Source organism: Oncorhynchus masou, chromosome 31 (genome assembly GCF_036934945.1).
Source record: "Oncorhynchus masou masou isolate Uvic2021 chromosome 31, UVic_Omas_1.1, whole genome shotgun sequence".
In the NCBI taxonomy this organism is placed as follows: Eukaryota; Metazoa; Chordata; class Actinopteri; order Salmoniformes; family Salmonidae; genus Oncorhynchus; species Oncorhynchus masou.
Window position 1 is genome coordinate 58,800,573 of NC_088242.1, and position 135,376 is coordinate 58,935,948.

The following is a 135,376-nucleotide window of genomic DNA, read 5'->3' on the forward strand; positions in this document are numbered from 1 at the left end:
TGGTTTGAAACTTAATGTAATATATTCAACTTATAATACAGTTATTATACTGTAATAATAACCAGCATAATACAACAACAACAAAAAGGTAGGTGTGAAAGGTCAAACTTAAATGAATCAATCTCCACTCTACGCAATTATCAAAAATAAAACATCATCACGACTGCCTCTCACCTGCATGAAGTTAACACATGCAATACACTCTCTAGACTTAAGATGCTATAATTTCATCAATCATATAAGATAATTGAGATTCATTCACACTATGACAGATCATCAATCTAGGAGCTCTACTGGCTTGGAGAGGCACTTCACACCATCTTACCTGTTGGTTTGTTGCCTCTCGTTCCCTTTCCCTCTCTGCCTGTCTGTCTGTTCATGGCTGTCACGCTCCTACCTTGATCAGAATAGCACCATACAATGTCTTAACATATGGAACACTCCTTTATGACCTATGATCACTGTGATGAAGTTAAAGACAACTAAGCTGAAACAACTCAAATTTGCCAGCTAGTTTTCCAGGGGTGGTGTGTGTGCAGTTGCCAAGAACTTTACTTACAGTCCTTTGCTCTCCTTTGAACAAAACTCCTAAGTCCTCTTTTTTCTCTCTTATTGATTGCTGGCACATTGCTAACTTGCAGACCATATCATGAAGACTAAGACAGTGATTGTGCAAGTAATTCTGTAGCTAGCAAGTATTCTTGGCTTCACGTTCCAAGCAGCGAATGCCTGTTAAAAATAAAAGTTCCTCAACTTTGCTGGGGGGGGGGGCATGTTAGAGGCTTCTAACACTGCCCTCTGTATCACAATCTTCCACTGATAAAGTTAACCTGTGCAGAGAACCAAGGTAGTAGGGTAAATGATTCTCCATAGATAGACACCAGTCGTAGACTAGACTAGCTTTGGACCTCACACATATTTTTCATACTCTACTGTTCCACTGAAGGTTTTAGAATAAAAACAAGTGATTCCACAAACATAGACAGAAATCAAATCAATGTAAACATGTATACAGTACAGAAGTAGCATTCTCCACTGCAATTTAACATGCTTTCACCTGTGCTTATTGTGTGGATTCCAAAGGTGATTGTTCTTTATGGCTACTATACACATCTTACCAGAATACCAGAATCCACCCTTATGGTGTGATTCAATTCATGTAGAACTGTAAGAAAAATCTGTCTCAATGCCTCTGGCTCATATCCATAAGAAACTAGATGTTCAGATTGCCCCTCAATAAACCTGGTTAGTCAAACATAAGACATAATCATGATTTGATTTGATTTGAGAGAGAGAGAGAGAGAGAGAGAGAGAGAGAGAGAGAGAGAGAGAGAGAGAGAGAGAGAGAGAGAGAGAATCAGGTAAATGATTCATGCAACATTAGGTGGATTACATCATCAACATGATCAGACAGTTTGGATCTAGGCTCACCTTGAATTAATGTTTCAACCAAGAAAAGAAAAAAAGTATTTTTCGCTAGATCACCAAACCTCAATACAAATTGATCTGAAGGTGTAGGGATGATTCACAAAATACACCCGGTATCCTGGAAGCCTTTGGGATTTATCCCTGTTTTCATTTAGCTAGTTAGTGTGATGTTATTACATCCGGCAGAGTAGATATTTATGGCTCTGTTAACCGGGAAGAGAGATGCCTGGACAGAGATCTCACCACAGTCATTGGACCTGACAGAGCATCCAATCAAATATAAACAAAGTCATGTCCAGTGTTGTTGCTTCAGTGGATAGTCCTAATTGTGCTTGTAAAGAAGGATGTTTGGAGGAGAGAGTAGCTTACCTTTAGTTTGAACCTATTTAGTCCATACCGAGTTAAAATGCCTGATTACTGTCATCTCTTTTGGGTTAGACAGAGTGAAATAAGCGATCCCTTATACATAAACAACATGAAGCTTAAGACGAGCCAATTCGAATGTCCTTCGACAGAAACATGGTACTACTGGGGCAATGTGTTATCTGAACTGTGTAAAAACTAAACCAAGGGGTGTCATGTCACACGTCATGGTCAAGTCAAGTCAAACCTGTGCAATTCAAAAGGCCACATCCAGGCCTACAGACCTAGACCTCACTTCCTCATCTCCTACTTTAGTCTCGAGTCTCTATGTCAAGTACGATCTCAACTCCATGACAAACATAACCAATCGCCTCAGCAGTAAAAAAGAAAGAAAGAACTGAAGTAAAAAATATAATCTTTATGCCTTGCAAAAAAGTTGTATGACAACAAGCATCTCAAGTGTAGTTACGTTAGATTGGTCATTGAAATCAAGAACGCCCATCTCATCAAACATTATCCTTGTAATGCAATATCACATCCATTCAATTAGTCTTTCCACATTGACGTCAAATTCAATGTATTCTTTAACATGACCATGGTAGAAAAGACAGAACCACTTACACATGTAGAGATTATGCTGACAAACATATGCTTTTACGTTTAATATTCTGTCTCGTCTGTTAGGCAAGTTTGTAAGCCTTTCACATCACCAAAAAGAAACGCTGTTATTGAGGGAACATTTCTGGCTACACTTGTAGGATATAGACCATCCAAAACCTTGTTATATTCAATTGGGAAAGAGGTTTTTGTTCTATCGATTTTTTTTTTTTTTAAAGATTGCAATAAGGACATACCAGCCATAGTTGAATGAATCTGAGCAAAATCAATCCTCATTATTTAAGTCCAAGTACCACAGCAATAATACACATCTTGAATTCCATTTTCAAAGAATGACCAAGAAACAATCAGATGATATCACATGCAAATTCAAATGAATAAATGGATGAACAAACACAAATCAATAAATAACCAGTTAAATAGATAAGTCAGCTAAATAGATAATAAATAATCATATAGATACAGGACATTGTTTAAGTCAATTTGTCACTCTGGTGTTTGCACTGCTGTCCGGTCCGCCAGTCTCTCTCTCGTGGACAGGATGTGATGTTATTCCAGCCCAACCAATGAGGAGCATCCCGAACTTGCTCTGAAACCTCACCAACCGGGAGAAAGTGTGGTATGTGGAGGAGAGGCTTGCTGAGGGGACACAAAGACTAGGCACCAGGATGGGGTGCCAGGTTGAGGGAGATGGGAGACAGGTGTCCTTAGTGCTGTGTGCCTCCGTGAGGGCCGGGTCCATGGGTGTGGGTGCTCGAGTCCTAGGGGCCTTGGGGGCGAGGTTGCTGGGCCATTGAGGGGGACCTGCTGGAGAAGGTTGGTGTCTGGTCCTCCTGGAGGGCCGTCACAATGTTAGGACTCGGACTGCAAGGAAGACGGGAGGGAGAAGAGAAAAGAGCAAGAGAGGAGTGGAGAACAGGGAAAAAAGTCAAAAGGACATGTATGCCACTGGTGCTATAAAGTGCTCAGAAATTAACAAACAAACAAATGGGAGGGACAAAACTGTTCCCAAAAACAACAGAGATGGAAATTGTTCAAATTTCAGGAGGGGAAGAACATTCAAATATTTTGGGAGGAGAGTTGACTTGCTTCAACAACACTATGACCAAGAGAAGGAATAGTAGATAGGACATCAGTTACTTATTTGCCTGTAGGGATGATTCAGAGGCAATGAGATCTACTGTATGAGTGGGTTGTAGGGGGCTGGTTGGGGATTGTAGTGAGATGAACTGAGTTAGCTCTGTAGGAAATTGATCTAAGTAGAAGTAGATGATCTGCATTAAGTAGATGAAGCAGTGTGTTACTGGTGACAAAAGCTTCATGCAAAACCAATGCATGTGCTAACACTAATTATAGCCCTTAGACTAAGCAATACAGTTTCAGTGTAGCCGTATCATAAATACCAACGCCTCGTGCTGTGAGTCAGAAAAATACACAAGTCTTCACGCCTTAATGAGTTTCTTAAGCTCAGGCTTCTGTGTGTGTGTGTGACTAGATGCCTGTTATGTAAATGTGTTTGATCCATCAAGTACAGTATAGTAGTGCGAATATGAACTAATATCTGTGGCTTAAGAACCAGCCGTGCGGGGCATGCTGCGTGTATCCTGCAGGCCCAAGTCACAAGGAGAGCGAGTGAGAGAAGCGGAAAGAGACAGGAGGGGATGTAGAGCTCAGGCCTCTAGGACGTTACCTGTGGACTAGGGAGACTCTCCTTAGTGGTGGGGAGAGTGGCGATACTGAGGCAGAGGAAGCAGGCTGCTGACAATCTACAAGAAACTGATACATTAGACAGATATACAGAGTGGTGACAGTCAGGGTTAGTGGGACAGACAAAGACATGGGTGCACAAGACAGGAGGAAAGACTTGTCAGGGACAAAGAGACACACGGGACTCGTCACGTAATAACTCAACATGTCCGAGGAGAGGACGTCAGTTGTGGAACCTTTTGCTCTTTCAGAGTATAACATTAGAGCATAATGGCATTGTGGTGATTATGCTTTTAGTAGTCATGCTTGTAATCACTTTCATTTGACTGGAATACCACATTCTGTAAGTTAATATCTTACTGTAATACAGTTCATTTGAGTTAATACAATCTGCGCAAGTGTTTTCTTCTGATTTATTTTCCTAGAAAGTAAACAATTCGTGCTTTCTACCGCCTGACATACCACAATAGTTAATATTGTGTGAGAGAAGTTGTTTATGTTTCTATGAGAGAGAGAGAGAGAGAGAGAGAGAGAGAGAGAGAGAAAGAGCCAGAGAGAGATAGCGGGAAAAAGGGAGCTCTCTGTTCATTTTCCAAGGCCAATAAAGTACTTGTGTATCACTGAAAGACTGGTCGTTATTCAAAACCAGCCTCGTCTGACCCAACTGACAAGGCATTCCTCTGTCCATCCTTCGAGGAGGATGGACAGCACTGCTAAGGGGAAAAACACAGACACACATAGAACATTTACGCACAGTTTCAAATCCAGTACTGTATTTTTCTGTGCTGCACCAAAAAAGAGACATACAAACAAACAAAAACCTAATGGCGACTGTCACACGGAGCCATTAACTGCTGCTCATGTAAGCCTATGGGCTAAAAACAAAGCAGCATCTTTAGATCAGATACGTGATAATATCATACACAATTGTAACACATTAATGAATGAATGACCCTGCAGTCTTGGGTTTTTATTTTATAGAGTCAAAGTGCAACCCATGTTATCCTATAGGGATTGGACCTGAATGTACATGGACATTCTTCACCTCAGATTGTGTCTATAAAAACATTTGACCACTGTAGGAGCCAAAAGCTAATAACCACAGAGAGGTGAGTGTAATTTAACGTGTTATCCATGGTAGGGACATGAGGGCCAAACAGCATTTGACAGGAACGACTCATTGGGAATTGTTAAGACACTGCCATCTGCTGGCACTACATGGCATGTGCATAGGGTTGCTTTGAACTGCTTGGGTGTTCTTTTCAGGGTGCGTTATCAGCGTAGTAGGTCTGGGAAGGTGGTTAGAGTGTCACAGAGAGGAGGTCACACTGGTTTCCATGCTGCTCTGAATGGTATATCTGCATATAAACCATGTATATTCTTCCTCCTGGATCTGACTGATCAAAGTCACATGCATGCCACAACAAAAAGCTATCAACATTGAGAGAAAAAGCATCAATTACTCAGTTTCTCTCTCACTCACACACACACACACACACGGTTTCCTATATTAATAATACTCTAAGGACAATAATGATGTCATGCTATAGTATGCTGTACGTAGTATAGTGTAGAGAAGGGGCAATTGATTGTGGCACTGAATAGGGCTGTAGACTTGTGGAAGGGACTTCTGTCAAATGCTTTTTGCTCCAGATTTGATGACAATTCAAGAGTCATGTTATTATCATGGCTTGAACATTTTAATCAAACTAGAACGATTCCTTAAAATCATAAGACGCGGCAAAGGAGTCAACGCTGACCAGGTTTGCCTACATTCAACAAATCTGATTCAACAAAGTGGATATTTGTCAAATCCGTCATGATTTATTTATTGTAACAGCCCACAATATGGTTACTTAAGTCCAATTTGGATATATTTGGCTGTTTTTGCTGCATAACATGTAGAAGTTGTCCCTCTTCAGGATAAGAGGAAGTGACTGCTCAGTGCTAACTCCCGTTTGTATTTGCGAGTAGCATACATGTAGCTATCATACAGAAATCATTGATGGCAGTCAACTCTGTTTTTAACTGGAACGCAGTTGATTGGTAACGATGACATGTGTTGGGGTTGACATTCATACAAACATTATACTCCGATTTTTACCTCAACATAGTGTGAAATACAATGAGGAGAACCCCAGGATCTTTCCCCACGCGTTTCCATGGCAATTCCATTGTTTTGGCCAAGTTCCATTGACCTCTTTACCGCGTCCATTTTGATGACCTGAATTATAATATGATTTGCAGAGTCATCAAAACGGTTTCATTTATAGACTGTGTCAGAGAGGTACTGTAAGGCAGCCTACATAGTAAAGAAGCCCTACCATAGAGAAATAGATACGGTGCATTTCTCTGCTATAAAAAAACAAAGATTCCCTGAGATTTCAACCAGGCTTTATATTTTCTGTGTCAAACATTCATAGGGATAGATAGACCAGAGATGAGCAACTTTGTTTTGGGCGGGGGCCCGAGTTGCTTGCGGGTCTGCATTGCCCATCCCTGGGATAGACTGAGGAATTCCAATGGCTATTAGTGTCTGTGTTTCAACTGTGTAAATCATCCACTGGGTGGCGTCCAATGAGACACACAGAACAGAGTAATAGTGGAGCTCTGTGCAGTTTATGGATGGTCGGGAATTTTTTTTTGTATATTGACTACAAACAGACTTTGATTATACAAAGTGAATAATTAACATAGCCAATGACAACAGGGGAATTCAATTGCCTAACAATGAAAAATAGCGGACAATAATTAGGTTGTATGATATGAGGACGAGGCTACAGCACTTCACTTCTACTCTAAAAGCTTACAGTTTATGTGCCAAGAGAGGAAGTAAAAACTTATGTTATACGGAATCAAATATCTCCAAAATGTAGAAGTATCCTTCACTCCATCTTAGCTCATTATGCATAACAAATCCTCAGAAAAATTACTAAAACTCAACTTTATTTGTCATAAAAATGTCACATTTACTGGTATATTTCTAACATATATTTCATTTCTTCCCTAAATCCCTTCATTTACAGAAATGAGCCCAAAACTATAAACAGACTTGATTATTGTCTGCAGATGGAATGAGCTGTGTTGGGCTCCTTCTCATAGCCAATTCCTGAGAAGAATGTCACAGTACTGCATAGTCATAGGTCAAGCCAGACACTGGAAACAGGAAACCAGTCTGTCCTCCTCCCTGTGTCCCACCCACCCACTTGGACTAGGGCTAGGGCATCTTGGAACTGTAGGCGTGAGGGACTGGGTTGCTGGGAGATGTGACCAGAGCAGAGGGTCGAGGTGCGTCTTTTTGGGTACGAGTTCTGGCCGACCCCGGCGACAAGTGTTGCCAAGTCTTAGGAATGGGTGAGCGGTAAGGAGACACGGGGGCGGAGCTAGGAGAGTGCGGACTGGAGTCTCGACTGTTAACGAATCGACAGCACTCTAAACTCAGCGACTCTGGGTCAATGATGAAGGTCTGAGTGCCCAGGGACCACTGGGGGTGACCCAGGGGAGGCAGAGAGGAGACCAGGGATGAGGTCTGGGAAGTGCCCCCGTCTGAGGCCGACCAGGGGTTGGAGGACAGGGGCAGCTCCAGGGAGGGAGGGCTGCAGAGAGTCAGGGAGGTGTTGAAGGTGTGGGAGCAGGTGGAAGAAGGGCTGTGTATCATGGTGGGGCTGGGGGGAGCTGTGAGGGCGGCTCGTCGACTTACTTTGGGCGGGCTGCTCTTGATCTTGGGCACCTTGGCGCCGCGGCCGCGGTCCCGGGTCTGCTCGGTGTCAAACTCCAGGTCCTCCAGGCGCTGGGTCAGGGCCAGCTTCTGCTGGATGGCCATACGGAGCAGGGAGTTCAGGGTCTTCTTCTCATCCTCCGCCGCAGCCAGCTGTCTCTGCATCTCATCCAGCTGAGTCACATACTCATCACACCTAGAGAGAGAGAGAGAGAGAGAGAGAGAGAGAGGGGACACAACACTAGGTCAATAAACTAAGAAACACCCTTGTGTAAGCCGGGGAATACACTGTCAAACAGTGAGATTTACCAGAGGCACAGTCTTACACATCAGTGTTGTAATTGACTGCATGAGATCCTAGAACACCACTCACCTGGTGGCGAACATGGCCCTGAGAGAGGAGAAGGTGGCGGCGTCCTCCTTCAGAGCCTTCAGCTCGTTCCTCAGCTTCATCATGGTCTCTGTCACCATGCACTTCTCATTCTCATACTTGCTCTTTAGATTAGCCAGCGCCCCCTCTGCAGTCTGGAATAGAGAGTGGGGTTAGGGTTAATTGTGTAGTTACTTTCATGTTATCAGATTATAAACAGTGTATATTAGCCACTTTATATCTCCAAACAAAAAAATAGGGCAAATTTAATGCACTATGCAAAGGAAAACTGATCAAACCTGTTGGATAATGCTGAGAACAGTGTGACGACTTTCCCAGGTACTCAGCCCTAGCCTAGTCCCAGATCTGCTTGTGCTGTCGCCAAACTCCTACGGTCATTGGCGAGATAGCACAAACACATCTGGAACTAGGCTAGGTACTCAGTTCTCTGCTCTTCTCACCTGTTTGTTGGCTTTGAGCACCAGCCTGAGCGTGGCAATCTGCTCCCTCTTGGTGCTGAGGAGGGACTTGAGCTTGAGGATTTCCTCCATGCAGGCCTCCTTGTCCTTGTCGAACAAGGGGGCCAGCTCCCGGGCGGCTGCCCTCTGTCGAGACAGCTGGAGGGAGCGGTCCACGGCTCTCTGCAGGTGTTTGATCTGATCCCTGATGATGGCGTTTAGGTTGTAGATGTTCATGGGCTCCTTACGCAGGTCTCCACCCGCCTCGGGAGGGACGGAAGAGGAGGAGGGAGAGCCGTTGGAGCTGTTGATGACCGGGGAGACAATGGGGGAGCGGATGGGGCTCCCCTGACTGCCTGGTGCTGGGGACTCCCTCCCTGTTGTCCCGTTGTCCCCACTGGGGGGGTCTTTGGAGGGCGAGTCCATGGGGCTCCGGGGGGCCTCTGAGAACCCAGCGTTCACTGCGGCGAGGCGTCTAGCCAGGCGGGGGGAGAGTAGTGCCCGGGGATCCTCAGAGCCCTTGAGGCTGCCGCTGCGGGTGTTACGGCTCTGACGGTAGTAGTCCAGCATGACGCGGTTGGGCGTCTCATTGTTGCAGAGACACACGTGGTGATAGAGCTGGGCCAGCTCCTCGCTGAATGTCACCAGCTCGTCCTGCGCCCTGTTCAGCATGTCGTGGCTCTCCGTGGCCACGCCCGTCGCCGCCTGTAGTTCCGCCTCCAAACGCGCCACCTTGTCGCGGGCCTCGCGGCAGCTCTTCTCCAGCCGTTTGACCTGCTCGTCCAGAGCTTGGACCTTCCCATCGCTGCTGCTCCACTCCTCCCCCTGGCCCTCCACACAATGGTTAGATTTCTCCTTCAGAGCTTTTAGCTCCGCCTTTAGGTCGATCACCTCGGTTACCGCCACCTTGTACTTACACTCCAGAATCTCCATCCCGTGGATGTTCACCACATAGTCGTGGCGACCGGGCGCGGGCAACCCGTCGTGCGTCTCGGACTCCTGGGCGTCGGCCATCTCCTTGTCACTGTGGAGGCGCTTCATAGCGTTGACGCGCTCGGTGAGGCGGTGGACACACTCGTGCTGCTCGGTCAGGGCTCCCTGCGTGTGCTGCAGCTGGGTCTGGGCCTCCTGCAGGTTCATCAGGAGGCTGGACTTCTCACGCTCCACCTAGAGGACAGGAAGGACAGACTGCAGGGTGAGGACCACTCAGACCATACCAGCATTACCACAGACACAAAGTTCTGAGGTTCAGTTAACAGTGCGCTTCACTAAGTTCAGGAACAGTACGGTCAACTAAAAACACTGAATGAAAGTGTATAAACGGTCAGGTCCAGTATACTGAAAGAGCGTCACGGAAATACTGATGTCATTGCACTTCCTAGGTAAAGTACAAGGCTGTTGAGGCATATGGCAGTGAAGTACAATGTATCACGGCTTGCTAGTCACAAATTAAGCATAACCCCCCCCTGTACGAGATTCCAGTAATTGAACTCAAGTGCTGTTTAATGTCTTTTTGGTCAGATGAGTGTGTCAGTCATCCGGTCCACCCAGTGCTGAGGCTTTGAAACCATATTGATCCCCAACGGGAGGAGGCCCAGGAAAACAAATGTCAATGGGTTCAGCAGTACAGTACCTGCTAGCTAGTCCAATAAATAACCCTGTCGGACTATTGTGTGTGTAGGATGTACACTCTACAGACAGAGATAAAGAGACATCACAACACAGGCAAAGCACAACCTGTGAGTCGATTCATAGAATGTATCCATTGATCTGTAAACATTCATGGCATCAGCCATCAGATCTCTCATTTTTCACCCATAGACTGAACAGTAGACTAAAACACATGCATCTCAGTGGACATCGTAAGGAATCATTACAAACCACTTTTATGCCATACTTTCACAACAAATGTTTATATTGTATTTTATATGTCTGCTATCTGAGATAAATTGAGTAAATCTAATGTAATGCTTGATGGAAACAGATCTAAATTACAACACAGTGAGGATGACAAATTAAAACCGCCCTCTCCTGAAAGCAATTAAGAGCCTGGTGTTGTTGACTTCAGCGACTTAATGGAACCTTGATTAATCCAAGAGGGGACATCCATTTGAAGACAAATTCAGCTCTAGTGTCTAGTGATACATTTTGCATCCACAAATCATTCATTTCCCCACTGACCTCAGCAAGAGAAACAAGTGTGGACCTTGGCATAGATTCATAGTGTCTGGAACTCTGTAGCAGGGATGCAACACCATTCTTCCATGAGAAATTCCATCATTTGGTGTTTTGTTTGATGGTGGTGGAAAACACTGTCTGACACACCGCTCCAGAATCTCCCATAAGTGTTCAACTGGGTTGAGATCTGTTAACTGAGAGGCGCACGTGCACACACACGCACACACACACCTATGCTCCTTTGAGACCTCTCTTTCAAAGTCACCGAGATCTCTTCTTCTAGCCATGGTTGCCTAAATAATTGGCAACTGGGCATTTTTCTACATGACCCTAGGCACGGTGGGATGTTAATTGCTTTATTAACCACACCTGTGTGGAAGCACCTGCTTTCAATCTACCCTGTATCTCTCATTTACTCAAGTGTTTCTTTTATTTTGGCAGTTACCTGTATGTACTGTATGTACAGTATGTGTGTGTTGTCCCGTGTATCCTCCCTGTGCATATGCATGTTGTCCCTCTGTGTTCTCTCCTTTCCCTGTGAGGGATTCTGTACGGAGCGTAGTAGCACTGCTCTGTCCCAGCAGCCCGTCTCTCTCCCTCTGCCTTCCACTCTCCTCTGGATCTGCTGCCCTGACAGGCCTCCCCATGGCAGACGCCGTACACTCCTCCACGCCACCGTACACTCCTCCACGCCACCGCTCTGCCGTTCTACTCTCCCCTGTCTGCCAACATCCACAGATGTCCCCAAAATCGGCCAAATGAGACCCAATGGCTCTCTAGAGATGGAAGTCTTCAGAAAGACCAAAACAGCTCTGAAACTAGTCATTGGTAAATCATACGGAGCGTGGTCACAGACTTATGGTCTGCTAGATAATAAAAGATGGACGACATCTGACAGGCTTTTTTGTTGTTGTCTTGTTCTCAAAATGTCACCACCTTGTGATTGGTTGGCTGCTGCCTGCAGTAGTGTGATGAAAGAGGCAGGTTGTTCGGATGTCTAATCTGAAGGCTGACACTCCCATTCCCTAATGAAATGTGCTGTGGACAGGGGGGGTCGATAACCATGCCCTAACGCATTAGGTGTGCAGGCCAAATTGCTGGTTTTGTCTCTCTAAGTAAACCACATTGATTTGCTCAGAGCAAATGAGGAAGGTGGTCGGATGGAAGGGATTAAAAGACTCCCTGGTAACAACAAAGACCTAGGTACAACCTCCCAAGGACATTCACGTAGTGTCACAACAATCACTCAGCCTGGTACAAGATCTGCTTGGGCTGTCTGGTCAACTCCTATGGTCATTTTTACCTGACAACGACCATAAGAGGTGGCAAGACAGCACAAACAGATCTGGAACCAGGCTAACAATGACTCAGACAGTAGTGAGAAGAACCCACTATGTTTCAGCTAGAGTAGAGACCCACCTGAAGGAGCTGCTGTTTGAATTTCTGTATCTCAGACAGGTTGAGCTCGCTGAAGAGGTCTGACACAGGACCGTGCAGCCCTTCCCCCTTTCGGGGCAGCCGGTAGTCGCCGTTCACCTTAACCAGTCCCAGGTGGCCGTTACAGTCGCTGTTGCTATCCTCATTCCCATTGGTGCCATTGGGCATGGCTGTACCATTACTCCCAACCTCTTCTGTGGCGAACTTGAGCCCGTCAACCGTGGCGGTGAGTGCCAGGTGGGCTCCGGCCCCATATACACTGTCACTGAGGGTGATGTGGTGGGCCAGCTCCTTCCTCAGGCTGTTCTTCTGCTCCCTCTCGATCTTCAGGGCATCCAGGGCCTCCTCTAGCTGGGACTGAGAGATGTCCTTCAGACGCAGAGCATCCTCCAGCTGGCTGTTCAGCAGCACAGTCTCCTCCTCCAGAACCTTGATCTCATGCTTCAGACCCTCATACTCCACCTGGGGGAGAGGGGGAGCAGGGGACAGACAGAGGACAGGAGGAAAAGGGACACACAGATAGAGAACACACAGAAAGAAAGGACACAGATAGAAAACACAGACAGAAAGGACACAGATAGAAAACACAGACAGAAAGGACACAGATAGAGAACACACAGATAGAGAACACAGACAGAAATTAGACAGATAGAGAACACACAGACAGAAATGACACAGATATAGAATACACAGACAGAAAGAACACAGATGGATGACACACAGTCAGAAAGGACACAGATTGGTGACACACAGACCGAAAGGACACAGGTAGATGACACAGAGAGAAAAGACACAGATAGATGACACACAGAGAGCAAGGACACAGATAGATGACACACGGACAAATGACACAGATGGATGACAAGGATAATAAGTCACATACATTGTTAGTAGTTTTAAAGCCACAATCAGCAGATCAAACACTAACCAATCGTTATCCCCACCCCCATTTCAGTAAAAAGCTGAGGGATATGTAGCCACTCTCAAATTCATAGCCATAGCTATGGATGCAATGACTGACCATCCATGATATCAACATATAGGCTATATAGTGTTTGTTTTTATTTACTTTGTTAAAACCTGTTAAGGCTCGGGACAATACTGCCCCCTTTGGATGAATTGCGTGCCCATAGTAAACTGAAATAAAATCTGTCCAAAATTGCTAATATATGCATATAATAATTATTATTGAATAGAAAACACTCTAAAGCTTCTAAAAACCGTTTGAATTATGTCTGTATGTATAGCAGAACTCACAGGGCAGCCAATCTCATCTCATCTTCTCATCCAGAAAGTTGGGCCAACTTTGACGTCATCACCCCCACCCTTCCCAACCAGCTATGGATCTGGGAACAGTTTCTATGTCTTCCGCGAGATGTCCTCTATCAGTAGAGCGTTTAATTGTGCAAATCACGCAAGCTTTGACCCTTTGGCAGGCAAAATTGTGAGTGTCGCGAGAAAATAGATGCGCGTTCGGGCGCGAATTGTACACAGTCATTCCTCTGTTCCAGATTGTCTGAGAAGAATTGCTTTTGTCCGGTTGAATCGCCAATTGTTTTGTACGTTAATAACATCCTAAAGTTTGATTCTGCACTTAGTTTGACCAGTTTAGTCGACATATAATATGTAATTTTGAAGTTTTGATGCGCAACTGTTCGGGACCAGAAGTCATTTTGGATGCATTTCAGCTGGAACTTGAAGCATATGCTAATACAAAGACACACGACTTGAAACCAAACAATGTTTTGGGTAAATATGACTCCTTCCACTACATTCTGATCAAAGACCATCAAAGGTAAGGGAATATTTATGTTGTAACTTTGTGTTTCTGTTGACTCCAACATAGCGGAGAAATATTGCTTATGTCTGAGCGCCGTCTCAGATTATTGAATAGTGAACAATTTCTGTAACGTTAAAAATAAATGTGACAAAGCGATTGCATTAAGAAGCAGTGTATCTTTATAACTATATGTAGAACATGGATATTTAGTCAAAGTTTATGATGTGTATTGCTGTTATCTGGCGTTATCTGGCAGAGCTATCTATAATTTCTCCGGACATTTTTTAGCATTTTCTGAACATGGCATCAATGTAAACGGAGATTTATGGATATAAATAGCATATTATTGAAAAAAAAACATAAATGTACTGTGTAACATGTCCTATTACTGTCATCTGATGAAGATTATTTTTCTTTTAATCCTGCGTTTGTGATTGCATCTTTTGTTCGACAAAATGGCTACATATCGTCTGTGTCTTTGTGGTGGTTTGACATACATATGCTATGTTTTCGCCGTAAAACATTTTAGAAATCTGACTCGCTGGGTAGATGAACAAGGTGTTTATCTTTCATTTGAGCTATTGGACTTGTTAATGTGTGGAGGTTAAATATTTCTAAGAATATTTTTGCATTCTGTGCGCCACTTTTTGAGTTGAGGGGGGGGGGGGGTGCCCTTGGGGAACGTGTAGCGTGAACACGTTAACAAACATTGTAGTAAAACAAGTTTATATTTAGTGTGCTGATGGGGTACGAGAGTTGAACTAAGCTCTTGGGGCATTTCTAAGTTATATTCTTCAAGAATCAATGGGTACATATCATTAATATATATGTCCAAAAGATGTAGCAACTGCAGATTGCCTCTTTAAGGTCAGACAATAAGGAACTTGGATGAGCTGATTCAACATTTGAGTAACATCATTTGCTATGACTGTGTATGAGTCATTTTTAAGATGTATTGATGACTGTGCGAGGTAAACCATAATGGTAATGGCTGAGAGACAGGCGTGGCTGTCTGTACTGTGTGTGCACTAAACCATAACAGCAATGGTGTTGACGCTGACCTGGTTCTGTTTGAGTGTGGACACTAGTTTCTGGAGGGTGATGTTCTCCTCCTCCAGCTCGGTGTAGTCCTGTAGGAGACGGGCCTCTCTGAATTTACACTCCCTGATCTCCTCCCTCATCCGGCTCCTCTGCAACTCCAGCACCTCATTACTCTGGGAGTAGAGAGGAGCGAGGGAAGGAAAGTGAGGGCAAAGTCAGGTCCTAATCTGCAAACAGTTCAACACATCAAGTACATACTGTATAATCATTCACAAAACATGTTTAAATCACATAGAATCGTTTGACTATGTGTAGATCCACTGCTGGCCGCCAAACTACCGCATCTTTACTGGGTAGTTACAACATGACGTAATTACTGTATATTAACTACAGTATGAACGTCTATGTGGCGAAACATGAACTAAAACAGTCTGGCATGTGTCAGCACTACTTTGTCTCTCTGTTGGCACCATAGTACGTGAATCAGTGGCACTTTGCTGCATGTTCTGAAACTCCTGGATGCAGAAATAACAGATGCCTTTGTTCTACTGGATATAAGTCCAGTCCAGATACCTGGCCTCTTGTCTCGCTTTAATGCACCAAATCTAAATAGGCCACACACACGCACACAGTATCTCCTCTGATGTGTTGATGATAATCAGACTGAGACTCTGTCAAACAAATTGCCTCCCTCTTGAGTTAAAAGCGAAGACTCAGCACTCTCCTTTGCAGCAAGATCATTTCTTTTTTTTGGGGGGGGGGGGGCAATCGCAGAGAACAGAGGCAGTAGCCATAGAGATCTGAACATGCTGTGGTGTATCAGATTATATATTAGGTGGGAGAAATTCTAGTAGTGACCCGAAAATGTCATAAATCTGGGAAATCGGTTACAAGTCGGGAAGATGAACCGCAGCAGCGAAAGCGCCGCGTTTTCATGTGGATGTCAACGCCAAGATTCACACAAAAAGAAGAAAAGAAGACCACTTAGATATCAGAGCACTCTATCTCCTCTTGTTATCCCTTACAGAAGACACCCACCCACCTCGAGACACACTATACAGCATTGTAGCACAGCGTTGCTACTCATCGCGTTGCAGCACTTCCCCCTGTTGCTACCTCGTGGCAACTGACGACAAAGACAATAGAATGGCAAAAATTCATTTGGGAAAAACAGCTAACAAACAAACTCTGTGACATTACTGTTTATTGTATATGACCCCTGAGGGTTGCTAATGGACAGTGTTTTCTCATTACATATTCGTCACAACGCAGGGCATAAGGACTAAGCCCAGGGGGATTACTGGCCAATGATCTGCCAGCGAGGGTCTATAGAGGCTGGGGTCTATCAGAGGCTCCTCCACACCACCATAGGGTCAGGTCAAGGCCAGTGCATCGTCAAACACCGGTACAACACAGCCACAATGGTAAAGGACAACACTGTAGCACATTCTACATCAGGGCCAGGATTCATTTCAACAATGCAGGTTAACAACTAGCAACAGGCCAGAGCTTATTTCATTTACAAACAGTATAATACACAGAGCCTACTATTAACCTAGTCTCTATCCTTTAGCCTCCGAGCCTAGAAAAACACTTTCTTCACTGCATTCCATTGCTTTTCCTAGCTGCAAATACTGCTGAGACAGAAGCTGTTTGGAATCCACATGAAAGCCGCTGATTAGACGCAGTCAGAGACAAATGAAGCCCCTTGTGTAGCTGCAGCATCTGTCTCCCGCATTAAAAAAAAGAGACAGGCTTCTAATTGATATGCGCCGCACAGGCAAATGAGGTCTACACAGCAAGGCAACAGGCTAACCAACAGATCATCAAAGAGCCAAGGGCAGCCCTGGTCAGAGGAGGCAGAGACAGTGTATTGGCTTGATTAAACAGTAAAAATGGGAGGCTGAGGGGCCGGTCGTTTTAAAGAGCAACAGCCAGAATATCCTTTCATTCATTAGGAGGCTTTTCATAGGGCAGTACCAATGGTTTCTGGCCCAATTACATGTGTAGCCTATGTAATCTTTCATGTTTTAGACTTTGGTTGATTGGTTAAATTATTTATTATCTTATACATCCGAGACAAATTATATTGGTCTTTTACAAAAATTTGAATCACATTAACTGGACTGACATTTTTTGGAAAGCTTGGTATGACAAGTGAAGCGGAAATAAACATTAACTGTGCGACCCCAGAGGTCCCTGCCAACAGCGCGTGGAGCAGCTAATCTAACTAGTGAATGAACTGCTGCGGCTCCCAGGCTGGGAGGGAACAGTCTGCCCTGCGCTGTGTGATGGGAGAGCAGCCCGGCTCACTCGGGGACGCACATGTGCCGAGCTCAGGGCATTTCTCTTATTCCCTAGCTTAGCACAGGATTTGCCTTCCACAATGGGGTCGTGGCCGCAGCAGCGTCTGACCCCGGCCAGAACCCCTCTGCGACTGCAGACACGCACGTACCCCCCCCCTCCCTCCCTCCCTCACACAGGCATGTACGCTTACGCACACATGCACACACACACACACACACTCTGCATGACCCCTATCCACTCTTCAGTGACCGGCCCTGTGACCGCTACTGTATCTAACACAAACACCACGACCAATAAAACAGATCAGCAGGGAAGAAATGAAGACAAGCAAGATGCACTTCATGTTAATCTACAAATCTAAATGTGGGACACTACAGCACCGACTACAGGCTACATTGTGTACAGAACATCACACTGTGGATTCACAGTAGCCCACAGAGTAAAAGTGAAACCATGTCCCAGCTCAAACTGTACTACAGCCTGATACTAGTCTGAGGTGTGAGTAAGTGACATCAGCGGTCAAAGGTCACTACTTCGCTGTTCTCCTGCAGCACGGCGTTGAGCCTCTCGCTCTCGTTGGACGCGTTGGACGCCACCGAGCGGCTCAGCTTCAGCTCAGTCTGCAACTCCAGCAGCCGGCTCATGTAGTAGGCCTCCTTCGACGCTGACTCCTGCAGCAGTGACTCCTCATTGCTCTCGCCGTCCTCCGCCACTTTACGCTGGTTGGAGTAGGCCTGGCCAAACGCCTGGGGAGACAGAGATGGAATAGATTAGAATAAAGAATAGATACAGTACTTGGTTAGAACGTAAATCGGTCTTGGAGAGGCAGAGGGTTAGCTGCGGTTAAGTGCCTTGCTCAAGGGCACAATGGTAGTGGTAGTGATGATCTGAAACCAGCAGCACTCAAGTAGCCAGTTCAGTCCACACCTTTAATGGCAAAACATCTTATACACTTTGGATATGGTTATGGAGAAGACTATGTCCCACCAGGGCCATTCTTATCACCTACAAAGCTCCAGGGTTGTCCCTCTTGGCATCAAGGGTATTGTGCGATGATATTTCAGCCCCTGTCTCAGATCAATAGACACAGTGTCCCCATTCTCCTGACACAGGTTTTCACACAGCGCTCCGAGCTGACTTGTCATGACAAAGGAATCCTGGCTTTATGCTTGATTGGGGTGATCACAGCAGTGATCAACAACAGCAGAAACCACTCAGCCAATGACCCCTGGATACCGGCCATGTTCGAAAGTTGGATCCTGTTCACACCTGTAAAGGCTACCTCTACAGCACCAGGGTTGCATTCATTAGGAACCAAACAGAAGGAAACAGACTGAAATAGAGAGTGATTATGTGGCCTTGTCCAATAAGAAATGCTACATTTTATTTACGTTGCATAGGCTACGATCTACAGGTAACTGCCAAAATAATGGAAACACTTGAGTAAATGAGGGATACAAAGTATATTGAAAGCAGGTGCGTCCACACCACACAGGTGTGGTTCCTGAGTTAATTAAGCAATTAACATCCCAGCATGCTTAGGATAATGTATAGAAATGCTGGGCAGGCCATTATTTTGGCTACCGTGGCTATGCCCCCATAGGATGACAATGCCCCCATCCAAAGGGCATGGTTTGATGAGCATGAAAACGGTGTAAACCATATGCCATGGACGTCTGTCATCAGATCTCAACCCAATTGATCACTTATGGGAGATTCTGGAGCGTCGCCCGAGACAGCGTTTTCCACCACCACCATCAAAACCCAAACTTACGGAATCTTCTTGTGGATGAACGGTCTTGCATCCCTCCAATAGAGTTCCAGACACTTGAAGAATCTATGCCAAGGTGCATTGAAGCTGTTCTGGTGGCTCGTGGTGGTCCAACACCCTATTAAGACACTTTATGTTGGTGTTTCATTTATTCTAAGCAGTTACCTGTAGGTCCCATGAGATGCGAATGAACACTTTCTACCTATTTACATTATGGCTTATCTTCCCACAGAATCCATGTAATGTAAGGTCAAGTGTAGAAGATTAGAGTATGAAATGAGATTAGATGAGATTGTACTTTTTGTCTACTTGCACAGAAATGTTGCTTTGCAGTCTCCTACAGGCACGCGTGCACACGCACAGCTTCTGCGACACTCCTACAGGCTCACTGAATAGCACGCAACACCATATCCCCCAGCAGGTCTTAGCCAGAACGATGTCTACAATGGGAGTTAGTACCTGAAGAGGCCTCAATGAAGCGCTTACTCCGAGACAAGACACTATCGTTCAGGAGGTGCAGAGGAACTTTTAAATTGTGGTAAGACCAAATATATGTTATGGTTCTTGGAAAGACTTGGTTATACATTCATTTATCATTTTTATTTATTCAGGGGATCATATTAATATGACTAAATGAGGCCTGAGTATATCATGAAAAGCAAAAACAAATTAATAAATCAGGAAACGTAGTGGATACTGTATTGTAGTAGACTAGGCCCTGTGTGTGTGTGTTCAATTCACTTGAAGACAATTATAGCATCACAATAAAGAAGCAAGTTAGAACATTTCAATGTGATAATACCACAATTGAATACAGGAACTCCAGCAGCATGTTTGAATGTGATAATACCACAATTGAATACAGGAACTCCAGCAGCATGTTTGAATGTGATAATACCACAATTGAATACAGGAACTCCAGCAGCATGTTTGAATGTGATAATACCACAATTGAATACAGGAACTCCAGCAGCATGTTTGAATGTGATAATAGCACAATTGAATACAGGAACTCCAGCAGCATGTTTGAATGTAGAATATTGATAGGCACCAGTGTTGTTTTGGAACTGTTTTGGTGACAACAATTAGTGTGTGTGTTTTTTTTCTTCAATGAGATTGTTTTCCAAAATGGTGGATAACATTTCCGAACCTATTTCAGAGGACATTGAAGTTGAATTTCAAAATACAAAAAACAAGGGTGAGAATCAAACAGTGTATTCTTAACATTTATTCCCAAGGTTCATGGCTTATGGCTTTTTTGACTTTTTTTTCTCTCTACAGTTTAAGAGGATACTTCGGCGTCTGTATGTTGTACTGGGAGCGCTGGCCATGCCAAATAGGGCTGTTTATCTCCCAGTACATTAAGCACCTGCCAGACGAAGAAAAATGCTGTCTGGTTGGTATGCAGAGCGTCGTGAAGGCCACTAAACTGTCAGAGAAGTAGAAGCCTCTGTGGCCAGACAGCCCAGTAGAAAATCTACGACTTCTACGGAAGAGGAAGGCTGAATCTAAACATGAGATGGTACTCCCACGGGGCAGTGCAGGGTCTGACCTCAGAGGACCAGGAGGTGGCTGAGTTGACGGCAGCCGTGGCTCTCCTGTGTCGGCCCGTTTGATACTGTGAATAGACTGTGCCCATAATGAAATCAATGGATAAGATCATTATTACAGTATTTTAATACATTTCAATTGAACTGTAAAATTGTGATTACTCTTTTTTTAAGTTGAGATTTCTTCATGCGAAATGAATATGTATTTTTTCAAACATTTGTGTATTGTACATAAAAATATAAAATTTAGTTGTATTGCTAGGTGACTAGTTGTGCATGTCTGAGCGACAGAGGTCTGGACAGAGAGTTGGCTCCTCTCAGATGTAACAGTCTCAGTACCACACTCCCTCAAAACCATACCCAGTTAGACGATTCCCCCAGAGAGCTTGAGATACTCTCTCTGATTGGTCAATTAATAATTCAGGAACACTGTTTCCACCTCATCGTCATCATCTCTCCAACATCCCAGAAGAGGAATGAATCATTCATAAGATATAAGCCTTTATTACTTGTAGTCATACTACCTTAAATTAACTTATTTCTCAATGCACCATTTTTCTACCACACTTAATTACTAATTGATGTTTGAGTCAACATCACAACTCAAAGTGTTGAATAAGCAACGTGCAGCATTTGGAGATGTATTTGTAGACAGGGGTAATTTATTATGGTTAAATCCCTTGTGCTCCAGTGCAGATCTTAATGCAGGGAGAGCGCAATAGAGCTTCATGTGGATGAAGTTAAAGCTCCCCAGCAAAAGTTGTGTGTAACTACAAGCTGATGATTTAGCAATTAAGTTACCAGGTTTGACCAGCTGTCATGGTTTGTTGAGTTTGGCTATGCATGTGTGTGTGGAGGGGAATTGTGTCTCTGCATTTACTGTACTGTGCCTTCGGAAAGTATTCAGATACCTTGACTTTTTCCACATTTTGTTACTTTACAGCCTTGTTCTTAAATTGATTTAAAAGAAAGAAAAAAAAGTGAATACAGGTTTTTTGACATTTCTGCAAATGTATTAAAAATAAGAAACAGAAATACCTTATTTACGTAAGTATTCAGACCCTTTGCTATGAGACTAGACATTGAGCTCTAGTGTATCCTGTTTCCAATGATCATCCTTGAGATGTTTCTACAACTTAATTGGAGTCCACCTGTGGTAAATTCAATTGATTGGACAGGAAAGGCACGCACCTGTCTATATAAGGTCCCACAGTTACCAGTGCATGTCAGAGCAAAAACCAAGCCATGAGGTTGAAGAAATTGTCTGTAGAGCTCCGAGACAGGATTGTGTCGAGGCACAGATCTGGGGAAGGGCACCAAAAAATGTCTGCAGCATTGAAGGGTCCCCATGAACACAGTGGCCTCCATCATTCTTAAATGAAAGAAGTTTGGAACCACCAAGACTCTTCATGTAGATGTGAGAACCTTCCAGAAGGACAACCATCTCTGCAGCACTCCACCAATCAGACCTTTATGAGTGGCCAGACGGAAGCCACTCCTCAGTAAAAGGCACATGACAGCCCACTTGGAGTTTGCCAAAAGGCACCTAAATGCTCTCAGACCATGAGAAACAAGATTCTCTGTCATGATGATGAAACCAAGATTGAACTCTTTGGCCTGAATGCCAAGCTTCACATCTGGAGGAATCCTGGCACCTTTCCTATGTGTAGCATGGTGGCAGCATCATGCTGTGGGCATGAGCATCATGCACATTTCCGAAAAACTGTTTTTGCTTTGTCACTATGAGGTATTGTGTGTAGATTGATGAAGAAAAGAAAAATATTTAATCAATTTTAGAATAAGGCTGTAACGTAACAAAATGTGGGAAAAGTCAAGGGGTCTGAATACTTTCTGAAGGCACTGTATATCAGTACTTTTCTGCTCAGTACTGTTTCTGTGTGTGTGTGTGTGTATGATATAAGGAGGTTTAGCAGCAGAAGATGTATTCAACATTCATCCTTCCATTGACCGTTGACCACCTTCTGTGTCACACACACACACACACACACACACACCGACAGCTGATCCCCATCCCGTCTCCACGGAAACACAACAGCACGTCACGGTGGGTGGCGGTACAGGCTGGACATGCACGTGTGCCCACACACAATGAACCTGCTCAGAGAGGAGAGGACTCTTTCATAGAAAGAGAGCTCAACCATTCATGACTACTGAATAACTGGATTGAAAAGCCTCGGTCACGGTCATCATGGTCAATCAACCACAAACTGCCCCATATGACACAGTGTCACCCAATCAACCTTTACTGTCAGCATCATGACGACACTGATCAACTGGCTCATGGGACAGGAGAGGATCCCTACGTGACACTTAGAATGTGCTGTCAATTTGTTGCCATTGACACTGATTACAGTATAAGTCAGCTTTGTTTTCCCATCGGTTCACACTAATGCTTATATACACTAGATGACTGATAGGGGGTGCTGTGTTGAAGCCATCGCACCTCCATCTTGGCACTCTCTCACCATTGTAAAAAAATAATTTGGAAGCTATAGAAATGCATTTATTAATGTCTACATTCACTCTTGCCACATTTATTATATTGTTGACATACTTTTAAAATTATGTTATGTGAGGTAAACATACAAATAAAAAAATGTCCCTAAAGTATAATTTTTAGAGATGAATAATGTTAATGTCACCAGTACAACAATAAATACTTCAATGCATGTAATTCTGTCCTTGAAACATTTAATTGAAATACTGAAGAATTCCATGGCCAATATATAGCATCAGCAATCCAGGGTTTATATACATAATTGGTTCACACCTGTACCAACAGCATGTGAACAAAACCCTGCTTTACACAGGTTCTAAATATTTCCTTCTATTTTTCCAACGAATCACATTTGCACAGACGTAGAGCATAATCAACCCATAATCCCACACACTTCTGTCTGGCCACCACAAAAACATGAGTGAATGTGAAACATAATTATCTCTCTCTCTCTCTCTCTCTCTCTGTGGTCCTTTGTGTCTCTTCTCCTCCCAGTGCAACACCACAGAGTGATTCTGTAAGTGATTAGGTGGTAGGCCCCCTAGCTCCCAGAACAAAAGCTGCAAGCTGGCATTGTTGCTTTTAGAGGAGGGCCTGTCAATATTCAGGCAGGAGGGCTAGGTTCTACAGGCCCCTCCAAAGTCTAGCTGGGTCCCTGGAGCAGGAGCCTGGCTGGCCCCCACTCCGAGGCCCCTCTCCCCCAGACCCCTCAGGCCCCTCTCCCCCTCTTCCGTCCCTGGAGGACAGAGGGAGGACAGACAGAACGGAGGCTGCCTGTGATTCAGAATCAGTGCTGCTCATCCATAGAGACAGGGGATCCTGGATGCATAATAGGAGAGGCAGATGGTTTTCAAACATCCCCCTTCAGAGGGAAGCTAGTCATTCTCAAAGCCTGCGCTTTCCATCTGCTTCCTGTTATTTTCTGTCGAGATCATCACACTGTAACGCAGCTCAAACACATGGGAGGGAAACATGTTCCGGCTCCCTGTCAAGAGGCACCCTCTTTGACGCCCGGTTGTGACGCACAACACGTCTATACTGTAACTGTAGGTGACGTCGGCATAGCGACATCTTCTTGCTCTGTCACATCAAATGTGGTGGATGTGAGGAGGTTTCAAGTTTAATGTCATATCCTGGGGTGAGAATAATAAGGGGTTAACGAGCAGGGTCCGGTTCGGTATACTGCATTATGGATTCCTACCCTGAGGCCTTTAGGTCTGGCCCGTCTGCGATAGAATCCACAAAGACCTTTCTATAGATATTCATCCCTCGAGCAAAGGATGAGGAGCAGACAGATCTCCAGGCGACATAGGCTGGTGCACTGGTGTACGGTGCGTTGTGGCTTCTGTGCGACCCTGAAATCCTTCCCCCATGCGACAGATCAAGATTGGGAGGGGTGGGACAGCTGTGGGACATTTTTAGACCCAGGGAGCTCAGCAGGGAGGAGACTGAACGACTTCTATATAACAGTGATTCATTTCCAACCTAACCTCCATGGTAGAGCCCTCTGTGACTTCCCTTCCGCTGTGATAGGATGCAACACACACTATAAAAACCAAGGCCTGTCAACAACCACCTCATTGCCTTGAATGGAAAAGCAACTTATAAACGTAACCACTTTTCCAGTGTCAGAGAGGTGAACTTGGTAGAGTAAGGTCAAAGGTAGGTCGATTGATAGTGGATAGATCAGCGGATGTAGATGATTTAATCCAGATTTATTTTGGACTCGCCTGTTTGGACTTCTAATCAATGAATCTGGTTTTAACTGGTTTTAACACCTGGAGGATTTATTTAAAAAATGACACCTAAAATATCCTTAATCAAATCACAGTGCCCATCCACCACTCTTTCCCTCTTCTATCTGCCTTGTAGTCCCTGAACGATGGAGACTGGGGGAAATAAAAAATGGTTAGTGATGATTCCCGATACATTAACAGGAATTAGTCATGTAACCCTGACCGTATCGGTGAGCAGGGATGCTGTGCTTTACGGTACGTTAGATTGAAGCCAGTCTATAGAGTAGACAGACAGTGAGGCACTCTCCTGGCCAACATGATATCATTGTAAAGCGTCAATAAGGCATGTTTTAGCAAAAATATATTCTCCAAATTAAATGAAGCTGATGTGAATACATTGCATTCAATGGGGGGGGGGGGGGAATTAGTTTCACAATATTGATGCCTAGAGATAAGCATCAGAGATATGATGCATAAGTGAATATGAGATTGACGTATAGATATAATTCAACTAGTTGACACATACAGTATATCAATTGTATTCATGTCTGTCAGTTCTCCCTCCCTCCCTCCCTCCCTCCCTCCCTCCCTCCCTCCCTCCCTCCCTCCCTCCCTCCCTCCCTCCCTCCCTCCCTCCCTCCCTCCCTCCCTCCCTCAATCTCTCTCTCTTTAATTAATAACAATTTAGTTGTGTTTATGATGGTCTAAGCTAACATTATTTCAAATAACACAATAGCATTTTCATTAGTTTATGTTACTGTAGGCTATAGGTAAAGTGTTCAATCAATTTTATTTGTGGAGTGCCTTTGTTACAACTATGAAACAGAAAGTGTATGTGTTGGAACATTTATAATGACGAAATACAAAAAATACCCCAAAATACCCCATCCACCAACAATCATGGTTAGGAAGACGCGCGGTCAAATTATGAAAACATCAGAAGCCTAAACATCATTATAAGCACCAAGTGTGCTTGATAACTAGTGAATATTTGCACAAAAGCAATAATGGCATTATAATGAACATAAGTGTTGATGTGACAGAATGGAGGTAACGCATCAAAATGAAGGAAACGCATGACTTCTCTGAAGCGATTCCGTGACATGATTTCCATTACATGTATCCATTACATGTTTATTTAATTTTCAGGGGCAGAACAACAGATTTGAACCTAGTCAGCTCGGGGGTTTGAACTCACAACCTTCCGGTTACTAGTCCAACGCTCTAACCACTAGGCTACCCAGCCGCCCAGGATACAGGATTAAAACGCTTCCCTCTCATCAACAGACAGATCCCAGGTAGTGTCTCCATGTTCCGTGGGCGCCTTAAAGCCAATTTATGCTTGATCCCAAAATGTGGTCTAGACCAATTTCGCAATTGCGGAGCCTCCAGAGGCATGCAGAGGTCAAATCAAGCTCCGTACTGCATCGCCGTGCACCTCTCAAATTTCGTAACAATGTAGAGGGCTCCCTGGCTCCGCATTGGCATGACTGGTCGACGGTAGGTGGGGGCGGTACATCCTGTATAAACACAACCTCACTTCATTGACAACTTCCTTCACAATTAGCTTGGCTCTGCTGCGCTAAACGCAAGAAGTATGAAAGCCCTGATGTATGCGGAGGCTGCATTGCAGTAAACTACAGATGTCAGATTGACCATGCAGTATAGTCCCTGAATGCTGTGGCATGTCCATGTCACAGAAGCAACGAAAGCTGTCGAGTGCATTAATGTTGTCGTTTTTTTGCTTGAGATGAAGGGCCTGCTCTTTCAGTGATGCCATTTTTGTGTGCAGATAAATCGGCCCGTAGCATTGGCACCGGCTTGTTCTATCTAAATGGTGCCGTCCCTTCCTCTCTCCTGTCTCTGCTTCATTCGGTAGTGGCCGGGCACCTGCTCGGTGCGCACCATTCTGGCTTTTTTTGTGATTAGGCTTCGGAGATGTAGCGTATTCAGGCTGAGAAGAATTATCATCAGAGATGTCATGACTATTTTCTTCCTCCACCATCTGAGACATTTTCATTCAGATCTCGTAGCAGTGCTAACGCATCATGTGCATCCATTCGTCTTGGTCTTCTTGCCATCGTAAATTATACACGCTCTCACTGTGTATTCCTAGTAGGCGAAAGTAGACTGATAAAACTGATTGGATTTGGTGGACTGATATAGGGTACATACCATTTTGAGATTATAATTAGAATATACCAATACAATAAAATGGCCGGCCCTGTTCTACATTCACAATGAGTGATTACATAATTATGCACCGTTCACTTCCCCTCCCTCATCAACCCACCCATTCTCCCTCTTTCTCCCCACCATACTTTACTTCATTTATTTAATCTGTTATACTTGTGAAATTAGTTTTGGTGAAGTTCAGGTTCAGTTGAGGCAATTATTGGGGTGATTATCAACTAGGCACCACACATTCCACTGAAGGAGCGGAGCAGGCCTTACTGTCAGGAGAAGGAGTGGAGCAGGCCCTACTGTCAGGAGAAGGAGCGGAGCAGGCCCTACTGTCAGGAGAAGGAGCGGAGCAGGCCCTACTGTCAGGAGAAGGAGCGGAGCAGGCCCTACTGTCAGGAGAAGGAGCGGAGCAGGCCCTACTGTCAGGAGAAGGAGCGGAGCAGGCCCTACTGTCAGGAGAAGAAGTGGAGCAGGCCCTATTGTCAGGAGAAGGAGCGGAGCAGGTCCTATTGTCAGGAGAAGGAGCGGAGCAGGCCCTACTGTCAGGAGAAGGAGCGGAGCAGGCCCTACTGTCAGGAGAAGGAGCGGAGCAGGCCCTACTGTCAGGAGAAGGAGCGGAGCAGGTCCTACTGTCAGGAGAAGGAGCGGAGCAGGTCCTACTGTCAGGAGCGGAGCATGCCCTACTGTCAGGAGAAGGAGGGGCAATGGGGGAAAACCATACAATAAATGACATGCCCTCATAAAACTGGTTATAACTCCAGTTCTGTTTGTGATATCAAGATTTTAACAACAGCAGTGTGTTATATAGACTTATTTAGGACAGAGGGGGGCATGACTTTAAATATGGCAAAATAAAAAATGAATACATTCATGAGCAGTCAAAATGACTGCTTTAGCGGTTCTAGTGTTAATGGCCTGCTGCACTGAGGGCCACAGAATAAATAATAATGTGTCATCCGCATAGATATGTAGGCCCCAGTTACTGTTATTCAGAGACAAACCAACATTATTAGTGAACAGTAAAGGGCCTTGTATTGAGCCTTGTGGCACTCCTTTAGACTGAACTCCATCAGCAGCTATACATTGACTTCTGTCATGCAGGTAAAGCTTTAACCAGCTGCAGGCCGATTGGTCTAGACCAATTTCGCATCCGTAGCAGGAGTGCATGATCAACCGTATCGAATGCTTCTGACAGATAAATATAAAAGGGCAGCACAGTGCTGTTTCCTGTCTAGTCTAACTATGTCATTTCTGACTGGAGAAGCAGCCAAGATGGTGCTGTGACCTGGCCTAAAGCCTGCCTGGTGAGCATTGAGAATACAATTTCTATCTAAAAAGGACCGCAGCTGAGAATTTACCAAGAGCTCTAATATTTCTGCTAAACATGAAAGATTTGAGATTGGTTGATAATTATGATTATGATAATCTCTATGTTCTAATCCCCCTCCCTCTTTCCCTTCTTAGCCTCCATCTGTCTAACTACCTCCTCTTTACCCCCCCTCCTTCTCTTCTCTATCCCCCCTTCTGTCACCCATCCACCCCTATCTCTCTCTCTCTCTCTCTCTCTCTCTCTGTTAATGGAATTTGTATTTTAAATGAATGATTAGAATATTCCACCATGAAACCATATAATTGTATGAAATTGATTAGGATCATAATTTTTTTATTAATGATGTGTGTAGTTTTAGTCAGTAACATTATAATAAATGATGTGTGTAGTTTTAGTCAGAATTAGGGTAAAACAATATATCTGTACAATATATCTTTATAGTATCTTAAACACAGACTGTCTGAGCAAAATTCGGTGCCGACCTTGGCTGGGGGCCACTGAGAGATTTGGGAGAGGGCAGGGAGTATTTCTCACGGCATCCCTAATCTTGGGGGAGGACAGGGAGTACTTCTCACTGATTTGATGCATAAGTCAATACATTACATTTGAGGGAAAAGAGATGGTGATAAAGCTGAAATAGGTAAATTGGTGACAGACAGACAGACAGACAGACAGACAGACAGACAGACAGACAGACATGCAGACAGACAGATACACTCACATGTAATATTTGTACACCACCCCAGAATTTAGTCAGTTGCCCTATCCGTAGTCTAACTAACAATGAACTTTCCCCCCTTCCCACTGCATGGTAAAAAGTTAGGCCTCACTTGAAGCCTGAAATAGAGATACGGTGTTTTTGAATGACATCAGTAGAACAGTTGAGGCTAGAAACACAATTCATGTATGGGATCGTTCAGCAGACGCTCCTGATGAATGCAAGCCTAAATTCTTCACAGTGAAAATGTGGTCCCACAGAGAACAAGGCCTTTCTTCCATAAAAAAAACATGACCTACAGCCCTTACATAACCATGACGCCCTCGTGGACTGTGACTGAACTAGCTAACCGTCCTTGCACACAACCAATCGTGACCTTATAGGGATGCCCTGTGTTGAGGTTCAGCTTCCTGGGGCAACATGTAGTGGCTTAATTCATCCTCAACATGGGCTCTCCCTGCAGTTACACATACATGTAAAATGTGTAATATAACGACTTGAAACTCATGGCATTGTTAAAGAGTGTCCCCAGGAGGCCGTATATTGAATTTCAGCATCATGTGATTACAGGGAGGGACTTAATTGTGGATCATAAGGGCTGTACTACTATGCCTGTTTCTGTAACACAAGACATTTCACTGAACCTATCTGGTGTATGTGACAATAAAATATATATATAAAAAATGAATAGTTAAAAAAGCTTCATGTGCCAAATTGCACATATTTGTGAACGGGGGACTGTTATGAGAAGAAGGGGAGAATGGAAGAGAGAGAAGAGGGAGATAGAGAGATAAAGAGAGGGAGGGGGATAGAGGGGAGAGAGAACGGGTGAGGTGAAGGAAGGAGAGAGAGAGAGAGAGGAGGGACAGTGAATACCAGGGCAGGTTTCTCAGATTTTTCATAGTGTTCTATTGTTTCCAGTACCGGTCTTATATTATCTCCAATGTACCGTCCACCTCCAACTCATTAATTACATGATGCATTTATATATCAGGCTTTCATCCATTTTCATTCATCATCATGGCTCACATCAACACCATCATCCCGGAAACCCTAGACCCGCTCCAATTCACATACCGCCCCAACAGATCCACAGATGAAGGCAATCTCAATCGCACTCCATATCGCCCTTTTCTCACCTGGACAAATGGAACACCTATGGGGAATGCTATTCATTGACTACAGCTCAGCATTCAACACCATAGTGCCCACAAAGCTCATCACTAAGATAAGGACCCTGAGATTAAACACCTCCCTCTGCAACTGGATCCTGGACTTCCTGACGGGCCGCCCCACGTCGTAAGGGTAGGCAACACATCTGCCGTGCTGATCCTCAACACAGGACCCCTCAGGGGTGTGTGCTTAGTCTTCCCTGTACTCCCTGTTCACCCACGACTGCGTGGCCAAACACGATTCCAACATCAGACACAACGGTGGCAGGCCTGATCACAGACAACGATGAGACGGCCTATAGGGAGGAGGTCAGAGACCAGGCAGTGTGATGCCAGGACAAGAACCTCTCCCTCAATGTGAGCAAGACAAAGGAGCTGATTGTGGACTACAGGAAAAGGAGGGCCAAGCATGCCCCCATTCACATCGACGGGGCTGTAGTGGAGCGGGTCACGAGTTTCAAGTTCCTTTGTGTCCACATCACCAACAAACTATCATGGTCCAAACACACTAAGAAAGTCATGAAGAGGGCACAACAACACCTCTTCTCCCTCAGGAGACTGAAGAGATTTGGCATGGGTCCCCAGATCCTCAAAAAGTTCTACAGCTGCACCATCAAGAACATCCTGACCGGTTGTATCACCACCTGGTATGGCAACTGCTCGGCATCCGACCGTAAGGCACTACAGAAGGTAGTGTGTATGGCCCAGTGCTTCACTGGGGCCAAGCTTCCTGCCATCCAGGACCTATATACTAGGCGGTGTCAGAGGAAGGGCCAAACAATTGTCAAAGACTCCAGTCACCTAAGTTATAAACTGTTCTCTCTGCTAACACACGGCAAGCGGTACCGGAGCGCCAAGTCTAGGACCAAAAGGCTCATTAACAGCTTCTACCCCAAAAGCAATAAGACTGCTAAACAATTAATAAAATGGCCACCCGGACTATTTGCATTATTTGCATATATTTTTTACTTGAGTGTATTTAGTAAGTATTTTCTTAACTTGTTGGTTAAGGGCTTGTAATAGCATTTCACCTGTTGTATTCGGCGCATGTGACAAATACAATTTGATTCGTTCCATTGCAGTATATTAGCATTCAAGTACCTGAAAAGCTCTTGTAAGTGATCGTATCACTCAGTGGAAAGAGGGCAAATTAATTATGCAGTAGTATAAATCATCCAAGATAAAGTAAGACAGTATGCTGTATATTGTCTATTAGGTTTAACCAACAATATTAAAAATGATATTTATTATATTAATATAAAATATTTGTTCCCTCAGACTTTAGTGCTCTGCCAGTCTGCCAGGCTGAATAAATCCCATAAATAAACAACGAACGTGCACTCAGGCAGCGTTAGTCAGCGGGCAGCGTGGGATACATTAACCTCCAGTCAGTCACAAACAGGAAATAAATTAACATGCAGGATGTCGCATTTTCTCACTCATACTATTGGACCAAAATTAGTACAAACAAAAGCCTTGGGAAGAGGCATAGGACTTGATGCATTGAGTTCTGAGGTGTTTGAATTCAGCTATAGAAAACACTGTCTCGGATTTCTAGGTATTTAACATATACAAATGCATTATTACGCAACCAACAGCAGACTTTCCAGACCAACAACATATATTTATGCCTATAGACAAGGGCATTCTATGTCCCCTTGTGCCCAACAAGTGATGAGCTTTCAGCATTCTGCCTCCTAAAACAGCAGAACACATAACGCATGATTAGGCTCTCCTCTGCTCTGCCCAACCAACTCTACAGCTGCTGTACTGAGGTGTGTGTGTGTGTTAATGTGTGTGTAGAATTGACCAAAATCTCCATCTCCAATCAGCGAGGATGTTTATTACAGGGCTGAGAGCAGAGGCATGTTACTGCTGCAACACTTACACCCCTTTGTCCGATTTGCCAGGCACACTGAAAGCTGTTACTGATTCACACACACACACACACACACACACACACACACACACACACACACACACACACACACTTTAACCCTTTCACGTGTGAGTTCCTAATATCTCTAACGATCGCACCAACCTGAGTTTTTTATGCGTGATGTCAGAATGCACTCACTGTTCCAAAATGTGATTGTTATGCAACAGGACAGTGAACCCGTGCTGCCCTCAACCAAGGCATGCTGCCTGCTAATTATCTATAGATCAAATCATATGTAAACTGTCACATGCACCAAATACAACAGCAGCGTAAAAGAGGGGGGCGCAATGTAGACCTTAGTGAAATGCTTACTTACAAGCCCTTAACCAACAATGCAGTTTTAAGAAAAAAAATAAAAAATAACAATAGCGAGGCCGAAACAGAGTCAATGTGTGGGGGCATCGGTTAGTCGAGGTAATATGTACATGTAGGTAGAGTTATTAAAGTGACTATGCATAGATAATAAACAGAGAGTAGCAGCAGCGTAAAAAGAGGGGGGCAATGCAAATAGTCTGGGTAGCCATTTGATTAGATGTTCAGGAGTCTTGGGGGTAGAAGTTGTCTAGAAGCCTCTTGGACCTAGACTTGGCGCTCCAGTACAGCTTTCCACGCGATAGCAGAGAGAACAGTCTATGAATAGGGTGGCTGGGGTCTTTGACCATTTTTAAAGCCTTCCTCTGACACCACCTGGTATAGAGGTCCTGGATGGCAGGAAGCTTGGCCCCAGTGAAGTACTGGGCCGTACACACTACGCTCTGTAGTGCCTTGCGGTCGGAGGCCAAGCAATTGCCATACCAGGCAATGATGCAACCCACCAGGATGCTCTCGATGGTGCAGCTGTAGAATAGGTTTTGTTGTGCCCTATTCACGGCTGTCTTGGTGTGCTTGGACCATGTTAGTTTGTTGGTGATGTGGACGCCAAGAAACTTGAAGCTCTCAACCTGCTCCACCACAGCCCCGTCGATGAGAATGGGGGCATGCTCGGTCCTCCTTTTACTGTAGTTCACAATAATCTCCTTTGTCTTGATCACATTGAGGGAGGGGTTGTGGTCCTTGCACCACACAGTCAGGTCTCTGACCTCCTCCCATCTCCTCCCCCTGTCATCAGCAAACTTAATGATGGTGTTGGGGTCGTGCCGTGCAGTCATGAGTGAACAGGGAGTACAGGAGGGAACTGAGTACGCACCACTGATGGGCCCCTGTGTTGAGGATCAGCGTGGTGGATGTGTTGTTTCCTACCCTTACCACCTGGGGGCAGCCCGTCAGGAAGTCCAGGATCTAGTTGCAGAGGGAGGAGTTTAGTCCCAAGGTCCTTAGCTTATTGATGAGCTTTGAGGGCACTATGGTGTTGAACGCTGAGCTGTAGTCAATGAATAGCATTCTCACATAGCTGTTCCTTTTGTCCAAGTGTGAAAGGGCAGTGTGGAGTGTAATAGAGATTTCATCATTTGTGGATCTGTTGGGGCGGTATGCTAATTGGAGTTGGTCTAGTGTTTCTGCGATAATGGTGTTGATGCGAGCCATGACCAGCCTTTCAAAGCACTTTGTGGCTACAGACGTGAGTGCTACGGGTCGGAAGTCATTTAGGCAGGTTACCTTAGTGTTCTTGGGCACAGGGACTATGGTAGTCTGCTTGAAACATGTTGGTATTACAGAATCAGACAGGGAGAGGTTGAAAATGTCAGTGAAGACACTTGCCAGTTGGTCAGCGCACGCTCAGAGTACACATTTTCCTGCTGGTAATCCGTCTGGCCCTGCGGCCTTGTGAATGTTGACCTGCTTAAAGGTTTTACTCACATCGGAGGAGAAAAGCATGATCACACAGATGTCTGGAACAGCTGATGCTCTCATGCATGTTTCAGTGTTACCTGCCTCAAAGCAAGCATAGAAGTAGTTTAGCTCGTCTGGTAGGCTCGGCTGTGCTTCCCTTTGTAGTCTGTAATAGTTTGCAAGCCCTGTCACATCCTATGAGAGTCGGAGCCGGTGTAGTATGATTCGATCTTAGTCTTTTACTGATGCTTTGCCTGTTTGATAGTTCGTCGGAGGGCATAGGAGTTTCTTATAAGCTTCCGGGTTAGAGTCCCGCTCCTTGAAAGTAGCAGCTCTACCCTTTAGCTCATTGCGGATGTTGCCTGTAATCCATGGCTTCTGATTGGGGTATGTATGTACCGTCACTGTGGGGACGATGTCATCGATGCACTTATTGTTGACACCAGTGTTCTCCTCAATGCCATCGGAAGAATCCCGGAATATGATCTAGTCACTGGTGCTTCCTGCTTTAATTTTTGCTTGTCAGCAGGAATCGAGAGGATATAATTATGGTCAGATTTGCCAAATGGAGGGCGAGGGAGAGCTTTGTACACGTCTCTGTGTGTAGAGTAAAGGTGGTCTAGAGTTTTATTCCCTCTGGTTGCACATTTAAAATGCTGGCAGAAATGAGGTAAAATGGATTTAAGTTTCCCTGCATTAAAGTCCCCGGCCACTAGGAGTGCCGCCTCTGGATGAGCGTTTTCCTGTTTGCTTAGGGCCGTATACAGCTCATTGAGTGCGGTCTTAGTGCCAGCAACGGTTTGTGGTGGTAAATAGACAGCTACAAAGAAGATAGATGAAAACTGTCTCGGTAAATAGTGTGGTCCACAGCTTACCATGAGATAGAATTCCCAGACGAGGAAAATCTAGAGACTTCCTTAGATGTTGTGCACCAGCTGTTGTTTAGAAATATACATAGACCGCCACTCCTTGTCTTACCAGAGGCTGCTGTTCTATCCTGCTGATACAGTGTATAACCCGCCAGCTGTATGTTATTAATTTTGTTGTTCAGCCACAACTTGGTGACACATAAGATATTACAGTTTTTAATGTCCCGTTGGTAGGCTAGACATGCTTGTAGTTCATCCACTTTGTTATCGAGCGATTGTACGTTGGCCAATAGTAGCAATGGCAAAGGCAGATTAGCCACTCGTCGCCGGATCCTCGTCGTCGAATCATCCTTCTGCGAAACCTCTGTATCTTTCTCTTGCGAATGACGGGGATAATGGCTTGTTCTTTTTCCCATGGTACAGTTTCCGGTTGGCCCCCACATTTCCTTCATTGTTGTTTTCCTTACTAATAATAACCTTGGACATGTGTGCATTTCTATCAAAGTGCATTATTACATTATCTTATAGTTTCTGCATATCATGTTGTTGTTTATACTGTAACACACCTTATGTACTGTATGTATAGAGCATAATGTATTTACTGTTTTATTCACGTATTTCACGTACTGGTGACAAATCATACATTCCGGATTCTTGCATAGATCGTAATGGACACACATGGTGCAAAATACTTTCTGGAAGTACTGATTATGATAAGCTAGTGCTAAGCTAAATGCCAGCTGTGTGTGGCGCCATATTTGTTGACGTCATACAATATATTCTGGTTGTCAAGTAAACGTCTGTTAGACCAAAGATGTTATATGTTTCACTCGACTGACTCCTTACTGGTTGCCAGCTCAGACCCCCCTTTCAAGGGGTTTTATTTTTATTTAGCTTATAAACTTCTCCTGTGTTTGCCCCCATTTAATGATAAGTAGTAATATCTTTTATTTAACCAGGCAAGTCAGTTAAGAACATTTACATTAAATTTAAGTCATTTAGCAGACGCTCTTATCCAGAGCGACTTACAAATTCTTATTTTCAATGACGGCCTAGGAACAGTGGGTTAAGTGCCTGTTCAGGGGCAGAACGACAGATTTGTACCTTGTCAGCTAGGGGGTTTGAACTTGCAACCTTCCGGTTACTAGTCCAACGCTCTAACCACTAGGCTACCCTGCCGCTCCTGAATCATATCCCCCCATGATACCTTACTCCATTTCTATCCCCCATGGACTTGAAATCCCCCACAAATGAGAAGAACCCACCTCACAAACCCCTCTAAAATGGTTTCAACCATCTCTGGCAACCCTGATTTGCAAAAGCAATAGTGCAAAATTGTATTTGGGGTGATGACTTTTTATTTGCTTTGTGATTTGTCAAAAACTATAAACAACTTGTTAAGTCGTGTGCTCCGGTTATTGTATACACTGTAATAAGTACATCAAAGATGTGTAACATGCTGAAAAATATTTTTCAGGAAATGGGCACAGCCATCTTTATATGCCTTTTAAAGTGAATGGCATTCTAGGATTAGGGAGTTTTCATTTGTCAAACATAACCAAACATGCTTAGCCGACACGCATCTCTTTCTAAACAATATTACATTTCCCCCTTGTGCTCACCAGAGATGTGGTACATTGTAAAGAAGTCTCGCTGTTATGCCGCTAACTTATGCTTTGTTTTTTTGTCAGCGCAGCCTGTTATTTAAACTGGTGTTACGTACACCTTGTGGCAGAGGGAACACAACACCATGCTACATCATCTCCCCGTGGAGTGAAAAAAGTACGTGATCGTAGGTGTGGGGATGGACAACAGAGGCAGAGAGAAATAAAGTTTACAGGGAAATTATTATTCCTTAACACGGTAATGTGGAGAAAAGGGGCTGGACAGAACCAAAGCAAAGAAAGTTCAATTTAAGGAATCCCCTCTCCTACCTTACCTGCCTTCCCACTTCTTACCTAACCTTTAGCACTACCTGGCCGCCCAGGTCTTACCTAGTGTGCATAGACAGACTAAATACTACAGGTTATGTACGCCCGCAGGCCTCTTGCCTAAACACTCCCAAGGTGCGTTCCCTTTGCCCCCTGGGAACAAATTAAACAAAATAATTTAAGTGAACAATTTCAATAACCAAAAACACTAAGTCCTGTTGGCATACACATACCTCTGAAGGCGTGGCTACAAAATAATATTAACAAAACTTTCACTAACCAACACAAGACAACAACAAAAAATAAGCTCTCCTCCCTCTGACAAAGGAACACGGGCTTTTATCAAACTGGAGAAGGAGTTGGTAATTGAAGAGACAGCTGTTTCCCCTGACGAGAGGGAGGGGTCAGAGCTCCAATCAGCAATGGGGCCGACCAATCAGCTGCTTTAGGATTCCAGGAAGCCATTTCCTGAAATACACACACATACAAACCCACAACAACACAGAAACTGGGGAACGTAACACTGGTTGATGGAATGAGTTTGGCTGTGGATGTGTTCCGTGTGATGCTTAGATGATGAAGTTCGCATTTATCTTTTACAATAAAAGGTGAAATTGAGGAATACATTTGTGAAGACATTTATTTCCCATCAGTACAAAACATTATTTACATGCTTTTTAGACAAGAATGCTGTTCAGATGCGTTTGTTGCATCATACATTCTGTTGGTACTGTTCGAATCACATATTTGTACGCTGCAGAGACAACTCAACAATGATCACACATATGTGATCGTACGCGACAAAGGGTTAAAAGCCCTATGCTCTTTTGAGACCCCTCTTTCAAAGTCACTGAGATCTCTTCTTCTAGCCATGTTAGCCAAAATATTGGGCAACTGGGCATTTTTATACATGACCCTTAGTGTGATGAGATGCTAATAGGCTTGGGCGTGTAACGTATATACTGTATACGGGCGGCAGGGTAGCCTAGCGGTTAAAGATTTGGACTAGTTACCGAAAGGTTGCAAGTTCAAATCCCCGAGCTGACAAGGTACAAATCTGTCTTCTACCCCTGAACAGGCAGTTAACCCACTGTTCCTAGGCCGTCATTGAAAATAAGAGTTTGTTCTTAACTGACTTGCGTAGTTAAATAAAGGTAAAATAAAATATACAGGGGTATTTGGAAAAAAACACAAGATGTTTTTCCAATAGCATTGAAACAATTTATTTGAATATTTGTAGTTATTTTGTAAGTAAATACCTGAGGTCATCTTGTGCAACACATTAGAACATTGCGTTCTTCATTTCACCTGACACATTATTATGTAGATTACAGTAGTTCCCAGTCAAGTGTCATGTGGTGTTTGTTTACAAGCACACAATGACAAGAGACCGGATACTTGTGAGTCACTCACTGTCGTGCAGCATGCGCCAGGTGATCTAATTACAGTATGGAATTTACAACCAAATGTTAGCCAGCTAACTATAACTATTAAGTTAACTGTCTAAAATGTGCTAAATGCTTTGCAGTTGTGCATTTAGTTAGCTAACTAGCTACTAAATTAGCAACCTAGCTAAATGGCTAGCTTCTTCCAAAATCAAGCATTCTCTTGGTAACAGCAGAGAATCTCCTCTTAGATCAAGAGCCTTGCTGGCTAATATTCGTTTTAAACTGTGAGTAGAATGTTTTTGTTATTTGTATAGTTTAGGTCAGAAACTGTATAAAATGTTCGCAATGTGCTCATTAGCATTTAGAAAGCATTCTCTATGAGGATTCCTTAGTACTTGTTAGCATTTTGTTCGGATTCTGGTAAGTTAATTTTTAAAACATATATTTATTTATTTCTATAGCACCCTTTGTGTGCACTACCAATAATACCGTATATCCCGGGATGGCACAGGCACGGTATGGAATTCTGGATACCTCCCAACCGAAGATGTTAACTGCTTAATTAACTCTGGAACCAGACCTGTGTAGACATACCTCCTTTCAATATACTTTGTATCCCTCATTTACTCAAGTGTTTCCATTATTTTAGTACAGTTGTTACCTGTACATCTATACATCTATTAATAGCTTCGGCTACCAGTAGCGGTGGGTACAATCCTTGGGCAGGCCAAACCAGAAAAAAAGCCATATTACAACTATATGTGTTGTGATAATAGCACTGTTTGCTCTATAACCTGTTAGTTCATTTGCCTTGCCACCGTTATATATAGGCCTAAAGGCTGAGACAATAAAAGCACACAGCAGAATAAATTCAACCACACATTTGTTTCATCACAAAACCTGAGCTCCTACATCTGTCCGTTGGAGTCCACAAAGCATATTGCATGTAACAAACAGTTACAGTGCATTCATAAAGTATTCAGGCCCCTTGATTTTTTCCACATTTTGTTATGTTACAGCCTTATTCTAAAATGGATTAAATAGTTGTTTCCCCCTCATCAATCTACACACAATAAGACATAATGACAAAACAAAAACAGTTTTTCAAAAATGTTTGCTAACTTAAAAATAATGAAATATCATATTTACATAACTATTCAGACTCTTTACTCAGTACTTTGTCGTAGCACCATTGGCAGCGATTACAGCATCGCGTCATCTTTGGTATGACACTGCAAGCTTGGCACACCTGTATTTGCGGAGTTTCTCACATTCTTCTCTGCAGATCCTCTCAAGCTCTGTCAGGTTGGATGGGGTGCATCCCTGGACAGCTATTTTCAAGTCTCTCCAGAGAAGTTTGATCGGGTTCAAGTCTGGGCTCTGGCTTCCTGTTGGAAGGTGAATCTTCACAACAGTCTGAGGTCCTGAGTGCTCTGAAGCAGGTTTTCATCAACGATCTCTTTGTACTTTGCTCCATTATCATAGCCTTCAGAGCCTAGTGAAACATGTGTTCTTATAAACCCAGAGTTTTGACTGGCCACTATTTAAAAGAGGATCACAGCTTTCTGGTGATGCCATATTTATTGCTCAATTCTTAATATTAAACATTACATCTGGCGTAGCCTAACTGGCATACATAGGCGGCACGTGAGTTTCAATCTTTGGGGAAGCAACTCTATAGTAAAGCATTGTATTCATAATCTAATTTGCAGACTTATGTAAGATAGCCTACTATTCATAATGTGATGAGTAGATTGGACAGTCATAATATAGGCTAATAATATAACTCAGTCAATGTTTGCAAGAAAAGACAACACATGGCTGAGCCTGTACAGCATATAGAGTAGGCCGAGGCTATAACAGATACGTTTCTTCTTTCTTTGCATGTGGCCTGCTATAAACACATTTCATGCAATTCTACTACACTTTATATATGACTGGAGACTTTAGCAGACTCCTTTCTATTAGGACAAAAGGTAGCCTACTCCGCTGACAGTGACAAACATATCAATAAAAACAACGCTGTCCATATAATAGGCCTACTAGAGGGGAGACACAAATAGAATATGACGTCCATCTAAACTGAAGGAGGAAATTATTGTCCAAAAACTAACTTGTAAGTAGCACTGTGTCAACAATGATAAATAGTGACTATATACTCACTGGGGATATTTCTGATGCTCTCCGCTGATAAGACAAGCTATACTGTTGGTCTCTCAATTAAGTTGAGAATTTTGATAACTAAAAGACAGATTAGTCCTTTTCTTGTCTTCTCTTCACAGCAATAAACATAAGCTTTCCAAACTATGTTTTCCCTCAATTGTATTTAGAAATAATGATATGCCTGGCTTGGCCTACTTTTTACAGACAGCCGCAACTCAACAATAATCTGCCCAAATTGCACACAATTCCTTCCGACTACATGAAATGCGATTTAAAAAAATTCACTTAAATATTCTCTGTGGCTAAATCTTGCTCTAGTAGCCTATTTTGAATGACAGACGACAGGAGTAGGATAAATAGGCTATATCATTTTGGTAATGCCTTGTAGACGAGCTGCCTATGCTTGCATATTAAAGACGTAACTGCACATAATCTCCATTTGCTATTCCAGTGCAGACTACAGATGACGTTTTGTTTTTGTGGGCCATTCTAATAAAAAAAACTAATTCCACACAGTACCAGTCAAAAGCTTGGACACACCTACTCATTCCAGGGTTTTTCTTTAATCTTACTATTTTCTACATTGTAGGATAGTAGTGAAGACATCAAAACTATGAAATAACACATATGGAATCATGTAGTAACCCCAATTTTTTTTTGTATTTTATATTTGCGATTCTTCCAAGTAGCCACCCTTTGCCTTGATGACAGCTTTGCACACTCTTGGTATTATCTCGACCAGCTTCACGAGGTAGTCACCTGGAATGCATTTCAATTAACAGGTGTGCCTTATTAAAAGTTAATTTGTGGAATTTCTTTCCTTCTTAATGCATTTGAGACAATCAGTTGTGTTGTGACAAGGTAGGGGTGGTATACAGAATATAACCCTATTTGGTAAAATACCAAGTCCATATTATGGCAAGAACAGCACAAATAAGCAAAGAGAAACCACAATCCATCATTACATTAAGACATGAAGGTCAGTCAATCCTGAAAATTTGAAGAACATTTCTTAAAGTGCAGTCGCAAAAACCTTTCAAACGCTATGATGAAACTGGCTCTCATGAGGACCGCCACAGGAAAGGAAGACCCAGAGTTACCTCTGCTGCAGAGGGTAAGTTCATTAGAGTTACCAGCCTCAGAAATTGCAGCCCAAATAAATGCTTCACAGAGTTCAAGTAACAGACACTTCTCAACATCAACTGTTCAGAGGAAACTGCATGAATCAGGCATTCATGGTAGAATTTCTGCAAAGAAACCACTAGTAAAGGACACCAATAAGAAGAAGAGACTTGCTTGGGCCAAGAAACACGAGCAATGGACATTAGACCAATGGAAATCTGTCCTTAGTCCCAATTTGAGATTTTTGGTTCCAACTGCCGTGTGTTGTGAGACGCAGAGTAGGTGAACAGATGAGCTCCACATGTGTGGTTCCCACCATGAAGCACGGAGGAGGAGGTGTGATGGTGTTGGGGTGCTTTGCTGGTGACACTGTCAGTGATTTATATAGAATTCAAGGCACACTTAACCAGCATTGCTACCACAGCATTCTGCAGCAATACGCCATCAAATCTGGTTTGCGCTTAGTGGGACTATCATTTGTTTTTCAACAGGACAATGACCCAACACACCTCCTGGCTGTGTAAGGACTATTTGACCAAGTAGGAGAGTGATGGAGTGCTGCATCAGATGAGCTGGCTTCACAATCACCCAACCTCAACCCAATTGAGATGGTTTGGGATGAGTTGGACTGCAGCGTGAAGGAAAAGCAGCAAACAAGTGCTCAGCATATGCGGGAACTCTAACAAGACTGTTGGAAGAGCATTCCAGGTGAAACTTGTTTGGTTACTACATGATTCCATATGAGTTGTTTCATAGTTTTGATGTCTTCACTATTATTGTAAATGTAGAAAATAGTACAAATAAAAAAAACAACCTTGAATGAGTATGTGTATCCAAACGTTTGACTGGTACTGTATATTAGTAGGCTATATGTAAAGATCAGATTAAATAAAGAATAATCTGATGGTTGAGAATATTATCAAGTGCTTGTCAAATTGGGAATGAGAGACTGAAAAACATTTAAAAAATGTTTAAAAAACGTTAAAAAAAATCATTATTAGAGTCGCATCATGCAGCCTTAGAATGTTGAAGAAATCAAAACATATAGCGTAACGTTTGTATCACAACTAAAGTTGCATAAATAACTCTTAAATTAAGCATTGCTAACCGCTCAACACAGAATAGCCGCATGTGCACATTCCCTCTGAAATCATTTGGATAAAATATCCTTTCTATTTAAGTCATGTATGTTCAATTGGTTTTTTCATACTATAAAATAATGTTACAATAGTCTAAGCAAATCTTGTCTTCTAAATGAACCTGTGTAGCCCACAGCCATATGGAATAGCCAGATGAGGACCTAACATAAGGACAACTCAGAGTGTGCTATTCTGTTCTTCCTGAAATAGATGACATTTTCTTCACATCATGTTTCTTTAGACCTGTCAAAAATAACTAACGGCTTTATTGTGATGGTCTAGGCTATATTACATGGATTTATTAAAATTGTTCAAATGTAGACGTTCCAAAGGTGTGGAAGCAAGGAGATGCTAAACATGATTATGTTAATTAAAGGTCAATTACCCTGAGACTGGCAGTTAATTGCTTGACAATCACCGGCTCACAAAATGTCATGACCGCCACAGCCCTAGTTACACGTGGTCTTCGGTTGTGATGCCAGTTGAACATACTGCCAAATTCTCTACAATGACGTTGGTGATGGCTTATGGTAGAGAAACTAACATCCAGTTCTCTGGCAACAACTCTGGTGGAAATTCCTGCAGTCAGCATGCCAATTGCACACTCCCTCAAAACCTATTGACATCTGTGGCATTGTGTTGTGTTACAAAACTGCATATTTTAGAGTGGCCTTTTATTGTCTCCAGCACAATGTGCACCTGTGTAATTATCAGCTTCTTGACATGCCACAACTGTCAGCTGGATTGATTATCTTGGCAAAGGAGAAATGCTCACTAACAGGGATGTAAACATATTGAGAGAAATAAGCTTTTTGTGTGTATGGAACATTTCTGGGATCTTTATTTCAGCTCATAAAACATGGGACCAACACTTTACATGTTGCGTTTATATTTTTGTTCAGTTATGAAACCAAGAGAGATGAAAGATACAAATATTTTATATGCTTTTTATTATTCTCTAAAACAGTAGATTGTTCTCATTTGAACTTTAAACATTTAAAAGTTGGCATCTACTGTATGAATAAAGACCACTGTTAGCTACACATCCAGGATTACAAGCTAGACTTAATTAACAAATACATTTTAAAACGCAAATATATAGATCTCTATCTCGGTTTTGGTTTCATTTTAACAAGTCATATGGTTTACCCTGAGAATACCTGTGACCAATGCTGCCTATATCTGTCGAGACTCAGTTCTTGAATGGGAATTTCCATTGACGTTCTACTAAACTGAAACTTAACAAAACAAAGCATAACTGACTGTGTGTCTGTGTGTGTGTGTGTGTGGCGTGAATGCGTCTGCATTTACAGACATCAAAATCCTTCCCATAAACCATACTCAATGTACTGTACAATGTCTCTTGTGCTTTTGTCATCAACAGAAAAAGCTTTACAGAAAATAGTAATACCTACACTCATGGTACCAAATCCGTAGCAGACACAACAACAATCTCATATTCAGTGTTTTCCCTCCCACCTTGTGTTGTCTGTAGTCTGTGTACACACTGTGTTCATTTTAAAGGTCAGCCAGGAGAAAGCCAGTGTTTATCTCCTCTCGTTGAAGCAATTACATTTGGCCCCAGTCTGTTCATCATCCCACCACTGATAAGAGGGACGCCTGGACCAGAGCCCAGAATGGCCATCACTTATTGATGCTCATTCTGTGTGGTCCAGCATGGGCACAGAGAGGGTGGGCATGAGGTTAGGCACAGGGATGTAATGATACTCTCACCTAAGCCAAGTAGGAGAGCATTCCTCCTCTCCACTCCTAACTAGAGCACCACAGCATTAACTCCAACACACATCACATCTGTGACAAACAAGTCAGAAGGTAGGATTGTATCTTATCTAACCTTTATTTAGCTTATTGAGATAAGATCTCTTTTACAAGAACTGATTCAAAATGGCAGCAGAATCTTAATGGATGGGAGTGATATTATCTTGGTTAAATCTTTATTCATTCAGAGGCAAGAGAAAGGGCTAGATTGCTTTAGTTCATTCAATAACACATCCTTTTGTAACAGATTGTACCAGCTTTTTCTAACTGTGTCATGTGTACATCTCTCTCAGCTGGGAAATGTGCCCTAGAGGGGAGAAATGCTGACCCTGCCACACACACACACACACACACACACACACACACACACACACACACACACACACACACACACACACACACACACACACACACACACACACACACACACACACACACACACACACACACACACACTTCCGATGTTCATCCCTGCCATTGGTTCATTTGAGCGCGGCAGTGGTAACAGTGCAAAAGGGCCAGAACACAGAGATGAAGTGGGCTGGAAGGAGGAGAGGGAAGGAGGCTTTAATACAAGATGCCCTGTAAGGCCACTTCGCCACTGCCCTGACTCATCAGCATGATGCAATGGCAACAACTCCTGGACCCTTTCCATCACCCTAGCTTTAATTACCCCAAGCGAGAGAGCGAGAGAGGCGACATGTCAAGCGCTAAAGAAGGCCATGAGTCTGCTGTCCTACTGTGCCCTTCAGCAAAGTCAGCCTGTGTCAGTAGAAAGCCTCCTCCTCATCCTCTCCTGTATGCTGTTGCCTATGGGCTGCTCTTAGAAGGTTTCAGATAAAGTACTTTTGCCATTGGTAAAAGCACAATAGAACAAAGTAAAATATGAAAGTAAGGCATAACGGCTAAGATACTCTTAACTACAACTGGTCTCACGTTGCACATTGCATTTTACTAGAGCTGGGCGATATGGACAAAAAGTAATATCAGGATATATTTACCCATTTTGCTCAATAATAATGAATTATTGCTCTGCCCTCAACCTCCAGACTTGTCTCCATGCTGTTGTGGTGTTTGTTGCTACTATTGTGAATTTTCCAGAACATGTGTGGCCATTATACATTTCAGGTTTGTCAGCAAAACTAGTGCACTCTATATGTGCTCTGAGTCATTAGACAAGCACCTGTCTGGGGTGAGGACACGGCTGGTTATTCCTGTAACTGTGTTATGGCCAATTGGCATACTGTTGCTATGGTTACACCTCTTGGGGTATTTTCCAGTACATGGGTGTCCCTTTCAGTGGAGTTAGCAGGACGACATGTATGGTTATTTATGTAAAGTGCCAAGGACTGTTACTATGGTCCTACATGCATGAACCTGGCTTAAGGGGAGTACATTTTTTAAACTATTGCTGTGGCTCTATCCATGCCCTAATATGAAACCAAATTAAACTTAGTGCAAGGCAATAAGATAACGATGGCTAAATGTCAGAGGGTATGATGCATTAAGAGGAGTTTTATTTGTATTTTTTAACCTTTATTTAATCAGTAAGGGCTCATTGAGATTTAAAATCTCTTTTTCAAGAGCGTCCTGGCCAAGATAGGCAGCACCAAGTCATTACAGAAATTACAGACAAACAACATGAAAAACTACAAGTAATCGAGCAAAATCCATAGAATTCACAAGAGTATCACAAAATCAAAAACAGCAAATTAAAAACATTGACAGGTCAGGGAATCAGTCTCAAGATCATTAATCAGTGATTTAAAAATACCAATCGGGACAAGTTCTTCCAGTTAAAAAGTATTTGTAAGGCGTTCCAAGACGATGGCGCAGAGTACATAAAAGGCCTTTTACCAAATTCAATTTGGACATTTGGAACAGTTAGCAGGATAAAGTCCAGTGAACGAAGAGAGTACCCACCACATTTCTGAACAATAAAAATGCCCAAATAAAAAGGTAGCAAACCCAAAATGGCTTTGGGAATGTATAACAGTGCCTGAGCCTACGAGTGACTAGAGAAGGCCAGCCAACCCTGGTATACAAAGTGCAGTGGTGCGTAAGGGTTTGCAGTTTAAAATAAATCTCAATGTGCCATGGTAAAGGGTGTCAATTGATCTCAAACACTGAGCGGAAGCATTCATACATAAAATATCCCCATAGTCTAGTAAAGGCATAGATGTAGCTGATACTTGCCTCCTTCTGGCTTCAAAAGAAAAACAGGCCTGATTCCTAAAATAAAATCCCAATTTCAGCCTCAATTTTTTTGTAAGTTGTTGAATATGCAATTTAAAAGAGAGGCCTTCATCAATTAAAATTCCAAGATATTTACATGAGGTTACAACCTCAATCTCCTTGCCCTGACGGGTAGTAATAGATGAAAGGTTCAGAGGTCTATTTCTTGCTTTAGAAAACACCATTAGTTTAGCTTTGTCAGTATTCAGGATAAGCGTCAATTGACACAAGGTATGTTGAATAGTATAAAAAGCAGTTTGCAAGTTCTGGAAAGCTTTTGTAAGAGACGAGGCACAGCAGTAAATAACAGTATCATCAGCATAAAAATGAAGTTACTATGAGTAAGGAGGAAAAATGTATAAGTAGTCTGCCAAGATTGGAAAGGGAGTTGTTTCATGAACCAGCTCGGCTTTTGTTATATTGTAATACAAGTCTATTTGAATACACGTGCTCCGGTATTTGTGAAATATGATTGACTGAATATTTCCACAACACTACTTGTCTATGTGCCAAACTTTTCATTTTAAATTGACCAACGTCTTAGTTTTTTCCTCGCTCTACTTTTTCACCCCGGACGCTTTATGTGGACATGGTTGTACAGGACCTCCACCAGCCGAAAAAGTAGTAATATTGCAGTCGCTGTACTCATTATATACAGGAGAACTATCGCCTTATGGTGAGTGTAGTATCCTTAGAGGAGTGTTAGATTGATGACTCATGACACGTAAGTACGGTTAAGTATTTAATTGTAACTTCATTCTCTATTGCACCTGGCTTAAGCTACCTGAAGCCTTCATAAATCACGGTTATATAGGCAGACATAGGAAATGGCTACAACTAGTGGAAAGCAAACCCCTGTCTTGAGTCAATACTGCCATCTATTGGTAAACATAAATAGGCCAGGTTACTACATTACCCCCCTTTAAAGCTAATAACCCAACTTAATTCCTTTCTGAGCTATGTTGTTTTCATATTCAAATTTTTTCAAACACATTAGACTGAAAAAGTCTGTCGGACGTCTCTCTCTAATAGAGCGTCTCAGCGGTGGTGTAGCTGACGCCACCAGCTCTTCACCCCTTGATGGTGAAACAAAGTCCTTTTGTGGAGACTTCGCAGGAGGAGGTTGTCCCGGACTGGTGATCTCAGGAAGTTGAGCATTGTTTGTCTCAGGTGGTTTGTCCAGCTGCAACTTTGAGGAATGTTCCAATATCCTGTCCTGCTTGTTTAAGCATTGATCCAGATCCCGGATGGAACTGGAAGTCTAGCTCGGATCTGATCCACGTGTCTCCTTAGTCTTGGTCCACTTCTGATGATCACAGTATAAGGATACTGGTCCTGAGCCATCCTCAATGGTAGCTGGAATCCATTTAGGATCAAACCCATAGTTTCTCATCTCCAGGTGAGAAACTGTGTTTGGCTCGGTTGTCATGATTACATTTTTGATTCCACTGCCTTTGTTGTATTTTCACTTTCAGGTCTGGTCTGATGAGATCCAAGGTTGACCTTAACCTCCTTGACATCAACATTTCTGCAGGTGACAACCCAGTTGTAGCTTGAGGAGTAATCCTGTAGATAAACAAGAATCTTGACACCTTTGTTTCAATCCAGGGTCCTTGCATCTTCCTCATTCCCTCCTTCAAGGTCTGAGCTGCACGTTCTGCTAATCCGTTTGAAGATGGGTGAAAAGGGGCCGACGTTACATGCTGAATTCCATTTTGTTTCATGAAACTTGTAAATTCAGTGCTTGTAAAACAAGTAGCATTGTCGCTAACCAACATTTGAGGCAATCCCATAACACTGAAGCTTTGTCTCAACTTCTCAATCGTAGTGTACGATGTCGACGTGTTCATGGGGTAAACATCCATCCACTTTGAATGAATCAGAATGAATCAGCACAAGGAACATTTTCCCTAGGAAAGGTCCAGCGTAGTCCACATGTAGTCGTGTCCATGGTTTTTCCGGCCATTCCCATGGATGTAATGGCGAAGTGGGGGGTGACTTCCTGTTACTATGACAATCTGCTCACCGGCTAACCTCCTTTTCCACATCGTGGTCCATCGTTGGCCACCAGATGTATGACCTCGCTAGAACTTTCATTCTTGACATACCTGGATTCAACTGGTGCAACAACTTCAGTAGCATACCCGCCCTTGTGGTGGGATAACTACTCTTGAACCCCACAGAACACATCCATCTCGAAAACTCAAGTCCAAACGGCGAGCGTTGTAAGGCATGACCTGCAGCTCTGTCACTGTAGGCCATCCTTTCAGGATAAATTCATGCACTTGTGATAGAGTCACATCCTTTGAAGTCCATTGCCTGATTTGTGCTGTATTCACCGGTGCATCATCCAACACATCGATCATCAAAACCTGGTCATTTTCTTCTTCCTGAATGATGATTTCTGGAATGGGCAGCCTACTCAGAGCATCAGCATTCCCAAGATATCTACCTGGTTTGTAAATGATTCTGTACTCATAGGCCCTGAGCCACACAGCCCATCGTTGAACTCTTGGAGAGACCATTTGTGGTACTGGCTTTTATTCATGGAACAGAGATCTGAGGCTTATGGTCGGTCACAAAAGTGAATGTTCTCCCGTATAAGTACCTGTGGAATCTCTGTATTCCGAATATGACAGCCAGTCCTTCCTTGTCCAGCTGAGAGTACTTTATCTCCGCTGGCGACAAAGTTCTTGACATGAACCCGATAGGTTTCTCTGCACCATTCTCCATCCGGTGTGATAGCACCGCCCCACACCATACGATGAGGCATCACACGATAAGACGAGATCTCTGTCTGCTGAGTAGTGCACTAGCACTTCAGCTGATTGCAGTAACACATTTAACTTTGCAAAAGCATCTTCCTGTATTTCTGACCATTTACAGGCTACATCCTTCCTTAACAGTTTATGCAAAGGAGCTAAGAGTGTAGAGAGGTTTGGGAGGAAGTGATTATAATAATTCAGTAAGCCTAGATAGGCTTTCAGCTCTGTAACGTTTGTCAGACCTGGAGCTTCCACAACAGCCCTCACTTTAGCTTTGACAGTGTGTAACCTCTTGGAATTCACCTTGTGACCCAGGTACTGCCATTCATCAGCTAACAGTGTACACTTGCTCCTCTTCAGCCGGAGACCGGCGTCCTCCATTCTCCTCTAAACTTCACCCAAGTTTATGAGATGTTCCTCCATCGTGACTCCTGTGACTAATGTCGTTGAGGTAAACCGCTACTTTGGGTATCCCCTGCAGAACTCCCTCCATGGTTCTTTGGAAAATAGCTGGTGCAGAAGATAGCTGGTGGATAAAGCTTCACATAAATACCTGACCATAAACACCCACAGAGGGACGTTTACGTATAAACACTTAACTTTCGGGGTGAAAGGTAGGCGGTCAGATATTTATGTGAAGCTTTATCCATAAGCACGTGCTGATATGTGTGACTCGTGTCCAGTTTTGTGAACTGTTGCCCGTCATCATTAATCCCATACACCAGCCGATCGCGTAGCATTTGCGATAATGTATTCCCATAGTTACAGCCCATTGCTAGTTTACCCAACTCAGCCACATATTCCCCCACTGATTAGGTAGGTTTTCTCATGTGTGAATCAAACTTGAATCTTTGTACTATCTCACTGGGTTTGGGGTTGAAGTGAATTTTTAATAGATCGACTAGCTTTATGTGTCACGGTCTGACCTTTATTTCCTTTGTTTTGTCTTTATTTAGTATGGTCAGGGCCTGAGTTGGGGTGGGCAGTCTGTTTGTGTTTCTATGTCTTTTCCTATTTCTGTGTTTGGCCTGATATGGTTCTCAATCAGAGGCAGCTGTTTATCATTGTCCCTGATTGAGAACCATATTTATGTAGCCTGGGTTTCACTGTTGTTTTGTGGGTGTTTGTTTCCTGTGTTAGTGTTTGTGCCACACAGGACTGTTTCGGTTTGGTTTATTTCATGTTATCGTTTATTGTTTTGTATTTCATAGTGTTCAGGCTTTTCTTATTAAAATCATCATGGACACTTACCATGCTGCGTATTGGTCCGATCCTTGCTACACCTCTTCAGACGAAGAGGAAATCTGTCGTTACAGAAACACCCACCAACAGAGGACCAAGCTGCATGGTAATGGGCAGCAGCAACAGCGACCGAAGACACAGGACTCATGGACTTGGGAGGAAATTCTAGACGGGAGAGGACCCTGGGCACAGCCAGGGAATATCGCCGCCCCAAAGCAGAGCTGGAGGCAGCGAAGGCAGAGAGGCGCTGGTATGAGGAGGCAGCACGGCGGCACGGCTGTAAGCCCGAGAGTCAGCCCCCAAAATTTCTTGGGGGTGGCACACGGGGAGTGTGGCGAAGCCAGGTAGGAGACCTGCGCCATCTTCCCGTGCTTACCGGAGAGCGAGAGGGACCGGCAGGCACCGTGTTATGCTGTGGAATGCACGGTGTCCCCGGTGCGGGTGCATTGCCCGTTGCGATACATTCCAGCTCCTCGTATCGGCCGGGCTAGAGTGGGCATCGAGCCAGGTGCCATGAAGCCATCTCTAAGCATCTGGTCTCCAGTGCGTCTCCTTGGGCTGGCGTACATGGCACCAGCCTTACGCATGGTGTCCCCGGTTCGCCAGCACAGCCCAGTGCGGGCTATTCCACCTCGCCACACTGGCCTGGCTACCGGGAGCATGCAACCAGGTAAGGTTGGGCAGGCTCGGTGCTCAAGAGCTCCAGTGCGCCTGCACGGTCCGGACTACCCAGTACCACCTCCATGCACCAGCCCTCCGGTGGCTGCCCCCCGCACCAGGCTGTCTCTCCGTCTTCTGCCTACAGGGTCTCCCGCCTGTCCAGCGCTGCCAGAGCCCTCTTCCTCTCCAGTGCCGCCAGAGTCTCCCGTCTGTCCAGAGCCGCTAGAGTCTCCCGTCTGTCCAGAGCCGCTAGAGTCTCCCGTCTGTCCAGAGCCGCTAGAGTCTCCCGTCTGTCCAGAGCCGCTAGAGTCTCCCGTCTGTCCTGAGCCGCCAGAGTCTCCCGTCTGTCCAGAGCCGCCAGAGTCTCCCGTCTGTTCAGAGCCGCCAGAGTCTCCCGTCTGTCCAGAGCCGCCAGAGTCTCCCGTCTGTCCAGAGCCGCTAGAGTCTCCCGTCTGTCCAGAGCCGCTAGAGTCTCCCGTCTGTCCAGAGCCGCTAGAGTCTCCCGTCTGTCCAGAGCCGCCAGAGTCTCCCGTCTGTCCAGAGCCGCCAGAGTCTCCCGTCTGTTCAGAGCCGCCAGAGTCTCCCGTCTGTCCAGAGCCGCCAGAGTCTCCCGTCTGTCCAGAGCCGCTAGAGCCGCCAGTCTGTCCTGAGCCGCCAGTCAGCCAGGAGCTGACCAGAGCCGCCAGTCAGCCAGGAGCTGCCACAGCCGCCAGTCAGCCAGGAGCTGCCACAGCCGCCAGTCAGCCAGGAGCTGCCACAGCCGCCAGTCAGCCAGGAGCTGCCACAGCCGCCAGTCAGCCAGGAGCTGCCACAGCCGCCAGTCAGCCAGGAGCTGCCACAGCCGCCAGTCAGCCAGGAGCTGCCACAGCCGCCTGTCAGCCAGGAGCTGCCACAGCCGCCAGTCAGCCAGGAGCTGCCACAGCCGCCAGTCAGCCAGGAGCTGCCAGAGCCGCCAGTCAGCCAGGAGCTGCCAGAGCCATCAGTCAGCCAGGATCTGCCAGAGCCGTCAGTCAGCCAGGCGATGCCAGAATTGCCCTTCACTCCGGAGCTGCCGGAGTCTCCTACCTGTCCGGTGCTGCTGGAGTCTCCCGCCTATTCGGGACCCATTTCTAGGGTCCCCAGTCCAAGGTCGGTGGCGAGGGTCGCCGCTTTAAAGAGACCACGGAGGCGGGCGAAGAGGCGCACTAGATCTATGGTGAAGTGGGGTCCACGTCCCGCACCAGAACCGCCACCCACCCAGACACTCCCCTATAGGTTCAGTTTTTGCGGCCGGAGTCCGCACCCTTGGGGGGGGGGGGTTACTGTCACGTTCTGACCTTTATTTCCTTTGTTTTGTCTTTATTTAGCATGGTCTGGGCGTGAGTTGGGGTGGGCAGTCTGTTTCTGTTTCTATGTTTTTTCTATTTCTGTGTTTGCCCTGATATGGTTCTCAGAGGCAGCTGTTTATCATTGTCCCTGATTGAGAACCATATTTAGGTAGCCTGGGTTTCATTGTTGTTTTGTGGGTGTTTGTTTCCTGCGTCAGTGTTTGTGCCACACGGGACTGTTTCGTTTGGGTTTATTTCACGTTATCGTTTATTGTTTTGTATTTCATAGTGTTCAGGCTTTTCTTATTAAAATCGTCAAGGACACTTACCACGCTGCGTATTGGTCCGATCCTTGCTACACCTCTTCAGACAGAGGAAATCTGTCGTTACACTATGAATGACTTTTCTCCTGGTTTATCTGGGCTCAACAGGTTTCTCATTAAGCTGTACGTCTGTGCACCGACAATGCTTATGAGTGTGGATTTCTGTATAGTGGCATCCGTTATTTCATTAGCAGCAAATAAATGTTCCATTATTTCACAGTACTCCTCCCATTCCTGATTTTTAGGATCAAATGGTGGTAGCGAGCCTATTGTTGCCAAAGCCATCTTTTCCGATTCTCTATCCCTTCACACAGTCAATCATTTGTCCTACCCGTATCCAGGGAATCATTCCTTCAGAACCTTCCACTGCTCACTTGAATCTCACATCCAGCGTCACACGCCAAACACTAAATAAATCGTGGCAAAAAAAAAATTCCAACACAGTCCTCCATAGTTATCCTCGTCGCCAAATATGTAGTATCCTTAGAGGCTTCTTAGATTGATGACTTATGACACATAAGTGCGGTTTATTACTTACTTGTAACTTAGAATAACATTCTCTAATGCACCTGGCTTAAGCTACCTGAAGCCTTCTTAAATCACGGTTATATAGGCAGACATAGGAAACGGCTATGGCTAGCAGAAAGCAAACCCCCATCTTAAGTCAATATTGTCACCTATTGGTAAACATAAATATACCAGGTTACTACAGTAAGGATAGCCATGTTGCATGCACAGCTTCAGATGCAATCATTAGGCAAGGGCAATTTAAGTGTAGGAAAGGATGCAACAGCATCTGTGCCACCAGTAAGTACAGATCGTAGTATATTCCCCTTGCACAGTCCCCGCAGCCGGACAATTTTTTCAAGGCTTCCGGAAAGAAATGCTGTCGGCATGTTCAACCGGTGTCGCTCATTCAGCCGACAAACTTTCAACCGATTCGCCCCATTAAGGCAGAGTCAGAGGCCGAGCCTTCTCAGGTCTCTCCTCCACCCGTTACGGGGTCTGAGCCGCCAAAGCCGCCGAAGCCTCCCATCATTTGCTGTGACAAATTGAAAACCCTTGTCATTGGCGACTCCATTACTCACAATATTAGACTTAAAAAGAATAATCTTGCGATCATACACTATTTACCAGGGGGTAGGGCTACCGACGTAAAGGCTAATCTGAAGATGGTGCTGGCTAAGGATAAAACTAGCGAGTGTAGAGAGTATAAGGATATTGTTATCGACATCGGCACCAACAATGTTAGGATGAAACAGTCAGAAGTCAGCAAGCGCAACATAGCTTCAGCATGTAAATCAGCTAGAAATATGTGTCAGCATTGAGTAATTGCCTCACAACTCAATCGATGGTTGAAACAGTTTTCTGCCCCTCCCAAAAGATAGAATTTGGAAATAATTGGCCCTCTTTCTGGGACTCACCAACAATACAGGACCAAGCCTGGCCTGCTGAGCAGTAACGGATTCCATCCTAGCTGGGGGGGTGCTCTCATCTTATCTATGAACATAGACAGGGCTCTAACTTCTCTAGCTCCACAATGAGATAGGGTGCAGGCCAGCTTAGTGGAGTCTACCCCTAGCACAGTCAGTGTAGTCAGCTCAGCTATCCCCATTGAGACCGTGTCTGTGACTCGATCTAGGTTGAGCAAAACAAAACATGCCGGTGTTCGCCTTAGCAATCTCACTTGAATAAAGACCTCCTCCATTCCTGTCATTATTTACATTTACATTTACATTTAAGTCATTTAGCAGACGCTCTTTATTGAAAGAGATTGTGATATTTCACATCTCAAAATAGGGTTACTTAATGTTAGATCCCTCACTTCCAAGACAGTCATAGTCAATGAACTAATCACTGATCATAATCTTGATGTGATTGGTCTAAATGAAACATGGCTCAAGCCTCTCCTCCTGGTTACACTAGTGACAATATCCCCCACGCATCTCAGAAATGCAGAGGTGTTGCTAACATTTATGACAGATCTGACAAATTTCAAGTTACAAAAACAAATGACTACATTTTTGTGAGCTTCTAGTCATGAAATCTATGCAGGACCACTATTTTATTATGTTTGCAATCGCAACAAATAATCTGCTCAGACCCCAACCAAAGATCCAAAGGCAACCCAAAGATTAGTAGATGCCCTTCCAGACTCCCTCCACCTATCCAAGGACGTCAGAGTACAAAAATCAGTTAACCACCTAACTGAGGATCTAAATTTAACCTTGCGTAATAACCTAGATGCAGTCGCACCCGTAAAAACAAAACATATTTGTCACAATAAATTTGCTCCCTGGTATACAAAAAATACCCAAGCTCCACCAAACTGGAAGTTTTCCATCTAGCTTGGAAAGACAGTACAGTGCAATATCGAAGAGCCCTCACTGCTGCTCGATCATCCTATTTTTCCAACCTAACTGAGGAGAATAAGAACAATCCCAAATGTATTTTTATACTGTTTGCAAGGCTAACTAAAGAGCAGCAATCAACAAGACAGGATAGCTTTCACTTCAGCAGTGATAAATTCATGAACTTCTTCGATGAAAAGATCATGATCATTAGAAAGCAAATTGCGACTCCTCTTTAAATCTGCGTATTTCTCCAAAGCTCAGTTGTCCTGAGTCTGCACAGAACTGCCAAGACCTAGTATCAATGGAGACACTCAAGTTTTTTAATCCTGTATCTCTTGACACATTCATGAAAATAGTAATGGTCTAAACCGTCAAGCTGCATACTGGACCCTATTCCAACTAAACTACTGAGAGAGCTACTTCCTGTGCTTTTCCCTCATATGTTGAACATAATAAATGGCACCCTATCCAGCAGATGTGTACCAAAGTTCTGCATTTTACTATTTGTTTTACTATTTATATTTTTGACAACTTTTACTTCACTACATTTCTAAAGAAAATATTGTACTTTTTCCTTCATATATTTTCCCTGGCACACAAAAGTACTTGTTACATTTGGAATGCTTAACAAAAGTATTGAACCTTTCTATTCTCTTAGCTTCTACAGATTGTAAAATAAAAATAAAAATTTCTGGTAAAATAATTATTATATTATTGATTAATTGACTATGGTTTTTCAATGGTTCGCCTGGGACAGCAGTTTGAGAAGGACAGAGAATGCCAACAGCAATATGAACAGAGAAAGAAACAGACACCCAAACAGTTACCCAAGCCAGACCATCAACAGCCAGTCTCCAGCCAAGACCCATCCCATGTTCTGGTGGAGATGTAGCCAAAAGGGACATTCTTCAGCTCCATGTCTAAGACCGTATCAAGGAAACTCTTCCAGAAACCACAAATCACAACAGGTCAACACACCTAACTCTCTTCGCAGGAATGACCATCCTACTCTGGGTGCTTTAACCAGAGCTGAAACCCCAAGAGTCACTGCCTACGCCCCCCCAATCAACATCCCCTTTTCAGTTAATACTGCACCAATTGGTGTTACCCCTGTCCATAGGCCCATGGACAGGAAGAGCCATCCTGGACACTGGGTCATCCTACACACTGCTCAATGAGAAACTGTGGAAGGAGGATAAAGGTCCACAATACAACTTGAAGCCGTGGACAGAAGGTCCACTCTATCTGGCTGATGGTGAGGCTAAACGACCACTTGGATGGAGTGAGGTAGATTTCCGCCTGTGTAATCGCTCCTATATGATTCCTTCTGCTATCCTTCTGTTAACCAAGAAACTTGCTTTTCCTGTCGTGTCGGGAATTGATTTCATGTACTTCATTGGTGTCCAGATTGATATCGCACCTAATTGCTACTAGTTTCCATACAATCCGAGCAAGAAGCATTTCTTCCAATCAGAAGCTACAAAGTTACATGATTGGGGTTCAAATGTGGCAGTCTTCTCTGCCGTTGCTCCGGTACCACTAACCCTTGCTAATCCTTCTGATGATCTCCTTTTACAGGCTGTGAGAAGAGCTCAGCTGGAACAGCCAGAGGAGTTAAGGCTGTTGGAACAGCTGCAGAATAATGTTGATGTATGTACTTCAAAGCTGGGACGCACCGGGCTCCTGAAGCACAAAATATTCCTTACACAGGTAATGCCGATCAAGCAAAAGCCAAATCGTTTGTCCCCAGCGAAGCTCATCACCCAAAAGGTGACAAATTAATTCACAAATTAATGATATGTTAACACAAGATATAATAGAACTTTCCTCCTCTCCCTGCGCTGCTCCTGTTGTCCTCATCCCAAAGAATACGGGTGGTCTTAGATTTTTTTGTGGACTATAGGAAGACCAACAATGTTTCCCAGACTGATGCCTATCGTCTTCCCACCATCCACGAGATCCTGGAGTCATTGTCTGGCGCTGTTGTGTTCACTACCCTTGACCTCAATAGTGGTTATTGGCAGGTTGAGATGGACCAGGAAAGCAAGGACAAGACTGCTTTTGTCTGTGCTGAGGGCTTGTTTTCCTTTAAGGTGATGCCTTTTGGATTAAAGAATGCACCTGCCACTTTCCAAAGACTCATGGAGATTGCGTTAGGTGAGCTCAAAGGGAAGATCTGTTTCGTCTACCTGGACGATATAATTATCTACTCCCAGAACAGAGAACAACACTTTCAAGATCTTCAAGCAGTGTTGGACAAGCTAAGAGAAGCTGGTCTGACCTTGAATATGAAGAAGAGCAACTTCTGCCAAACCTCCCTGAAGTTCCTTGGCCATATTGTGTCTTTTGACGGCATTCATGTGGATCCTGAAAAGACAAAGGCTGTACAAGACTTTCCTGTGCCAACCACACTCAAGGCCCTTTAACAGTACCTTGGTTTGGCTGGATGGTACCTACGGTTTGTGTCAAACTGCTCCCAGGTGCAGAACCCCTCAACGCGTTGAAGTGAAAAGGAAACTCTGAAACAACACCTCGTCACACCTCCCATTTGAGGTCATCCCAACTTTGATTGCCCTTTTGTTGTTTACACTGATGCAAGTGATGTTGGACTTGGTGCTGTCCTAGTCCAACAGATTGGACTTGGCACCGAAGAAGTGCTAGCGTTCGCCAGTCGGACATTGAATGGAGCAGAACAGAACTACTCCACAACCGAGCAAGAGTGCCTTGCAGTTGTCTGGGCTTTGGAAAAGTGGAGGTACTACCTGGAGGGAAGACATTTCACTGTGGTCACGGACCATTCCTCCCTAGTGTGGGTGTTCAAGACCAACAAACCAAGCACCAGACTCATCAGATGGGCTCTACGGTTGCAAGAGTTCACCTTTGCAGTAGAATACAGGAAAGGAAAATACAACACTGTTCCAGATGCCTTATCCAGAGCTCCTGCTTGTGGTAACGGTGGCCCTCATCTTACATGTGCTACTATACTATCAAGCAGTCGAGACTCACCCAAAACTGACTTTCCCATCTCTGATGAGGCCATTTGGAAAGCCCAACAGGATGATCCAGCAGTACAGGCTTTGTACCAGACTACCACAAAGCTGACCATCAATGAAGACAAAGTCTACGAGTAGTACAACTACCTCACAGAACACTCTACCAAATGTACATACCTGAAACTCTACGCCTTCAATTGCTTCAACATTTCCATGAAGACCCATTAGCTGGTAATTTGGGCAGGTTCAAAATCTACGAGCGGTTGCAAGCACACATCTGAAACTGTCAGGTTTGTCAAATGTACAAACCAGAAGGTAGAAAGCCTGCTGGCAAGTTGCAGCAAAAGGTCGTTACCCGACCTTGGGAAATGTTAGGAGTGGATTTGATGGGTCCCTTTCCTAGAAGCTCCAATCAGAATGTGTACATGCTTGTTTTTGTTGATTACTATTCAAAGTGGGTGGAGCTCCTTGCCCTGCGTCAGGCCACAGCGAGGACCGTCTCTAACATCCTTACGAAATAAATCCTGACTCGCTGGGGAGTGCCTGATTACATCCTGTCTGATCGAGGTTCCCAATTTGTCTCTGATCTCTTTGAGGAGATCTGCCAAAGATGGAACCTGAGACAGAAGTTGACCACGGCCTATCTCCGACAGACCAACCTCACTGAGAGAGTAAATCGAACCTTGAAGACAATGGTTGCTTCCTATGTAGGGACCCAGCACAAGCACGGGGACAAGCACCTTCACGAGTTTCGATTTGCCCTGAATTCTGCTGTGCAAGAGTCCACTGGAGTCACACCTGCAGAGCTGAACCTAAGTCGTCCCCTCCGAGGACCCTTGGATATGGTGCTACAGCAGCTTACTCCAGACGCTGCTTGCTATGACCAGGTAGTCCATCTCCACGACTTGAGAGCTCTTGTCTCAAAGAACATGATCCAGGCTCGACTCAAGCAGAAGAGAAATTATGATAAGAACAGACAAGACATGCAGTCCCAGCTTCGTGATCGGGTGTGGCTTCGCTCTCATCCTTACTCGAAAGCTGAACAATTCTTCTCGGCCAAGCTCACTCCTAAATGGCAAGGACCATATAGGATTTTGGAGCAGATGGGCCCTTTGAACTACCGAGTGGTGAAAGAAGACACAGGTGGTGAAGATATGCGCGTTGTCCATGTCTCACGCCTTAAGGCCTGTTACCCCTCGGCTGAGGAATTGGAGGCGATTGAGGGCCGCAATGTCCTGGATATCTTTGAAGAGGAAAGTGAGGAGACTTTTCTCGGATTCCCAGACCAAGAAGTCTCACACCTTAAGGCCAGGGATCCCTCAGCTGAGGAGCATGAGCGCCAAAAAGTAATCCATATTTTTGTAGAGGAAAGTGATGAGGAGACCTTTCTCCGTTTCCCCGACCAAGATGTGCCTTCCAGTGCAATGGTCGGCTTTTTCCAGGGGAGGGGGTGTGTGACGGCCCTGACTTTTTCTGAACCGTCTCAGTGCTTCTCCTTCCAATAGGGAACTTTCCCTTTCATTTCCAATTAAATTAGCCAGCATCAGATGCGCAAAAGTGGGGTTGTGATGGAGACATGAATGAGGATGTGTTCAACCCTCAGTTCCGTAGCTTCTCTATTCCGTGTGTTTTGTAGTCTAATAGAGTTTACCCAGGATCGGAACAGCTCTTTGCGTCCGTGGACTACACCTCTCTGTTCTTCGTGGCCTTTCTCCGCTGGAGATCTGTTGTCTGACTGACCGACTGACTACAACCTTTTTGTATACAGTATTTCATTTGTTTTGATGTGATGTGATGTATACTGTGATGATTTATGTAGTTAGTTGTAGTTGAGGACTTAGTAAGAGTTGATACGCTTTATAGTTGTGTGGTAAAATAATTGTTATATTGATTGTATGATTAATACTGGGTTTACGCTACACTTGAATGAACAGACAAACATTGCGTGACAAAGGTCACTTGAGTTCCCTGAACTTCTTTACCGGGCTGGACTCTTTTTAGGCCCGAGGTACAGGACATTTCTGGAGGAACCAGAACTCATTGTGTTATATTATTATATGTGTGTGTAATAATTTATGTTGGTAATACAACCCACGCAAAAGAATATAGTTGTTTTTGAAGTTCTTTCCAATGTTTTAAGGGTTTATGAAAAGTTTATTTCCATCCTGACTTTTACATAAGTCCTTTGTATTGGTGTAGACTTGACGGACCAGATGGGACTCATTCCCTCCCAAACCAAAAGGAGAAACCAATGTTTTCTCTGGTAGGCACAACCTACCTGGCACCCCTATAAATAATAACCTCAAGTCAAAACCGTTACAACACGGAAAACTGTTGAGTGTGAAAAACCCAGCAGCGCTTCAGTTCTTGACACACTGAAACCGGTACGCCTCGGACCTACTACCATACCCCGTTCAAAGGCACTTCAAACTTTTGTCTTGCACATTCTGAATGGCACACACACACAATCCATGTCTCAATTGCCTTAAGGCTTTAACCTGTCCCTTCCCATTCATCTACACGGACTGTAATGGATTTAACAGGTGACATCAATAAGGGATCATAGATTTCACCTGGTTAGTCTATATGTCATGTTCCTATTGTTTTGTACAATCAGTGTATTATCCAGATACTGTCTGTTAGCACTCGGTGGTCTATAGCAACTTCCCACAATAATAGGCATTAGGTGAGGCAGGTGAACCTGTAGCCATATTACTTCAACAGCTTTTGACATGAGATCCTCTAAGCTTTACAGATATATGACTCTGAATATTGTCATTGTCCTTCCTGTCTCTGGACCGTATGTCTCTTAACCTGATCCCCTGTCACACCCTGATCTGTTTCACCTGTCTTGTGCTTGTCTCCACCCCCCACCAGGTGTCTCCTATTTATCCGCATTATCCCCTGTGTACTTATACCTGCGTTTTTTGTTTGTCTCTTGCCAGTTTGTCTTGTTTTGCCAGGTCTTACCAGCGTGTTTCCCATTTTGCAAGTTCTTGTTTTCTAGTCATCCCTGGTTCTAACCTTTCTGCCTGTCCCTTATTAACTTGGATTAGGAACCTCTGCCTGCCCTCGACCTGCCCTTTGCTATAATAAATATTCTGAGAACCGAACTATCCACCTCCGGTGTCTGCATCTGGGTCTTATCCTGAGTCTTGATATCCCCTGAGGCTGTGACAGCCTCTCAGCCTCCATCCATGCATAAAACTGTTAAGAACCACATAGGACCTATCAAACTCCAGGCAGCCATGTGGTAAATAAGGGTGTGTGTGTCCAAGGAAAGAGATGTGTCCTAGTCCTCTGTCTTCAGCTCTCCATAAAGCTAATGATGCATTAGGGCCTCATGTCCTATATACTGGGCTGCCATGGAGTCAGTGGTTTAGTTCACTGAAGGGGGAGGAGGAGGAAATACATATTTTATGCTGGTATGACTGACGTCAGGGTATTATGGTAAAGTGAAACTATCCTGGCCAGGTACTGGATATAAAGTAATCCTCTTTCAAGTGAAGTGAAAGAAGAGAGCCAACTGAGACACTACTAGAGGCAAACACATAATCAGGTGAGTGGACAAGTTTATTTACCATGGGGACATTTCTTAACGCTTTAAAGGTGCACTATGCAGAAATCACTATTTCCTGGTTGCAAAAATTGTAATAGTTCGCCTAATTTCAGTTTGTGACAAAAAAGCATTCATTATGTAGAGAATCATTGTACCATCTAAACCGCTGTGAAATATATTTTCCATAACCAATAATTATTGTCTTTTAAGCTGTTTGAAGCTAAAAGTAAGATGCAAAAATAAAACTTAAGAACGAGACGCATAGAAATAGCAAGCATAAAACATATCTACTGCTTCTTAGAGAAGCTTCTTGCTTTCAGTGAGAATTTAAGATGTATATCTCACATTTCAATATGAATTTGGTGTGTCGCCTATAAAGTTACATATTGTAGATTTAATAGAAAGGCAATGTATAGATTGGACATTGCAAACTTTTGTAGATAAATTGTGGATTTTCTACAATAAATTATACAGTTCAAATGTTATTTCATGGTAGTATCCTAATAATATGCCCCAGGATACATTCAATTTTTTGATCACTGGCATCCCAATTATTATTTGTGTCCTGAGTGAGAAGTGTTTGTATGTGATACAAGGTATGACAGCAATCCATGCTTGGCCTGGCACTGTTTTCTGTGGCACAAATCCCATGCAAGTCATGTTACATACACTATATGACCAAAGTATGTGGACATCTGCTCGTCGAACATCTCATTCCAAAATTATAGACATTAATATAGAGTTGGTCTCCCTTTTGTTCGAGATGATTTGTTCGTTTTGAGATTTAGCCTCTCTGTTATGTTTTCAGTTTAACCAGGCTAATGATGCATAAGTCATTGACTGGCAGACTGAGCCAACATGGGCCAAGCAAAGTTTTTCCCCCAGAGAATACACGTAACCAATGCTGCCTTTTATCTCTACATGGATATATACCAGTCATTAAAGTTTCAGTTCTTAAATGGGGCTTTGCATTCATATTCTAGACTGAACAAAAACTAAGCTAAACTAAAACATGACTGTGTTTTCTTGTTCCCAGAAATGTCACCAAACAACAATAGGATAGGGAGGGCTCTGAATGCCAGCATGTTGTACCTGCTGTTATCTGTGTGCCTGACATGCACCTCTACTCTGGACGAATTCGAAGAAGATATTGAGATCGATGATGAGGAGGAAGACCTGGAGTATGAGTACAGCATGAAACAAGACAGACACACCTGTGGAAGCGGCCAAACTGGTCAGTATCCATTCTACAAGGACAACAACCACTACGTCCACACAACGGATGAGTGTGGAGAGATAGACGTAAAAAAAGTGAGGGTGGAAATGCAGCTGATGATCCAGGACCGACGTGAGAAGATAAAGGAGATCACACACGCTGCAATACACAGTGAGAAAAATGTGGAGAGGGAGAAAGCGGACACAGTGCTGTTACTGACTGAAATGGCAAGGATCGTTGAGAAGACCTACATAAAAGTAATTGAGGAGATTGAGAAGAAGCAGGAAGCAGCAGCAACCTGGGCTGTAGAGCATATTCTTAAGCTATCACAGGAAATCTCTCAGCTACAGAAGAGAAGCAATGAGCTGGAGCAGCTCTCATACACTGAAGACCACCTCCACCTTCTACAGATGTTCCCATCCCTTTGTACCCCACCGGCTACCATCGACTGGTCTGAGGTCAGTGTTCACAGTGATCCCAGTGTTGGAGCTATGAGGAGAGCTGTGAACAAGCTGAGGGAAGCACTCGATGGGGAAGAGAACAGGCTGTCTGCTGCTGAGTTGGGAAGGATCAAGAAGTGTGCAGTGAATGTGACTCTGGACCCTGACACAGCACATCCCAACCTCATCGTCTCTGAAGACGGGAAACAAGTGAGATTTGGAGATCTCCGGCAAAATGTCACAGACAGCCCTCAAAGGTTTGATTTTGTTGTTAATGTCCTAGGTAAGGAGGGTTTCTCCTCAGGGAGATTCTACTATGAGGTGCAGGTGGAAGGAAAGACTGACTGGGTTTTAGGAGTGGCAGTAGAGTCCATCAACAGGAAGGGAAGGACTATTGTGGAGCCTGACAATGGATACCTGGCTCTATGGATGAGTGATGAGAATGAGTATATAGCTCTTGATAAGCTTCCTGTTCTCCTCTTTCTTAATCAGACGCCCCAGAAGATAGGGATTTATATTGATTATGAACAGGGTCAGGTCTCCTTTTATGATGTGGACAACAGGTCTCATATCTATTCTTTCTCCAATTACGCTTTAAAACCTGCTAAACTTTATCCATTCTTCAGCACCGGCACTGACAATGACGGTATAAACTCTGCCCCATTGGTCATTACCCAGGTCAATCAGAAACTAAGTATTCACTTCCCAACTTAAAAGTGGATAACAGGGAATGTTATGTAATGTATAAATGTTAAAGGAAACACTATGTTACATCAAATCATACATTTTGTTTATTTTTTGTTGTAAGTTTCAAATGTTTTCATATTTCTGCAGTTATCTCCATTCTGTCTAAATTAAAGGTATTGAATGGCATTAACTGAAGGTCTGTATTATATAAATCAAGTGTATCTAGAGAAATTAAAGGAACCCATTCAGTCACCAATTTGTCTCAATCTGAGTAGTTCCTCTTATGCAGAAGTGACACCACAAGAGTTTTGTAATTAGGTCACATGGTTTAAAAAAAACTCCCGTCCTTGAGGAGGATGAAAACCCTGTCAAACTGCAGCAACAGTGCACTTTACTTGTTCACAGACACAGAGAAACCAACATGATTGGACAATACATCTCACAGGGCTGAGCTTGCTTTTTGCTGGTTTGCATCGTGTCGTCCTGCCCTATGTAACTGTAGGCCTTTGTCATCCTTTGTCAGCTGTTGTGTTTTATTGATTCATTCCAGTTAATAATTTTGTGTAGATAAAGTCTAGGTAGCTCAGTCAGCTTGAAGTTGGAACCATATTTGATCCCATTCACATTTTCTCAAACAAGTGGGCAATAAATACACAATGTTACCGATGTGTTTAGCCTGGACAGAAGGACAGAGCGCGTAATAGGCTCGACTATGTAGCCGCTGCTGAACAGACTGACAAATAGTCTAGTATTCCTGCAATACACCAGGGATCCTCAACTAGATTTAGCAATTGTCAGATTTTTTTCAAGAGCGGATGTTCAGGGGCCGGAAAATAATTACAAATAATTTGTACACTGCCAAATGACCAAGAAGCCCAAATGGATATGTTTGACTAAAATATAATCATTTCTAAACCTTGCTTACATTTTATACGATCACGTCTCTATTTTATATATATTTTTAACTTATGGGGCTAAATAAAAGGACCTGCAGGCCGCCAGTTGGGGAACCCTGCAATACTTCATGTCAGATGGCACATTTTTAGGTGTATAGACTGCTAAATTTATGTAAGTGTATTTGCTTGTCTGCCGATAGTGATGTGTTATCACCCTTGCTAAATAAATACTGGAGGAAAGTGGAGAGAGCTGCGATTTCCGTGAATCGGATTAGTCAAGACACGCACAGAGACTGCAGCAGCACTCCGATGTGAATTGAAAGTAAATATGTGAGCAAATTGATAAATCGTCAAACTGGTTAAAAAAAAAAGAACTGCACTTTGCCCCTCTTTTTAACGCTTTACGTCAATATATTTCATTCAACTAAATCAAAGATGGAGCGGCGCTGCGACACCTGACTGAAAAGTGCTGTGGCAAATGCCGCCCCGCCACACTTTTTCTGGCAGACCTGCTCTTATGTCTTACGGGCGGCAGGTAGCCTAGTGGTTAGAGCGTTGGGCCAGTAAAAGGTTACTAGATCGAATCCTTGAGCTGACAAGGCAAAAATCTGTCATTCTTCCCCTGAACAAGGCAGTTAACCCATTGTTCCTAGGCTGTCATTGTAAATAAGAATGTGTTCTTAACTGACTGCAGTTACACCATCCAGAACCCTCTGAATGACACAACACGTTTCACCCTGACAATTCTACAGTATGTCTTCATCCTTAGAAATCCGTTGATACCCTAGGGCAGGGTTTCCAAAACTCGGTCCTGGGGCCCCCCTGGGGGCACGTTTTGGTTTTTGCTCTAGCACTACACAGCTGATTAAAATAATTAAAACTTGATGATGAGTTGGTTATTTGAATCAGCTGTGTAGTGCTAGGGCAAAAATCAAAAACATGCACCCAGGGGGGGACCCCAGGACCGAGCTTGGGAAACCCTGCCCTAGGGTGAGATGGAATCAGGACCTGTATCTACAAAGCGTTTGAGTAGGAGTGCTGATCCAGAATCAGTGCTACTTTTTAGATCATAATGAATAAGATTGGATGGGGGGACCTGATCCTAGATCAGTACTCTTAATCTGAGATGCTTTGTGGATACGGGCACAGAGCTCTAATGTGGAGAACCACACACACTCACATGTTCACTTTGTTTGACAAATTTGCATTAGCTGAGTAATTGCAGGGATGAGAGAGAGAGAGAGACAGCGTTGCTCTCTGGCAGCAGGCAGGCTGATTGGTGTTCTGTGTCAGCTCCAGCACACACAGAGAAGCAGCTAATGGCTGTCTCACAAAGCAGGAGGCGTGAATGAGACAGAGGGAGAGTCTACAGTCTCTTTCCCGCACTTGCCAGGACTATAGCGAGAAAGATGGAGTGCTGATATGGGAACAAGACTCACAGTTTCTAGTCTTCTGTGTACTGGGTGACTGCAAACAACCCAGTCTTCTCCTCACACAACACCAATCATTATAGGAGAGAGTTTACAGAGAAGTCAACAGAGCACCCTTGGGGTGAATGTGTGTGGGTGAGCCTTGGAATTTGGGTGTGCTGTCGACCCACACACAGGGGTGATGTCATCAGCCTAATGGCTCATTAGGCCCATACAAGCACACTCTCTTCCTCTGTTTGTGTATGTGATGTAACAGCCATTATAAACTGGGTGGTTCCAGCCAAGAATGCTGATTGGCTGACAGCCATGGTATATGAGACTGTATACCATGGGTATGATAAAACATTTGTTTTTACTGCTCTAATTACTTCAGTAACCAGTTTGTGGTACATGGCCAATATTTGTGGTTTGTGGTACATGGCCAATATTCAACGGCTAATGGCTGTATCCAGCCACTCCGAAATGCGTCGTGCCTAAGAACAGCCCTTGGACCTGGTATATTGGCCATGTACCACACACACTCGGGCCTTATTGCTTAAATATCCTGCTGTCCATTCCATACATTGAATTATACCCTTGAATGAATTCATGTAGCATTCTGCAGCACCTGCTCTAAGATTTCCATCAACTTTATGTGCACAGTACATCAATAACCACAACCTCACTTTCCACGACCAACTTAACAATCACACTTAGTTACAAGCCATCTCTGATAGGGTTGCTATAGTGGGTTAATTAAGTGGGTTAATCTGGGATGGGTTAACGGCTGTCTCATCCCATACATATTCTAGCTGGCTAGATGAGAGAGGAGAAGCCAGAAGCTCTGACTTGAAGAGTAAGATGGCACCAGAGAAGAAGGCAGACATTTTACGTGCCCCCAACCGACGTGCCCCCAAACCATTGTGTTTTTTTGTTTGTTTATTTGCGTTGTTTGTAACTTATTTTTTACTTATTTTGTACATAATGTTGCTGCTGCTGTCTCTTCTGATCGAAAATAACTTCTGGACATCAGGACTGCGATGACTCAGCACAGACTGGCAGAATAATGTTTTTCCTTTAACGAGTCTGACGAGGCCGACGCGAATGATATACTGCTTTCTTGGGAACAGGCCCAGATCCCAGTGATTTGGGTGAAGAGGAGGCAGAGAAAAAGGGTCCGGAGGGCGGGCTGCCCTCTGAGAATTTGTAGGTGATCGAATAAACCCCCACTTCCTTCCATTCTGCTAGCAAACGTTCAATCTTTGGACAATAAAATAGATGACCTACGTGGAAGATTAAACTACCAACGGAACATTCAAAACTGTAATATCTTATGCTTCACAGATACGTGGCTGAACGACGACACTATCAACATAAAGCTGTCTGGTTATACACTGCACCGGCAGGATAGAACAGCGGCGTCTGGTAAGACCAGGCGCGGCGGACCAGGCATTTGTGTAAATAACAGCTGCACGACATCTAACTTCTTGTCGCACAATCCCGGATCCGGGATTCTATTTATAGCCTCAAGCTCATTAGCATAACGCAACGTTAACGATTTCTGAAAATCGCAAATAAAATGAAAATAATGCGCCTGCTCTCAAGCTTAGCCTTTTCTTAACAACACTGTCATCTCAGATTTTCAAAATATGCTTTTGAACCATTGCAAATCACTAATTTGTGTAAGAGTATGCTAAGCTAACTTAGCATTTTGAGTAGCATTTAGCACGCAACATTTTCACAAAAACCAGATAACCAAATAAATAAAATCATTTACCTTTGAAGAGCTTCAGATGTTTTCAATGAGGAGACTCTCAGTTACATAGCAAATGTTCAGTTTTTCCTGAAAGAATCTTTGTGTAGGAGAAATCGCTCCGTTTTGTACATCACATTTGGCTACCGAAAGGAACCGAAAATTCAGTCACCAAAACGTCAAACTTTTTCCGAATTAACTCCATAATATCGACCGAAACATGGCAAACGTTGTTCAGAATCAATCCTCAAGGTGTTTTTTCACATTTCTCTTCATTGATATGCAGTTCGTGGAAGCCTGCTTTCCCCTCAGAATCGCATGGAAAACTACCAGCAGCTGAAAAAGATGCACCAATTTTGACGGAGGACACCGGGCGGACACCTGGAAAATGTAGTCTCTTATGGTCAATCTTCCAATGATATGCCTACAAATACGTCACAATGCTGCAGACACCTTGGGGAAACGACAGAAAGGGCAGGCTCATTCCTCTCGCATTCACAGCCATATAAGGAGACAATGGAAAACGGAGCCTCAAAAATCCTGCTGGTTTCCTGGTTGCCGTTTCATCTTGGTTTTGCCTGTAGCTCCCGTTCTAGGGCACCCACAGACAATATCTTTGCAGTTCTGGAAAATTCAGAGTGTTTTCTTTCCAAAGCTATCAATTATATGCATAGTCGAGCATCTTTTTGTGACAAAATATCTTGTTTAAAACGGGAACGTTTTTCATCCAAAAATGAAATAGCGCCCCCAGAGTTTCAAGAGGCTAAGGAAGTCTCAAGCTATTGCTCGTCTGAGGTAGAGTATCTCATGATAAACTGTAGACCACACTACCTACCTACAGAGTTAGTTTTTTTCCCCCCACAATAACTGTACGTACATACCCAAACCAGAAGCCATGGATTACAGGCAACATCTACATTGAGCTAAAGGTTAGAGCTGCCGCTTTCAAGGAGCGGGACTCTAACCCGGAAACTTGTAAGTAATCCCGCTATGCTCTCCGTCGACCCATCAAACAGGCAAAGCGTCAATACAGGACTAAGATCGAATCATACTACACCGGCTCTGACGCTCGTCGGATGTGGCAGGGCTTGCAAACCATTACAGGCTACAAAGGGAAGCCGAGAGCTGCCCAGTGAAAAGAGCCTACCAGACGAGCTAAACTACCTCTATGCTCGCTTTGAGGCAAATATCACTGAAAAATGCATGTGAGCACCAGGTGTTCTGGAAGACTGTGTGATCACGCTCTCCGCAGCCGATGTGAGTAAGACTTTTAAACAGGTCAACATTCACAAGGCCGCAGGGCCAAACGGATTACCAGGACGTGCACTACGAGCATTCCCTGACCAACTGGCAAGTGTCTTCACTGACATTTTCAACCTCTCCCTGTCCGAGTCTGTAATACCAACATGTTTTATGCAGACCATCAGAGTGCCTGTGCCCAAGAACACTAAAGTAACCTGACTAAATGACTACTGACCTGTAGCACTCACGTCTGTATCCACGAAGTGCTTCGAAAGGCTGGTCATGGCTCATATCAACACCATTATCCTAGAAACCCTAGACCCACTCCAATTTGCATACCGCCGCAACAGATCCACAGATGATGCAATCTCTATTGCACACACTGCCCTTTCCCACCCGGACAAAAGGAACAGTTATGTGAGAATGCTATTCATTGACTACAGCTCAGCATTCAACATCATAGTGTACTCAAAGCTCATCAATAAGCTAAGGACCCTGGGACTAAACACCTCCCCCTTCAACTGGATCCTGGACTTTCTGACGGCTGCCCCCAGGTGGTAAGGGTAGGCAACAACACATCCGCCACGCTGATCCTAAACACCGGCGCCCCTCAGGGTGTGTGCTCAGTCCCTTCCTGTACTCTCTGTTCAACCATGACTGCACGGCCAGGCACGACTCCAACACCATCATTAATTTTGCAGATGACAAAACAGTGGAAGGCCTGATCATCGACAATAACAAGACAGCCTATAGGGAGGAGGTCAGAGACATGTGGGGCCAGGACAACAACCTGTCCCTCAACATGATCAATACAAAGGAGATGATTGTGGACTACAGAAAAGAAATAGGACTGAGCACGCACCCATTCTCATCGACGGGGCTGTAGTGGAGCAGGTTGAGAGTTTAAAGTTCCTTGGTGTCCACATCATCAAGAAACTAACATGGTCCAAGCACACCAAGACAGTTGTGAAGAGGGCACAACAAAACCTAGTCCACATCAGGAGACTGAAAAGATTGGGCATGGGTCCTCAGATCCTCAAAAGTTTCTTCAGCTGCACCATCGAGAGCATCCTGACTGGTTGCATCACTTCCTGGTATGGCAACTGCTCGGCCTCCGACCGCAAGCACTACAGAAGGTAGTACAAACGGCCCAGTACATCACTGGGGCCAAGCTTCCTGCCATTCAGGACCTCTATACCAGGCGGTGGCAGAGGAAGGCCCTAAAAATTGTAAAAGACTCCAGCCACCCTAGTCATAGACTGTTCTCTCTGCTACCACATGGCAAGCGGTACCAGAGCACCAAGTCTAGGTCCAAGAGGCTTCTAAATAGCTTCTACCCCCAAGCCATAAGACTCCTGAACACATATTCAAATGGCTACCCAGACTTTTACACCGCTGCTACTCTCTGTTGTTATCATCTATTCATAGTCACTCTGCCTAAATGTACATATTACCTCAACTTACCGGTGCCCCCGCACATTGACTCTGTACCGGCACCCCCCTGTATATAGTCTTGCTATTGTTATTTTACTGCTGCTCTTTCATTACTTGTTACCTTTATATCGTATTCTTACACATATTTCTTTTAATTGCATTGTTGGTTAGGGGCTCGTAAAGTATTTACATTTATTTCATTTGAATCAGCATCAAAAGCCTCAGAGTTGAGTAACAGTTGGGGATTCTACAGTATAACCAAAAGAGTGCTCCTCCCAAGGTCATTACAGAATATACTGGCCTACAGCAATCTCCTAGTTCTCCTATTTCCCCTTCTCTTTCTTCTCCTCTACAGAGGGATTGTGAAATGACTAAAATGAAGCATAACTGAATCCCACTCCAAACTACTTCAGTCTGCCTACAACCATCCATGTTTATGTTGAGGTTATGGACATGAGCACTCGTGACCTTACTGTGAGGAGGTAGGGTTGCAATTCCAGTACCGTTCCCAAGATTTCCTGGTTTTCCATTAAACCAGATTTGAGCTGGAGGATTCCAAATTTCCCTTCTTAGTCCCTCACAAGTCCAGAAATCTTCCCAGCACGATTTCAGAAAAACCTGGGAATTATAGGAAAGCTAACAGAATTTTGCAAACCTGACTGTGAGTCTATCCAAGAGGGTTTTGGTTAATATCTGTATCAATAAATTATAACCAAAGCACTGTGTTACTTTGGGCCTCAACTTTATTATACAGTTGAAGTCAGAAGTTTAAATACACCTTAGCCAAATACATTTAAACTTAGTTTTTCACAATTCCTGACATTTAATCCTAGTAAAAAAATCCCTGTCTTAGGTCAGTTAGGATAACCACTTTATTTTAAGAATGTAAAATGACAGAATATTAGTGGAGAGAATTATTATTTTCAGCTTGTGTTTCTTTCATCACATTCCCAGTGGGTCAGAAGTTTACATACACTCATTAGTAGTTAGTAGCATTTCCTTTAAATTGTTTAACTTGGGTCAAACGTTTTGGGTAGCCTTCCACGAGCTTCCCACAATAAGTTGGGTGAATTTTGGCCCATTCCTCCTGACAGAGCTGGTGTAACCGAGTCAGGTTTGTAGGCCTCCTTGCTCGCACACGCTTTTTTAAGGATTTTGCCTGTGCTTAGCTTCATTCTGTTTCTTTTTATCCGTAGAAAGTCCCTAGTCCATGCCGATGACAAGCATACCCATAACATGATGCAGCCACCATCATGCTTGAAAATATGAGGAGTGGTACTCAGTGACATGTGTTGGATTTTCCTCAAACATAACAAATTGTATTCAGGACATAAGGTTAATTTCTTTACCATTTTCTTTTGTATTCTGTACATGCCTCTTTCTTTTCTGTCATTTAGGTTAGTATTGTGGAGTAACTACAATGTTGTTGATCCATCCTCAGTTTTCTCCTATCACAGCAAATCAACTTTGTAACTGTTTTCCATTGGCCTCATGGATAAATCCCTGAGAGGTTTCCTTCCTCTCTAGCAACTGAGTTAGGAAGGACACCTGTATCTTTGTAGTGACTGAGTGTATTGATACACCATCAAAAGTACAATTAATAACTTCACCATATTCAAAGGGATATTCAATGTCTGTTTAGTTTTTTTATCCATCTACCAATAGGAGCCCTTCTTTCTGTTTGAAATTCACTGCTCGAGTGAGGCACTGAGTCCATGCAACTTATTATGTTACTTGTTTAGCCCATTTTTACTACGGAATAACAAATTTAGGCTTGCCATAAAAGACATTGAATACTTATTAACGCAACACATTATCTTTCCACTTAATTAATTTATAAATACGTCAAAATATAATTCCACTGACATTATAGGCTATTGTGTGTAGGCCTGTGACACAAAATCTCAATTGAATACATTTTAAATTCAGGAGTGGGAATACTTTCTGAAGGCACTGTAACAGTGCCTGTCTTGACTCGAGTAGCCTTGCGAATTCATACTCGTACAAGTATTCAAGTTCTAATGTCAGTTTAGATATTCAAGTATTCGAATAACCTTAGAAATCCTTATTTTTATGCTATACAGGATTTCTGATAGCTCTGTAAGACAATTTCCCCACATACAAAAGTGCAAAGTATATGATGTGTACTTAGAAGAACAGGGGTAATTCTATATCTTATAAAATATAATTACCTCAAAATAGCCTAAAACAGCACAGTGATTTCGGTACTAAAACCAACTAAAACAAACCTTTTCTTGTGAGCAAAAAGCTACTTTTTGCAATGAATTCAAAGTTGAGTTTGCAGCATTTCCATCTAAAAGGACCCATGAGCATCAACATGTGAAGTTCATCATATCAAATTGGGTTTTCTATATTTTTGAAAAATGAAGTCAGATACATTTTTCAACTATTTTCCATCTTAAAAATGAGGCATAATATAAAGGCTTTGATTTCTGGTCAAACAGATGGAAAAGGGTTCTTAGAAAACATCTACCAGAAAAAGTACAAATGTATCAGACATACATTACCACTCAAAAGTGGTATCCCTGATGTCCTTATACAGCTCTCTGGTCTTGGCCATTGTGGAGAGGTTGGAGTCTGTTTGATTGAGTGTGTGTACAGGTGTCTTTTATACAGGTAACGAGTTCAAACAGGTGTAGTTAATACAGGTAATGAGTGGAGAACAGGAGGGATTCTTAAAGAAAAACGAATAGGTCTGTGAAAGCTGGAATTCTTACTGGTTGGTAGGTGATCAAATACTTATGCCATGCAATAAAATGCAAATTAATTACTTAAAATCATACAATGTGATTTTCTGGATTTTTATTTCAGATTCTGTCTCTCACAGTTGAAGTGTACCTATGATAAAAATTACAGACCTCTACATGCTTTGTAATTAGGAAAACCTGCAAAATCGTCAGTGTATCAAATACTTGTTCTCCCCACTGTACCAAACCATTTCCTTGGCTCTCTTGTAGAGTGTATTCATTGTTTTCACTGCCATGATGTCCTTGAGGAGCAGATTCAATGCATGAGCAGCACAGCCAATGGGTGTGATGTGAGGGTAGGACTCCTCCACTTTAGACCAAGCAGCCTTCATGTTCGCCACATTGTCTGTCACCAGTGCAAATACGTTCTGTGGTCCAAGGTAATTGATCACTGCCTTCAGCTCATCTGCAATGTAGAGAATGGTGTGTCTGTTGTCCCTTGTGTCTGTGCTCTTCACTGGTCGAGGGGTGGAGATGATGTAGTTAATTATTCCTTGCACACGAACATTCGACCACCCATCAGAGATGATTGCAGTACATTCTGCTTTCTCTATGATTTGCTTGACCTTCACTTTAACTCTGCTGAACTCTGCATCCAGCAAATGAGTAGATAAAGCATGTCTGGTTCGAGGGGTGTATGCTGGGCGAAGAACATTCAGAAATCTCTTCCAATAGACATTGCCTGTGAGCATCAGAGGTGAACCAGTTGAATACACAGCTTGAGCAAGACATTCATCAGCATTTCTCTCACTACGTTCCTCTATTGAGTCAAAAAAAAATCTGATTCAAGGAGGACCATGAGCTGTTGCTATCGATAAGGTGTCTGATTCATCATTTTCACCTCATATAGAAGTAGAGGGACTTTTGTCAGGGGTTGCTTGTTGTGAGTGCTGAGGGAACTTTATGCACTTGGCCAGATGATTCTGCATCTTTGCTGCATTCTTCAAATATAATTTGGCACAGTATTTGCAAATGTACACAGCTCTTCTTTCTACATTAGCTGCAGTGAAATGTCTCCACACATCAGATAGTGCCGGTGGCATTTTCCTGTTAAGATTTTCAACAAAAATGAGTAAAAAAAACAAATAAATACAATTCCATGTGCAGATGAATAGTTAAGCAGTCAGATTAAACAACTCATTTGTAAGATAAATGTTTTAAAATTAAACATGTATGGAAACGGGTGAATTAACACTCCTCAGTTAGCAGGCTCAAGCAAGCTAAAACCCACATGGTAGCGAAAACTAACTAGCAGAAATTGTTAACAAGTTTTAAATTATTTAAACACACTTTGCTGTTGGCTACTATTTACTAGTTAACAAAAAATCATGTATGTAATGTCAAATATATTCACCCCACCCAGTATTGTAATCAAAACTTACCAGACAGCATATCGTCCTTGGCTCAGACAGTGTAGTAGTGTGGGCTCAATAGCATCAAATTAGTGTGCAAGATCTTGAGAATCAGCTGTACATGAAAGAGTGCACTGTACATGTGATGGAAGAATGCACTGTGCATGCAGAGGGTTGCAATTCCATTGAATTGGGATAGTTTAACCAAAATATGCCACAAGACCTAGAATTGCCTTATGTGTATCCCATGAAAAGGTTCACTGTTATAAGCTAACTTTTTATATGAATTTAATAATTTAATTCCTCAAATGCCAGGGCTTAACTTCACATGGAAAACTTTAGAGAAAAATTCCAGAAATTTACCTGGAAAGTTTTTCGACCCTTTGCAACCCTACTGATTCCTACCCATGAGCCCCCTCTCTTTCCATTTGCTGTAACCAGCAGCCTTTCCCACTGAACACCGACCGACAATGGACCTCCATGGACGTTGAAAAGTAGTTGAAAGTAGGTCAGTCCACCCTGGCCTTTATGTTAACATCCAGAGATGGACCGGACTGGACCAAATCTGAACCTATTATAGACGTATGTTTCACAAGTTTGGATAGCACAGTAGAGTACAGTCCAATACAGTAATACTTTACACTAAATAAAGTAGAGTATAGTACAGTACAATAAGGTGGAGTACTCTATTGTACTGTACTCTACTCTACCGTACTGTACTGAACTCAACCCTACTCTACTCTGCTGTGCTACATTGTATTGCACTGTACTATACTGTGCTCTGCTGTGTTGCGCTGTGATGTCCAAAGTTGTGAAACATGAGGAAAATGACATTGACATCCATAGTTATGCATTTCTGTGTAGTGCAGATCAGGGACCCATTAAGTAATTCCATTACTGTAATTCTCTTACCAGGTGTAAATCCACTTCACATATAATAGTTCAATAACCAAAATAGATTTTTTCAAACTCCAAGGTGCCATGTCATATAGCTGACAACCCATTATTTCTGAAGACATCACTGAATCTTAATTCGGGAGATGTTTAACCGTTTTTGGAAAATGTGGGCACATAAATATTTTAGGGAGATTTTCCCGTAATACCTATACCAAGGTTGGCATCTGCACAGTTCTTCCACTAAAATTCATTTTTGTAAATGTTTCAGTGAAAATTGTTAAAAGTGGTCCTTGTGCATAGCTGTAAGGTTTGTTAAACTTTGAAATCAATGTTTTTTGTTTGGCATACATTTTAAAGTGAAAAAATTTGGTCAATATTCTGTCACTGTGAAATTGCCCAGCACAAACAGCTGAAGTAGGACTCTATAACCATTCCAGAAGCATACCGGCACGGGAGTCCAGTTCCTTTTCCAGAATAATTTCACTGCAGCAAGTAAGCTAGTCTCCTGGAAGCTCCCCGGCATGCTCCCATGGGCCAGCATTAGATCTTGACTTACTCATACGAGAATCACAAGGGAGGACACAAAAAATCACAGATATATTAATATATAAATACACTAAATATACAGGATATAACGTTAGACTTTAAGAAGCCCCGCTGACAACATGATGACCAGACTGATTTGCTTTATCTGATGAAGGTCAAAGTTGATCAAACCCTCACAGAAAAATGTACCATGTTCAGATAAGATGAAATGCCCCTTTTCAAATTTTCTTCACTTGCTCAATTTGTTCAAGTTTATATGGCCTAAAGGGTAAGTAAGCTTTCTACCCCAGGTGCATCAGTTATCACATGTATTCCCTATTTTTAAATGCCAAGTCATTATCTCTCCATCTGCAGGCCCCACGTCTCCTACTATTGTGTATGGTGCCTGCGGCCCACTCCCCTCTCCAGAGTCAACACTGTCACAATGTCCACACTGCAACAAAGGCCTGACAAAAACCCTCAAGATCCCTTTTTGTGGAGCATGACCGGTCAATTCCATCATCCACCCATCTGTATACAGTCATAACACACACACAACCACACACGCCCATGTCACGTCCCTCTCCCTTCATATTATTTCCACAGTCCAATCACCCAACCCCCCGACACACTGTCAATCCAAACGCCACAGGCTGAACACAAGAGCAGACGGTATCTTATCTGTATGCTTATTTTATGCTAAACCCTGGCCACTTCTGATGAGATTACAGGTCCTCCACTATACCTCCATTAAACTACAAGGTGGCAGCTTGAGCACACACTTCCTACCGAGCTCTGCATAGCAACTTTTGAAAGATAATGAAAAGTGTATTATTTTGAACTAACAAATTAATACTTTGATTGCTAAAAACACCAGGTTATTGATGATTTAAGATGATATTTTCCAAAATGTCACAGCGTGCTGACAGAAAGAAAAATCATATGGATACCTCCTCAGCTAGCAATGCTCCGCCATCATCCAATGTTGTTACACAGGAGGCAAATGCTTTGATTGACAACTGCCACAACTATACTGGTCTGACAGACTCTATGACACGTATCGTGTCAGACGAGGATTTTCCTTCTTTGCCTATAACCCCAAGCAAACCTCCAGCTTCCAAGAAAGGCATGTTTGATCTGGGCCCAGATGCCGCTGCCAATAATGAAGGTATTGCCACTCTTTCCAGGCTCATCAATACAAGGTCCGATGCCATAGGGTAAATGGCCGTCAACAACGCAATGAAGATCGAGAGCTTAAAAAAACAGTTGACTTCGCATACATGGAAATCAAGGATGTTAAGGTCACCCACATTGAAAAGCGTGTCGAAAAGGAGGAGGGAAAGATGAACTTGTGCCAAAGAACAATCGTGGAACTCGAAAGCTACTCAAGACGGTGGAATCTGAGACTGTATAGAGTTCCCGAGGCAGATGGGGAGAATGTGCGGCAAATGTGCGACTGTCATAGACTGTGCCTGGTGGCCAACATAAGTCTACCTACAGTAAATAGCTACCTCTGATGTGAGCAGATCCCACTCCCGGCTCTAAGGTGATTCAACTTTCGTTCTAACTGCACAAAACTACTGGAGTAATGGATATTTACTATTTTATTTGTTCTCTAACTTATGATATTTTTACCTGCAGTATAGGCAGTGAGCAAGCTCTTTGTTGTTTCTTGTTCTGACAGTTATCTTTGTTACGCTAAACTATTCTCACTCAATAATTTATATCTACAGTATATGGTTTATTTTCATTCTTACTCGATTTGTGAATGTTGTTTAGCTCATTAGTACTTTCTGTTCTATATTTCACTTTGTCGTTGTCTATAGTTTCACTATGCTAGGGGGTTAAGAAATAATGTAAAGCGCAAAGCCTTATTTTTTTAATTTCCAAACACCTTAAAACAGATTTTTTTTTCAAGAGTCTCATTCAGTTTCTACCGATGTCAACTTCTGGAGATCTCAGTGGGGAAATGATGTATGGCTCTCTCATGGTTCTGAACACTGCTGGAGTTATCACTCTAAAGAATCATTTCAATTGAAGTATTTTGCACTCTGACTGTGACCCCTTTGGTCACTTTCTTTGTCTTGTTATCAACTGTAACAATAACATTATTATTATTACCAACATTTATAGGTACAATTCCAAACTTAAAATTGATCAGTTACTTGAATCTTTGGAAAAGCGTATTCTCCATTGGCTAACCAAGTTCCCTAAGTTCTAACCAAGTTCCCTAAGTTCTAAACAAGTTCCCTAAGTTCCCTCATTTTTTTCACCTTTCTTTAACCATCTAGACTAGTTGACAACAAGTTCTCATTTCCAACTGCGACCTGGCCAAGATAAAGCAAACAGTGCGACACAAACAACAACACAGTTACACATGGAATAAACAAACATACAGTCAATAATACAATAGAAAAAGTATATGTACAGTGTGTGTAAATGAAGGAGGATAAGGGAGGTTAGGCAATAAATAGGCCATAGTGGCAAAATAATTACACTGGAGTGATAGATGTGCAGAAGATGAGTGTGCAAGTAGAGATATTGGGGTGCAAAGGAGCAAAATCAATAACATCAATAACATTATGGGGATGAGGTAGTTGGATGGGCTATTTACAGATGTGCAGCAGAGAACTGGAAAGAAAGGCGGCCGAAGGAGGAATTGTCTTTTGGGGTGACCAGCGAAATGTACCTGCTGGAGTGTGTGCTATGGGTGGGTGCTGCTATGGTGAACAGTGAGCTGAGATAAGGTGGGGCTTTACCTATCAAAGACTTATAGATGACCTGGAGCCAGTGGGTTTGGCGACGAATATGAAGTGAGGGCCAGTCAACGAGAGCATACAGGTCGCAGTGGTGGGTAGTATTTGGGCTTTGGTGACAAAACGGATGGCACTGTGATAGACTGCATCCAATTCGCTGAGTAGAGTGTTGGAGGCTATTTTGTAAATGACATCGCCAAAGTCAAGGATCGGTAGGATAGTCAGTTTTACGAGGGTATGTTTGGCAGCATGAGTGAAGGATACAGTGTTGTGAAATAGGAAGCAGATTCTAGATTTAATTTTGGAGATGCTTAATGTGAGTTTGGAAGGAGAGTTACCAGTCTAACCAGACACCCAGGTATTTGTAGTTGTCCAGTAGTGATGCTGGACGGCGGGCCGGTTTGTGCAGCGTTCGGTTGAAGAGCATGCATTTAGTTTTACTTGCATTTAAGAGCAGTTGGAGGCCATGGAAGGAGAGTTGTATGGCATTGAAGCTCGTCTGGGTGTTGGTTAACTTCTTGGTGACATGGAGCAGTATTTTCACGTCCGGATAAAATGCATGCCCAAATTCAACTGCCTGCTACTCATCCCCAGAAGATAAGATATGCATATTATTTGTAGATTTGGATAGAAAACACTCTGAAGTTTCTAAAACTGTTTTGAATCATGTCTGTGAGTTTAACAGAACTTATTGAGCAGGCGAAACCCCGAGGACAAAGCATTCAGAATTTTTTTGAGGTCACTCTCTTTTCAATATGTTTTCATTGGGAATCCAGATTTCTAAGGGACCTTCTTGCAGTTCCTATCGCTTCCATTGGATGTCAACAGTTTTCAGAAATTGGTTGATGTTTTCCCTTTGTGTAATGAAGACGTATGGCCATCTTGAACGAGGGTCACTTGAAGTGTACTGTTAGATAGAGGCGCATGACCATTAAGCTAGCTACAGTTTGTTTTCCTCCTGTATTGAACAGAGATCATCCCGTCTTGAATTTGATTGATTATTTACGTAAAAAAATACCTAAAGTTGTATTACAAAAGTAGTTTGAAATGTTTTGGCAAAGTTTACAGGTAACTTTTGAGATATTTTGAAGTCACATTGCGCGGTTGGAACCAGCGTTTTTCTGGATCAAACGCGCCAAATAAATGGAAATTTTGGATATATATCGACGGAATTAACCGAACAAAAGGACCATTTGTGATGTTTATGGGAAATATTGGAGTGCCAACAACAGAAGCTCGTCAAAGGTAAGGCATGAATTATATTTTTATTTCTGCGTTTTGTGTCGCGCCTGCAGGGTTGAAATATGCTTCTCTCTCTTTGTTTACTGAGGTGCTATCCTCAGATAATAGCATCATTTGCTTTCGCCGAAAAGCCTTTTTGAAATATGACATGTTGGCTGGATTCAAAACACGTGTAGCTTTAATTTGCTATCTTGCATGTGTGATTTTATGAAAGTTTGATTTTTATATTAATTTGAATTTGCAGCTCTGCATTTTCCCTGGCTTTTGGCCAGGTGGGACGCTACCGTCCCACATATCCCAGAGAGGATTTAACACAGTGTCCAAAGAAGGGCCAGAAGTATACAGAATGGCGTTGTCTGCTTAGAGCTAGATCAGAGAATCCACCAGCAGCAAGAGCGACATCATTGATGAATACAGAAAAAAGAGTCGGCCCGAGGATTGAACCCTGTGGCACCCCCATAGAGACTACCAGAGGTCTCAACAGGCCCTCTGATTTGACACACTGAACTCTGTCTGAGAAGTAGTTAGTGAACGAGGCGAGGCAGTCATTTGACAAAACCAAGGCTGTTGAGTCTGCCGATAAGAATGTGGTGATTGACAGAGTCGAAAGCCTTGGCCAGGTCGAAGAATACACCTGCACAGTATCATCTCTAATGTTATGTCATCGTTTAGGACCTTCAGCATGGCTGAGGTGCACCCATGGCCAGCTCGGAAACCAGATTGCTTAGTGGAGAAGGTACGGTGGGATTCGAAATAGTCGGTGATCTGTTTGTTAACTTGGCTTTCGAAGACCTTAGAAAGGCAGGGTAGGCTAGATATACAGTGCCTTGCGAAAGTATTCGGCCCCCTTGAAATTTGCGACCTTTTGCCACATTTCAGGCTTCAAACATAAAGATATAAAACTGTATTTGTTTGTGAAGAATCAACAACAAGTGGGACACAAGACACAATCATGAAGTGGAACGACATTTATTGGATATTTCAAACTTTTTTAACAAATCAAAAACTGAAAAATTGGGCGTGCAAAATTATTCAGCCCCCTTAAGTTAATACTTTGTAGCGCCACCTTTTGCTGCGATTACAGCTGTAAGTCGCTTGGGGTATGTCTCTATCAGTTTTGCACATCGAGAGACTGAAATTTTTTCCCATTCCTCCTTGCAAAACAGCTCGAGCTCAGTGAGGTTGGATGGAGAGCATTTGTGAACAGCAGTTTTCAGTTCTTTCCACAGATTCCCGATTGGATTCAGGTCTGGACTTTGACTTGGCCATTCTAACACCTGGATATGTTTATTTTTGAACAATTCCATTGTAGTTTTTGCTTTATGTTTTGGATCATTGTCTTGTTGGAAGACAAATCTCCGTCCCAGTCTCAGGTCTTTTGCAGACTCCATCAGGTTTTCTTCCAGAATGGTCCTGTATTTGGCTCCATCAATCTTCCCATCAATTTTAACCATCTTCCCTGTCCCTGCTGAAGAAAAGCAGGCCCAACCCATGATGCTGCCACCACCATGTTTGACAGTGGGGATGTTGTGTTCAGGCTGATGAGCTGTGTTGCTTTTACGCCAAACATAACGTTTTGCATTGTTGCCAAAAGTTCAATTCTGGTTTCATCTGACCAGAGCACCTTCTTCCACATGTTTGGTGTGTCTCCCAGGTGAAAAAACGACACTTTTTATGGATATCTTTAAGAAATGGCTTTCTTCTTGCCACTCTTCCATAAAGGCCAGATTTGTGCAATATACGACTAATTGTTGTCCTATGGACAGAGTCTCCCACCTCAGCTGTAGATCTCTGCAGTTCATCCAGAGTGATCATGGGCCTCTTGGCTGCATCTCTGATCAGTCTTCTCCTTGTATGAGCTGAAAGTTTAGAGGGACGGCCAGGTCTTGGTAGATTTGCAGTGGTCTGATACTCCTTCCATTTCAATATTATCGCTTGCACAGTGCTCCTTGGGATGTTTAAAACTTGGGAAATCTTTTTGTATCCAAATCCGGCTTTAAACTTCTTCACAACAGTATCTCGGACCTGCCTGGTGTGTTCCTTGTTCTTCATGATGCTCTCTGCGCTTTTAACGGACCTCTGAGACTATCACAGTGCAGGTGCATTTATACGGAGACTTGATTACACACAGGTGGATTGTATTTATCATCATTAGTCATTTAGGTCAACATTGGATCATTCAGAGATCCTCACTGAACTTCTGGAGAGAGTTTGCTGCACTGAAAGTAAAGGGGCTGAATAATTTTGCACGCCCAATTTTTCAGTTTTGGATTTGTTAAAAAAGTTTGAAATATCCAATAAATGTCGTTCCACTTCATGATTATGTTTCTTCACAAAGAAATACAGTTTTATATCTTTATGTTTGAATCCTGAAATGTGGCAAAAGGTCGCAAAGTTCAAGGGGGAAGAATACTTTCGCAAGGCACTGTAGGTCTGTAGCAGTTTGGGTCTAGAGTGTCTCCCCCTTTGGAAAGCTGCCCCTCTTCAATCTTTGGGCATCTCAGATGATACGAAAGGGAGGTTGAACAGGCTAGTAATAGGGGTTGCAACAATTTTGGCGGATCATTTTAGAAAGAGAGAGTCCAGATTGTCTAGTCCGGCTGATTTGTAGGGGTCCAGATTTTGCAGCTCTTTCAGAACATCAGCTATCTGGATTTGGGTGAAGGAGAAATGGGGAGGCTTGGGCAAGTTGCTGTGGGGGGTGCAGGGCTGTTGACTGGGGTAGGGGTAGCCAGGTGGAAAGCATGGCCAGCCGTAGAAAAATGCTTATTGAAGTTCTCAATTATCGCGGATTTATCGGTGGTGACAGTGTTTCCTAGCATCAGTGCAGTGGGCAGCTGGGAGGAGGTGCTCTTATTCTCCATGGACTTTACAGTGTCCCAGAACTTTTTGGAGTTTGTGCTACAAGATGCAAATTTCTGTTTGAAAAAGATAGCTTTTGCTTTTGCTTTCCTAAATGCCTGTGTATATTGGTTCCTAACTTCCCTGAAAAGTTGCATATCGCGGGGGTTATTTGATGCTAATGCAGTATGCCACAGGATGTTTTTGTGCTGGTCAAGGGCAGTCAGGTCTGGAGTGAACCAAGGGCTATATCTGTTCCTGGTTCTACATTTTTTTGAACGGGGCATGCTTATTTAAGATGGTGAGGAAACCACTTTCAAAGAATAACCAGGCATCCTGTACTGATGGAATGAGGTCTATATCCTTCCAGGATACCCGGGCCAGGTCGATTAGAAAGGCCTGCTCGCTGAAGTGTTTTAGGGAGCGTTTGACAGAGATGGGCTGGTCGTTTGACCGCAGACCCATTATGGACTTAGGCAATGAGGCAGTGATCGCTGAGATCCTGGTTGAAGACAGCAGAGGTGTATTTGGAGGGCAGGTTGGTTAGGATGCTATCTATTAGGGAGCCAGTGTTTACGGATTTGGGGTTGTACCTGGTAGGTTCATTGATAATTTGTGTGAGATTGAGGGCATCAAGCTTAGATTGTAGGATGGCCGGGGTGTTAAGCATGTCCCAGTTTAGGTCACCTAACAGCACGATCTCTGAAGATAGATGGGGGGGCAATCAATTCACATATGGTGTCCAGGGCACAGCTGGGGTCAGAAGGTGGTCTATAGCAAGCGAAATCGGTGAGAGACTTGTTTCTGGAAAGGTGGATTTTTAGAAGTAGAAGTTCAAATTGTTTGGGTACAGACCTGGATAGTAAGACATAACTCTGCAGGCTATCTCTGCAGTAGATTGCAACTCCGTCCCCTTCGGCAGTTCTATCTTGTCGGAAAATGTTATAGTTAGGGATGTAAAGTTCAGGGTTTTTGGTGGTCTTCCTAAGCTAGGATTCAGACACGGCTAGGATATCCGGGTTGGCAGGGTGTGCTAAAGCTGTGAATAAAACAAACTTAGGGAGGGAGCCCGCTAGCTGCGGGCTGCGGCTAGCAGATGGGCATTCAGGGGACGTCGCGACGGAGGAGCCAGTTGAAAAAAAACCTCGGCCGAATTACGTTGGTAGTCCAGTCGTGATGGGTCGGTGGGACTCCGTGTCGGCAGTAAAAGGGGTCCAGGCCAATTGGCAAAATAGGTATTGTTGCCCAAGGAGTGGCTGATGGACCTCTTCGGCTAGCCGGGAGATGGGCCTAGCTAAGGCTAGCTCAAGGCTAATTGGTTCTTGCTTCGGGACAGAGACGTTAGCCAGGAGTGGCCACTCGGATAGCAGCTTGCTAGTTAGGTCATGATCCAGGTGAAAAGGTTCAGAGCTTGCGGTAGGAAACCGGAGATATGGAGAAAAATAAGTCCGATTTGCTCTGGTTTGAGTCTTGCTGCGCAGACTGGCGAGAGTTGTCCGGGCAAAAGGTAGCTGATGACCACTAGCTAGTTAGCTGGCTAGCTTCTGTTGGGGGTTCCGGTTCAAAAGTAAAGAAAATAGCAGATCCATACCACATTGGGTGAGCTGGAAACGGCAGATTACAAAAAAATAATGTAATATCTACAAAGGCGTTCAGAGGTCTATTATCAGCAACCATCACTCCTGTGTTCCAATGACATGTTGTCTCGCATGGAATAGCCTTCATTTCTCAGAACAAGAATAGACCGACGAGTTTCAGAAGAAAGATTTTTTTGTTTCTGGCTATTTTGAGCCTGTAATCGAACTCACAAATGCTGATGCTTCAGATACTCAACTAGACTAAAGAAGGTCCGTTTATTGCTTCTTTAATCAGAACAACAGTTTTCAGCTGTGCTAACATAATTGCAAAATGGTTTCTAATGATCAATTAGCCTTTTAAAATGATAAACTTGGATTGGCTAACACAACGTGTCATTGGAACACAGGAGTGGTGGTTGCTAATAATAGGCCTTTGTATGCCTATGTAGATATTCAGCTACAATAGTAATTTACAACAATGTCTACACTGTATTTCTGATCAATTTGATGTTATTTTAATTAATGGACAAAAAATTGATTTTCTTTCAAAAACAAGGACATTTCTAAGTGACCCCAAACTTTTGAACAGTAGTGTATATCTAATAACATCCGACTGGTGTTAGACCTTATTGACTATTCTGATCTAATCTTCGAAGATTTTATAGATTTATTGTCTTCTTAGACATTTATAAAGCCTTCGATACAGTGTAACATGAGTTTCTATTTCTCTCCCTTGAGAAATTTGGTTTTGGGGAATTATTTTGTAGTACTACTAAAACTCTTTATATGAATGGGAACAGTTCCATTAAATTAAAGCATGGCAATTCAAGATTTGATTTGAAAAGAGGAATTAGACAAGGTTGCCCAATTTCACCTTACCTCTTCCTGCTTGACACCCAACTTCTTACAAGTTCTGTGAAATCCAGTGATATAAAAGGGATCTCTTTTGCTGACAGAGATATTATCATAAGTCAGCTTGCAGATGACACCACCCTCTTTTTGAAAGATGAGAGCAGTCGATGTGATAAATATTTTTTTCCAAAGCATCTGGTCTTTGCCTAAACCTTAATAAGTGTGAATTGTTTGCTGTTAAAAACTGTGTGATACCCTCTATATGCAAAATTCTAGTCAATGAAAAAGTAACATACATTGGGATTTCCATGTCTAAGGATTAACAGGAAAGATGCTCATTAAATTTCCTAGCTATTAATGGAAAAAAAAACTAAGTTGAACCATTGGTTGCAGAGGAATTTATCCTTGAAAGGTTGAGTATTGCTTTCTAAAACTGAAGATATCTCCAGACTTCCTTATGCAGCCCAGTCCCTACATCTTGACAACAAAATATGTAAAGCGGTTGACCAGCTGCTTTTCAACTTCATCTGAAAAAACACATTATATTAGGAAATCTGTCATTATGAACACATGAATATAGTGGACTAATGTTTTTGATTTTCCTACTTTGAATAATACCTTTAAGATAAATTGGGCTAAACATTTCTTAAAGAATCCAACATCAATTTGGAATTTCATCCCTCATTAGATCTTCTCCCATTTTGGTGGCTTCAATTTTATGTTACTTTGTAACTATAACATTGATAAGATTCCTACAAAATGATCTGCTTCTCATAGACAGATATTCTTAGCGTGTCATTAATATATAAACATCGTTTCCCCTCGCATAGGTATTTCATTTTGAATAATAAGGATATTTTGTAAAGAAACAAGTTTTTATTTTTAAAGAACTGTTTCAATAATCATATCCTGCCGGTGAGTCAACTTTTTAATGCAGAAGGATTGTTACTCAATTATGAGGAATTTTTATCTCTACAATATCCCTGTTACACCTAGAGAGTTTGCCATAGTCTTTGATGCTATTCCATTTGGAACTCTCATGTTGTTCAGAGGTGTAACCAGACCTCACCTTCTTGATCAACCCTGGCTTAATACAGTTGACTCACCAATAGGAAAAATGTGTACGTGCTTTATTTCAAAGGGATTGTCACGAACCTCGCCGAAGATGGTGCCTCTTCCTCTTCGGGCGGTGCTCGGCGGTCGTCGTCGCCGGCCTATTAGCTGCCGTCGATTCCCTTTCCGTTTGTTTTGATTATTGGGTAATTGGGTACACCTGTTTTGTGTTAGGGTTGTTTGTAGGCTATTTAAGGGCACTAGGCCTGCTGGGTATTTATGCAGGCTTGTTTCTTGTTACTCTGTTTGGATGGTGTTAATTTTGTTCGTGTCTTTATTCTCCGGACTATTTTGTCCTGTTGTTTGGACTGAGAACTTGTACACGCCTGTGTGTTGGCATGACCGTTTTTGTTACGCCGGTGAAATAAATTGACACCGACTGAACCCTGCTCTCTGCGCCTGATTCCACCCACCACTCCTAGTTTATCGTAACAGGGATATTGTTTCCAATCCTTATGTCACAATTTACTGGATTATATTTGTCAATAATATCTGTTGGGAAAAAGTCTGGCTATTACCACACAAATACCTGCTTTGTAACAAAGTCAAAGAGATCTCTTTCAGAATGATCCATAAGTATTACCTTGCGAATCATTACCTGAAGAAACTCCAAAAAGACATTAACATTAATTGTACTTTTTGTGTTGAGCATCCAGAAACAGTTTTGCATTTATTTTGGCATTGTCTACATGTAAAAACAAATTGATGGAAAGATATTCATATTTTTTTTATGGGAGAATGTGCTGCTCGGTTTTCTTAACCTTAATAAGAATAATTGTGCTAATGACAAAATGTAATATTCATAAATGTAAATTCGCTAATAAAAAAACTCTTCCGTGTTTTCTATAAGGAATTTGAGCAATACATTAAGACCATTCAACATTCTTCTAATAAGAATGCTGTTAAAACAATCAATATGTGTTTCTTTTAAGGTCTTTGTATTGTCTGTAATTTGTTGTATCCCCAAGCATATGTTGTCATTTTTTGTTTGAATACTTCTTGTATGTATGTATACTGGTCTTTCTGCAATAAAAAAATAATAACTACAAGGCAATGAGACCTCCAAGCCCTGGATCAACCTACAGCATGTGACTTCCATACTGAAGTCTGGCTCAGATGATCCCTGTGTCAGACAGGCACCAGACAAAGGGAGGCTGAAACACAATTACTACATGATCTTGTTTCACCACGTCATGCATTGGTGGCTTTCAGTCAATAGCTGTTGCCATCCATTTTGAAGAAATCGCATTAAATCGCTGATTGAGTTTTATGAACTACGAGCGCATGTTTCTCCCCATACCAGTATTAGTCACATTTTTGTCATTTGAATAATGATTTAGTCTAGTTATTGTAAAAAAGACAAAAACATTGGGCCATTTTTGTTAACTAAGTACCATTACATTTTAGTCACATCACATTTGTATTTCCTCATTAACATATAATACATTAACATATAGTACACGTAAATGTCTGACTTCTATGTGTTGTCCTACAAACAGATTTTTCTGCACAACATCCTATCGCATGATTCTCTTCCCAACAGCCAACTTGGCAGAAGAACACATTGCTCTGCAGCAGATTTAAAATCACGCCCCTTGACATTGTGTAGCTATATTGTAATCAAAGTTCTGTCATAAGTACAGATCTGATGCAGCAAACTAACTAGCATTATCAATCTGTTATTACCTGATTGTATGTATGTATGTATGTATGTATGTATGTATGTGTGTGTGTGTGTGTGTGTGTGTGTGTGTGTGTGTGTGTGTGTGTGTATATATTGGTAGCATTTGTCCCGTCAACTTATGGGAGCAAACGCTGACTTCTCCAGTGGAAACGTTACATTCATTCTTGTTTCAATCGACATAAGTAAAGTGGCTTCAAACGTCGCCCCTTTTTCTACTGGGAGATTTTACCACTGGGAGAGTAGCCATGGCGTGTGCCTTATTTACATACATTATTTGTTGCTGCCTGATGGAAAACGGTTGACGGGCAGAGAGGTGACTCGTGAATGACCTGGGCATGGTATTTATTTTACACCAATAACAGCATTGTGACACTGCAATGAGAAAGCCTTTACAATTCTGCTAATATCATGCATGCTTTTGATTGGACCAAACTAATATGACTGAATAGCTCTCAACATGTCCAAAAACCTTTGACTAGTCAGATCTTAGTTACAGAGAAAATGTTGTCAGGTATCGTTTTCGTCAACCGAAATGAAGGAAGGAGTTGCAGGGGAGAGGTGAGAGACTTAGCAGGGGGGAGGGGGTCTCCTCATGTATCAATTCTGCCCCCCCCCCATGCTGATGTCAGGAAGGAGGAGGAGAGCATGGTAATAAAGCCTGTAATGCATCTCTCCTTTCTCTCCTCACAGAAAAGGCTGCCACATGTCCTCTGTTGGGACAGTGGGGAAGCTGTCCTCTACCCCACTCCTTTTTAATCACTTATTCAACTGCAGTAGGCAGATTCAGCACAGCAGAGTAGGGTTGAGTATACTTTTACATTATGCAGGACTCTTTTTCTTTTCACCCATTCACTGACTTTTCAATTCTCTATCCACCTGCCACAACCTGCATTTGAACTCTCAAACTGAGAGCACATTCAGTCAGATCTTCACTTAGCGAACAATCTGGATTCACCCATGTTGATCAACCAGATTTTGAAGACTGTACAGTTGAGTGGAGACAAGGGGTTATAAAAGTCCACAGTAAATTATGAAGAAATATCTTGTTCTCTGAAGTTCTCTCGCTCCAGCCTGCTAACTAATGTGACTTTGAGCTGGTTTTCTTATGGGCTCTATAATTCATTTTGTGAAAGGCACAGTCAAGGACCATGCAGTTCCAACACACACAAACTACAGGCCCAGAGAGCCTGGCTGTCTAAGAACATAACTACAGTATGTACAGAAATGGTTACTATGCCCACCACCAAGCGCAACCATGAATCATCCATGTTTATCATGGCATTCTGCTCCTCAGCTTCACAACGGAACTATTCTAGAAAAATCTCTCCTCCCTACAATAGTAAAAGGAGTCATATTTCTGCCTCAGATATCAGTTCTTACCATTGAAGCCTTAGATTTACAGTAACGACTTATCTAAGGAAGACCATGCTTCGCAATCTTTTATGGAGAAATGCATCTTAAGTTGGGTTTTACTCTTATCATTGAATCGTACACTCCTCTGAAATATTAGACCGTATGCATGGCAAACAAGGTGACTTCTCAGACACGGCGTTCGCAAAACAGTGTGCTCTTCAAATCCTTGACGGGAATGAGTTGTGGCACATTGAACCTCTGACATTCCTCTGCTATTAAAGCCTTGAAAACATACTGTATTGTGACCTGCTAGGGCTGTGCTCCTCAGACGTCAGCCACACGTCAGACCTGAACGTGTGTGACAGCATAGAGACAAAACGATGGGTTCCATCCTACATGTGACAGTGTCTAGGAATAGGGAGCCATGTCTAGGTGGGTTGTACACGACACGTCGGTGCCTAACAATCTGTTTCAAAAGCATTTCTTAATTGAAGCCTGTGTATGTGATCTGCTCTACTGTACTGTCAAGTATATCTGTAGATGATTCTTGGCCCCGTTGACTTGCTGATGGAGTAATCATATCCATATGAGCACACATCCCTGGCTGTACAGCTCCTAATAATATGCTGCTGTAATGTTGTTTTCTTCCCTCCACTCGTTTTCTCTGATAGGTCGATCCTCTACCCAGAGACTGCGGTAAGGAGACAGAACTGGAGAGTAATATGGGCACCGTCACTGTGGAGAGGAATCCATCTGCAGCCCTGGAGACTGGCCTGTCACTAAAACACTGGCCAGTGGGTAAAATATTGACAACCCACAACCTACAACCCATATACTGTATAGTTACTGGGGAGTCACCCATAAGAGTAATGCTTGAGGCTTCCTGGCTGATTTGAGTGTAACAAGCACATATAGTAAAACAGCCTATTTCTGCTCTGTCCTTCAAGTACAGAACAACAACCATTAAGCAGATGTCTGTGGAGAGCACTAAAATATATCTAAATTATAATCATAAATATACAGTAGGCTACTGACATTGAGACTTAAGGTTCCACAACGTGAGCCCTGTGTTGGTTTGGTCTTCCCAAAGACATACTCATTAGTGTTTTTATGGCATTACCATAACGTCTAAACCAACGCGTCATTACCGACGTGTCATTAGCGACATCACGTTAGCCGATGTCATTCCCCAGGTATGGGTTCACTCTTGAGTCATGCTGATTGTCCATAGGAATGTGTCAATGTGTGGAATGCAACAGCAGCTCTCTAGCACAGTGGGGGCTGGTGAGGCTGAGCCCTCTGCTCTGACTGATCTACTCTCTGAGACAGACACATCACTATAGGGGCCCCTCCATGCTAAGGCCCTCAAATCTGGCCAGGGCCCCCAACCAGGCCAGAATGCTGTGGTCACTGTGCATACGTGTGCAGGGACCGCAAGGCTAAGTCAACACTGGCTATTGTTACACAACCGTGCTTGGATCAGAATAAACATCAACAATGATGGACACATACAGATATATGGAAAGACAAACGCAAAAACACACACAAATCATTATTCCATGTCTAAATCAATAAGCAGACTTTACATCTACTTCTTGTTAATGGATGGACCACAGCATGGTTTTTTTGTAACCTTTATTTAACTAGGCAAGTCAGTTAAGAACTAAGTCTGTGATGGAGCAGAGCTTTAGAGACACCGAGTGATGCTTTAACAACACTGGAGAAACCCAGCCTAATGCACTGTGAGTTTAGCATTTTTCGTCCGGGCTCATCCTCATTAAAATGACTCCACACCTGCCCCTGACAAACAGGATATTAACTTTGTCAGGGTCAAAACTATACCGCAACTGTTCTCCAAAGGAAATAAAAATGTAAAATAAAGAAGGAGGAATGAACGTGTAACGTACAATTCCAATATTGTTGATCTATTTCATCAGGATAAACAATAGCTGTGGGATTGCAACTGCCCGCCACTCCATCCAGCAACCAATTCCAATTTCCATTTGCAGTTCCCTGCATGTTAAGGACAGGCACAGACAATTCAGAGGAAAAGGAAGGTGAGAGTGTTATTATTGGCACGACGGGCTCCTCGCGCACCATTTCTCTGTTTAATATTCATAGAAAGACATGAGAGAGAGGAGGGAAACAGCACAGGTTATCCTCCTGGGATGTTATATCACCTCCAGTGTTGATGTGTCCTCTGTTAGGCTATACCGTAGACTCTGAGACAGCCAGGCAGGGATACAAAAAACACTTGCTGCTGCTACTACTACACGGTAAGGAGGGACCAGCAGGGACAGAGGCCCATGTGAAACTATGTGCACAAACTAAAAGTCTATACTGAAAAAGTAGTAAAACGGCATTCATGAATAACATTAAAGTACAATTCAACAACATGCCAGTGGTATTTATCAGTCAGCATGGAGGCAGAAAAACAGAGTTCCACACAGGTCTAGATACAGAATGAGATGTGGGAGCCTAGCCAGGGCAGAGGCACAGCAGAGGATGACTCAGATTAAGCAGTGTAGCAGTGGAGGCGGAGGGATACAGCCGCAAATGGGCATTGCTATCTTACACAGTGAGGATTTAGGATATGGAGCTGGTGTACATCAGACAGTGTTGTCAGGGAGCACAGTGTCTGGTGAACTACTTCCCATGTCTCTAATCAATCACTGTGGATCATTCTTCCTCTCTCTCTCTCTCTCTCTCTCTCTCTCTCTCAATCTTCCTCTGTTGCTCTGCCTCGTCATCCCACACATCATCACTCGATAAAGGATCCATAACAGACTGAGGTGAGTTGTGGTGGAGAGCTGCTAGGCATTGGTATGTCTCTTTATTTCACTCAGATGAAAGAGTGGCATAAACACAAACACACTCATATAGTACAAACATCAGACAGTATACTACAAAAAAAGACTTTGAAATTCAATATTAGTTCAATCTGAATAACGAGCATGAATTAGAAATTCAACAGGAGGCCCAAATAATACTTCTGCGATTGGAGTGTTAGTAAAAGCAAAACACTATTCATGCCATCCTTTGATGTCCAACTAGTAAAGCAGAACACATACTGTACAACCCAATAATGCACACGAATGTAACCATGATGCATGTATAATTTATAGTGCTGAGCGATTTAATGCTTTTGAGGTCAGTTCGGTTTCGGTTCAATAATTGTTTTAATCATTAAATGCACTATCCATTATGTGGGTTGAATGCTGTAACAACACTGAATAAAACAATGAATAAAAGTTCCACGATGGTAGTGACTGCCCATTACTGCTTATCACTTAGTAACCATCATTTATTCACATTACCTTCATAACATATTTCAGTTGTTGTGTATATTACATGTATTTGATTTGATGACTTTACCATTTCGGTAACAATTTACTTGACACCCAGCGTCATAACACATTATAACCATGTCATAATATGTCATAGCAGTTGACATAACTTGTCACAACCTGTTATTATATGGTCATGACACTGTCATGAACTAGGGCTGTGGCGGTCACTGAAATCCAATCAGTCTGTGATTGTCAAGCAAATAACTGTCGGTCTCACAGCAATCGACCGTTAATTAAAATAAACACATTTAGCATCTCCTGGCTTCCACACACATCACCACTGATACTGACCTTTAGTTGTTCTCCAAATGTTGGTCTATATGTTTCGATTTTTAATACATTGTAAGGCTGCATGATGCAACTCCTAATGATGATTTGAAAAACGTTGCTTGAAAGGCATGAGCTCTGCTCTGTTTTTTTTTGCGCAGGCTTTACACACTACATCAGTCACTCATTCACAATTTGACAAGCACTTGATAATGTCTAGAATTTCACAGCGGCATCCCCTTTGTGTGGCAGTCATGCGCCCTAAAGAAAATCCATGCCTTTTGGCCATTGTGCCCTTCTCCCTGAGTGATGTGCGCTGCATCTGCCGCATCGGGTCTTTCTCACAGGCTACAAATGAACACGGACAGATCGGGGATGCGCTTATTCAATTCCGAGGCGCATATTGAAGATATTGGAAGAACTGTCCACATTTACGTTACGTAAGCCAACAAGATGAGCAGGCCTAACGAACAGTAAAAGCACTAGTCTATGTCAATCTACTATCCCCATAGTACAAAAGTTGACATATTATTCTATTTTGTCTGGGACAGTTGTGGGATGCGATAGATCCTAAAATAATGCAACTATTAGCATCAAAAAAACTTTTTTACACAATGACACAACAGATCAGAACGTTTAGCTTAAAATGTTGATAAACTATTGGTCTATTTCTTCACATAAGCGCAGCAATGCGCACATGGGCAGTAGGCTATAAGTGCAAATGTTCCATTAATGGAAAACACCATTATCAAAAGTGACTGCAAATGCAATCAAAAATGCAATTTTATTATAATTTTATTATGAAGATGCATTTTTTATGGTGAAAATTAACTTCACCAAACGTGAAATTCACACGCTGCTTATGTATGCCAGTTAGGCTCTACACCCCTTGTAAAGCAGATTATTGTGCTTAAGTTATTTGGCCAATTTAGTTGTGATACAAACCTTATTAAAACTTATAGGCCTATGGGCTAGGCTACCTGAGATGTGCGACTATGATATGAAAAAAACGCATTGTTTCTTATGCTGGACAGCAAGCATAAGTGATAACAAATAATTAATAAGTGACAGGCTAATATTGTCACCCATCAGACTATTCTTGATTTAATCTCATCTTTACATACATTAAATAATATACACTACCGTTCAAAAGTTTAAGGTCACTTAGAAATCTCACTTAGAAAACATTTTTTTTTGTCCATTAAAATAACATCAAATTGATCAGAAATACAGTGTAGACATTGTCAATGTTGTAAATGACTATTGTAGCTGGAAACAGCTGATTTTTTTTATGGAATATCTACATAGGCCTACAGAGGCCCATTATCAGCAACTATCACTCCTGTGTTCCAATGACACGTAGTGTTAGCTAATCCAAGTTTATCATGTTAGAAGGCTAATTGATCATTAGAAAACCCTTTTGCAATTATGTTAGCACAGCTGAAAACTGCTATGATTATGATGGTAATAATGCTTCATGAGAGTGTCATAAAGCGTATTTTCTACAAGTTATTTTAAATATAATGAAAAAAAACATGACTGGAAATAATTCAATACAACAACAACAAAGGATTTAAGAAATAAACTTTCAATAGAAAGGAAACTACTTGGCTGGGAAAAACTATCTTGAATAAATCTGGGGTTTGACACTTATGTAGGTGTCATAACGAGCCATAAAAGAACGCAATATATGTCACAACAGGGATAAATATATGGGTCATGACAGTGTTAGGACCATATTATGTCAGGTTATGAAAAGTTATGTCAGCTGTTATGACATATGACATGGTGATGCCCGTGTCATAAAGTGTTCAAATTAAAAGTCATTCTCTAATCTCAATAGAACTGCTGCATATGCTGCCTGACAAAATCCATATTTTGTAGTTCTTTAAAGTAAATAAGGCATACTTTTATGACTGCTGAATAAATAACAACTATCAATCACTCAGATCATGTATTTTCAGGTAGAGATACCTTGCGAAGCAACATCGGCTCTCTATATCACCCCACGATCGCACATTCTTCTGTCTCTTCCGTAGCAGGTGTAAAAGAAACAGACCGGGCAAGTAGATGCACAATGGATTATGGTCAATGTAGTTAATACCACATTTTATGCACTAAACTATGTAGAATATTGGCCTGTTGGAAACTACAACTCCCTACTACATCGCACAGTTCAGGCTGGATCTGATTTATCTCTAGAGAAACGGCAATGTGCGCATTGAGCTCTTTGTTTAGTGTTGCAGTGATTTCACACGCTGTCGTAGCTGACGTGTAAAGTGTTGAGTCATCTGTATACATAGACACACAGGCTTTACTCAGAGCCAGTGGCAGGTCATTAGTAAAGATTGAAAAAAAGTAAAGGGGCCTAGACAGCTGACATAGGGAATGCCTGATTCTACCTGGATTATGTTGGAGGCAACCATTAAAGAACACCCTCTGTGTTCTGCTAGACAGGTAAGTCTCGATCCACGATATAGCCATAACATATACGTGTTTCCAGCAGGATACTATGATCGATAATGTCAAAAGCCGCACTGAAGTGTAACAAAACAGCTCAAACAATATTTTTATTATCAATTTCTCTCAGCCAATCATCAGTCATTTGTGAAAGTCGTGTTAATTTATTTACTGTAAAATAGCATTGTATCTGGTCAAACACCATTTTTTCCAAAAGTTTACTAACATTTGGAAACAGGCTGGTTGGTCAGCTATTTTAGCCAGTAAAGGGTGCTTTTCTATTCATGGGTAGCTGTCACGGCAGATTTCCTCCTCTTCGTCTGAATAGGAGTAAGGATCGGACCAAGATGCGGCGTGGTAAGTGTTTGTCATTTTAATGGAAAAACTGAACACTACAAAAAACAAAGTGACAACCGTGACGCTAATGAAACACTGTGCTAACAAGCAACATAACATAGACAATCACCCACAACGACAAAACAGGCTACCTAAATATGGTTCCCAATCAGAGACAATGACTAACACCTGCCTCTGATTGAGAACCATATCAGGCCAAACACAGAAACAGACAAACTAGACATACAACATAGAATGCCCACTTAGATCACACCCTGACCAAACAAAACATATAAACATACAAAGCAAACTATGGTCAGGGCGTGACAGTAGCGGAATGAACTTTGCTCCCCTCCAGGCCTGAGGGCAAGCATTTTTTAAACACTTAGATTAAAGAGATGGCAAATAGAAGTGCCAATATTGTCCTCTATCATCCTCAGTCATTTTCGATCCAAGTTATCAGACCCAGGTGGCTTGTCATTGTTACTAGACAACAATAATTCACCTCTTCCACACTCACTTTATGGAATTCAAAAAGGCATGTCTTTCATAATTTGGTCAGCTTTACTTGGATGTGTGGGTTAGGTGTAACGGCTTTCTTTTGTTGAAGGAGGAGCGAACCAAAATGCAGCGTGGTACTTTTGAGACATATTTATTGAAGAACGAAAAAACACGAACAATACAAAAACAACAAACAGAACGTGAAAACCTAAACAGTCCTATCTGGTGAAGACACAGAGACAGGAACAATCACCCACTAAAACACTCAAAGAATATGGCTACCTAAATATGGTTCCCAATCAGAGACAACGATAATCACCTGACTCTGATTGAGAACCGCCTCAGGCAGCCATAGACTATGCTATACACCCCGCACAACCCCAAGACGAAACACACCACAAATAAACCCATGTCACACCCTGGCCTGACCCAATAAATGAAGATAAACATAATAAATATAGACCAGGGCGTGACATTAGGTGTTTGTTGCTGGCATGTTATGCCTAAGTTTCCTAATCTTGTAGCTGGCAATATCAGTGGGGTTTGTGATGAATGAGCCATCTAATTCAATGTCACGCCTTGGTCTTAGTATTTTGTGTTTTAGTTTATTAGTTAGTCAGACCAGGGTGTGACATGGGGTTATTATGTATTGTGTTTTCATATTGGGGTTTGTAGTGTCTGGGATTGTAGCTGATTAGGGGTGTGTGTGTGTTAAATAGGTTGGCTGCCTGAGGCGGTTCTCAATCAGAGTCAGGTGATTCTCGTTGTCGCTGATTGGGAACCGTATTTAGGTAGCCTGGTTTTTGCTTTGTATTTCGTGGGTGATTGTTCCTGTCTCTGTGTAGTGTGCACCAGTCAGGCTGTATTAGGTTTCACGTTCTGTTTGTTATTTTTGTATTTATTTAGTTATTTCATGTATAGTTCGTTTGTTTGTCTTCACTATTAAACATGAGTAACTTACACGCTGCATTTCGGTCCGACTCTCTTTCAACAAAAGAAGAACGCCATTACATTCAATGAATGATGGAGCTGAGTTTGCCTTTTTGCCCAAAATGTAATTTAAGGTGCTCCAAAGCTTTTTACTATCATTCTTTATATAATTTATCTCTGTTTCATAGTACTGGCTTTGGAGAATACAAAACATGAAATTCCACAATTATATAAAATTAGGAACCTCTAAAACTAGATTGTCAATATGTAAAATACACATACATATGTAAAAAAATAAAGGGAACACTTAACCTCTTGAAACTCCCCATCCCGGATCCGGGATTGTGACTAAGCCTCAGGCTCATTAGCATAACGCAACGTTAACGATTTCTGAAAATCGCAAATAAAATTAAAATAATGCTTTTGCTCTCAAGCTTAGCCTTTTCTTAACAACACTGTCATCTCAGATTTTCAAAATATGCTTTTGAACCATAGAAATTGACTAATTTGTGTAAGAGTATGCAAAGCTAGCATAGCATTTTGTGTAGCATGTAGCACGCAACATTTTCACAAAAGCCAGATAACCAAATAAATAAAATCATTTACCTTTGAAGAGCTTCTGATGTTTTCAATGAGGAGACTCCCAGCCACATACCAAATGCGCAGTGTTTCCTGAAAGCGTCTGTGTGTAGGAGAAATCGTTCCGTTTTCTACATTGCGCCTGGCTACCGAAACGAACCGAAAATGCAGTCACCTACAACGTGAAACTTTTTCCGGATTAACTACATAATATCGACCGAAACATGGCAAACGTTGTTTGGAATCAATCCTCAAGGTGTTTTTTCACATATCTCTTCATTGACATGCAGTTCGTGGAAGCTTGCTTCTCTCTCTGTGCCCCATGGAAAAATACTGGCAGGTGACTTTTGCGCACCAATTTCGGCGCAGGACACCGGGCGGACACGTGGTAAATGTGGTCTCTTATGGTCAATCTTCCAACGATCTGCCTACAAATACGTCACAATGCTGCAGACACCTTGGGGAAACGACAGAAAGGGCAGACTCATTCCTCTTGCGTTCACAGCCATATCAGGAGATCATGAAAGACAGAGCCTCAAAAATCCTTGTCATTTCCTGGATGCCAAGTCATCTTGGTTTTGCCTGAAGCTCACGTTAAAGGGCACGCACAGAGAAGATATTTGTATTTCTGGACACGTCAGAGTGTTTTCTTTCGAACAGTAGCAATTATATGCATAGTCGAGCATCTTTTTGTGACAAAATATCTTGTTTAAAACGGGAACGTTTTTCTTCCAAAAATGAAATAGCGCCACCATAAGTGTAAGAGGTTAAACAACACAATGTAACTCCAAGTCAATCACACTTCTGTGAAATCAAACTGTCCACTTAGGAAGCAACACTGATTGACAATAAATTTCACATGCTGTTGTGCAAATGGAATAGACAACAGGTGGAACAGGTGGGCAACAACCCAGCAGCAGAACCGCTACCTCCGCCTTTGTGCAAGGAGGAGCAGGAGGAGCACTGCCAGAGCTCTGCAAAATGACCTCCAGCAGGCCAGAAATGTACATGTGTCTGCTCAAACGGTCAGAAACAGACTCCATGAGGGTGGTATGAGGGCCCTACGCCCACAGGTGGGGGTTGTGCTAACAGCCCGACACCGTGTAGGACGTTTGGCATTTGCCAGAGAACACCAAGATTGGCATATTCGCCACTGGCGCCCTGTGCTCTTCACAGATGAAAGCAGGTTCACACTGAGCACATGTGACAGACATGACAGTCTGGAGACGCCGTGGAGAACGTTCTGCTGCCTGCAACATCCTCCAGCATGACCGGTTTGGCGGTGGGTCAGTCATGGTGTAACATTTCTTTGGGGGGCCGCACGGCCCTCCATGTGCTCGCCAGAGGTAGCCTGACTGCCATTAGGTACCGAGATGAGATCCTCAGACCCCTTGTGAGACCATATGCTGGTGCGGTTGGCCCTGGGTTCCACCAAATACAAGAAAAATGCTAGACCTCATGTGGCTGGAGTGTGTCAGCAGTTCCTGCAAGAGGAAGGCTATGATGCTATGGACTGGCCCGCCCGTTCCCCAGACCTGAATCCAATTGAGCACATCTGGGACATCATGTCTCGCTCCATCCACCAACGCCACGTTGCACCACAGACTGTCCAGGAGTTGGCGGATGCTTTAGTCCAGGTCTGGGAGGAGATCCCTCAGGAGACCATCCGCCACCTCATCAGGAGCATGCCCAGGCGTTGTAGGGAGGTCATACAGGCACGTGGAGGCCACACACACTACTGAGCCTCATTTTGACTTGTTTTAAGGACATTACATCAAAGTTGGATCAGCCTGTAGTGTGGTTTTCCACTTTAATTTTGAGTGTGACTCCAAATCCAGACCCCAATGGGTTGATACATTTGATTTCCATTGATCATTTTTGTGTGATTTTGTTGTCAGCACATTCAACTATGTTTAAAGAAAAAAGTATTTCATAAAAATATTTCATTCATTCAGATCTAGGATGTGTTATTTTAGTGTTCCCTTTATTTCTTTGAGCAGTGTATAAACTTTCTTAGCCCAGTGAATATTCAAATTAGGTTACAATGGAACTCTGTGATCGGCTGTCTCTGAAAAGCTGATCAAAAGAGCTCTCTTAGCCCAGGGCTAAGTGCAGAGTTAAACGGGTTATAGATTCAGGACAGTAAAATACATCTTGATAACTAAGCCTAAGTCGTTGGTACCCATGCACCGTACTGTAAAAGATGACACTGGTTTAAATCTGATATAGAACTGGGCCGCTTCGCAAAGGGAATTTAATCCATATCAAACTGCCATTATTGCCCATCTCCCTTCCCACGTCAACCGTTCTAGACTCTCGTCTCTGCTCCCAATAGCACTATAGGTTCTCCACCTCCATAATGACCTTGAACTTTGAGCTCTGTCAGCATCTGCTCTTCCCTTTTGCTTTATGCATGTTTGACCGAATGCATAAACACATAGTCATACATTTTTCAAGCCCTAGCAAGTGGGGGCAGACAAAATCAATACCTATGGAGTTTATGATATTCTTTACAGTTACAATTACTTTAGAAATGAAACTTTAGAAAAAGAGCTGGCCCAGCAGTGTTGTGGAAGTGGATCCAGGGACCTATCCAGACACTTCACAGATTCTTCATGATATGCTTAACGTGAAACTTGGATCAATAGGCAAGTGAGCCACCACACAAACCATAGTAGACAGCAGCTCTGAAGCTCCAATTACCAAAGAATTCCTTAATTTACTATTGTACATACCTCATCTCTTGAGCAGATCTTTACAGTCCCACCAAAACAGTCTGAATGACAACTGACCCCATGCACTCAAACAATGACTAAAAGGCTAACTTTACTGTGATGCATTGCATATTTGCTTTGTGAAGGGTAGCATTTGCATTAGAAAGGGACTAGTTTAAACAATGCCTGCAGTTTGTGTGTGTGTGTGTGTGTGTGTGTGTGTGTGTGTGTGTGTGTGTGTGTGTGTGTGTGTGTGTGTGTGTGTGTGTGTGTGTGTGTGTCCAATGCACTTAGGGACAGGAGCCACCCACATTGAGAGGATGGGAGAATAGGGAAATCACCTGTCTCTGACACAGACAGCAGTTAACATAATTCATTGCTCCATGACTGCACAGGACATATGTACTTCACCAAGAGATAAATGACAAAGCTCATGCAAAGTAAGATGCAAAAAGTGGACTACAAAACATATGGCAATAAGCTCACCCAAACGTAAATATGCGTGTAGGGGCCCTGTCTTGCCATTTCGTGTAACCTAATATGATCTAATAATAGGTTTGGTGATTGAGCTGTACATAATATAATTTATCTGGAATAGATTGGGGAAAGGCTGCATCCTCTAGCATACTGTATACTAGCCTACCTCTTGTAATTGTTCCAACTCCTGCTTCAGCGTCTCTTGCTCCGATTCCAAATCGGCATACTGCTGCTTCAAAGTCTGGTTCTCTTCCAACACAACAAGACCGCATTCTGCCGCCCTGATCTTCTCTCTGTTCGCATCCGCAAGTTCCTGGGTGAGCCGCTTGACCTCCGCCCGGTACTGATCCACAGTCTCCCCGCATCCTCCACCGGCAGCCATCGCCCTCTCTCCCTGTCTCCAGTTTCGCCGTCCTCGCGTTGGATAGCCTGCACAGAGGCGGAGGCTGGAGGATGCTGAAACAAACGACGCGGAACCCACCCCCTGTTAAATCCGGGGAAACCAGGTGGAATAGGCTATTGCAGAACAGCACCAAAATAAATGCTCTTTCTATCAGTGAAAGATTATTGTTATTATTAGCCTACTTCAACAGTGTTCATAGCCTAATGATAAATGCCATTAGAGTATCTCTTCGTCAATTCTTTAAGATATTTTTTTGCTTATTCACTGGGTACAGGACGCCATCTCTCGATTATTATGAGGCAAAGTGGTCCACGATATTGCTTCCATCCGTTCTCCCGTGATGTCATTACACGTCGGCGCATCTCCAATACTGTGTGATCGCAGCCCAATAGTGTACTACTGCGCCCCGCAATTTGTTCCTTCAACCCTCGAGCATCCCATTGTTTCCTTAATTAAACAGTCTACCTGGCGTCCCCGTTTTCCACTAGTACAGCAGGCGGGAGGCTGGAGCGACATTGTTTCCTAAATAACCAACTTGCTAGTTAGTGACACTGTGTGCTAGCTTGCTAGTTAGTTAGCGCACCGTGTCGCCCCGCCTCCTGCCTGCTGTGTACCTGAGAAAACCGATCCGAAAAATTGTCAAAGACCACAGACACCCGAATCATAGACTGTTCTCTCTACTACCGCATGGCAAGCGGTACCAGAGTTTCAAGTGTTGGACAAAAAGTATTCTCAACCGTTTTTACCCCCAAGCCATACGACGCCTGAACAGGTCTGAATATGGCTACTCGGACTATTTGCCCCTCTTTTTATGCTGCTGTCTGGATGTGTATGTGATGAGGTATGTAGGGCTACAAGGACATGTTGGACAAATCTAAAGTGGCACCATTTTGGCCCCATATAGTGCATTCATTTTGACCAGAGCCATGGTTTCTCCTGTTGTCTCATACAGTATAACAATGCTGTTATTTCCACTACTGCATGACAGGGCCATGCACAGACTTTTTTTGGGGGCATGTGCTCAAGCTAAAAAAAAAGGCACCCAAATAATGTTTTTCCCACAACTGCGGTCACATACTCCTTGAGCAAGTATTACAAGAAGAGGGGAAAGCAGCACAACCTGATGAGTATAGTATTTTGCGAAACTATTTTGAAGTGGAATAAATGCGGCACATTAACAATGATTAACACAATTCCAGACATAATAGAAGATTGTAAGAAATACTGTAGGCTACCATTTTCCAACCCAATTCTTTGCCACTATCGGCTATCCCAGTGGTCTTCAAATTGTTTGACCCCCTATCCCCAAAAAGGAGTGGTATACAACTTGTGACCCCCGCACAAGCACAACCACGTGTCAATCACTGCGCAAATGTAGCCTGCCATTTCATACACCCATAAACAGGGATCCATTTTCTAAACTCAAGATAGACTACAGAAAAAAATTGTGTTTTACAACTGCATTTGTAGCTTAAAGTAATTAATGTTGGCAGCCAAAATCAACTAGGGATATATGCATATATATATTATGTCACTTCTCTGGAGTCATAGGTCTTATTGTAGCAGTGGTTGTAAGTCGTGGCGATTTTAGCATGTCAATCTTGGTGTTGCAAACAAAAAAATATATAATTTGGATGCATGTCAGCAAAGACACTACACAACACAATACAACACTAAACAATACATAAATTGCACTAACAAACTGTTAGGGCCTACATAAAGCTGTCTTAACAGCAGTCCCAACACCTTACAAGGGTTGCACATTTGGGGGAATATTCAGAGGTGGAAACTTTCCATGGGAATTAACGAGAATATATGGGAAATAACAGAAATATATGCAAATTAATATTAATACCATTTAAGTGTAAATGTTTTCTGCATTGAATATATTTACCATATCATAATATCATGTTTCTGGAGACAGAAACATAAACATAAACCTTTTACCTTATCATAAGTAGACATAATTGCAAATTATTAAATCCTTCCAATAGAAATAAAACAACTATTTAGTTATGAACTTGAACTTTAATTAAATGAGTTGACTCTTCGCATGGGATGATTTCACTGAAAAACAAAACAAAGGGAATATTGAATGAGCCCAAATGATCTATCTGAACTCCCAAAAACATTTTCAACATACATCTGTAAAATGGTAGTCTAGAAACTATAGCTTTGATTGTCTTCCTCTCAGGCTTCCACGTCTTCTCCCTGGACCTCCTCAATGTCCCCCTCTTGAACATCAGACTTTGAGGCCTCATCTTCACAGTCACTTTCCAACCTAGTTGAGGATGGCTCGTTGTCAGGCTTGAAAAGCCTCACATTTGCCCAAATGGCCACCAATTTTTTATCCCTTGTATTGGTCAGCCTGTTGCGTGCTTTGGTGTGTGTGTTCCAAAACAAGAACCAGTTGCGCTCTGAGGCAACTGATGTTGGTGGGATTTGGAGGATGGCGAAGGCAACCGGGGAAAAAGCCTCAGATCCACAAAGTCCCTTCCACCAGGTGGCTGATGAGATATGTTGGCACGACTGCCATATTGCATCTCCACCCCAAAGCCCTTGCTTGGATTTGAACTTTTCCAGACTGCCAAGAACCTTACCCTCATCCAGGCCAAGGTGGCGAGACACGGTAGTGTAGACACCATAGGCCTTGTTGATCTCTGCACCAGACAGGATACTCTTGCCAGTGTACTTGGGGTCCAACATGTGCACTGCGGTGTGTATGTGCTTCAGGCAGAAGTCTTCACGCTTTTTGATGTATTTCAGAACTGCGGTTTCCTCTGCTTGGAGCAACAGTGAAGTGGGCAGGGCAGTATGGATTTATTTTCTTACATCTGCAAGCAGAGTCTGAACATCAGATAGGATGGCACTGTCTCCCTCAATCCGTGCAATGGCTACTGCTATAGGTTTCAGGAGTTTCTGGCTGCTTACCACTCTCTTCCAAAATACATCATCCAGGAGGATCCTCATGATGGGACTGTCCATATCAGCAGACTGTGATATGGCCATTTCTTGGAGAGACTCCTTCCCCTCCAGAAGACTGTCAAACACGATGACCACGATCACACCACCCCAACAGGTGTTGCTGGGGCAGCTTCAATGTGGTGCTCTTATTCTTCTCTTCTCATCTGCAATGTAGAGACCGGTGTGTCTGTCCCTTGTGTCTGTGCTCTTGTAGAATATTGGTTGAGGGGTGGAGATGATGTAGTTAATTATTCCTTGCCCACAAACATACGACCACCCATCAGGGATAATTGCAATACAGTCTGCTTTCTCTATGATTTGCTTGACCTTAACTTTAACTCTGTTGAACTCAGCATCCAGCAAATTAGTAGATAAGTCATGTCTGGTTGGAGGGGTGTATGCTGGGCAAAGAACATTCAGAAATCTCTTCCAATACACATTGCCTGTGAGCATCAGAGGTGAACCAGTTGAATACATAGCTCGAGCAAGACATTCATCAGCATTTCTCTCACTACGTTCCTCTATTGAGTCAAAAAACTTTTGATTCAAGGATGAGCTGTTGCTATCGATAAGGTGTCTGATTCATCATTTTCATCTCAAATAAAAGTAGAGGGACTTTAGTCAGAGGTTGCTTGTTGTGAGTGCTGAGGGAACGTTATGCACTTGGCCAGATGATTCTGTGTCTTTGTTGCATTCTTCACATATGATTTGGCACAGTATTTGCAAATATACACAGCTTCTCCTTGTAACGGCATTCATCTGTTGAAGGAGAAGCGGACCAAAATGCAGCGTGGTGGTTACTCATGTTCTTTAATGAAAATGAACTAGACATGAAATAAATTAAATATACAAAACAACAAACTGAACGTGAAAACCTATACAGCCTATCTGGTGACATCAAACACAGAGACAGGAACAATCACCCACAAAATACTCAAAGAATATGGCTGCCTAAATATGGTTCCTGACTCTGATTGAGAACCGCCTCAGGCAGCCATAGACTATGCTAGACACCCCCAAGACAAAACACACCACAAAAACCCATTTCACACCCTGGCCTGACCAAATAAATAAAGACAAACACAATATATATCGACCAGGGCGTGACACTTCTTCTACATTAGCTGCAGTGAAATGTCTTCACACATCAGATAGTGCCGGTGGCATTTTCCTGTAAATATTAGGGAAAAAACAACAAATACAATTTCATGTACAGATAAATAGTTAAGCAGTTAGATTAAACAACTCCTCTGTAAGATCAATGTTTTAAAATGAAACATGTATGGAAACAGGTGAATTAACACTCCTCAGTTAGCAGGCTCAAGCAAGCTAAAACCCACATGGTAGCAAAAACTAACTAGCAGAAATTGTTAACAAGTTAGAAATTATTTAAACCAACTTTGCTGTAGGCTACTATTTACTAGTTAACAAAAGATAATGTATGTCGCATAAAATATATTCACCCCACCCAGTATTGTAATCAAAACTTACCAGAAAGCATGTAGTCCTTGGCTCAGACAGTTTAGTAGTGTGGGCTCAATAGCATCTCATTAGTGTGCAAGATCTTGAGAATCAGCTGTACATGTGATGGAAGAGTGTACTTACTGTATGTCCCTCACTCGTACCCAAAACTCCTTTAAAACATTCAGGGGCCTCACCCCAAACTTCCTCGATGCATTTGTCATTGGGTTCATGACAAGAGAAGCATAGCACCCCGAGAATTGGCCTAGGAGTCATAATTTTCTGTTTCATTTTTTCTGGGTTTTATTTTTAAAATATTGTTTAGTGTTCTGTGGCCGCATGTCTTGTTCTGTGCTTTATTTATAATGTGTTTGCCGCAAATACAACCCCCCCGGATATTCCTTCTTCATAGACAACAACCCTAAGGGCAATAAAATAGGGTGGGTATGGGGTCACCCTCTTTGAAATGTTCAACCCCCCCCCCCCCCACAGTTCAACCAGTTCCCTACACATCAATCATCATGACAACCTCAAAGGAATAGTTGCAATATAGATATAAAATAACACATCTTCTAACACGTGACAACAGGAACAGGATTCCGTGGCCGGATGCGGACATAGGGTCATAAATCAACATTTTGACCCGTGCCGTCTACTTTATTTTTAGTGCAGACTGCCTGCAGAGTGCTTGTTTTCAGATGGCTAGCCCTGTTCTTCCTCACAAATATCGTAGTAAATTCCACAGAATATCTTCATCCCATAATATTGAAGTCAATGTTACAGCTGCTTTAGACATATACTGTAGCCAGTAGCCACCCAAAATAGGCCTATCTGAAATGTGAAAATGATCAATCAAATCGCCAGCCTATTGTTCTGGCAAAGATGAGTCAGTAGTAGATTGCTAAACTGCATTTTGTATGGGCTGATAAATGAAGGCCTAGTTGGTTTTTCCCAGGTGAAACTGGAGGAAATTAAATAAGTTATTTCTGGTCACTAATCTCGATATGCACGCCTGTCTTTTCGCGTCAATGCTGCTTATTGGTCATTGGTCAACAATCAAGACAAGCAACCTTTTGGTTCTGAAGCATTGATGATAATTTAACGACAACCTGTGGGCAGTGGGTTCAGAACAGCAATGGGAGAAAAAAATGTGTACAAAAAAAAAAACATTTGGGAGAAATTATACCACCACTGAAAAGATGCACTTTGGAGACTGGAAAGGCAAAGTGGCATGTGGAAGGGCAAAGTTACATGTGCTCTGCAATGGTAGATCCCTATCTGTGCACGTTCCTGCTGCATGAGCTATATTCGGGGGCATGTGTTATGACACCGAGAGCAGCACAGGCAGATAAGGCAGGGATGAAAAGTTGAGGTGACAACAAACACACATACACACACACACGCACGCACACACGCACGCAGATGTCAAAACAAGTGTCATCAGAACACTTGTTAGACATTCACCATATTGATAGCAGGTCAGAATCTGACTTATCTTGGTTCAACAGTTAATTGTCTGAGCGAGGGCAAAAAACATATGTCACTCTCAAGGCTGTTATCATCTTACACTCTCTTACCTTCCATGTAGGAAAAACGTTTACATGAATACCATGAAAAAACTGTCACTCTTAGCTTCCATGAAGAGTTGCGAATAGGTCCTATATGCAACTCTACATCGAAGCTAAGGGAGCGAGAGTTTTTCAGGGTATTTACAGTACTTTCGGAAAGTATTCAGACCCCTTGACTTATTCTAAAATTGATTAAATCTTTTTTTCCCTCATGAATCTACACACGATACCCCATAATGACAAAGCAAAAACAGGACTTTAGAAAAGTTTGCTAATTTCTAAAATAAAAAAATCCCATTTACATAAGTATTCAGACCCTTTACTCAGTACTTTGTTGAAAAACATTACAGCATTGAGATTACAGCATTGAGTCTTCTTGAAGCTCTGTCAGAGTGACCATCGGGATCTTGGTCACCTCCCTGACCAAGGCCCTTCTCCCCCGATTGCTCAGTTTGAACGGGCGGCCAGCTCTAGGAAGAGTCTTGGTGGTTCCAAACTACTTCCATTTATGAGTGATGGAGGCCACTGTGTTATTGGGGATCTTCAATGCTGCAGAAATATTTTGGTACCCTTCCCCAGATATGTGCCTCGACACAATCCTGTCTCGGAGCTCTACGGACAATTCCTTCGACCTCATGGCTGGTTTTTGCTCTGACATGCACTGTCAACTATGGAACCTTATATAGACAGATGTGTCCCTTTCCAAATCATGTCCAATCAATTGATTTTACCACAGGTAGACTCCAATCAAGTTGTAGAAACATCTCAAGGATGATCAATGGAAACAGGATGCACCTGAGCTCAATGTCTAGTCTCATAGCAAAGGGTCTGAATACTTATATAAATAAGTTATTTCAGTTTTTTAATTTTTAATTTGCAAACATTTCTCAAAACCTGTTTTCACTTTGTCATTATTGGATATTCTGTGTAGATTGCTGAGGATTTTTTTTGTATTTAATCCATTTTAGAATAAGGCTATAACGTAACAAAATGTGGATAAAGTCAAGGAGTCTGAATACTTTCCGAAGGCACAGTATGTAAACCTTTTTTCATACATGGAAGGTAAGAGATTGTAATTTGATAACAGTATATATACAGTACCTTGCGAAAGTATTCGGCCCCCTTGAACTTTGCGACCTTTTGCCACATTTCAGGCTTCAAACATAAAGCTATAAAACTGTATTTTTTTGTGAAGAATCAACAACAAGTGAGACACAATCATGAAGTGGAACGACATTTATTGGATATTTCAAACTTTTTTAACAAATCAAAAACTGAAAAATTGGGCGTGCAAAATTATTCAGCCCCCTTAAGTTAATACTTTGTAGCGCCACCTTTTGCTGCGATTACAGCTGTAAGTCGCTTGGGGTATGTCTCTATCAGTTTTGCACATCGAGAGACTGAACATTTTTCCCATTCCTCCTTGCAAAACAGCTCGAGCTCAATGAGGTTGGATGGAGAGCATTTGTGAACAGCAGTTTTCAGTTCTTTCCACAGATTTTCGATTGGATTCAGGTCTGGACTTTGACTTGGCCATTCTAACACCTGGAAATGTTTATTTTTGAACCATTCCCATTGTAGATTTTGCTTTATGTTTTGGATTATTGTCTTGTTGGAAGACAAATCTCCATCCCAGTCTCAGGTCTTTTGCAGACTCCATCAGGTTTTCTTCCAGAATGGTCCTGTATTTGGCTCCATCCATCTTCCCATCATTTTTAACCATCTTCCCTGTCCCTGCTGAAGAAAAGCAGGCCCAAACCATGATGCTGCCACCACCATGTTTGACAGTGGGGATGTTGTGTTCAGGGTGATGAGCTGTGTTGCTTTTACGCCAAACATAACGTTTTGCATTGTTGCCAAAAAGTTCAATTTTGGTTTCATCTGACCAGAGCACCTTCTTCCACATGTTTGGTGTGTCTCCCAGGTGGCTTGTGGCAAACTTTAAACAATACTTTTTACGGATATCTTTAAGAAATGGCTTTCTTCTTGCCACTCTTCCATAAAGGCCAGATTTGTGCAATATACGACTGATTATTGTCCTATGGACAGAGTCTCCCACCTCAGCTGTAGATCTCTGCAGTTCATCCAGAGTGATCATGGGCCTCTTGGCTGCATCTCTGATCAGTCTTCTCCTTGTATGAGCTGAAAGTTTAGAGGGACGGCCAGGTCTTGGTAGATTTGCAGTGGTCTGATACTCCTTCCATTTCAATATTATCGCTTGCACAGTGTTCCTTGGGATGTTTAAAGCTTGGGAAATCTTTTTGTATCCAAATCCGGCTTTAAACTTCTTCACAACAGTATCTCGGACCTGCCTGGTGTGTTCCTTGTTCTTCATGATGCTCTCTGCGCTTTTAACGGACCTCTGAGACTATCACAGTGCAGGTGCATTTATACGGAGACTTGATTACACACAGGTGGATTGTATTTATCATCATTAGTCATTTAGGTCAACATTGGATCATTCAGAGATCCTCACTGAACTTCTGGAGAGAGTTTGCTGCACTGAAAGTAAAGGGGCTGAATAATTTTGCACGCCCAATTTTTCAGTTTTTGATTTGTTAAAAAAGTTTGAAATATCCAATAAATGTCGTTCCACTTCATGATTGTGTCCCACTTGTTGTTGATTCTTCACAAAAAAACACAGTTTTATAGCTTTATGTTTGAAGCCTGAAATGTGACAAAAGGTCGCAAAGTTCAAGGGGGCCGAATACTTTCGCAAGGCACTGTATATACCTACTCATTTCAAGGGGTTTTCTTTATTTGGACTATTTTCTAAATTGTAGAATAACAGTGAAGACATCAAAACTATACAATGACACATGTAATCATGTAGTAACCAAAAAAGTGTTAAACAAATCAAAATATATTTTAGATTATTCAAAGCAGCCCCCCTTTGTCTTGATGACAGTTTTGCACATATGTATAAAATAGTAAAAATAAAGAAATTCCCTTCAATGACTAGGTGTGTCCATACTTTTGACTGGTACTGCATATTCTCAGTTATGAAAAGTGTCTTGATACATTTTTGAGAATAACATGCAAATGTGCTATAGAAAATGTGAGTGTTATTCATTTGTTACTCATTTCACTTTCTACATTCACCTTTACTTGACTAATTGGTGCATTCAGCATTGTGCTATATTATTAGGTGTTAGCTAAGTGCTAAATAAGATTAATGTTTTCCCTTCATATATTTTATGGTCATTTAGCCGACAATTTTACTCCAAAGTGTGTTATACAGTGAACTCATTTCGTTTGAGGCCCTTTCAGAAACCAAAACAGTCAATTATGAGGTTGCAAGCCATATGCTCCAACCATCTGCGCCATTAGAACCATATATAGTAAAACACAACCGCACATGTGGACACTGCATTTAAAATCATAGAGAATGACACAACAAAACGTTTATATTGAGTCTACATTTTGTAAGTATGGGCCAAAAATACACTGAACAAAAATAAAAAAGCAACATGCAACAATTGAAACGATTTTACTGAGTTACAGTTCAAAAAGGAAATCAGTCAATTGAAATAAATTGAGTAGGCCATAATCTATGGATTTCACATGACTGGGAATACAGATATGCATCTGTTGGTCACAGATACCTAAAAAAAAAGATAGGAGCGTAGATCAGAAAACCAGTCAATGTCTCATGTGTATCATGCAGCTCGACACATTTCCTTCCCATTGAGTTGATCAGGCTGTTGATTGGGGCCTGTGGAATGCTGTCCCATTCCTCTTCAATTGCTGTGCGAAATTGTTGGATATTGTCAGGAACTGGAACATCCTGTTGTACACATCGATCCAGAGCATTCCAAACATGCTCAATAGGTGACATGTCTGGTGAGTATTCAGGCTATGGAAGAACTGGGACTTTTTCAGCCTCCAGGAATTGTGTAGAGATCCTTGCGACATGGGGCCATGCATAATCATGCTGAAACATGAGGTGTTAGAAGCAGATGAAGGACATGACAATGGGCCTCAAGATCTTGTCATGGTATCTCTGTGCATTCAAATGGCCATCGATAAAATGCAATTGTGTTCGTTGTCTGTAGCTTATGCCTGCCCATACCATAACCCCACCACCACCGTGGGGCACTCTGTTCACAACATTGACATCAGCAAACCGCTCACCAACACAATGCCATACACGCAGTCTGCCATCTGCACAGTACAGTTGAAACCGGGATTCTTCCATGAAGAGCACACTTCTCTAGTGTGTCAGTGGCCATTGTGTCGGTTATGACGCTGAACTGCAGTCAGGTCAAGAGTTTTGGTGGACATTCCTGTAGTCAGCATGCCAATTGCACGTTCCCTCAAAACTTGAGAAATCTGTGGCATTGTGTTGTGAGAAAACTGCACATTTTAGTGTGTCCTTTTATTGTCTCCAGCACTAGGTGTACCTGTGTAATGATCATGCTGTTTAATCAACTTCTTGATATGCCACACAGTTGGATGGATTATCTTGGCAAATGAGAAATGCTCACTAACAGAGATGTAAACAAATTTGTGCACACAATTTGAGAGAAATACACTTTTTGTGTCTGGAAAATTTCCGGGATCTTTTATTTCAGCTCAAGAAACATGAGCCCAACACTTTAAATGTTGCGTTCATATTTATGTTCAGTGTAGTTGAAATTCTTGAAAATGTAGTTCTCCGAATTCCACAGCTGACCTGTCAATAACCCTAGCTCAATTTAAGATAAGGAGAGCCATATTTCAATATAACAATAAACCCGTAGACAAGAAGCGGGGGAAGTGCTCTTACCAGCTTCATGTCGGGAAAAATACGTGTACACATGTATTTATACCTGTACATCAAAGAAGTCCTACTATCTTACAGGGACTATTTTATTGTCACGTTGGTATCAATGATTCGGGGTACATGCGCAAGAATGCGTAACAGTTTTTGATTTATTTTACCCAAATTACGGCGTGTCATGTAAAGGCACGGGGACAAAGACTAAGCAAACACGTACACAAAACACAGGGTTGAAACCCAAACAAAAGAGCGAGGAGTACATCGAATATATACACTCCCGCACAATGATTAACACACAAGACGAGACCCGTAATAATCTGCGCAATCCACAAGGGCACGAAAGCCCAAAACACACAGCACAGGTACTCACACGCACCAACGAACATTGTAACAATAATGGACAGCACCATGATGAACAAAGGGCATATATATACAAATACAATCAGTGGGAATAGGGGCCAGGTGTGCACAATGAAAGTTCTAGAGGGATCCTTGACACTTATAGTGTACAGGAACTGTTCTTAATTAACATCAATTTACACAATATTTTCAGAACCACAGCCACATGAGAAATACAGACACAGTACAAATGTAGTCAATATGAATTAGATGTATTACTGTATTTATTTATGTATGTATATTTGTGTATTGACAAAATCATTATAGAATTCCAGTCAACATATATGTATGAGTGGAGAGTGACTGATAAAACACAAACATCTCATTCACTTTACTGAGCCATATTGTTGTATCAATGAGAGACAATACTTAATGATCAATTCATTCATCATTTTCAATAGCTTCTGAGATAGTAGTACCATGACTCCATCATTATAGACACAGATGACAAAATACACCCTATTTACAAAGCTTTGAAGATGAATTTATTTTGTGTTCATTATGTGTGAAATAAGAGTGACTCTTGGGATAGAGTATAAATGTCGGGTCCAGAGGGAGCTCAGGGGATGATGATGCATGTCTGACAACATGGGTAGAAAAGGCTGGAATGGAACCCCCCCGAAGTGGAGGTTTTGTAGTTGTTGGTACGGTCCATACCATGATGAGGCATTCAATGGAAACAGAGAGATAGCCTCTTCAACCTGTTTTGTCATAAAAAACAAATGAGATGATCATGTTATTACTGTCTCAAGCATGACTCATGTATTGTATCTATCTGACAGGATATTTGGCCCTTGCTGGTTTGTTTACGTAAAACTATAAACCCACCTCATAAAGAAACCCAGGTTTGGATATAGGTGTCTGGTCTCCGGCCATCATTTCTATGTCCATTAGCATCTCAGTCTTCCTCCATTTGGCTCTGCGGTTCTGGAACCAAATCTGAAGATATCAGCAAATGAGTTGGCATGACAGCAAAGGCATTTTTTTTTTTCAATTGATAACAAAACATTTATGTAAGCAGCTGATAAGGACTGTTCCTGTTTCCACCTGATAGCAAGCATGGAGAACAGTGAAAAAATATATATAGCTATGGAGCTCAAGTGGTGGGGTGATGAATAAAGTGAAGTGTTTGATTCTCACTCAGATGTATATTGTAATATTTAATTGGAAATACTTGTTGAACATTCAATCAATTTCAAATGTGCTCATATAAAAGCTCCTAGATATATTTCATGAGCATGTCACAGGTGTTTGGTGCTAGCGTACCTGTACTCTTCCCTCAGTGAGCTGCAGACGAGAGGCCAGCTTATCCCTTATGTGGACATCAGGATAGTGGGTCTCCAGGAACACCTTCTCCAGCTCCTCCACCTGACTTGGAGGGAAGCTGATCCTGGTCTGCCTTCTCCTCCTCTGCACTGTGCACACCAAACACAAGCAAAAGTGTCTTTATTATCATCATCATGACTTTCATCAGCATTATCATCATCTGTCTTCGATAATCATCATGATTATCATTAAAAGCTGACTTTTTTTGTAATGTCATTCATCCTCAGATATAATTCCCCTTGCTTGATTACAGCAATATTGACTGTGTGACTTGTGGTAAATCTCACCATGAGGGTGGCAGCTGTTCCTCTCCCACTGGACTCTTCCTTGGTCCTGGCCCTCCTCTCGCCCTGCTCTCTCCTGAAGACCACTATCCTTACTGTGGATGCTGGAGTCCCCACTGTGGTCTGGGGAGATGCGTTCAATGTGACACTCTCTAGGAGGTAGTTTTGTGACTCTTGTGTTTTGGTCAGATGAAGTGTGGTCACCTTTCCAGTCAGTGACGATGTGCCCATGCTGTGGCAGCACCCTGTTATGACCAGTTCCTTCTGTGGACAGAAAAAAAGGCACGATATTGATTATCTTTGTCCTTAAAATATCTCCAAGAACTATTAGCTGAACTCAGAATATGTTACTGTAAAAGATACACATAATGCAACTGTTTACACACATTACACTTTCGCGGAGTTGAGACAGCATTAGCCGTTTACCATCCAACCCCTTTGCCTCATTGGAATGTGTACTCCCTAAAAGGGGCCCACCCATCATAGTAACATAAGTCAAAGTCAATTGAACACACACATTACCTGTATATACCTGCTGGTTTGATTTGTCTTCATTTTGTCTGTTACCTAGCCCCTCTCGCCTCTCTTCTCCCACTCTGGTTGGTTTTCTCAGGATCTCCTCGGTTGGTGTCCTCAGGATCTCCTCGATTGGTTTCCTCAGGATCTCCTCGATGGAGTGGGACAGTTTTTTGGGATGGCTTGGGGCCTCCTCACTCGCGGTAATGTCCACCCCCCTATCCAAGGTGAGCTGTCTATGTGAGCTGTCCTCTCTGCGCCGTTTCTTTGGTCCATGCACCGTCACTTGCATAGTAGTCATGCTTCCCTTTTTTAAACACTTTGCACTTACAGGCTCCTGTTGTATGTTCATGCCCTATTCCTCTCTTCAAAGCACCCAACTCCCTCTTTCTCTTCCTCCTTCGCTCTTTCCTTCTTTCTGTCAGGTAAAGGGAGTAAGCTAGTTGTCCTCCTCCTTTGTTCCCCGTCAAGCAGATTGTGTTTGGCCAGCATCATAGGATCATTAAGAGGAGGAGTAAAGTTTACTGTGTAATGATGCCTTTCTTGGTAATCCACGAACACTAATCAGTGTCCATGTTTCACTGAGCTGAGATATCCCAGCTACAATTTACCTTGTGACACCTTTTATATTTGACTACTTATTGTATGTTTTACTACCAGTGCAGTATAAACAGTTTTGAACGGACATACCAATAATTTGATACTGTTATCTAAATTAGGAATACTATCTGTATCTGAAGGTATATTTGATAATTAATGGTTGCATATTTATAATAAATGCAATCAATGTAATGTTTTGAAACTTGAGTGAAGAACATCTTGTGTTAGTATATATCATGTTGCAAGTATCACTGCTCCTCCTTGTCTACAGGTTTATTGTCTACATATCTTTATCTTTACTACTCTGGCCTCCACATGAACTCTCATATACAAACTTGCCCCACCTTTCAGGGACATTTGCAGATGCTGTTCGTGAGGGACTCCTTGTGTTAGTACAGAACACACTGGAGGTTTGAGTTTGTCTTCCTCTAGTGGTGGACAAAGGTACGGCAGACAAATTATATTTCTATTCTTCTGGAGGAAACTTTGGATTGGGTGCAGTGGATTCACAGTCCACATCAACATAATAATTCAGTTTGTGAAATATCAGAGAGTAACACAAAGCAATGACAAACACCTGAATGACCTTTTTGTCACCAGATTTCCTTTGCAACAGTTTGCAATTTCATACAGTAACAGAGGACCTTTTGTGTTTTCATACTTTAGGTCATACATAATACTGAAAGCATCTGAGATTATACTTTACCAAACTAGAGCAGTGAGCATGAGGAAGAAAGGCATGCCCACACTTTTTTTGGATGAAACATTTTGTGTGTGTGTGTGTGTGTCAACTGTGCATACGGAATTTCACAGAATGTGTATCTTATTTGAGTGACCCAGATTGGCTTGTGTGAGTGAGATGTGTCAAATTAATTTAAAAGAATGTGTGTCTGTGATCATTAGCGAATTGATGTGCGTATCCTGTGTGTCTGATGCTTTATCACACCTACATAGTCACCAACGTAATCTAGACGTGCTATGAAAAGTCACTTGACTCTTTATAGCAGGGCTATCTGGGACTGCCTCCTGGAAGAATTCAGGTGTGTGAAGGCTACCTGTGCCCTGCATAACTTCATGAGGATGGACACGAGGCCCAGGAGGGGATCTGCAGCTCGCCGCCGTGTGCCAGAGGAGAAGTCTGCTGCTCTGCCGGATGTTTCAAGAATGGGGTCCAACAACACAGCAAGAGAGGCAATCTGTGTGCGGAAGATCTTCACCTCCTACTTCTTCGAAGAGGGTTCCCTGGCAACACCATAGACTACACTACGCACAACCAAAGGCTCTTTTAAGAGCCATTCACATTGCTATAAGAGTATTCTTCCCTTTACTTAGCTATGTCAACTGCAGTTATTCAATTCACATTATTTTTTCTACTTCTCAGGTGAGGGTGCTGTTTAGGTAACGGTGGGATGTCTGTACAAAAACAAAAACAGGCTATTTTAAATCAACCATATTGAAAAAATACAGAACAATTAGACACCCTATAACCCACACCTACACACTCATGTATCAATCTGATTGATTTATTGTGTTGTTCAGTAAGCAGGCTCAGGTGTATAATTGGGGCTCCTTCCACTTTCAAAGAATAGGCAAGAGGGCCAACCATGGAGAACAGTAAGACACTTAATTATTTCCATAACTACGCTATATTGTTTGTCCTCGTGTGTCCATTCATGTTTTTTAGCATAAACTACTCTGCAGCCACTTAGTGTAGTGTGGACACGAGGTGAGAACACACAATCAGATGAACTCTGTCTCTTTAACGACCTTATTTTCTCGATATAACAGTCTCTCTCCTTCACTTCATCCCTCTCTGTTCTCCCTATATCCTCTAAGTTATATCAGCTGTGTCAGTGAACCCCTCCAAATGAAAATCAAATCAAACATATTTACATAGCCCTTCTTACATCAGCTGAACTGGCTACATAGAGGGCACAGCATGATCAGAGGTGAGAGGTCACTTGTCAGGTCATCAGAAAGTATTATTAAAGAGATGCTTTACATTTACATTAATGATCCAAGGTCAGTTTTGCATTTCACCTCCTGATTATTATGATGACCTACAATGTTAGAATAAAAACACAAGGCTTAAACATGCTCTCTCCCCATCTGTCTCTCATCTGCAGATATGTTTTGATGTGAGAGAGGATGCCAACCCCCAGTCCCATCATTTCCACATCGCCCGCTTTTAAGATAATAGTGTCTCTAGATAGCCCGAATGTTATGTAATTGTGATGAACTGAGAGAATATTTGGGTTGCACTGTGATTCATTAATCATATACTGCCTTGAAGTACAGATTAAACTTGTATTTATAATATTTATAATGCTTGTATTTATAACACTTGGATAATGAACTTCTTTCAATAAAGCTTTTCACATTTCCTACTGCTTGAAATGTAGTCTCTCATTTGATTAAATACTACACCTATCCTGTTTATCAGATCAATGCAGATGAAGGGCATTAGATATTGAGATGAAACAGTTTTAGAGTATTTACATGATGCATAGGAAGTGTAGTGTACTGTTTTTAAAATGTTATTTCTGTATATATGAATTACAAATCAGCCTAACTAGTTTAATCCTGTTTCTAGTCTATTAGTTACAATGTGTAACCATTGATGTTCCAGGACCAAGATTGGTAAGACATTCATACCTGAACCGCACCTTTATTTGCCAAGGTAGAGTACATGATCAATAAATATATTAAATGTACAGGCTACCATGTGGGGATCTCATGCATGGTACTAACTACATGTATATATGACTTGCATCCTTGGCACAAAGTTATATTATATTCTACTCAATCCATAGGCTTCATTAATATCATTCAGACTTTTGAAGTTGATACAACTGGCTATGATCTCTGAGTTTCATATCGGTTCTGAACTAATATGTATACCAAACATTTGGGTCCATACACAGATCTGCTAGATAGCTAGTTAGACATCCATAGGCATACGGGTATTATTATCCTCCACTGTATCACATCCAGACATGATTGGGAGTCCCATAGGGCGGCATACAATTGGCCCAGCGTCGTCCGGGTAGGCCGTCATTGTAAATAAGAATTTGTTCTTAACTGACTTGCCTAGCAAAATAATAACAATTTCAGCAATCATGTTCCATTAGCTAGTTGATCATCTACATGTTACTAGCTATACATGTAGCTTCATTGCATTCGGAAAGTATTCAGACCCATTGACTTTTTCCTGATTTTGTTACATTAATTGATTAAATAGTTTTTTCCCCTCATCAATCTACACACAATACCCCATAATGACAAACCAAAAACAGGTTTTTAGAAATGTTTGCAAATGTATAAAAAAGGTTAAATATAATATCACATTTACATAAGTATTCAGACCCTTTACTCAGTACCTTGCTGCAGTGTCTTCTTGGGTATGACGCTACAAGCTTGGCACATCTGTATTTGGGGAGTTTCTCCCATTCTTCTCTGCAGATCCTCTCAAGCTCCGTCAAGTTGGATGGGGAGCGTCGCTGCACAGCTATTTTCAGGTCTTTCCTAAGATGTTTGATCAGGTTCAAATCCGTGCTCTGGCTGGGCCACTCAAGGAAATTCAGAGACTTGTCCATAAGCCACTCCTGTGTTGTCTTGGCTGTGTGCTTAGGGTCATTGTCCTGTTGGAAGGTGAACCTTCGCCCCCAGTCTGAGGTCCTGAGCACTTTGGAGCAGATTTTCATCAAGGATCTCTCTGTACTTTGCTCCGTTCATCTTTTCCTCGATCCTGACTATTCTCCTTCAATGCTGCAGAATTTTTGGTACCCTTCCCCAGATCTGTGCCTCGACACAATCCTGTCTCGGAGCGCTATGGACAATTCCTTTGACCTCATGGCTTGGTTTTTGCTCTGACATGCACTGTCAACTGTGGGACCTTTTAATATGGGCAGGTGTGTGCCTTTTGAAATCATGTCCAATCAATTTAATTTACCACAGGTGGACTCCAATCAAAGTTGTAGAAACATCAAGGAGGATCAATGGAAACAGGATGCACTTGAGTCTCATAGTAAAGGGTCTGAATACTTATTTAAATAAGGTATCCGCTTTTTATTTTTAATACATTTTCAAAAATGTCTAAGAACCTGTTTTTGTTTTGTCGTTATGAGGTATTGTGTGTAGATTGATGAGGAAAAAATAAATGTGGAAAACAAAACGTGGAAAAGGGGAAGGGGTCTGAATACTTTCCGAATGCACTGTATAATTGCATTTATTTCTGTTATCAATCAAGGTGAGACTGAACATCGACAAGTCACAGGGGAAACAGAAGAAGAGATACCGAAGGAGAATCAAGAAGGGGGATCAAATGCTTCGATATCCGGGGCAAATGACTTGGTTTGGAAGAAAGACAAAGGGAGACAGGGAAACCATGCTGTTCTTTCACTCCTAGCTGGGGTCACCATCTGTTAAGATGAATATGAACATCTCAGATAATAGATATTTGCATTGGCACACAAAATAACCTGAAGCTAGATTTAGTTTTCCCTAACACTGATATTTTTTTGTTGTCTTCTGAGTGTCGGAGCAGTTGGACGGTCGACCACTGAAAGCCCTGACGCCCTATACGTCGGTGAAGCCCAGTAGATAAAGTATGTTAAGCTTTGGTTGACATTTGAGAAAGCAAAAAATGGTAGTTATGCTGAGCTTATAAAAATATATCTCTTCAACTTACCTCTCCAAATTACTTTAGGACCAGCGACTGTCCGAGCCACCCAGGAGGTGTCCCATCCACCAGAGCCAGTAAGTTCAGATCAGTCTGATTAACTGTGTCGGAGTGTGACCAGCTTGAGTTACTTTATACCTTCAAAAGTGCTTATCTGCCATTGATAACACTGCACTTATCCATCAAATTTTCTCACAGTAAAGTGCAACCTTGTTTACATATTGTTTCCTATTCTGTTGCATTTAACTCTGCTCCTGTTCTCCAGGACCTAGGGGGTTCTGAATAACACCCAGACGTGGATCCACCGGATGTTCTCCATTACCAACCACCCTCCAACTTTTCATTGCATCATCTACAACACAAGAGGTTGGTGGTACTTTAATTGGGGAGGGCGGACTCATGGCAATGGCTGGAGTGGATTTGTATCAAAAAGTACATCAAACACATGGTTTCCATGTGTTTGATGCCATTCCATTTGCTCCGTTCCAGCCATTATTATGAGCCGTCCTCCCCTCAGCAGTTTCCACTGAATTCTACAGCTACTGTTATTGTCATGTTGTCACTAACTGCAAAGAAAGTTGTCTTGCTCTATCATACTGGATACATAATATGTGAGATATACAGATTAACTAAAAACATTAGCACTGCAAACACTCAGAACAAAGAGAGCAGCAGTGCCTGGACTTCGCAGTCTCCCTCTTCAAATTCCCCTTCCGAGACTGACAGAAGGAACCTCCCACCCACTTCCTCTATTTCACACAACAGTATTCAGTATTTCAGTCTATGATTGCTTTGTGAGTGTACAAATAATATGTGGCAATGAATGTATGACACAACTGTACTAAAAAAAAAAGAAGATACAGGCTGTATGGTTCTCAATCAGAGACAACGATCGACAGCTGCCTCTGATTGGGAACCATACCAGGCCAAACACAGAAATACAAAACCTAGAATACACAACTCATGCCCTGACCAAACTAAAACAGAAACATAAAAAGGAACTATGGTCAGGACGTGAGAGTGGCACCTGACCACACGACTGAACAGTAGTCCAGGTGTGACAAAACTAGGGCCTGTAGGACCTGCCTTGTTGATAGTGTTGCTAAAAAGGCAGAGCAGAGCTTTATTATGGACAGACTTCTCCCCATCTTATCTACTGTTGAATCAACATGTTCTGACCATGACAGTTTACAATCCAGGGTTAATCCAAGCAGTTTGAGTAAAGTCTGGTTTTACTCAAAGCCAGTGGAATGTCATTAGTAAACATTGAAAAAAGTAAGAGGTCTATACAGCTGACCTGGGGAATTCCTGATTCTACCTGTATTACGTTGGAGAGGGTTCCATTAAATAACACCCTCTGTGTTCTGTTATGCAACTCTTTATCCACAATATAGCAAAGTAAAGCCATAACACATATGTTTTTCCATCAGCAGACTATGATCGATAATGTCAAAAGCAGCACTTAAGTCTAACAAAACAGCTCCCACAATCTTTTATCATCAATTTCTCTCAGCCAATCATCAGTCATTTGTGTAAGCGCCGTGCTTGTTGAATGTCCTTTCCTATAAGTGTGCTGAAAGTCTGTCAATTTGTATCTGCATTGTATCTGGTCAAACACACTTTTTTTCTTAAAGTTTACTAAAGGTTGGTAACAGGCTGATTGGTTGGCTATTTGAGCCAGTAAAGGGGGCTTTACTATTCTTGGGTAGCATAATTACATTTGGTTCCCTCCAGGCCCGAGGGCACACTTTCTAATAGTCTTAGATTGAAGATATGGCAAATAGGAGCTGCAATATCGTCCGTTATTATCCTCAGTAATTTGGCAACCAATTTGCCAGACCCCGGTGGCTTGTCATTGCTGATAGACAATAATCATTTTTTCACTTTTTCCACACTCACTTTACTGAATTCGGAATTGCAATGCTTATCTTTGATTTGATCAGTTATACTTGGATGTGTAGTGTCAGCGTTTGTTGCTGGCATATCATTCCTAAGTTTGTGTCACGCCCTGATCTTAGTTATCTCTGTTTTCTTTATTATTTTGGTTAGGTCAGGGTGTGACTAGGGTGGGTATGCTAGTTTTTGTATTGTCTAGGGGTTTTGTATGTCTAGGGGTTGTGTAGGTCTAGGTAGTATGTATGTCTATGGTGGCCTGATATGGTTCCCAATCAGAGGCAGCTGTTTATTGTTGTCTCTGATTGGGTATCATATTTTGGTAGCCATTTTCCCTTTTGTGTTTGTGGGTTCTATGCTTAGTTGCCGGTCTGCGCCACTCATATTAGCATCATGGTTCATTTTGTTATTTTGTTTGTTATTTTGTTTGTTTGTTCAGTGTTCATTCTAAAATAAAGAAGAATGTACGCATACCACGCTGCACCTTGGTCTCCTCCTTACGACATACACGACAGTTTGATAATCTTGCCAATCAAAACATTATTAAAGTAATTGGCAATATCAGTGGGTTTTGTGACGAATGAGCCATCTGATTCAATGAATGATGGAGCTGAGTTTACCTTGTTGCCCAAATGTTCATTTAAGGTGCTCCAAAGCTTTTTACATTCATTCTATATTTAAGTTGTCTTTGTTTCATAGTTTCTTCTTTTTATTTATTTCTCAATTTGCAGTACGTTTGCCAATCGGTTGTCAAGCCAGACTTATTTGCCATTCCTTTTGTCTCATCCCACTCAACCATACCAATTTTTAAATTCCTCATCAATCAATGGGATTTAGCAGTTTTACAGTCATTTTCTTAATGGATGCTGTCAGGATTTGGCCAGGGTTGTTCCGGGTTTTGGTCACTAGATGCCCCCATTGTGCTTTTTGACCTTATGTTTTTTCCCTTGTTCCCCATTATTATTTGCACCTGTACCTCGTTTCCCCTGATTGTATTTAAACCCTTAGTTTCCCTCAGTTCTGTGCTCTGTGTTTGTATGTTAGCACCCAGCCCTAGTGTTCTGTGTTTTCCTGTCGATTCCGGTGGATGCTCTTGTGGAATTCTGTTTTTGTTTTTGAGTGTCTCTTGAGGCTTTTTTGTGCTATTCCTACCACCTTTTGGATTTGCCATTTTTGTATTGAAGGACTTCTCCTTTTTACATTAAATACACCGTCTTAAGTACTGCTGTGTCTGCCTCATCTTCTGGGTTCTGCTGACTATTCGTGGCTCAGTTGGTTAAGTGACTGTTTCTCACTCCGGAGACCCAGGTTCGTAACCCGGTCCTGACAGAAACACAGAGCCAAAAATGAACCCAGAGGCAGCCAGTTCCCAGGACCTTTTTGCCATGCTGTCCCACCACCAGGAGACTGTCCAATAGCCGCCCTGGTTCAGCAAGAGGCCTTAATGGCTAGACATTCTCATCTTCTGTCGGAGATGCTGACTTCCATTAAGCAAATATCTGATCGTCTTACCCGGCAACAGTTCCCGTCCCAGTACCTCAGATTCACGTACCCATGGCAGTTAACCCCCTGGCTGAACCTCGTCTTCCACCTCCCCAACGGTTCTCAGGTGATCCAAGTGCTTGTAAACAATGTTCTCTCTCCTTTGAGCTAAAGTTTCCCACCGACCGGTCTAAGATCGCTTATATCATCACCCTGCTGTCGGAAAAAGCCCTGGCCTGGGCTATGTGGGATGCCCATAGTTCCTGCTGTGCCAGCTACTCTGCCTTTGCTGAGGAATTCAAACGAGTGTTTCAAGGCCCAAGCAGTGGTTCTGACTCAGCCAAACAGCTCTGACTCTCCACCAAGGTTGGCGCAGCGTTTGCCATCCAGTTCCGCACGGTGGCAAAGTGGCTGGAACAACAGCGCTCACGGTGTGCTTTCTGAAAGGCCTTTGACACTATCCAATGAACTTCGGGAACCACCGGACAATCTAGTCTCTGATCAAGTTGGCCTCAATTGACCAGCGTCTGAGAGGAGAGAACTCAACCGTAGACCTCTAGTCAGTCCCAAGTCCCCACCTTTATCCATGGCTCCACGGAACCCATGCAGATTGGACGCATCTCCCAGGCTGAGAGAGACCGCCCGCTGACTATTGCGGCAAACCGGGCCATTTCCGTTTGTCCCGGGCTCCAGGGAAACGCTCTTAACGGGAAACATAACCTCCTCCCATCCGTCCACCAAGGTTGGCGCAGCGTGACGGACTATGCCATCCAGTTCCGCACGGTGGCAGCAGCAAGTGGCTGGAACAACGAGGCGCTCACGGTGTGCTTTCTGAAAGGCCTTTCCGACACTATCCAAGATGAACTGGCCACTCAGAACCACCGGACAATCTCGAGTCTCTGATCAAGTTGGCCTCACGCATTGACCAGCGTCTGAGAGAGAGAGAACTCAACCGTAGACCTCTAGCCCCTATCAGTCCCAGCTCCGAGTCCCCACCTTTATCCTCGCTGGCTCCATCGGAACCCATGCAGATTGGACGCATCTCCCAGGCTGAGAGAGACCGCCGGATGAGGGAGCGACGCTGTCTATATTGCGGCAAACCGGGCCATTTCCGTTCCACGTGTCCCGGGCTCCAGGGAAACGCTCTGTCCCGTACAGACCGGGGGAACTGTAACGGGAAACATAACCTCCTCCCATCCGTCCAACTCCCGTCTGCTCATTCCAGTCACCCTCTCCTGGGACAACCACAAGCTTCACCTTCAAGCCTTGGTAGACTCTGGAGCCGCAGGTAACTTCATGGATGGTGTCTGGGCGAAGGAGAATGGCGTTCCCTCTGAACCTCTAAGTGAACCCATGAGGGTCACTACATTGGATGGAAGCCCTTTGGGATCTGGACTTGTCACTCATGTCACTACCTCCTTGCGACTTTCAGTTTCACAACACCAGGAATTGATGAACTTTCATTTGATCTCCTGTTCCGAGTTCCCTCTCGTCCTTGGATACCCCTGGCTTCACAACCCTCACATCGACTGGTCTGTGGGCACTATCAAGCAGTGGGGTCCTACGTGCCAAGCTACTTGTATTTTCCAGAATTCCCCGAGTTCTACTCCCGAGTCTTTAGAATCCATCGACATGACCCGAGTTCCCGAGTGTTACCATGACCTCAAACTGGTGTTTAGCAAACAGAGGGCCACCATGCTACCACCCCATAGACCTTACGATTGCCCCATCGACCTGTTTCCGGGCACTTGCCCCCCCAGGGGTCGGATCTTTTCCCTATCTCCACCCGAACGAGCTGCTATGGATACCTACATCAAGGACGCTCTGGAAGCAGGCGTCATGCGTCCATCCACCTCCCCGGCGGGAGCAGGGTTTTTCTTTGTGGCCAAGAAAGACGGTGGATTACGTCCTTGTATCGACTACCGGGGACTCAATGCCATAACCGTCCGTAACCGTTACCCGCTACCCCTTATGGCCACAGCCTTCAAGCTGCTCCAGGAAGCAGTTGTTTTCACTAAGCTTGACCTGCAGAACGCATACCATCTTGTGCGGATCAGACCTGGTGACGAGTGGAAGACCGCTTTCAACACGCCTACTGGTCACTATGAATACTTGGTGATGCCCTTCGGCCTGACCAACGCCCCAGCGGTGTTCCAAGCGCTCATAAACGATGTGCTTAGGGATATGCTTAACATATTTGTGTTCGTTTACTTGGATGACATCCTCATCTTTTCGAGCTCCCTTCAAGAACACACTAAGCATGTCAGACAAGTACTCAAACGCCTCCTGGACAGCCATCTGTACGTTAAGCCGGAAAAATGTGAATTCCATTCATCCCGAGTACAATTCCTGGGATTTGTAGTGGAACCCGGTCGAGTCCAAATGGACCCCAGGAAGGTAGGGGCGGTAGCGGATTTGCCCACCCCCAAATCCGTTAAGGAAGTTCAGCGTTTCCTGGGCTTCACAAACCTTTACCGCAAGTTCATCAAGAACTTCAGCTTGGTGGCAGCCCCTCTCTCAGCTTTAACCAAGGGTGGCAATGCAAGGTTTTTGTGGGGAAGAGAAGCTGAGACGGCCTTCCAAGGACTTAAGCAGCGCGTTCTCTCTGCTCCCATCCTGATACTACCGACTACGGATGAACCATTTGTGGTGGAGGTAGACGCATCAGAGGTTGGTGTTGGAGCTGTCCTGTCCCAGAGGGGTGAAGACAAGAAGCTTCATCCGTGCGCTTTCTTCTCACACCGGCTTACCCCGACTGAGAGGAACTACGATGTGGGGGATCGTGAACTCCTAGCGGTTGAGATGGCATTGAAGGAATGGAGACACTGGCTCGAGGGGGCTTCTCACCCGTTTCAAGTGCTTACGGACCACAAAAATCTGGAGTATATCCAGCAGGCGAAGCGGTTGAACTCTAGACAAGCTAGATGGTCTCTTTTCTTCAATCGATTCCAGTTTATCCTCACCTATCGGCCCGGGTCGAAGAATCTCAAACCGGATGCCCTGTCCCGAGTCTACGCTCCTGCCATTCGAGATGACACGGACATGCCTGTCCTTCCTGCTGCTAAGATTGTGGCTCCGATCTCGTGGCAAGTTGAGGATACCGTGAGACGTGCTCAAGCTAGCGAACCGGACCCGAAAGGAGGTCCTGCCAATCGGTTGTTTGTCCCCAAGGCAGTGAGGACTCAGGTCCTTCTGTGGGGGCACTCCTCTCGCCTCACCTGTCATCCGGGCGTAGGTCGCACCTTGGAGTTCATCCAGCGTAAGTTCTGGTGGCCTACCATAAGAGAAGACGTTGCCACTTTCGTCAATGCCTGTCCCGTGTGCTGCCAGGGCAAATCTTCTCACCTCCGCCCTCAAGGACTCCTTCACCCTTTACCTGTTCCCCACAGACCCTGGTCCCATATCTCATTGGACTTTATTACTGGACTTCCTCCATCCCATGGCAATACTACTATCCTAGTCATAATCGACAGGTTTTCAAAGGCGGCCAGGTTCGTCCCTCTGACTAAGTTACCTTCTGCCAAGGAAACGGCTGAGTTGGTAATTAATCATGTGTTCCGAGTCTTCGGCATTCCTCAAGATATGGTTTCTGACAGAGGTCCCCAGTTCGCCTCAAGGTTTTGGAAGGCCTTCTGCCAACTCATGGGGGCTTCTGCCAGTCTATCTTCAGGGTACCATCCGGAGTCCAACGGCCAAACAGAGAGGATGAATCAAGAGCTGGAAACCACCCTCCGATGTATGACTCGTGACAACCCGTCCACATGGTCATCCTTTATTGTTTGGGCCGAATACGCGCACAACACCTTGCGCTCCTCCTCCACTGGTATGTCCCCGCACGAGTGTCAGTTTGGCTATGCTCCTCCATTGTTCCCGGACCAGGAGGCAGAAGTCAGAGAGCCTTCAGCCTTGAAGTTCGTCAGACGCTGTCGGCTTATGTGGAGGAAGACCCGTCTTAATCTTATGCGTTCCTCACAGAGGTACCAACAACAAGCCAACAGACGTCGCCGTCCCGGGCCTACCCTGCGCCCCGGCCAGAGAGTCTGGCTCTCCACAAGAAACTTACCTCTACGGGTGGAGTCTCGCAAGCTGTCCCAAAAATACATCGGTCCCTTCAAGGTTGCCAGGAGAGTTAACCCAGTTTCTTATCGCCTACACTTACCCAGATCCCTTAAGATTAATCCCACATTTCACATTTCATTGTTAAAACCTGTTGTTTTTTCTCCCCTTGTCCCGGCAGACAGACCTCCCCCTCCGCCTCGTGTCATTGGAGGCCAGCCGGCTTATACCGTCCATCGGATACTGGATTCCCGCCGGGTGCAGCGGTCCTGGCAGTATCTGGTGGACTGGGAAGGCTACGGTCCCGAGGAGCGCTCCTGTGTTCCTGCCAAAGACATCCTTGATCCTGACCTCATTCGTCAGTTCAGGGCCCTCCACCCTGAGAGAGCTGGTAGGAACGTCAGGAGCCGTTCCTAGGGGGATTCTGTCAGGATTTGGCCAGGGTTGTTCCGGGTTTTGGTCACTAGATGCCCCCATTGTGCTTTTTGACCTTATGTTTTTTCCTTGTTCCCCATTATTATTTGCACCTGTACCTCGTTTTCCCCTGATTGTATTTAAACCCTTAGTTTCCCTCAGTTCTGTGCTCTGTGTTTGTATGTTAGCACCCAGCCCTAGTGTTCTGTGTTTTCCTGTCGATTCCGGTGGATGCTCTTGTGGAATTCTGTTTTTGTTTTTGAGTGTCTCTTGAGGCTTTTTTGTGCTATTCCTACCACCTTTTGGATTTGCCATTTTTGTATTTAAGGACTTCTCCTTTTTACTTGATTAAATACACCGTCTTAAGTACTGCTGTGTCTGCCTCATCTTCTGGGTTCTGCTGACTATTCGTGGCTCAGTTGGTTAAGTGACTGTTTCTCACTCCGGAGACCCAGGTTCGTAACCGGGTCCTGACAGGATGCATGCTCATTAGCAACTGCAAGGAATTACATTCAGGGCAGTTAGAGGGACATCAATTAGGTTACTTACATTGTGTCTTCCAACGCACCTGGGATAATGTACATTTGTTGAAGAATTATGACAACTTAGCGACACAATGGTAGGGATTTTGGAAGAAAATGGACATATATGGAGGAGCATAAATAATATAAAAGAGAGATACACTAGAGTGCATTTGCCATTCTGGTAAAATGCATTGTCTATTGTATAGGAGAGAAGACCAGAGGAGGCCATGAAAGTATGGAACAGCTGAGAACACTAAAAACAGACCACATAAAGAGAAGGAGACATAGGTGCCAGGATAGCTGGACATACCAAGGCCAGAGGGATATACAAAGGAGGGGGTCAATCAAATGACTAACTGATGACCTATAGACATAGTTCGCATATTTTTAGGATGTAGAGTTGCAGAAGGAATGACAGAGGAGACACATCGTCTGTTGCTCTGAGATAAAGACACACATACAAAGGAACACATTGAGCTAAGTGCAGGAACAAAGCAAGGGTCTTGTCATCATTATAATCTGATGGAAAGCAGATATGGGCGTTATTGAGCTGAACAAGCAGGATGCACGGATTGGAATGTAACTTCATTTGCATGTGGGATGGACTCCGATGTTGTATGTGTATAAATCAGAGCGAATGCTCTGGAAAAGGTGTGTGTTCCGCGGGGCACTCCGGCTTGCTATACTTTTGTATTAAAGCCATATTGATTTCACAAGTTCTGGTATGCGTTGTATTTGATCCGATTTTCCACGACATAATTGGCGAGCTACCCAGGAAAGTCAGGGACTGAAAAACGTTCTTGGCTGGCAGCGGGATCTTTGGAGCAATCTGGCAAAACAAGGGTGGCCGCCCGACGATAAACAAGGTAAGCAAAGTTCTTACAAATAGTCTAAATGTTTGCGTAAGATTGCTTCAAAAATCCTGCCTCAAGCAAGGGGGATGTCAAGTAGGTCTCTCTCTAAAATTTCCTAAAAATGATAGATACGAAAGAACTTTTGAATTCAATGAATTGCATGCATGTGTGTAAGCTTGGGAATTGTATAACAAATACGAATGTGCATGCATGTCTAGTGAGTAAGTAAGCGGGGGCTGTGAACTTTGCTGGTGTCGGGTGTGTTATTCGGCATGTTGGGGCTGGGATCGGGCGCAGGGCTACAGCTGCCTGCTTATGAGGTATGAATAAAATAAGTAGTTATAGAAATCCTGCGATACCGCTTCAAAATATTTAGCTGAAGGACTGAATGGGCAGGCTACTTTATTGATAAGTAGATAGGGAAATATTTGTGGCTACCGCTCTATGGAAGAGGTCTGAAACGGACGGATATTTAGAACACAGGAAGAACGCTAGCCCGATTGTGCGACGTTCAACTGAAAAAGGAAATCCTACGAATATAAAACGCTCCGCCTAGCTAAACGTGAGTTTGTAAAGTCAGTAGGTCACGCCACGATATTGCTCTAATATAGAATAAAGATCAGTACGGGGTGGATGAATAGGATATGAAGACAAACTGATCCGATTAGACAGTAGTCTCGTCATATTAGAGAAATCCTATCAGTCTAGGCTTATGCTGAGGAAGTGAATTAAGTTTAAACTGTATGTTGTTTTTAGGTAAAAATAATAGGATTGAATGAATGAATGAAAATAAACGAATGAATGAGAAGAATGCTGTAATATAATTCTGTGTGAGGATAGAACCGTAGACAGGTTGGGTGTGTTTAGACAGAACGTCCAGGAGAGGGAGTACTCAGCCCTCCGGGGACAGAGTGGAAAGTTGAAGAAGGGTGTTTTTGACTTCTTCTGATTGGCCAAAAGTGATCCTCTATCACAGTTGAATAGTAATCCCTATCATAGTTTAACTACGATTAGGTAGAGGGAACAAAAGTAAGGAACATCAAAATAAAATAAGTTATAAGCAAGGATAAAAACACTGATATGATAAAGTGCTAAGCAATTGTAGTAAGAATAATAAAAAGGTGTTAAAACAAGTAATGAATAACAATAATTAGAGGAGCATTACCCAAATAGTATAAAACGGATAGCACAGTGTGTAACAAAGGAGAAAGCAGAATCACCAATAAATTGAAATTATACTATAAATGCTAAAATAAGTCCAGGTTAATTAAGATAAAGTAATAGAATAAGCAAACTAATAAAATGATGATAGTAATGATATCTGTGAAAGGGGAAACACAGTGATATTTGAGGTGCTGTAATAGAATAAGACATTAAGGTTTTTGTAGTATTCAGTAATACAGTTGTAGACATTATAGAGTAGGTTTTAATAGGAGGTATTAAGTGAGAGTTAATTAACATTCCATCATCAGAAATACATTACGATGGGGGACAGATATGATTCCGCTTGCCCTTGCAAACGTGCGAGTGCTTTACAAAGCTATAGAAAATATCTGCGTGTAAGAAGTTGCAGAAGTGGAGATAACAAGTAAGGGGGAAAATGAGTGTAAGATGACACTGGAATGCGGTAGCAGAGAATGCCGATATACAGGACTTTGCACCCTTTTCAAAAGAACAACAACTAATCGTTTTGAGGTTAGTCAGAATGGAATTTTCACCAAGCGGTGTATAGAATCTGATCGATCAATAAGTGGTTCATAGAGAGTACAGTTTATATGTGATAAAATACATACTAGATTACGTTTTACCGAATTTCTAGTAAGGTACCGATGTGATTTACAAATAGCCCCACTTGGAATCATTTTGCACGGAAACAACAGTTTCAGTGGCGATAAAATACTTGGAGAAGTTGTTATTAGCGTCAAAAGACGGAAAATAAACGTATATGAGAAATCGCAAACGTGGTAAAATTAGTTAGAAGAAAAGCAAATTGTAATACGGGTAAGATACCGATAACCGACCAGGAAGAAACTATGCGTTCTGTGCATGGCTAAAACTTTTATCGCATGCTCAGGAAAAGTAAGGGGATTTTAGTATATGTAATATCATTAGCTTGTTGAATTAAAAGGTAGCATTGTGAATGTTAACGAAATGTATATTTCTTTTCCAGAAAATAAGGGCTACATTTTCTCTGGTCAAAATGTCATTGGAGACCGTGGTACTGAGGAACGCAGTTAGAGAGATTCGGCCACTTTTAAAAAGTCTTAGTATCTGGATAAGGCTATATTCTTGGCCTATATGCGAGAGTGGATTTCCTTTGGAGGGGTTTTTGTTCAGTTCAGTTTCAAATTGGGTAAATGTTTTTGAAAATGTATTTAAGTTGTTTCTAAAGAAAAGAGAGTGGAAACATTTTAATGGTGTCAACTGCCCTGGACCCTAAGAATTTCCCGTGAAGACTGATCAACTTCACTAGAAATGGTTGGAACAGGTGGGAGTTAATTATAAAATGATTGAGAAACACCAGTCTCTATACAAAGTGTACCATCACTTTGAAATTCTATTATTTCTTGAATTGACTAGTTATTCAAATTGGTTTATTTTTATTTAACATGGGTTCATAGGAGAAATTATCAGTTCCCTGGGGTTATGGTCTTTGGGTAAATGTGCTTTGTTCATTCTGCATATAAAATATAAAATGGAAAAATATGTTAACAAGGGATAACAGTTACTCCAAATAGTTTATTGGAGTAGGGTTCTCTGCAAGGTTTATGTTGACAACTACATAATCTGTAAACTCGTCTGAGAGATCACCAGTAGAATAAGGGAGTTATCATGGAATGTGATGTCAGAATGCATTAATGCTTGGGAGAGATTATCACCACAACAAGTGTGTGTGAAACTCAAACCCACCCTACTGGCTGAAGAGTGAAGGGTAACTGTGTCTGATGACCTATGAACTGTATCGGGCTGGGAGAAGAAAGACTAAAGGGGATTGGGGTAATGACCTTTTATTACTAGGCTACTCATGACAGAAAAACAGAGGCAAAAGGACGCATGATAAAATAGATGTTACTGGTACTAATAGTTTTTAGTATAATGTTAATTATTAAAGGGATGATGTATTGAATTGAGAAGGTCAAATTTGAGTTAAAGTAAGCACTAAGGACTGTTATTCTGAATATTGGGTTGGATAATTTATAAACAACATTTAGTTATGTTTTGGCTATAGGACTATAGGCCTAGGGAAGCTCTGGAAACTAATCCTGAGACAGGTTGATTGACAGAACTTGCAGAATGTTAGATTAAAGGTTTTTGTTTCTTTTGTTTTACAATGTCATTGTAATTGGAGTGATACATTGGAATGACATAAGTAATTGAATAAAAGGTATAGTCTGTTGTGCAATAACACCCAAGGATGAAGAAGAGAGAGAGAGGTATGCGAGAGAAAGAGAGAGAGGGGTATTTAAGTATGTATCAAACTATGGAAGGAAATTAGGAGTAGTGACTTATGTGTTATGGGTTAGAAAAACTGTAACTACATTGGGGGCTCATATGAAGGTTATGGTAACAAGGGGTGGGGGGTGTTATTTCTAGAAACAATGTATATTGATAGACAAGATAATTCACAGAAAAGGAAGGACAGTTGGTCTTGTAAAAATATAGGGACAATTCTAAAAGTAAATAGAACATTACACACACCTAGATTATGATAAAAGTAATAAGTAGTGGCATTTTGAACACTAGAGCAAAAGTTTGAGAAGCTTAAGACTTAGTTTTGTTAGGATTGGATGTTCTTCCAACTGGAAGACACTTGACTGATTACATGTTATTCTTACAGCAGTTGTTGTAGGGACCATAATTTGGCTATCATTATGAATATTTTTGTGGCAAGAGGCCAGGTATTTGAGACATAATGTTTACATAACAGAATGTTTACATAGGGCTGTTATTTAAAAATTAAGATTTAGTGATCCTGCTATAAGAAGAAAGTCTGTTGTCAGGAAATAACCCATGTGTTAGTGTGTATGTCCCCAGGAAAAGACAGCACATAAGACACCAGATGGAAGGGCATGGGCTGAATTCTGGAGACTGAGTGTACATCAAGATACACCAGGCTGGGGATATACTTCTTACAGCACCTGCAGTGGTAAAGATCGTCATGTCTCTCTTTGATGGGTGCATAAGTTTCACAAGAAGTAAAGTCCAGCTGAATAATGGGTGAGCTTGAAAACACCATGACAGAGGACGTTAAGAGGGCTTCCATTTTTGTGGAGTCCAGCAGAAAAGTATCCTGGAGGCATAGAGTCAGGTGAAGAGAGAGTGGGAATTGTCATGGTCTTAGATTTCAGTATTCATGAATACAGTCATGCATAACACATAACATTGTCAATACTGTTATGTTTTGTCCTTTGTTTTCCAAGTCTTATGCTTAGGAAACCAGATGGATAAGGGTTTGCCAGCTTCAGCTGGAATGTCAGTTTGTGTGATGAGTGATGGAAGTAAGATAATGTATGGTGTAGTCATAGAACAGAGGCCATAAGTCTCTAAGTCTGAATGCCCCACAGAAAGAAGGCAGAAACCTGAACCAGGACGAGAGGTTCCACATCTGATGATCCAAGGGGACCAGAAGGATCTCTCCCAGTGATAACAGGGGATCGAGTCTACATTCGAGTGTTCCGAAGGAAGTGGGATCAGCCGAGGAGAGAAGGACCCTACGAGGTGGCAAGAGCCACAAACACGGCCGTCCAAGTGAAAGGAAGCAAGACGTGGTATCATCTAAACCACTGCACCCGAGTCCCGACAGAGAGAAGGATACAATCATACAGAGATGAGGACACAGAGGATGCTGATTCACCAGGTGGGAGCCCGGAGGGAGCAGGAGCAGCGGAGATGATCAAAACACCAGAGAGGAATCAAGAAAATGGCAGACTCTGTTGACGGAAGCCCTTTACAGTGGGACCTCGAGGTATCACCTAAAGAATGGGAACATCTCTTCCCGGAAATGGACGCCTTCCCAGATGGAAGCCCAGTTCGGCCTGAGGAGGGAACAACAGGCGAAGAGAGTGGAGGAGAAACCTCATCAGGAACAACAAGTGAAGAAAGCGGAGGAGAAGCCTTACCAAGAGCAGAAGGAGAAATCTTGCAAGATGAAAGAAATGGGGATTTCCCCACAATTGACTTTTCAGCCCTTACCTGGTGTCCATAATGAACAATTGAAATTAGGACCACAAAAGAACAGTGACAATGGTAGAGTGAGAACAACTAAGGACAATATGAAAATGAAGCACGTACTCATGATCAAGACAAATGGTAACAACAGGAAGAGAAGAGAGACAGGATATTTTTGACAGGTTTAAGTTTCATGTTCCGCCACAAATTCTAACAGAACCAGGGGAACAAAGGACAGTTTCTGTATGGAAGACGAAACCTGTACCGGAGGAGCCACTCTGTGGATGGACACATCATATAACAAAGGGAGAAGCTGTTTGGGACCCCAAAGGATGAGACCTGACATTAATCAAATGTGTGAAAGAGTGGGTGCTCACCATGAATCAGATTGAACCAGTTGAAGATGAAATAATGAGAACAAGATTGACCGAAAGGGAGTAGCTCCTC

The 135,376-nt window shown here is 42.8% G+C and overlaps 3 protein-coding genes and 1 long non-coding RNA gene across 8 annotated transcripts; 2 read left to right on the forward strand and 2 right to left on the reverse strand.

Moving 5' to 3' along the window:
- Positions 1 to 2,194: 2,194 nt before the first annotated feature.
- bicd1a (bicaudal D homolog 1a) lies at positions 2,195 to 102,359 on the reverse strand. 4 transcript variants are annotated; one of them, XM_064951520.1, is made up of 9 exons: positions 101,740 to 102,359; positions 17,939 to 18,151; positions 15,119 to 15,271; positions 12,260 to 12,739; positions 8,666 to 9,829; positions 8,208 to 8,359; positions 7,817 to 8,030; positions 4,100 to 4,185; positions 2,195 to 3,273 (listed from the first exon to the last, which is right to left on the reverse strand). In XM_064951520.1, the coding sequence occupies exons 1-9, from the start codon at positions 101,953 to 101,955 to the stop codon at positions 3,171 to 3,173; spliced, it is 2,781 nt and encodes a 926-aa protein (XP_064807592.1). In that variant the 5' UTR covers positions 101,956 to 102,359; the 3' UTR covers positions 2,195 to 3,170. The 4 variants fall into 4 exon arrangements, with proteins under 4 accessions (XP_064807592.1, XP_064807594.1, XP_064807593.1 ...); XM_064951521.1 differs by having other exon boundaries at positions 3,186 to 3,273; positions 4,100 to 4,175; XM_064951522.1 differs by lacking the exon at positions 4,100 to 4,185 and having other exon boundaries at positions 3,177 to 3,273.
- On the forward strand, positions 61,835 to 64,535 carry LOC135524200 (pyrin-like). The gene is made up of 2 exons (XM_064951524.1): positions 61,835 to 61,922; positions 62,959 to 64,535. The coding sequence occupies exon 2, from the start codon at positions 62,961 to 62,963 to the stop codon at positions 64,290 to 64,292; it is 1,332 nt and encodes a 443-aa protein (XP_064807596.1). The 5' UTR covers positions 61,835 to 61,922; positions 62,959 to 62,960; the 3' UTR covers positions 64,293 to 64,535.
- On the forward strand, positions 95,831 to 114,499 carry LOC135524202 (uncharacterized). Its single transcript, XR_010452916.1, has 3 exons — positions 95,831 to 96,033; positions 96,329 to 96,393; positions 114,414 to 114,499. It is a non-coding gene; the product is annotated as an uncharacterized LOC135524202 (long non-coding RNA).
- LOC135524201 (ALX homeobox protein 1-like) lies at positions 113,342 to 115,608 on the reverse strand. Of its 2 annotated transcripts, XM_064951525.1 has the most exons (5): positions 115,263 to 115,608; positions 114,744 to 115,004; positions 114,397 to 114,545; positions 113,959 to 114,069; positions 113,342 to 113,831 (listed from the first exon to the last, which is right to left on the reverse strand). In XM_064951525.1, the coding sequence occupies exons 1-5, from the start codon at positions 115,606 to 115,608 to the stop codon at positions 113,616 to 113,618; spliced, it is 1,083 nt and encodes a 360-aa protein (XP_064807597.1). In that variant the 3' UTR covers positions 113,342 to 113,615. The 2 variants fall into 2 exon arrangements, with proteins under 2 accessions (XP_064807597.1, XP_064807598.1); XM_064951526.1 differs by lacking the exon at positions 113,342 to 113,831 and having other exon boundaries at positions 113,944 to 114,069.
- Between the last annotated feature and the right edge of the window lie 19,768 nt (positions 115,609 to 135,376).

Excerpts from the sequence above, each read along its gene's own strand:
- LOC135524201 (XM_064951525.1), bottom strand. The coding sequence starts at position 115,608 with ATGAACATACAACAGGAGCCTGTAAGTGCAAAGTGTTTAAAAAAGGGA. Across the intron at positions 115,005-115,262 it reads AAACCAGCAGGTATATACAG|AAGGAACTGGTCATAACAGG; the intron begins GTAATGTGTGTG and ends TTCTGTCCACAG. Across the intron at positions 114,546-114,743 it reads GAACAGCTGCCACCCTCATG|TGCAGAGGAGGAGAAGGCAG; the intron begins GTGAGATTTACC and ends TGGTGTGCACAG.
- LOC135524200 (XM_064951524.1), top strand. The coding sequence starts at position 62,961 with ATGTCACCAAACAACAATAGGATAGGGAGGGCTCTGAATGCCAGCATG.
- bicd1a (XM_064951519.1), bottom strand. The coding sequence starts at position 101,955 with ATGGCTGCCGGTGGAGGATGCGGGGAGACTGTGGATCAGTACCGGGCG. Across the intron at positions 15,272-17,938 it reads TGCTGCAGGAGAACAGCGAA|AGTAATGAGGTGCTGGAGTT; the intron begins GTAGTGACCTTT and ends CTCTACTCCCAG. Across the intron at positions 9,830-12,259 it reads TCAAACAGCAGCTCCTTCAG|GTGGAGCGTGAGAAGTCCAG; the intron begins GTGGGTCTCTAC and ends CCTGTCCTCTAG.